Source organism: Lupinus angustifolius, chromosome LG19 (assembly GCF_001865875.1).
Source record: "Lupinus angustifolius cultivar Tanjil chromosome LG19, LupAngTanjil_v1.0, whole genome shotgun sequence".
Classification (NCBI taxonomy): Eukaryota; Viridiplantae; Streptophyta; class Magnoliopsida; order Fabales; family Fabaceae; genus Lupinus; species Lupinus angustifolius.
Window position 1 is genome coordinate 15,198,559 of NC_032027.1, and position 121,786 is coordinate 15,320,344.

At 33.1% G+C, this 121,786-nt stretch overlaps 6 protein-coding genes, 1 long non-coding RNA gene and 1 pseudogene across 8 annotated transcripts; 2 read left to right on the forward strand and 6 right to left on the reverse strand.

The window, feature by feature from the left end:
- Positions 13,356-19,263, reverse strand: LOC109334712 (vacuolar-sorting receptor 6-like). The gene is made up of 12 exons (XM_019570622.1): positions 18,801-19,263; positions 17,153-17,845; positions 16,981-17,069; positions 16,763-16,832; positions 15,977-16,060; positions 15,784-15,860; positions 15,568-15,649; positions 14,968-15,050; positions 14,782-14,845; positions 14,543-14,671; positions 13,933-14,036; positions 13,356-13,829 (listed from the first exon to the last, which is right to left on the reverse strand). Exons 1-12 carry the CDS (start codon positions 19,117-19,119, stop codon positions 13,716-13,718), a joined length of 1,908 nt encoding a protein of 635 aa, XP_019426167.1. The 5' UTR covers positions 19,120-19,263; the 3' UTR covers positions 13,356-13,715.
- LOC109334018 (uncharacterized mitochondrial protein AtMg00810-like) lies at positions 23,458-24,705 on the reverse strand. The gene is made up of 2 exons (XM_019569591.1): positions 24,531-24,705; positions 23,458-24,086 (listed from the first exon to the last, which is right to left on the reverse strand). Exons 1-2 carry the CDS (start codon positions 24,703-24,705, stop codon positions 23,458-23,460), a joined length of 804 nt encoding a protein of 267 aa, XP_019425136.1.
- LOC109334808 lies at positions 25,365-45,610 on the reverse strand. The gene is made up of 3 exons (XR_002106146.1): positions 45,409-45,610; positions 37,025-37,030; positions 25,365-25,375 (listed from the first exon to the last, which is right to left on the reverse strand). It is a non-coding gene; the product is annotated as an uncharacterized LOC109334808 (long non-coding RNA).
- Positions 43,575-50,683, forward strand: LOC109334807 (DDB1- and CUL4-associated factor 4). 2 transcript variants are annotated; one of them, XM_019570767.1, is made up of 13 exons: positions 43,575-43,820; positions 43,914-44,044; positions 44,943-45,095; positions 45,193-45,323; positions 46,819-47,037; positions 47,503-47,681; positions 48,341-48,441; positions 48,936-49,091; positions 49,257-49,312; positions 49,416-49,473; positions 49,974-50,094; positions 50,166-50,270; positions 50,391-50,683. In XM_019570767.1, the coding sequence occupies exons 1-13, from the start codon at positions 43,805-43,807 to the stop codon at positions 50,486-50,488; spliced, it is 1,524 nt and encodes a 507-aa protein (XP_019426312.1). In that variant the 5' UTR covers positions 43,575-43,804; the 3' UTR covers positions 50,489-50,683. The 2 variants fall into 2 exon arrangements, with proteins under 2 accessions (XP_019426312.1, XP_019426311.1); XM_019570766.1 differs by having other exon boundaries at positions 43,576-43,820; positions 50,166-50,276.
- Positions 59,750-60,139, reverse strand: LOC109334139 (CLAVATA3/ESR (CLE)-related protein TDIF-like). Its single transcript, XM_019569711.1, has one exon. It carries the CDS (start codon positions 60,137-60,139, stop codon positions 59,768-59,770), a length of 372 nt encoding a protein of 123 aa, XP_019425256.1. The 3' UTR covers positions 59,750-59,767.
- On the reverse strand, positions 65,344-68,333 carry LOC109333817 (peroxidase 7-like). Its single transcript, XM_019569394.1, has 3 exons — positions 67,969-68,333; positions 66,583-66,925; positions 65,344-65,865 (listed from the first exon to the last, which is right to left on the reverse strand). Exons 1-3 carry the CDS (start codon positions 68,275-68,277, stop codon positions 65,459-65,461), a joined length of 1,059 nt encoding a protein of 352 aa, XP_019424939.1. The 5' UTR covers positions 68,278-68,333; the 3' UTR covers positions 65,344-65,458.
- Positions 100,247-104,841, forward strand: LOC109333750 (altered inheritance of mitochondria protein 44-like). The gene is made up of 8 exons (XM_019569317.1): positions 100,247-100,501; positions 100,738-101,883; positions 102,144-102,262; positions 102,647-103,279; positions 103,499-104,000; positions 104,093-104,231; positions 104,502-104,595; positions 104,685-104,841. Exons 1-8 carry the CDS (start codon positions 100,484-100,486, stop codon positions 104,800-104,802), a joined length of 2,769 nt encoding a protein of 922 aa, XP_019424862.1. The 5' UTR covers positions 100,247-100,483; the 3' UTR covers positions 104,803-104,841.
- Positions 106,496-107,334, reverse strand: LOC109334020 (annotated as a pseudogene).

Consider the following 121,786-nt stretch of genomic DNA (forward strand, 5'->3'; position numbering starts at 1 on the left):
CTATGAGGCTAAAAATACATCTGCCAACGAGATGGAGAAGTTGTTGAAGAACGGAGCTCAGGTGTTTATGCCTTCGTTGGAAAAGGAAGATAGAGCAGAGATTTAGAGCCTACCTGTAGTCCGAGACTTCTCCGAGGTATTTCCGGAAGACATTCCTGGATTACCTCCAGTAAGGGAGATAGAGTTTGCTATCGATCTAATTCCTGTATCGCTCCTTATAGGATGGCACCGTTGGAACTAACGGAGTTGAAGAAGAAGTTGGAAGATCTGCTATAGAAGCAATTTGTCAGACCTAGCGTTTCGCCGTGGGGTGCACCAGTATTGTTTGTCAAGAAAAAGAATGGTAGCATGAGGTTGTGAACCGATTACCTGCAGCTGAATAAGGTCACCATCAAGAACAAGTACCCATTGCCGAGGATTGATGATTTGATGGATCAACTGAGAGGAGCTACAGTGTTTTCTAAGATCGATCTAAGATCTGGATATCGCCAAATACGCGTGAAGTTGGAGGATATTCCGAAAACTGCTTTTTGGATGCGTTATGGTCATTATGAATACCTCGTAATGCCATTTGGTGTAACCAATGCTCCTGCAGTATTCCTGGATCCCATGAACAAAATTTTTCATCCTTATCTCGACACATTTGTAGTCGTATTTATCGATGATATTCTAATTTACTCAAAGACTGCAGAAGAACATGCCGAGCATCTGCGAGTGGTGCTGCAGATATTGAAAGACAACAAGCTTTATGCCAAACTTTCGAAATGTGAGTTCTGGCTAGAGTCTGTAAATTTTCTCAGTCATGGGATCTCGATGGGAGGAATTGCAGTGGATCCTACAAAGGTGGAGACTGTAATGGACTGGAATTCTCCTAAGTCAGTAACGGAGATCAGGAGTTTCCTTGGTTTAGTGGGCTATTATCGGAAGTTCATTGAAGGATTCTCCAAACTGGCGTTGCCACTGAATATGCTGACAAGGAAAGATAAAGCATTTGTCTGGACGTCCAAGTGTGAAGAGAGTTTTCAGGAATTAAAGAAGAGGTTGACCACAACACCTGTTTTGATTTTGCCAAATCCTAGCGTGAACTACAATGTGTATTGTGACGCGTCGAAGCAAGGGTTAGGTTCTGTGTTGATGCAACAAGGGAAGGTGGTGGCTTACACGTCAAGACAGTTAAAGACTCATGAACGGAACTACCCAACGCACGATCTGGAACTAGCTGCGATCGTATGTACTACGGGTATTTTTTTAAAACTCGTTTATAATACCAGCGGGTACCCGTACCCGTGCCCGTATGGGTTTACCCGCGGATACCCACGGGTACGGGTTTTTTTTGCCATCCGTACCCCTAGCTGATTCTCAACCTTTATTGCTTCTTGGGAAATCTCAATTTGTGTGCTTATTGTCAACCTTTATTGCTTCTTGATCTTGATTAGTTCTGAGAGTCCTGGTTGGCTCACCCTTCGGTCATCGGTGTATCTTTTATGTGTAGAGAGGCTAATATAGTGGCTGACTTCATGGTGAAGCAAGGCTCTTACTCATCAATTGAGTTGAAGTTCTGGGAGTCCCCCAATTAATTGTTAACCTTTTTGGTTTCTTATATTGCAATGTACCCAACAAATAATCTCAAATTCAATATTTGTTACGCACCTTAGATGCTATAAAATTGTATACGGGTTCCTTATGGAGGATAGTAGATGCAAATATGGAAGAACGGTTGTTTAAACGTTTCATTTCCCTTGTTTAAGTGAATCGAGTGGGAAAATATATATTTGCTGCATGTAAGGTAATCAGTGTTATTTCAAGTAATACATGTTTAATTCTTTTTAAGCAAGGTTTTGGGTTCGAATCTTGTAGATGAACAAATACTCGTTGAAAGAGTTAGCTTCACATACCTGTGGATATTCCTGGTTCGGATAGGATTGCTTCCAGTGCGATGATACATATAGGAAACAAAAAAAATCAAACTCCCTAATTTCTAACACTATATCATATTTTATTTCTCATCACTCTTGCTTATTGGTTTATTAAAAATATGTGATTTAGTTTCATTGCATGTTTATATATAAGTTTAATATTAGAAATTTTGAGTTAGACATATTTGTCATAAAAGTTATTGTATGAATATTCTAAATGTCTTATTTATATTTTTATGATGATGAAAATTAGAAATAAAAAAGTATGGATAATCACGACTCTTCACACTATACTAAATTATGAATGAATGAAAATATTTATATTTCAAGCTCAAAATATTTATATTTTTAGATAATTAAAAACATAAGATAAGCAACATATTTTTACATATCTGAACTTCATTATTATTTTTTATGTAAACCAAATATATTTTTCATCAACTAGAGACAATAGGACTCTAGTTAGGTAAGATCATTATGAGTGTGCTAAAATTTTGTCTACTAAATGCAAATGGCATTCCCAAAGTCTTGAACTCAAAACCTAGTTAACCTAAAACAACTTCCTTAAAATACAATATTATTATTCAAAACACTAAAATCAGTTAATAAATGTAAAATATAAAAGCTAATAATCTTGAATTAATGTTTAAAGAAACACATATATCCAATCTTATAGGAGAGCAAATCTCTACAATTATTCTTAGGTTGTAAAATTTTTAGCTTAATTAATTTAACAATTAAGTACATAGAACAGAAGACAAATCCTATAATTACTATGATTCAAGAATAACTTTAGTTTAAACATGAGACTCACAATTAATACAGTGAGAGTCCGTAACCAGTAAATATCACTTATTAGATATTTTAGTTCATTGTAATTCAATGTTAATTATATTTTTAGTTCATTTTTCTATTATGCAAGTAGAGTAAGATTTGCAACATCATCTCTTATTTTCAATTTAATTTTTTTACTATTAACAATGAATTTCATTTTCTTAAGGTAGTTTTGGTTAAGAATACATAAAAAATAAATTTTGCAAAAGAAAAAAAGTATAAGAACACGTTTCAATGTAAATTTTATTAAATAATATAAGAAATAGCAATGATAATTAATAAATCATTAAATTTAAATTTTGATTTTAAAAAAGCAACACGAGTAAAAGATTTTATATTATTAAATAGTTTAAATGTGGAAAAGAAAAAGGATATGCCACTAATCTCAAAATAAAGATAATTTAAATAAATTTATAAATAGAAAAGATAAAATGTAGTAAATAAAAAATGAGTAAAAGAAAAATTTATAAATGGCTGTCACATTTTTCTTCAGAGGAACTTATTTAGTAGTCATGTGAATATTTATTTGACTATAAACTTTGGTTTTTATACACTTTGTTAACTTATTTAGTGGTAATCTATATATAGAAGATTAACTACGTGATCTTTATATTTTTGAAACCTGAACAAAACATTTTATTTAAAATTTTAAATATGTCGTGTCTTGAAAGAATAAAAATCTCTAAAAATTTTAATTTAAATAACTTATAAATGTACAAAAATAAAACAATTGAAATATGATAGTATTTCTCGCTCAAGAATAAATCTTAGAACTTTCATTGTTAGGAATGAGTTCTTACGATTAATATATAGAGGTATTCATATATATCTTGATTATATAGTTCAATTGGAAAGCAATTTAAAATCTTCAATCATATTCAAAATAGTTTTTTTCTTCAAATCATTAAATATATTACTTTGCCTTGTTTTGCCAACCTTATTAGTGATTCATGAACATGAGTAACATCATAGAAGATATATAGTAGATGCTTCTATGACAAGGAAAGTAAACCTTTTCAATTTATTCATTGTAAATTTCCATATTGGAGACATATGTAAAATGCAAAGGGGCTATAAATTAATGGTATGTTGATTCCTTATAGAAAATAGTAGATGCATATAGGAAAAAAAGTTAAAATTTTCCAGTTACAAATCTAGTGGAAACTTCTTTATTTACATCTATGGCATACAGGGACTATAAAATGCACCAAGAGTTCTTCAATCTCATACATCTTAATCAAATAAAACTTGATTATTTCCAAAAGTATCATTTTTCCTTTCCCATTACCCTATTGCTTATTCATTCCTTATTATTTAATATAGTTTCATTATGTGTTTATTCTATCTAAGTTTATGTGATTCATTGTTTTCAGTGAATATTTCACCAGAAGGAAGAAGGAGCTTACTAAATCTTTCTCATCGAATGATTCAAAGTTTCAATCAAGCTTTGGATGAGACAAGTTATCACTCAGAATATAAACACTCTTTTGAGGGAATAAATCTGTATATGAAAAAAACAACTGTACCAGGCCAGCAAAATGCCATTATCTGTGTAGTTGGCTCCATTTGGCTACCTGTTCCATCTGACAGTATTTTTGACTTTCTGAGAGATGAGAATAGAAGGGGAGAGGTTCATCAATTAAGCTAAACAATACTTTTATTTTAATTATCAGTTTTAATCCATACTTTAAATTGCACTCCACAATCCCAATATTGTGGTTTCAAAAATCTTGACAAAGATACTAGGACTATAGTTATAGTCGCATGGACTACTTATTTTGCTATTTTTCCATCAACATGACCTAACTGCAATCATGAGAGTAATTTAAAACATTGATTTATAGATTTTATTTGCATTACAGAATATACTAAATAGTTATTATACACTTTCTTACAGTGGGATATTGTTTTGTCTGGAAATTCAGTGTGGGAAGTCTCTCACATACCAACTGGAACGGAAGTGGGTAATGGTATTTCAATTCTTAAGGTACTACCCCATCTTTTAATTTATGAAAATTGGTTCTTCACATAGATTGTTTTAAATTATACTTTGCAACTACAATTGCCACAATAATATTATGGTTTAGGAAATTGCGACTGCATTTTCCAAAATCTTTCCACAATTACATTAGTAAATATAGTATTGTGACAGCAATTTAAGACATTATTTGGATGTTACTTTTTTCACAGATTTTATTACACCTATATCGTTAAAATTTGGAATTCAAAAATGTATTGTTTTTATATTTTTTGAAAATAGTGTTCAATTAACAACACTTTTTTGTTTTGAATTTTTTTTTGAATGAATGCGTGTAATTTCTACAAGTCGTCAAGAAAAGAGGAAGCAATTTCATATGCTGAAATTAGGGGCTAGCGTGGAAGGTGTTGGGACATGTTAAGCATGTTCCTTACCTATCGCTAAATATTAATTGGATCAATTTTTGAATTCGAACTCGTCCTTAATTAGGTTGAGATGCGTAAGGGACGGATCCAAAATAAGACGGGTCAAAATAGAGATATGTCTAGGTTGGAAAACGACAAAATGACGAACGTAGATTTTTTCTCTCAAATCTTTAAGTGTGCACAATTAAAATTAATACAATCTGTATATAAACTCAACTAAAGCCTGCATCCCACATACATCATCATATAAACTACAAACCATAAATTACATCCTTCAAACTAAAAACTATCACAATCACGTGACTAAAATTTGTACAAGACATTGAAAATTTCATAACAATTTAAATTGTCAAGTGTCAATATAAGCTCAAGTGTTCTTGTAAATGATAAAAAACACATAAAAACTAAAATGACAACAACATGTCAATACTAAAAAATTCACACAAAAGTGAATACAATAACTAGCTATTAAGATTCATGGGCTTGTAGGTATTTGAGTTATGTGGATTGAACATAATAGGTACTAGTAGTTACTTATTAAACTATTCTTGATATATAACTATAAGGGACGAGTTGGGTAACCCAGTCATAGACCTGGACCCGTCCTTTTTTTACGACGGGTCTATCCTTTTTTTTTTATTTAGATGGGCAGACTCATCCCTAAATCATCAAGTTGAAACATGTCTATGGGTCGGGCCGAGTCTTACTCGCCACTAACTAAAATAATGTGAACTGATTTCAACTGAAGGTATTTGTTTGAACTTTAATCATTATTAGTGCTATCAGAGTTTAATTACTTAGATGAATTACTTTATAGTTATTGCATACAGTTTAATACTATTTTTCCATGAATGAAATGTCACTTTTTTATTGATCTGGTACAGGAAAATCGGACAGGAATTGGGGCTGTCCATTAATACACATACTATTCTTTCTATTACATAAGGCACACTTGCGGACATACATATAGTCAATTTTTAAAGTAAAAATTATCTAAAGCCTCATCTTTATAATGCTATAGCATCAAGTAAATTTGTTTAATAAATCGAGTTTACAAGTATATTAGATGAATACGTTAGAGTTATTGCAGCATTATTACTATACACACTTGCGCGCGCACATATATATATATATAATTTTAAATAAAGAAAATCTAATGTCCCAACTTTATATTACTATATATATGCCAACAAGGAATCTTCCTTTGGCATATATAACTCACGTAGCATAAGTAATAACCATTTTTTGAATAGGATTAAGATCATCTTGAATAATTAAGTACTATAACCTATTAGTCCTATTTCTGGTCCAAGAAGGATGCAAACTCCTAGCCATGTGTTATATGCTGATGACATCCTCATTTTCTGCAAAGGCATCAAGAGAGAAATTATGTGCCTTAATAATCTCATCTCTAATTATGTTGATTGTTCTGGCCAACACATCAATGCTTCAAAATGCAAGTTCTACACATCTAACAACTCTCCTAGGAAGGTGGCTTTGTTATCCTCTTATCTGGGCTACTCTCATTGTCTCTTGCCTTTCATCTATCTTGGTATTCCTTTGTTTAAAGGGAAACCGAGGAGAATTCATCTTCAACCTATAGCAGATAGAATGGTGCAAAAGCTTGCTAAGTGGAAAGGTTCTTGTCTTTCTATAATGGGCAGAGTTGAGCTTGTCAAATCTGTGATACATGGTATGTTGGCTTATTCCTTCCACTTTTATGCTTGGCCTGCCCAACTCATCGAGGATTTGGATAGGAAAATCAGGAATTTTATCTAGGCTGGAGATTGTGAAGTCAGGAAAATATGCACTGTAAACTGGTTGAAAATCTACACTTCAACTATTGAGGGAGGTTTGGGTCTAAGATCTGTGAAAATGATGAATAAAGCTAGCCTTCTCAGATTATATTGGTTGATGCTTTCCTCTAATCAAGACTGGGCCTACTTCTACAGGGAGAGATTTGGATCTCATTTTAATCATGCAACAAGATACTTTAAATCTTCAATCTGGCATGGTATTAAATAGAATTGGGCATTGATACAAAACAACTCTTTATGTCTTATAGGGGATGGTAAAAACACTAATTACTGGAAAGACAATTGGTTAGGTACTCCTCTGATTCAATCTCTGCATATCCCTGAAGAGTGGCATTCAAGCCTTTATGCCAAGGTCTCTGACTTCATTAAGGATAACTTTTGGGTAATTCCAAATTCCATTAAAACTTGGCACCCTGAAATAGCAAATCAAATTACAAAAACCTGCATATCCAATTCTTTTGATAGAATAGTCTGACAACATTATTGTGATGGCATTCTCACCTCCAAACAAGCCTACCTGCATTGCAATCCAACTGGCATGAAGCAGAAATGGTTTAAGCTTATTTGGTCTAAGGCCATTCCTCCTAGTAAATCCTTCATTGTTTGGAGATGGATTCACCAAAGACTTCCTACTGATGACAATCTGCAGAGAAGAGGTTGTCATATAGCTTCTTGGTGTAGCATATGCAAGTCAAGCTATGAGTCATCTAATCACCTTTTTCTTTCATGCCCCTGGTTGCTCAAATTTGGACTTGGATTGGCACAACATTCTCTTGCTCAATCAAAAATAACTCTGTTCAAGAACTCCTTGATTCCTACAACAATGGTTGGATCCCTCAGCTTCAGGAAACTTTCTTAAACTCAATCATTCTGGGAATAAGTGGCATCTGGAATGCTAGAAACAAAAGCGGGTTTGAGGATAGAACCATAATTAATAGAGTAGAATCATATCCAACATTAAGGTGGACATTGCCTTGTCTGGCAAGTTAGCCTCGGCTTGCTCCAATTCAACCATCAGGGAGCTTTCAATCATGCATAGTCTGAGCATCCAGTTGAATATCAGACAGAGTCCTAAGATGGTGAAAGTCAATTGGCAGAGTCCTCCTATAGGATGGATCAAAGCAAATACGGATGGTGCAACTTTTGGTTCTCCGGGTCAGGCTGCTGAGGCTGGAATCTTTAGAAATCACAATGGTATTTTCATGGGTGGCTTTGCTGATTACTTAGAGATAAAGGATGTTCTTTATGCCGAATTTAAAGCAGCTTTGTTGGCAGTGGAGTTTGCTAAACAGAAAGGCTGGAATTCGATATGGTTAGAATGTGACTCCTCTCTAGTCGTGGATATGTTTAAAGGGGAGGCAGAAGTGCCTTGGAAGCTCGCTACTCAATGGGGCAAATGCAGAACAACTTTGTCAAACATGAACTTCCATGTCTCCCACATTTTTAGAGAAGACAATGCTTGTGCGGGTAAGCTTGCTAAGTTTGGCGTCATTTCTAGGACTTTCAATTAGTGGAATGTCATTCCCTCTTTCATTCGTTATGAATTCTCTTGAAACTTGTTGGATCTTCCCAACTATAGGTTCAAGAACATGTAATGCATCTTCTTTTCTCTTTTGTATGTGGTGGTTTATTAATATAAGTTGAGTGCTATTGGGCACTTTATAAAATAAAATAAAAAGTACTAGAATATAAGATAAATGAAAATTTAATAATGGAAGGTCCAAGAGAGAATCTAAATTGTTCAGTAGTGACATAGCTACAGAGACTTATTTACTAACAACTACATGTGTGAGGATTATTTTTAATTTCTTGTAAACGTGGGATCAAATTAAAAATATCCAACATATACATTGGATCAAATATTCACTTTAACCTTTTTTAAATAATACCTAAAGTGCAAGGTTTATATTGCTATATATAGCATCAAATATATTTGTTTAGTACATTAATTTGAATCATTTATGTGATGTAGCCTGTGAATGAAAACTGCAACATGCTGATTCTTCAAGAAACCTCTAAAAGTCCCTTGGGATCAAGTATTGTGTATACATCAATAGAGGAACCCAAGATTGAAGAAGTTGCAAGAGGTGGAGATTCTTCACTACTACCCATTTGTCCATCAGGGTTCATAATTGTTGGAAATGGTTCTACTGGACCCTCATTATTGACCTTAGTTTTCCAACTATTCACTCCTCCTGAGGGAGAACTAAGCATGGAAACAGTGGAATCACTTCATATTCTATTCACCAATACAGTTGCAGAAATTAAAGCTGGTTTAAATTGTTTGTAAGGTGCTATTGTTGTGGAGTAAAAAATGGTGTTGTGGTTTGTGTTACTTTGGAGATCCATGCCAAAGAAATAAAATGTGTAATAATGTTTCATATTAGAATAATAAGATATTGAAATATATCTGTCTCTGGATGCAAAAATATCTGTAATGATTATCCTAATAATATGTATAATGACATCTGTCTGGCATCATAATTATAAATTTATTTTTAATCAAATACTTCATATAATATACTTTTATATTATATTATCTATTTTATTATTTTAAAATAAAATTTAGTGATTGAATTATAATGATAAATTTATTATATAAATATTACATGTATATATTAGTTATTACAAAGTTTATAATTATGGAATTAAACTTGAAAACCAGTTAGTTACATATCTAACCCTCCCTGTTGCATCTTTATTTGATTCCATTATATATTTAGGTTGTTTGACCTTTATATTATTTTAGTATAATTGATTTTGTAAAAGAAGCTTGACAGCATCCTGTATGTGTGTGTAAACTTTAAAATAAAGAAAAAATCAGAGAAATTGTAGGGTCCTTAAAATAGAAAGGATGTTGTACAATCTTGTCAATCGATTATACAAATAACATGATTGTTTAAGTTTATGTAACACTGTTTTGTTTTTAGGTCTATTTTTATTCTCTATTGATCACTTATATACTCTTTATAAACCGATAGTACCAATATTTGATAGTGTTATTATTATTAATTATTTAAACATTAAATATACAAGACTTAAATAATACTTCATTTATATCTGTACATGATATTTGGATATTAATTGGCTAATAAAATAATACTAAATTAATAAATTTTATCTACAATAATAAATTAGTAATGAAATACACTCATATATTCACTGCCCTATGCGGCTATGTATTGTTTTATGAGTTTCTAAATAACATTTTTATATTTCCTTTGGGAGAGAATTTTTGCCTTGCTCAAACATTTTTAATCACTTCTCGATGAATCTAGACATGGAATGTTGAAAGTTATTTGACAGTATAATTAAACTAAAAGTAAAATTGTGAAAAGTGATAGCTTGAATAATCGTGTCAAGATGAGCCATAAGGAATTTGATACAATATAATAAGTTTTTTATGAGTAAATTACACTAACATCCCTCAGTTTTAGTAAAATTGTATAAATCATTTCTCAATTTTTTATACCTACACAAATCTCCTAATTTTTATACTTTCATTACATGGACCATTCTTGGATGATAAATAAGTGTAATCTTTTAAACAAAAAATATGATAAATACAATTAAGTTAAACAAAATATGGTATATTGTGGGGACAAGTCCAAATAATATATGAATTAATACCTCTTTATTATTTTTGGTTCTTTACGATATAGTATAAGAGTAATCTAAACAATATCTCTTTAGAATTGTTGATGTATTTTATAACAAAAATAATAAAGATACATTGATTTGTATATTATTTGGATTTTTTCACATAATATACCATGTTTTATTTAACTTAATTGCATTTATCACATTTTTATTTAAAAATTACACTTATTTCTCATACGGGGTGACCAGTGTAATGAAAGTATAAAAACTATGAGAGGTTTGTGTATGCGAGAAAAGTGAGGGGTGATTTGTATAATTTTACTAAAACTCAAGGGTGTCAATATAATTAACTTTTTTTTATTTATCCAAGAAAATGCATTTCTAGTTGGTACGATCATTAATCCTGAGGCTAAAGAGAAGTGAACACTTTTATTAAACTCAGACCGATCAATGACTCAGTCAGGGTACTGAGCCAATGAGTCACTAGTTCAACTAGTGAGTCAATGGTTGGACTGATTAACTCGGTTTGCACTAAAAAATCTAAAAAATTCATAATATTACGTAACAATATTTAATAGAGTAAATTACACTGATACCTCTGAGTTTTAGTGAAATTACACAAACTACTCCTCACTTTTTTACTCCTACACAAACCTCCCCTAAATTTTGAGTATATCATTAAATAGAGTAAATTACACTGACACCCTGAGTTTTAATGAAATTACACAAATCATTCATCATTTTTCTACACCTACACAAACTCCCATAATTTTTATACTTTCATTCAACTGACCACCTCTGCATAAAAAATAAGTGTAATCTTTTAAACAAAAAATGTGATAAACACAATTAAGTTAATCAAAGCATGATATATTGTGGAGACAAGTCCAAATAATAAAGATACATTGATTTGTATATTATTTAGACTTGTCTACACAATATATCATGTTTTGTTTAACTTAATTGCATTTGTCACATTTTTTGTTTAAAAGACTACACTTATTTCTTATGCAGGGGTGATTAGTTTAACGAAAGTATAAAAACTATGGGAGTTTGTGTAGGTGTAGAAAAGTGATGAGTGATTTGTGTAATTTCACTAAAACTCAGGGTATCAGTGTAATTTACTCTATTTAATAATGATATACTCAAAATTTAAAAACATTATCATGTGTAATTAAACAACAAAAAAGAACATTTTACCACTCTAAAATGATACAAGTAAGTTGATAACATCATCAAACAACATGTGAACTATGCTTTAACTACAACAAAAACATTTAATAAGTTTAAAATTTAGTTAAACAACAAATTTTTTGTTATAGTGTAAACTAACAAATGACAAACATAACTACAAATAAATTAAATATACTTTGTTTTCATTGAACAATGACATCAATTTGGTTGTTTTTTGTTTTTTTGAAAAAAAACAATTTTAATTGACTCGACCTGTCCAACTGGTCCGACCACCCGAGTCACTAGTTTTAGGTTTAAACTGACTGAGTCAACGCAATTTGATGCAAAATCGGTTAGATGAGAGGCTCAGACCGGTTAGATATCCGGTTCACGGTTGAACAGGTCGTACCGGTCAGTTCGAGACGAGTTTTATAACACTGGAGATGAGGATATACTTTTAATTTTAAATATAATTTTATTTAAGATTTTATAAAAATAAAATAATATATTATTATGTAATCTACATTCTCATTGCTTAATAATTTTAATTTAGATTGGATGTGGCTAATATGGATAGCTCAAATTTAATAACTATACTTCAAGTAAATCAAACTATTTTTATCTCTCATTTCTTACATAGCTTTTATTCATATATAATTTTCAAAAAGTTAAATCTAAAATACAAATTACACATTATCAAAATAACATTTTTGCTGCATCTATAAGTTACCCCTTATGTCTTAACCTAGTATTAGGATGGAAAGATGGAAACTCTAACATATGCCTAATAAAAAGACAAAAGGATTTATGCACCGATAATATAAGAATATTATATAGTGTTATTATATTATTGCATCATTCACTATTTATATTTAATTATCATCAATTTTTTAAAAAATAATACAAATGAATAAATAGTGAATAATATAATAACAGTATATAAATCTCATATCCATGCTATAGGTAAACACTCACAAAAGAAAAGAACGTGGGGACCATATTCTCAATCTGTTTTTGGATAAGGAATTTAAAACAGTAAGTAAATCCTTATAAGTAGGGACCACAGAGTTGGAGTGAGAAAAAAGTGTTATGATTAGAGGGACGGGGATCGCATGTCCCATTCTTTTTTAAAGTCAATCATATATTAACACATGGATAAAATAAAAAATTTAAAAATAAAAAATAATAAAATGAAATATTCTGATTGGTTTGAAATATGGAATAAAACATCATTTAAAACAGGTGATTATGATTGAATCCAAAATTTCTATCTCATAATGGGTGAAAGAATAGTTGCCTAAATTCCAAAAAATTAACATATTAAATGCAAAGTAAAATATTCAATACGTAATGAAGACACTGAGTAATATACATATATCAGTAAAAAGTTTTATATACACGATAGTGTGTCAAAAGTACGGTAACACATCTTCTATCACACACAATCATATCAAGTGGTACACTTTGCGAAACAGAAGATATGTTCTCTAAAAGTATAAGTATTATTTATATTCAAGAGTCGATGATAATTAAATATGAAGTGGACGATATAACGACACTATAACAAATTTTTACATAATTGAAGCATACATTTATTCTTTTCTATTAGCAACTTTTGGTATCAATGTCATCACAAGTGGCAGTCAGATATCACTTGAACCATTATACTATATATCTAGGGTGTAAATTTACATGAAAGTTCTATACACAAGCTGTAAAAAAGTGAAGTACCTATAAAGAAAAATTCTATATTCATGTAATAGTTTATCAAACTTATCCTACAGTGGAAAGCTAGACCTTCATTGGTATCAAATTGATTCAAATGCTTATTCAACCCATCAAGTGGATCCTTTGACTATTATTATCTTATTATGACTGCAGAATTCGAAGAACTGACTAAATCAGAAGATTGTTTTCCATGAAAATACTCTCAAAGGAAGCAAAAAAAAGTTAAGGTGAAGAGATGAATACATTATACAGCGCCTTGTTGTCGTAAAGGCTGCACTTCGGCTTGAACTTCATTATTTTGCTGGTCGAGCGGCATGTATTGTGACATGATAGCCATGATCTCTGAGTCCATGTAAGACTGCATAAAAAAGATGATGGTAATTAAATATGGTGCTAATTTTGGTTACAATTTAACATGATTGATGTATAGATTGTATGTAGTTGAAATTAATTATGCTTACCCGGAGCCTGTATTTGTAGAATATATAACCAGCTAGAGCAGCACCAGCAACGACTGCTACTACTACAAATGCGAGGATCCGTCCAGATTTTGATCCACTTCTTTCTGCATGATCAAAGAAAAAAATTAATCATGTATACTGATTAGGAAAATTTACTGTCACAATAAGAGACATGATAAATGTTGTCATTTAATGATGAGGCAATAACACAATGTTTCAGATCTTTGAAAAGATGTAAGCAACCATTTGAGGAAAATCAGCTTGTGATAGTGAAAAGAAATGGAAAACTTCACATATTCTTTTTCTCAAATCTTATTACCTGGAAAATCTTTTGGAATATTTTGTTTGCATATTTGTATAATGCACTTTCATGCTCATTATAATTAATCCACATTAATAAACATGTAAAGATCTTAACTTATTGATCATTTTGATTTTGATAAAAAAAATAGTGCATTGGATGCTATTAGGATTGGAATATTAAAAAGCTCTGATGTTTTATGCTGAATGTCAAGTTGAGTAGTAATTGCTTTGCCAATTAAGTTCAATGGAACGTCATTCAGTTATTTTTCGAACCAGAATCTTTTATAGTTAGACTTCGATATCTTACCGATACAAACATCCTGTTCCTTTATATACAGAAGATCTCCCTTGCACTTACAATCATAGCCACCCCAAGTGTCTTTGCAGCTACATCCATCACACTGACAAGCACTTCTTTCCTTACATTCATCAATACCTGAATCATATCAAAATATAACTCTATGAATTCAATTACACTTACACGTAACATATCATATAAAGAAGAAAACTGATTTCTTCAAATTGTCATCATTGAACAAATATTACCTTCACATTTCTTGCCATCTCCCCGAAACCCAACCGGGCACTGACAGCCATTTATCTTAGACTCCTTTATACAAAAAAGGGATTTTGTTAGCCTTATCACATGTCAAGGAAAATTGTCGAATAAATCTTTTACAAGAAAAAAAAGTTTAAAACAAAAAACTAAGAACAGGTTAAGCAGTACTGAACTGAGCAAGCTGAGAACGTTAATCCATTTTTAGTTTCTGACCAGCAACCTCCATTGTTTATTGAACACCTTGCAGGTCCAAAAGCTGCCAAATAAGGCAAAGAGTAAATATATCTCAGCAGCATCATGAAAATACACAAATTGAACTCATTTATTCCTTAATTTTTCGACAGTTTGTCTATGGGAGACATCTTAAGTTCTTCATCTACTTTATAGTCCATTTATTGTTTTAAATTGCAGATCACATCACCCGATGCAACCGCAATATTGTGGTTGCGGTTACTACCACACCCACAATTGCGTTGTGACACCGAATCACAATGATGTGGCCACATTGGTCCATATTTTGGTCACATCAAGCCGCATTGGGCTGCATTTTTTTAGTCACAAACAAATTCACACTACAAAGCCGCAATCCACATTGAATGACCACAATGGCAGTAACCGCAACCACAACTTAAAACGGTGAGCCCAATTATGAGTAAATGTCTTAATCTCTAGTTTCCATAGCTACCATATTTTATAAGAGAGTATATAACTTTCTTGTGTTAAAAACTAGCAGGAATAGGAATGCTGTGTTTCTTAAATTGGGAAAAGCATACCTTCACATGATGTATAACCATCACCCCTGTACTGAACACCATTCAAAACAGGGCACTCACAAACTCTTCCCCGGAAAGTATCCTAAGAAAGAATAAAGATTCAACATGTAGCCTATGATAAGCAAACACACAATACCCTACCGTGACACGTACAGAGAATCTTACATAAGTGATACTAACTGGGAAAAAGTGGTAATAGAAATTCCATATATATACCTTGCAAGCAGTTATGTTAGCATCTTTGTCCTGCCAACATCCTCCATTTCTTTCAAGACACTCATTAGTCTCGACATCTGATAACCATTAAACCGTACGAAAAAGTTCAGAGTAGAACATTCACAGTAGATTTGTAGAACTAGGATATTCATCATTAGTGCAGTTCAGATAATGAAATATAGAGCACACCAACCTCCAGTTAAACAAACTGCAGGTTCGGTAGTCTCCTTAAATCCAGCACATAAAGCCTTCAGGACAGCAGTTCTCTCCAGTTTTCCTTTAGACAAAACAAAATAAATATTAATTGTAAATTTGTAATACACCAAATATTTCCTGAAAAGGGTAGTTGTTGATGTAAAATACGTAGTATATTACGAAGGTGATATATTTCCATATTCAGTTACCTAATCAACTGAAACAAAAAGGATATAGTGAATGCAATATACAGACAAAGGATGAGGTAAATTGAAGATGACGGACCAATGACCATCGAGAAACAAGAGTGAATTTAGCTAGGACTACATGAGTTCTAAACTTCACCCATCTGCCTCAAGTGAGAGAGACAACACAATAAACTGTAATGTTCGAAGAGTCGGTGTAACTATTTTCATAAAATGAGAGAAGTCCTTCTATATGCTGATATACATGCTTGGAGAGTTATCATGGTACCGGGATAGTGCTCTAGGTCGGATACGAGCATCACATAGTCAAGCCAGTGAAACTTGAAGAACTAAAAACAGTAACAATTATAGATTCAGAACACAATTAGTTTGTTCTTAAATTTTCAATGAAGCAAATATGATAATTAGATTTTGATAACCAAATTCAATAATACAGTACATAGGTCTCTCATTAATATAGTTAAAAAAAATAGTAAAAGCATAATGTGTGATATAATTTCGAGAATTTAAGAAGAATGTCTATTCCAGATCTGGGAAAAAAATAAGGAAGTTTACTCAATAGGCGCTAATTAACTAACCTCGATACTGGACATTGTTTACAACCAATGTCGGCAAGATGGTAACATCACCTCGAGATCCTTGCCCAATCTGAATATTACAAATGAAACAAAAGAGTAAGCAAATTATTTTATTTGATATGCAAGCAAAATTCATATCTGCAAATCACTTGGATCTAGTACTTCATAGAGAAAGAAGCTTTTATTGTTTGATGAAAATTGCAAGTGAAATAGATGACCTGGAGTTGTTGCTCAGTTTTTAGGACTTCATTCTCTTCGTCCGCTTCAGGGTCACCCATGCATTTCTTAATTTTCTCAATAGGCAAATCTGTAGAATTAAGATTTAACTTTCAGTAAACATAAAAGAAAAAAAATCGTATGCGCAGCTATATCAAGAAGAGTAGCATTTACCGAGTGATCTCATGACATCATCAGCACACTCTTTGCTGTATCTTTTCTCCTTCATAGAACATCTGACATGGAAATCTGTCACATAGTCCCACCAGACCCACGAACGGTTGGTCTCATTGGCAACTCTATGGACACATAGTTGCCTTAAATTTTCATAAACTACGTCCTTCCCTTGATAACCCTCTCCAAAATCCTTCTCTGGATCTGGTGCACAATACCTCCCATTGTTTATGCATTGAGACTTGCATTGACTCGTAAGTACAAAAGGTTTTGGACAGAACCAAGTTATATAATGTGGAGTGAATAAGGTATAACCACCTCTCTCAAGAATTTGAGCATGACCCTTAAAATTCTTCACAAAATCCATTTGCTCATCGCATCGAACTCCACATTCATCATTGCTGTTGGTCCAGAACTCATACTCAACTCTATTATCAGGGTGAGGTACTGACTCTCTCCAGTCTATTCTTAGCAAAACTTCGTCTTTGTTATTTAAAGCTTCCTTCAACGTGTCACCGAAGGATTTCTCTATCAGTGCTGATGGAATTCCAATCTTCTCTATGTAGCCATCTGCATCTTTGCTCTCCTCGGGAGTATCCATAGTTAGCAGAGGCTCGTCCAAGGTGTCAGTCACTAAAACTGCTGCAGCTCCAGCTAGTTGGGCATGCCAAACCTTTAAGGCAAAGTAACACTCTACAAGTGCAGTGCAGATAACATAGCCAGTAAGCATTATGATACTCGGAGTCAAAGAAATTTGATAGTAATAGATGCTTGAAGCTTTTATTAAGCAACATAGATGTCTAAATTCTATAAAACCGGACCATACCAGCCCGTTCGATCGTGAATTGTTTGTCTCTTTTTCATATAATTTTCTGGTTTAACCACAAGTTTAAACATTTGAACCAATTGAACTATAACCTGAAGGTCTTACTGGCTGAATTTCCATTTCAGTTTTTAGAACCTCGTGCAACTTGGAAGCGCCGAAGAGAAACTTAAAGCGTTTAATACGATTGACTAGAGAATCATATAAACAAAGAGGGAAAGTGTATGATTTTAAATGTGGCATGCACAGTGTTTTCCAATGTCCAAAGTAGCTTTTGTTTTTCCTCCTCGTTTTGTGGATTACTAAAGTATAGTAAACTTAATTTCACTTTAAAAAGAAAAGAAATTCAAGGAAAATTGGAAAAGTAGCAGTGTAACTTATAAAAGGGACTAATCAACAAATTAACTACTGCTTCTATCTCTTAGATGGATGTAATTATATATATCTCAGAATATGAACAATTATTTTTAGCGGCCCAGCATGAGGCTCCCACTTAATGAGTTCTGGGAGGTTAGATGGAGTCGTACCCCTAGTTTCCTAGATTTGAACTAGGGACTGTATAATCATTAAGCAACAACTTTGAAGTTGAGCAAAACACCTATCTAATTTGAACAAAAAATAAAATAAAACAAACAGAACAAGGAAAAGTGCAGCGCATGAGAAATTCACATAACAACCAAATATAAACAATTAGAAAGGCAATATTAAATTAGCATGCTGATATATTAAATTTTGAGCGAAATAAATGAATCCAAATGAAAATCGTTATAAAACAAAAGTCATTGATAATAGAGGTTGATGAAATGAACAAAGGAATCAAAATACCTCCACGATCAAGAAGAACAAAAGTGGGACGATAGGACCTAAACTTGAAGGGCTTATCACCCTCAAAGGGTTGACACCCATGATTCCCTTTCTCAGGATAAACCAAAGAACCAACCATGAAACCTCCATAATCTGGTATACCGAAGTTTCCTATGGCACCATCATGGTTTGACCTCAGTTTCTGTGGAGACAAAACCTTGATGCTGCTCTTCTCCACCACAAACCTTCCATCAACATAACTTACAACAAGGAACAAGAACAAACATAAGACAAAGACAGAAACTATGATGTTTTTGTGAAAAGCCATGCAGAGTTTCATTGTTGGGTTTGAAACAAGGAAAAAGATGAAGAAGAGGAGATTAATAATAAGGAGGACGAATGGAGTTTACGAAGACTTAGCAATAGTCTTGGTCTTACAAGTGGAATTTGGAGACTTTTGCTTAGACAGAGGGAGAGAAAACTTTGGTAGCAGGTTTATTATTTGTGGTATACGAGAGAGACAAGTACTATAAAAATAAATAAATAAAGGATATAATATAACACTTACATTGTTTTTGTTTATAATGAAATAATATTTTTATTGTGATAGACAAAAACTATTGATGTAGTAGAGGATGCTTGTTTGTTTGTTATGAAGAGGTTTATGTTTCATAATCAAGCTGTGACGTAAAGAGATGGTAAATGACAGATGAAAGAAATAGTGAGTTGGTGGACAGAGTCATGGGAACTACTTTGGTGACAGAATGAGGGAAACATAAAATTAAGTTATGTTAAGCATATAATATCTACAATTAAGTGTTTTCTTTTAGGGAAAAACTTTTTATTTATTGATGTAATTATTATAGAGATAGATGATACATGTTGAATCCTTTATATTAGGGTTTTTGGATAATTTTCCGAAATGTAAGGAATTTAGTTAATATGATAATTTTTTAATTAACAATTAGATGTATTTATTTGTATTAAGCAATTCTTTAGATTCACTCATTTTCTCTTCTCTTTCCGTTCATGTTAATTAATAAGTGCATCATGATAACAAAATGAATTAATAAGTAGAATTTTGGAAAGGGTGTACCAAAATCAAACCCCAAAAACAGTTACATGATAAGGACTAGGTTTTAATTAAAAAATTATTCTGTTCTAAAAAACTTCAAACATTTTCATGTTTAAGGTTATGTGCACTATCTAAGATATCAATAGATGATTTAGAAATTGAATACAATTTAACTAAAACAATCTATATTACATTTTCATATATTTGGACAATTAATTTCTATCATAAATGTTTTGATCCCAATTCCAATAAAACTAAAAAATTAGAAAAATTTATTAAGAGAACAATTACTATAAGAGAGTAATATTGAAAAGTTGAGGAAGCAATTTCATTTCAATTCCACATGTGTATTGAAAAAATAATGAGGGATTGATACATTGAAAAATGGTGAAAATTGGAAGACATGATTAGAATTATTATTAAATTTTAAATTTGTTGGCAAAAAGTGCTTAAGTAAATAAGAATATATTTTAAAAAATAGTATAATTTATGTGATTTTTATAAATCTGAAGAGATATGGATTAAGAAGTTTTGGAACATATGTAATATTATGAAAATAATATAATAAACAGTCTGTTTTTAAATAATTAAAGCTTCTGTAATTTTGATAATCAAATTCTCACAACTTTAAGTTGTCCTTTAATTTTTTTATGATTTATAGAAATAAAAAGTGAACAAAATAAGGAAGATAAAAAAATATAATTTAATAAAAAAATTCTTAAATTTTATTAAGGAAACAACGTGGCTGAAAGTCACACACCCATAAGAAATTAGTTGTTTATCCAAAAAGAAGTAAAGAGATACGTTCAATAATATAAAAGAAAATACGATTTGAAACATATTTAAGTGACTTGATCTTCCTTGACAAGAGCGTCACAAATGCTCTCAACGAGTTCACTTATGTTGCTTGCTTGACAAAATTCCAATTACACTAACTAAATAGCATGGGAAATGCACTCTCTATCTTTTTAATTTTTATTTAATTTTGTTGGTCAGATTAGTGTCCTCGTGATTTTTTAAGAAGAATAAGAATCAAGTGATAAAGTGTGAAAATTGCAGCTGATGAGAATTGATTTGAAATGTTGGTTTTTCTTTCTTTCTAAAATAACAATTTCCATATGAGATTTGTCTAGTATCAACCAAAGATTTGAGAATGGAGTAGAAGATAACTCTATAGTGGAATGAGCATGATCTCACTTTATCCGCTTACTCGATCTAGTCTAATTATGATTGAACTCAAATATGATTAGGTTTTATCGAATTTTTGACTAGGTTCAGGCAAGGATGGTACCGCGAGTCTTTGAGGATGTGCAAATGCACACCCAAGATTTAAAAAATAATATTATTTATGTTATTTATAATTCTAAAAGTCCTAAATTTATTTTTTTATAAACGACATAACATATTTCGTGAAAAATAAATAATTATTATCATATTAAATTTCTTTATAATATTCTAGATGCAATTTAAGGGTTATGATGATTTTCTACAAGATAAATACTCATTTATTTTTTATATGTTTTATTTGAATTTAGTCAATTTCTTTTTTAATTTTGATATGGTAAAACTAATTAAATTTATGAAGTTTTATTCATATGATTTTTGTTCAACTGATTTTATGATGTTTGACAATCAACTTGAGACTTATATCATTGATATGTATAATAGTGTTAAATTTACTTTTTTGTAATAAATTTACTTCTTTGTAAAAATAGTTTTTTCAACTATGAAAATTGTGAAAAATAGGTTGCATAATCGAATGAGAGATGATTGATGAATGAGTGTCTAGTGACTTATATTTAGCGAGAATTATGTAACAACATCGACAATGAATTGTTCATTCAAAGATTTCAAAATGTGAAATCACATAGAGATTAATTATAAAAATATGTAATTTATTTGATATAGTATATCTAAATTTTGAAATTTTGACATTAATGTTTTCATCTTTTTATAATTGATGATATTTACTATTTTAACTTTTAATCTATATTGCACATCATGCCTTTGAGTCCTAGATCTATCAGTGGGTTCTGGTACAAAAATTAGACCCGAATAATATTTAGAGGCAAATATTTAAAGGACTAGTATGATCTGACCCATCCCATGGTCACTTATTCATCATGTTTGTATGTGTCTATTCAATTGTATACAAAGTAATAACATCTATTTAGTCGGAAAGTATCATTGATTGATTTGATTTTGTGATTTTTTTTTAATTATATATACATGATTAATAATATATATATATATACATATTATTTCATATGTCAAATTACATATCCATAATAATAAGTAGTAATATTGAGAAGACTTTACCTAAAAATGATATGCATTATATTTAATCAGGTCTAGGTCGAGTTTCAGTTCAAACATTGGTTTGGTCGACATTTTGTTTTGGGTTAGTTTCAGACTTAGGATTGAGTCCATATTCTAAAACATAACTCAATCAACATTGGGACAAACCTTACTTAGCTTATACTCTTATAAGTGCGACTATGAAATGAAAAGGATAACTATATAAAAGAAGATATTAATCTTAGAATTAATTTTTATAAATCATCTTTGATATGTTAATCATTATTAATTCTTATAAAATAATACACATTAATGGTATGATAAATAATATACTAATAATATAAAAAACTTGTATACTTTGTAATCAATATTTTTCCATCACGATGGTTGATTTCTTTAATGTCCCATTAGTTTGAGGGAATCCTTTTATCTTAAATGGATTCCTATTCTATATTGGACTCTTCAGTATTAGAAATGTGAGAGAGTTGTTTTTTATAATATTTAATTTAAAAAATAAAAATCTAAACCATTTAAATTTAATTTTTAACACGTGCTATATCTTACTTATACATCGGTTTCTCCCGCAATAGAGACGAGTCAGACTCCCTTCTTTTTGTACTACCAATGATATCCCCTCACCTTTTAGGTAAGGAACTAATCCCTTTCAGGGTTTGTGGTTGCCCCTCTCAATAAGTACCGCTCCCAGGAATCGTCTTGAACTTTGACAGAAGAAGAAAAGCATGAGCAAGAAAAGGAGAAATTCATCTTGGTGTCTTGTGTATATTGAATAATTCTTGGTAGTTCACAAAGACGAATGGAACCCCTTCTTATACTATGTAAGGAAATAAAACTAAGAACCAGTTTCCCAACACAACAAGCCCCAAAACAGAAAAAACTGGAAAAACTAAATAACTACGACCCTAAAAAAGAAACTTCCAATTTCAAACTAACCAACCAATAAATCAACTAATAACTTCAAAAACCTATTTTCTCTAACACCCCCCTCAAGTTGGGTGATATATGTCACAAAGACCCAACTTGAGAATGAAATTCTGAAAGGACTTCTTATGCAAAGGCTTGGTAAAAACATCTACCAATTGAGCAGAAGATGGAACATGCAACAACTTGATGAGACATGCAACATCTTTTCCTTTACTACATGACAATCAATCTCTATATGCTTGGTCCTTTCATGGAAAACTGGATTTTGAGCAAGTAAATGGTTGACTTGTTATCACAATACACAAATGTAGGAGCAGGCCAAGAGAGTTGTAGATCAGAAAATAGATAATGCAGCCACTGAATTTAACAAGCCAAGCTTCCTAAAGCTCTATACTCTGCCTCTGATGATGATCTACTCACTGTATTTTGTTTCTTGGTTTTCCAATAGATGAGATATGAACCGAGGAAGACACAAAATCCAGTGAGAGATTTCATGGTGTCCAAACAACATGCCCAATCTGAGTCAGAGAAGGCACTTAGGGTGAGAGAAGAATTGGCAGAGAAAAACAAGCCTTGTGCAGGGGAATTTTTCAAGTAGTGCACTACCCTCAAGGCTTCCTTGTAGTGAGAATCCATAGGTTTAGACATGTACACACTAAGCTGTTGAATGACATAAGATATATCAGGCCTTGAGATTGTGAGATATAGCAATCTACCCACCAACCTTCTGTAATAAAACACATCAAAAAATGGTTGACCTTGCTCAAGTTGAAGCTTGACAAAAGGTTCAAAAGGAGTTTGAACAACCTTGCCTCCTAGACAACCAGTATCCTCAAGCAAATTCAAGGTGTACTTCCTTTGATTCAAATGAAATCCAGACTTGGATCTTGTTATCTCTAGTCCTAGGAAATACCTTAAGGTGCCAAGGTCCTTGATTTTGAATGAACTATCCAACACATCTTTCACATATTGTATCTCCCTAAGGTCATTACCTGTTAATACCAGATCATCAATATACACCAAAATTGTTGTGAAGGAGTTAAGCTTGGACTTAGTAAATAGAGCTTGATCAGCAACTGAGTGTATAAAGCCAAGAGACACCAGTGTTAAGTGCCAAAATGTTAATGAAATGTATATAATTTTAGGGCACTTTGTTTAGATTTAGGATATAATTGCATACAATTTCCGACAATCTAGTAATCTTGTACTCTTTAGGAATTTAATTATGTGTTGTTGTTTTCAGGGTAAGAAATGATGAATAAAGGAGGAAAAAATGAGAAGAATAAGTTTATGAACAGCACAAGTCTCGCCCAAGCGAGGTAATGGTCACTCAAGCCATAATTCATAGGAAAATCATCAGAAAACACTGGTACCCCTCGCTCAAGCGAGGGAGCCTCGCTTAGGCGCTATTTCAAGACCAAAAAGCTGATACTTACTGTTTCTCCCTCGCCCAAGCGAGGTGTTCAAGTGTGGAAAGGCAACTTCTCTCACCCAGGCGAGGTGTTCAGGCATGGAAAAACATCTTCTCTCGCTCAAGCGAGAATCTCTAACTTGAGTGAGAGAGTAGCAGTTAGTGCCTGATATAGGCAGTTTTGGAAGAAAAAAAGGCATCGTCGAAACACTTCTGAAGCAATTCTTGGCACGAAAAAAAATAGGGAGATTAGAATAGAACTCGTGGAAATGACTCTATTTCACATGATACCTTGTATAGTTTCATGATTTAAGCATTATAATAGCGAGAATGAGTGATTAGTTCTTGCTGAGGGATTCAAAATGTAATCTTCTAACCTTTGTACTCCTGGATTCGATTCCATTGTAATAGTTATTTGATTTTGGGAAGTTCATCCCGTTATTAATGCATGAATTTAATTTGCTACTAAGTTCTTATTCTTAGGTTCAAGTTTAATTGGGAAATTAAACTTGATATCAAACCTGGATCATCTTCCTTCATACATCATTACTCTAGGAATGGAGAATGATGCATGAATTTCTTTTACATGAAACGTAATGCTAGTTAATTGGTTAAATGTTCAAGTTATTGACATTTGAGCAATTATCTAAGGATTTTACACTCAATGGATTGATGTGAATGATTTTAATGACATGTGCATTTGAATCAGTAACCTCATAATTCACTTGGAATTGAATCCATGGATGTCATTGGGAAAGAACGATGCATTTTGATCCCAATTTAATTTATTTATCTTTCGTTCAATTTACAAATTTCATAACTAAAAGCAAATCTTATAAAAATATCATTGTAAATATTGCTTAACTAATTCTTGTAGGAATTAGTGTAAATCCACTCTGCCCCCTAAGGACGATAATCTGGTACTTTACCAGATTTTATTACTTGGACGATACGGTGCACTTGCCGTTCCACAAATATCTAACAAGTTTTTGGCTTAGGTGCATAGTTTACACAATTTTTTTCCCCAGCTCAAAGGGGCTAGCAAAAATGGTTCATGATTTATCCGAGTAGGCTTTCTGGCTGTATTTCAACTATCCTAAACTAAGCCTTAGTCATTTCCATGCTATTCCATGCTTAATGACAATAAAAAATCAGGCAAAGTTCATTGGTGAGATCCAGAAAAGACACTCATCTGTGTTTGGGGTGCACTCACTCACTCGACAATAAGCTTTTGTCCTTTGACTAACTGCTCATTATTCAACCTATTCGATCAGTGTCTGAATCAACATCCACATCCCGAAAACAGTCAAACTCGGAATCTCAATCAATCTCAATCACAAAGTCTTATATCACATTTCAATTCATATGTCTTTAGCACAACTACACAATTGAACTCATCAAACACATTTAAACCAGACACATTTTCATGGACTACGTTTGTTACTTAACTTTAACAGCAAACAACAAAACACAAAGTACATAATGAAATTACACCTACCTCATAAACATGCATCCTACACTTACATCCTACAAATCAATCCTAAACATACATCCTAAACATTGATTCTAAACATACAGCCTAAACTTACATCCTAAACTACACAGCATAAGTAACAAAACAAGTGCAGAGAAACCAGTTTTAGCCCAAAGGCTCATCAGAGTATAAACTCCATATCATCATCTTCATGATTATCACCCTCTGCAGCTATGCCATCTCTAGTAGTGCCATATCCAGTGGTTCCGGAAGGTCCTTCCCCCTCCGGAAAGATAGGTTTGACCCCAGGCCGAGGGAACTGTTGGGTGAAAGTGTCCGAGGAACCCCAGAATTGGTTCCTTGGACTCAAATGCTAGAAAGCAGCATACAACCCTTGCTGCTGATACACTTGCCCTTGTCTCGGGATGTCATTTTGGAGCTCTATATGCTCCATATGCAATGTGAGCTGGTGAAGCTGCTCCTGAGTGGTTCCCTGATAAGGTGCCGATGAAGGCATCTCTGGCTGCTGAGGTGGGAATGACGGCTGCGAAGGTGACTGTGGATGGTGAGAACTATCACCCTGTTGTACCCTAGTCTCCTCTTTGCAGTTCTAACGGATGTACTGCATGGTGATTAGGGGTTTTATCTTCTCAGTTCTGTTAACCTGAACCCCTTATTGAGCACAAAGTTCGATTATCAATGATGGGAACCCCAAAGATCCCTTTTTGCCTCCTTTGACGAATGCTTTGTATATTTCCGTGACGATTATCTTAGCCACATCAATCGTCATACCCTTCATGAACTAGTTTATTGGACAAAGTTGTATGCCATTCTCTGCTAGCTTGTTTGAGACCATACAAGGATTTGTTGAGTTTACAAACCAAGGAAGGATTGGCTAAAGAAAGGCCAGGAGGAGGAGTCATATATACCTCTTCATACAACTCACCATGTAGGAAAGCATTATTCACATCCAACTGTTCTAGAAACCAATTATTGACAGAAGCAAAGGAAAGCACTACCCTAAGAGTTGTTATTTTCACTACAGGGGAAAAAAGTATTAAAGTAGTCCACTCCTTCCAATTGAGTGTACCCCTTTGCTACCAACATTGCCTTATACCTTTCTATGGATTCATCAACCAGATATTTCACCTTGTAAACCCACTTACACCCTATGGTAGTCTTTTCATCAGGAAGAGGCATTGAGGACCATGTTTCATTCTGCTTTAGAGCCTGCAATTCCTTATTCATGGCTTCTACCCATCAAGGTTTAAAAGATGCTTGCTTATAAGTGGCAGGTTCTTGCACAATAGTGATTGCCAAACAAAAACTCTTGTATGGATTAGAGCAATTGGAATAACTCAAAACATTAGACAAAGGATGAGAAATACCTAAGGATGATGAGATTGAGCTAGTAGTGCCTTTAGCAAGATTGCAATGATAATCTTGCAAATGAGTATGTGGTTTTCGAATCCTATCAGACGTTCTAAGAGGATTGTGTATGGAAGACTCAAGAGTAGATGAAATAGGAAGACCATCAGAAGTTGAAGGACCACCTTTAGACTCTGAAGTATTGACACTAATGGGCATATCTTCTAACAAGGGAGAATCAAGGTTGTTTATGTATGTAGGTTTGACTATAGACTCGGAATTAGTAGATATAGGTTGCATCTTGTGTTCAATAGAGTGAAAAGGAAAGGAACTTTCATAGAAGATAACATCTCTAGAAACAAAAACCTCATGAGACTCCAAATCATACAAGATATATCTCTTAGTGCCTTCTCTATACCCAAGAAAAACAGACTTTCTTGCTCTTTCTATGTGCTTGCATAGAAGAAGCAAAACTTAAGCAACCAAACACCTTTAGGTGATCTAGGGAAGGAAGCTCATGGAATAATACTTGATAGGGACTTTTATTTTTTAGCAGGGGCTAGGAAACCTATTGATATGTGGACAGCTTGATATATAGTAAAATTCCACAGTTTGGGAGGTATATTAGATTGAAAGTATAGGGCTCTAGCTATGTTGAGGATGTGTTGGTTCTTTCTCTCTACTACTCCATTTTGTTGAGGCGTTTCAATCCAACTTCTTTGATGAATGATTCCTTTATTAGCTAGGTAATCATGCATCAAAAACTCTACCTCGTTGTCACTTCTATGGCATTTTAATTTTCTGTTGAATTGAGTTTCTATGAAGGAAATAAATCTAACAAGTTGTTGCCTTGTGTCTCCCTTTGTTTTCATCAACATTGTCCAAGTAAATCTAGTATAATCATCAATCAAGGTTAAAAACTACCTATGTCCAAACATAGAAGACATTGAATATGGACCCCATATATCAGCATGAAGAATCTCAAAAGGCTCAAAAGAATGAGTATGACTATTATTGAAAGGCAATCTCTTCTGTTTTGACAAATGGCATACATCACAGGGATTTGAATCTTTATTACAAACATAAATGCAAGGAAAATGTAAAGAAAGAAGCTTCATTACATTTTGAGATACATGACCAAATCTAAGATGCCAAGTAGATGCATCAACTTTCCTATTTCTATCAGTATGGACAAAGTGACTTTGGGATTGGGGAACACTTATCACAAACAATCCTTGCTCAAGCTTAGCTGAACCAATCATCATCCTTGAAGTACTCTGCACAATTAGACAAGATTTCTCAGAAAAAATTAGATCACGATGCAAATCTTGGATTAACTTGTTAACAGAAACTAAGTTAACTTGAAATTGAGGTACATATAACACATCTAGTAGAGTAAGAGTGTTAGTTAGTTTAAGTGTGCCAGAGATAGATGTAGTAACTTGGTGTCCATTTGGTAAGGTGATCATTATAGGTGATATTCTCCTTTGAACACTCATGTTCCTTAGGTCACAAGTAATATGATATGTTGCACCGGTGTCAAGCAACCATTGTGAGTAAGTATTACCTAAGGATGAAGGAGGGATATTGATATTCACAACTGAGTTTGCTGCATGAATTGCCCCTGTCTTGGATTGGTTGAGAAGATCCAACATGTTTTTCACCTGATCTTCAGTAAAAGGTTGTGCATGATCTTCAGTAGGAGGAGCATCATCTTGATAGGCTTGAACAACAACTTCCACTTGTTCTTGATTATCCAAAAGAAAACCAGATGCAAGATTTGCCATCCTGGTTGGCTTGTTGGACTGAGAACCTGGTGGATAACCATGTTTGAGAAAATAGGTTTCCACAATATGATTGGTCCTTTGACAGTATGTATAAAATCTGTTTGTCTGGCCTCTTCCTCCCATACCCCCTACCTGATCTTCCTCTATTAAACTGATTTCCTCTTCCTCTAATGGATTGTGGCACACCATTGTGATTACCTTCCCTAGGTTGATATGAATTAATTGCCATAACTCTTTGATCCAAGTCCCCAATGTTGACTGTAATGCTATCCATGTGTCTCTCTTGTTATACTAACATAGAAAATACCTTGTTGATTATAGGGAGATGATCAATTAGCATGATCTGAGAACATACGTGAGCATATTGCTCATTTAGGCCCTTCAGGAATCTGATCACGAAATCTTATTCCCTATGCATCTTGACAACTTGAATCACATCATGTGTGCATGGATTAGGACATTTACAGAAGGCTATAGGTTTAAAGTTATCAATTTCTTCCCAAATAGCCTTCAATAGTGTAAAAATCTGATACTGTGATATTCCTTGGTTAAGGCGACAGAATTCTTCCTGCAACTCTGCTATTCTGAAGACATCTGCTTGTGAGTACCTGTCTTGAAGATCTTGCCACACGTCTGAGGCATGATCGATCCAAAGAATTGATTTGACTATGGACTCTTCAATAGAACATTGAATCCATGACAAAACCATAGTATTGCATCTTATCCAATGTCCATAGAGGGGATCATCTGGAAGAGGTTGTGAAAGGGATCCATCAATGAAACTGATCTTGTTCTTGGATTGTAGGGCCAACTTCATGGCTCTTGCCCACGAATGGTAGTTCTTACCATTCAGTAATGGTGTGACCAATATGAGAGAGGGATTTTCATTAGAATGAAGAAAGAAAGGATTTGAGGGATTGGAAGCAAAATCAATTATGCTCTGATTCACCATAATTGTTGAGAAAAGAAAGGTAAAAGAAAGAAGGTATTATCATAGAGAATATGGAAGGGAAGGTGAAGGAGGAAGAGAGAAAGTAGAAGACGAATCAGAGCAAGTATGCTCTGATACCATCTTGAACTTTGACAGAAGAAGAAAAGCATGAACAAGAAAAGGAGAAATTCATCTTGGTGTTTTGTGTATATTGAATAATTCTTGGTAGTTCACAAAGAAGAATGGAACCCCTTCTTATACTAAGCAAGGAAAGAAAACTAAGAACCAGTTTCCCAAAACAGCAAGCCCCAAAACAGGAAAAAAACTGAAAAACAGGATAACTACCACCCTAAAAAAGAAACTTCCAATTTCAAACTAACCAACCAATAAACCAACTAACAACTTCAGAAGCATCTTTTCTTTAACAAATCGAACATTTGACATTTTGGTCATCTTGAAGATCTAGCGGGGTCTTAGACCACTAGACTTCCTTTATTTACTTTTCTTTTTTTTACAAATGGTATTTCAATAATCAGTTGAAGACATTTTTTTGGAGATGAAAAAATCATTAAAGTGTGGAGACATTAAAACATCATATTTAGTAGATATTTTTTGTTTACTTAGAAAACATGAAGAAACAACAGAAGGTTTTTTCCTTCTTTAATTTTTTAACAACTTCTATCCTTTTTAAAAAACTATAGTATGCTGATATATCTTGTTAATTCAAATCCTCATAATCAATTTCTTATTTTCTTATAAATACTTTTTTGAAAAAGAGAAGTCAATTTTAAATTAGAATTTCTAATTTTAAGGAGATTATTAAAAAAATATTATTTCCTTTCTACAATAAATATGGTGTGTTCAAATCCAGACTACTCCAAAAATTGACTGAAACTCCAAAAATTAAAAGTGTTTGGATTGTATTTGACTTTTTTATTATAGACCGATCCATCTAGTCCGGTTTTCGGTTCCATCTTTTGGATTCAGAACGGACCGAAATTGTTTAAGTGTATATCGATTATAAATATCTTCCACACTTAACCATTACCATATGTTGAACTCATAAATATTTCCTCATTGCCTAAATTGTTTAAGTCTTATCTTGCTTTAATTTGTTGTTGCTACTTCTATTATTACTCTTGTTGTTTACTTTATAGTTGGTGTCTTCCTATTTTCTTTTTGTTGTTGTTTACATTTAATATTGTTTGACACTTTTTAATATTGTTTTATGTTATTGAACACTATTTTTTTGCTATTATGTGCTTAATATTTAGTAAATTTTATGATTTTTGAGTGTATGTGCAATTTTAATTTTTTGTAAAAAAAACCAAACTAGACCATATTTTAATTATGTGTTCGGATCGGATGAATTTTACACCCATATTACATATGGGATAAGAAGAGAAATTCTTTGAATTCCTCTAGTGCAAAAGTTGAGAGGTATAATAAAGAGTTGATTTTACTCCTATATTTTATTAAGCGATAATCACATCCCTAAATAAAACATTATCTTATAGAAATTTTAATTTCCACGCAATCACAAAGAAAATTGATAGCCTTGGACCGAGTAAAGTTTCCAGAAGAAACATAGAAAATAAACTATCCTATAATTGTGTGTTGCCTTAAGCGAAGTCAATGAATAAACATAGAAAATAAACTATGATATAATTGCTTTCTGGGATTTTTTTAAGGTTACATTGAATAGTATTCTTAAGGATAGTCAATGGATAGTGATGGTGGTAATTTGCAAGGCACGTTGAGTGCTTCATGGGCTGCTCTATCATGCTTCACCAACGACATAGAATCTTTAAAAGTATTCATTATGCACTATGCAAACAAGTTTATATCTATCAATCAGGCTTATTGATTACGGAAGGGTAATAGTTCATTTTTTTCATTTCGTGGTAACAAAAATATTATTTTATTATATATAAAATTGTATAAGAATCACATTCAGCTATTTTTCTTTAATTTTTTTCCAATAATTGTCAGTTCCCATAATTTATATATGCATGTTATAACGACTACTCTGGCGGTTAGTAAACAATTCAATGGCAGTGTCATGCATATTACATGTTATTGAATGAAATGTTATGACAAAAAGTACACTTTTCTAATTTCACATAATTCTTTCTTCTCCATCAATGCTACCAGCAATTAAAAGCGTCCTTCATAATACTCATATTCATTTCTTATTTCTCTCTTAAATTCACTTATAATGCCTAACAAATCTATGATACAATCAATCACCTTAAGATAGAAATTGCCTCTGTTGGGGAGCAAGTTGAGAAAATAAGTGTTGTGTTGTTTGAAGTGATGATATTTTAGTATTTTATTCATTCATTTTAACTTTTAGTTAACAATGTTATATCTAAGGGAGGTAAATGTAAGTGTAAAAAATGAAGGAGTAATATATGTAGTTTCATTAAAATTCAGGAAAGATTCATGTAATTCAATCTATTTTTTATTATCTCATGACTAATAAATAAATTATTGACAATCATGTTATAAACTTAGATCTATACATTTAATACTATGCTATAAACTTTATTTTTTAACTTTTTAATAATTTTTTAATTTTCAAAATATAAAGATCAAAGGATTGAAAAACTGTGAAATGAAAGCACACATCTCATAAAAAGACAAACAATTTTCTTTGCATGTCAAAATACATATTGAAAAATTGTTGGTCAATCTTCCAATACTCCTAATACTTTTTAATTTACATGAAATGTAGTAATTATTTAATGGAAACTTCCCTTACAGCATTGTTAAAAAAATTTAATCTTTCTATTCCCAAGTCCCAACAATGTTATTGGGATTTAAAGCATTTATTTAAATAATTCATAATCATTGATTTAATATAATTGAATTGCAATCATTGACAAACAATATAATTTCTAAAACGTAGCTCCTTTGGAGGGAAAAAGTACCCATAAAGCACCAAATAAAAAAGACCTTATTTTTATAAATAGATAAAGGTAAAATTGAGTGCAGCTTGTATTCTTCGTAATATTTTTTTGGCTTATCCAAATAAAGTAATGGTTGAAAAACATGAATAATCGATAATGAGATAATTGAATATATATAATTTTTATATTCTAATTTTGCAATTTTCTATATTTAGTTTGAAATCATGAAAGCATTGATGATTTCAAAATTGTATGTTGATGAATGAAAGTATTTTTTATTTTAGTTATTTCAAAAGTTATACAATGAATATGATTATCAAATGTTTCAAAGCTATGCCGAAGATCTAAATGTTATTATTTTTATAAACTTGGTTAGAGTCCAATATCTAATCCTATATTTTTGTGGATTAAAGTGTTGAGTTTATTCAAGTGTGAAGTCCTGCATTGGATATGCGGGGAGGAATGAAAGAGTTTATAAGAAGGAAATGCCCATGGAATTAATGTCTTAGGGTTTTGGTTCAAGACGTGGTGTCTCACTTGTGAGACTTCACTCTTCCCATACCCATGTAACAATGGAACTCTTTGGTGGTTGGAGGCTCTCTGGTCACAGTTTAGTCTAGCAAGTGGTATCAGAGCCGATGGTTCGACTGGGACATGGTGGACTCAAGGGGTTAAGTGTGAAGTCCCACATTGGATGAAAAAGGTTTATAAGAAGGAAAGACTATGAAACTAATTCTAATGACAAGCTTTTACCTATTGTTCGCAAACACTATGTAGCGCCACATGGCTGGAGAGGAATTAGATCTACTTGGGTGGATATGAATAAAGGAATCAGGTGGAGAATCAAAGATGAAAATTCAACTCATTTCTAGTCGGATAAATGACTACTCTTGGGGGTTATTCTTCATAATGTTGCATTACAACCCACATCTTGTCTACAAGATGCTAAAACAATGGCAAAATATTATGATCATCATAACTCATTTTGGAGTTATCATGATTTCATTCACTTACTCCCAACTCAGTTCTCAACAAAAATATTGGCTATGCCTTTGCCATTAGGCACTCTAAACTCATACCCTATATCTTGGTCTCTTTCAAGCAATATTTAGGAAACTATGGAAGTGGGATGTCACATTCAAAATTTTTAATTTCTTATGGTGAGCAATGCATAATGGTTTATGAGTGAATTAATGTAGATGAAAATCTAATATTGCGAAAGATCCTAGTTGCCCTCTATGTTTGAGTGAGCCAGAAACGGTGTTGCATATGCTTCGGAATTGGAGTTGTGTTAGACCTTTGTGGGACAACTCCATATCTACAAACGTCCACCCATCATTTTTGTGTGGATGATATGAAGATTGGATAAGTGGAAACCCTTTGGAGGTTAGACTTGTGGAATATGCAAAATATCCAGCCTCAACGCTTAGATATTCTTCTTTAGCTTATCTAGAAAATGAGAAACAATGTCGTGTTCAAGAGTGACAACTTCAACATGCGTGATATTCTTTATCATGCACATAGGTTAACAATGGATATTTCAAATGATACAAACTTGGGGTTTCTTCCAACTAGATTTCGGTTAGCTGGGATTCTCCTCCTCTAGGATAGCATAAATGCAACATGGATGACTGAGTTAGGCAAACACTCAATATGATAGGGTGTAGTTGAATCTGTAGAGATGATACATGTAATTAATATATATAAATAATGAGTAATATAATGATCAAATAAAAACTTAATACTTTTAGTACATAAATATTATACTCAAGTTTAATCCATTAGATGATAGCTCAAGTTTAAATTGTACAATACGATAGTCCCTGCTTCAAACAAAACAGAGTAGAATAGTTAGTTCAAAAAAATTCAAAACAAAATATACAATTCTAACGTTCGTATTTAAACTTTTATTAAGCATTAAAATGATTACGAAAATTGACCGGTTCAAATGATGAATTTGACTGTATATTGGTATAATATAACAATTATATCATTTGTTTAAACTTGTAAAACATTATCTACTATCAATACATACATTTTATTTTAATAAATAATATAAATAAATTTGTTTATCATATTCTTTATAATTTATTAACATTAACATAATTATAATATAGGTACATTTCATAAGTATATAAAAGTAAAATAAACAATTTAAATATTATACGTTATAAAAGCAAAATCATTCTTCCTCCTTGATTATAAATTATAAGGATGATGCCAATAAGTATCCTAAATATATTTTAAAGAAACATAAAAAAGATCAAATAGTGTGTACTAATAATATAAAAATTTATTACAGTATCAAAATATCATTTATGATTTAACTGTCATTAAATTTTTAAGTGAAAATAATACTCAATTAATCATGTGGTGATAATATAAAAAATGATAGTGATAATAATAAATATATATTAGACTCATGAAAATGGTTTAATAAACCAAATTTAGCATATCTCAAGATATATGAAAATATTCAATTTTCAAAACTCTTAATTTTTTTTCTTAAATAATATTCTTAAAACAATTTAGTAAGATTGATCAATTGTGAAATAACATCAAATCCTAAAAATAACTTGTTTATATAGAAAGATAATGTTATGTATATCTATTTTTCTGGATACCAGTATGTGAGAACAAAGAATCTAGACAACTTTTTTTTTTTAATTAATTGCAGTCATTATAAATTTCTAGTGATGGCTTTCCATGGTCTTACGGAAGCATCCAACATTTGAAATGGAATATGAAAGTTGAAAATAAGTATTATACAACTGACCAGAGTATACTCAAAGTATGATGCCATAGAGTATTTGCAGAATTTGAATCCTCTAGCCGGCGAGTCCATTTTCATATTTAGATTGATGACAAAAATTAAAATTTAATGATAATAATTTGAATTTATATTTTAATAAAATAATTTTTAAAGCTCATTTTCCCTTATAATCTAGTATTTTATAATTTAATACTGGAGAAGAGTTGAGCTAGCATTGTTTAAAAAGTCACAACCTTGCTTGTTCATTCGATAACTATTCTCTTGCCTATGCTTGCTGGGAATCTAGCAAGGATACCACTATCTTGTTAGCTATTTATTTACATGGACTTGGTTTTTGATGGGGTAAGAAGAAAATGAAAGACAGGATAATGATTTAACGAATGCAATATTTGTGTATTGAGAGTATAAATATTTATACATAGTCTACTTATTTATGCCCCACGCCTATCAGATAAGTAAAAAAGCCCGCATCCGGAGAAGACAGCTATTTCAGAAGCATCTGGCACTGCAGGATTTGAACCTAGGCCTTCAAAGGCTAGTCAATAGTCTGTATATTATTTATAATTTATTTTATTATTTTTTTGAAGAGTCGATAATAATTAAACATAAATAGTATATGATGAATGACAATATATAAAACTCATATACCATAATTTCATACATTTTTTCTTTTACAAATGTATTTTATGTCACAGAAAGTGAATGAGTAAAAAAGATATTGCAATTTTTCAACCACTACACAACCATTGCTGCTACCAATGCCATAATAATGCTATCCTCCTATAACGTCATAATGGATATTATATAATAGACGTATTATACTGCTATTATTTTGCTGTATAGATTCTATAGAAGAATAATATTTGATGGATTGCGTGTGTAAGTTTTCTATCTTGATATGTTCCTGAAGTTTCTAAAACATCTTTTAATCCATATAGTGCAGTCAAAGTAATAAAAACATACAAAACCAATTTTTAAAGTGTTGTAATGGGTGTTTTAAATTGCAATTGCATTTATCATAATTACTTCAAAATTTCAACAAAATTGTGACCAATGCAATTATAATAATGGTCGTGATAAAACTCTTAAAAACACAATATTATTGTCTTGCAAATACAATTTAAAGTACCAATTATTCGTACAAACATTCAACATATACAACTACCATATGTTGTTCCTCCAAAAGTAAATAAATTAAATCCAATTGAGAACATTTGCCAATTGTGAACTTTCCACTTTGATAAACATTAGAAAAACAAATTTTGACATATCACTGAGAGCTTTGCATTTATTGATCAATTAATAATGTTGAAAACACTTCACTCTCCAATAACTTATTGATTGTATATGTTAGTATTAAGTACCATACACATCATTCGAATTTTTCATTATTGAATTTTGTTTTTATAAGTGTTTAGTGATAAAAGTTGATAGTACTTAAACAATGTTGGTCATGCTGAGGAACTCACTGTATGTATATTCTTGAATCCTAGCTTGTACTTCTTTTGGGACTAACAAAGCTTTAAGTTGGAGAGAGTTGTTAAATGAGAAAATTAATTTATAGATAATAATGATAATTGAACATTTTTTTACCTAAAAATTTACACATATGTCATTCATACTATGCATTGAGTTTAATACTTGCACAAATCATATACATTATTTTCATGTGGTTCAACATATTAACCAAGAAAACGAGCATGATTTGGACAAAGAAAACATGTGCCAAGTGAAAGAAGACAAATCCTCGTAGCGCAGAAACTAGGTTGAGTGAGATATTCGCAAAGGAGAAAGCTCAAGACCAATGAATTAAACCGATTTCATATAATAGAAGATAATCACACTAAAATTAAGATAAATAAGAGACTAATATGATTGTAATCAAAACAAACCTATGATTGATATGTCGAATAACTCTCTACACCTTGCTTAGAGTAAAGAGGAATGTCAACCATACTTAAGACTTTGATTTCCACGGGAATGAGGAGTTAAACCCTTGTGTATGAGATTAGATGTAACTATTTAAATTTGATGTATCCATTATGACTATTTGATTTATTTGCAATACTATTTCAATATTTTTCATGTCTACTCTTGTTTCTAATGTTTGTTTGGATTGATCACCCAAATTATGATTTAAGGTTTAAATGTGTAATGGGAATTATATGTTTGAACTAGACATAAAGTAATCATCTAGTAACATGTTAATTCTAGGAATGGAATTAATTGAACTATTGATTAAAACACATAATTTTATTTTGATTGATTAATTAATAGTTCAAGGGATTGAGAATTAGTTAATTTAATTGTTGATTTGTTAATTGAGAAATTGATAAATAGATAAGAACTAGTATTGTGGAATTCATAAGAATAGTCATATCTTTAATATCATATACTTAAAGTTTAAATAATTATATCTAATCCAAATAAAAGGGTTTTAGCTCCTCATTCTCATGGAAATCAACGCCTTAAGTGTGATTGCCATTCCTCTTTCTTATAAGCCAAGTGTAGATAACTGTTCGATGTTTCAGTCCTAGGTTTCGTGTTGATTACTTCCAATTTGGTCTCATTTTTATCCTAATGTTAGTGTCTTTATCTTCAAAGATTCTTATTAGATTTATTTGAAATTGGTTCAACTTGGCGGGCTTGAGCAGTTGAGCTTTTCACTGAGAGAATTTCTCGCTCAGCATCATTTCTAATTTTCTATCATTGGCAAATTTGTCTTCATTTGCTGGACGTAGACTTTCTTTGTCCAAATCATGCTCCTTCCTCCTAATACCTCCAATGATATAAAAAATATGTAATAGGATTTGAGCAATTATTTAACTCAATGCATAATATGAATGACATTTATGTATACTTTTAAAATCAAAACATGCTCGACTATTCTTATTATCTAAAGTAATTTTTGCACTTAATACTATCCTTCCAAATCACAAATTTGATAACCATTTTGCTTATAGATGATGAGGTGATGTCATTCGTTCCAATAAATAGGGAACATACAGATGTCGTCCTGCCCATATACCCAAGACCCCCTATGGGTTGCCACTCCACCTTGAAGAATTCAGTCTCCATACTTTGAACAACCCTTCAAAAGTAGTAAAAATTGATTGCATATTCTTCAACTTGATGCAAGTCCATCCACGTCTTGTGACATTTTCTTAGTCTTTGTTGGTGTTGTGGAAGACCCGATAGAGTTAAAAGAACTACCTGATTGTGCATAACAATGAGCAAAACTAACATAACAACTCAAATGCCTGAATAAACCCATAGGTGTTGGGGTGCATCTAAGAGGGTGCCACATGCAAATGCGTTAGGACACCCATTTGCCATTCATTGAGGGGAAAGCGAAGTCCTATGTTTTGGAAGTCTATTTCGTACATGAAGAATGACCAACAGTCATCCTCGAAGCTCAAATCTAGTCATACCCAATCTTTCATACACTAAGCCAACACAAAGTAATTGTGCATTTATGCTATTGTCTCCGTCAATACGACCACGTAGATTCCACCTTGGTAAAAGCTGCATATTTTCCCGGACCTGTAGGCCTACCCAATGATAGACGTCAACTTCCTCACCATTTGTGGGGAAGAGTGAACATATCAACTAGAGAATCGTAGTTGTATGTCATCTGGAACCTGCTACAAGAAGAACAAGCATTAGACAAGTCTGAAGATATCATAGATCTCAAGCTCGAGATCCACTCAGAGAGGGTGGCATTTCGATGGGAAAGAGAGTCAAATATCTCACTGATCATCGTGCCTATTCCAAATCGGAACTAACAAGACCTACAAGTAATTCCTTGGAATAACTTCTCACCGATCAAGGCACCCCACTAAAAGAGGAGCCAAGGGCTCCCCATCGGAGTTGGGAGCGGACGGCACACCCCTTGATCGTTAGTGTCGAAGGGACCACGACAGAAAAGCTAAAGGCAATCTACGAAGGACTCCATAGAGCTATCACTATCATAGCTCTCCTCCTAAAGATTTACCCTCACCACCTCAGATAAAAGGAAAAGGAAGGTTAAGGAGAAAATGATGTACCTAAAGGAGTTTTACGGTGATGAAAACAATTGAAGCAAAAAAAAGACAATGAAAAGTTGAAAACAACAAGTTGAATAGTCTGGATGCACAAGTAAAGAAATGAGGACGAAGGGTGAACCTCTATTTATAAGGGCTGAAGAAGAAAGAAGACAAGCCTAAAATGACCTACCAACTCTCCAAAATAGCTCATTAGTGCACCTTAACCACTCAACTGTCATCTATTTTGAATTTAATAACAAACACAAAGACCAAAGCGACAAACATCAATTGACGAAAGAAAAGACACATGCATGCGCAAGCCCCACAAAAAGCATAACACTTCTCGACCAACCACATTTTGAATGTCACAGGAGCAATAATGATGACCACTAACGACATCAAATCCATAAAGATGTGAAGACACCACTCAATTTAATAGAATAAGTCTAGTATTCGAAAATAGTTTTTGTCTAAAACACTAAAACCAAAGAGCGAATCATGGCCACATGGACTTATGATATGTCCTACATGATAAAACCTATTAAGTGACCTCCTACACTTTGATTTCAGGGTCGAATTTCATAATATTATTTAAAATAAAATGTCTCATTCCATTAAATTGGCTAAAGGAATGGGTCATAATTATTATGGAGAACCCGCATGGCCTAAGGATCTTTTATATATTTTGAGGATCTGCTGTCTCATATTCCTATCCCAAACTCTATCCCGTGGAATGATTATTTATCACATCATTTAAAAATTTACATCATTCTTAACCCCTCTAAACAGTGTTAATCTCTCAGGGTTTTATTATCTTTTTTTTTTGGCTTGCCCTGAAACAGAACAAACCTTTATTCTTTATGTATCAACTTTTCTAATGTATTTCATCTCATGAAGACTGCTATATGCGAAAGAGAAAAAATAACATTAGTCTTCTGATTTTGATGATAGGGTTATCATTGGTATAAAGAAGATTGGAGGGCATGTATTGGAGGTAAGGAATTTGTCCACTCATAAACAACTTTTGATTGTAGTCAAGTAAAATCATGTTATATTAGTTATCTATTTTTTGTTATTTATATCGTTTTCTAATGTGAATGAAGTTAATAGCTATATAGTAAAGAGTTGCATATTAGATGTTCGATGAAATGTCCAAAAAAACTTTAATTGCCAGCAACATGTTCATATTAGATGTTTTTATGGTATGGATATATTTAAGTTTTTGTGATCTGGATATAGCTAATGACTATACCAAATTTTCTGTTCTGAAACAACAATTTATCCATTGAATTATGTGTATTTGCTTTTCGTTTGAGTTATTGTTCATTTTTAACACCCTCATAATAGAATTGATGATATATAGTAAAGAGTTGCATATTACATGTTTGATGAAATGTCTAAGAAACTTTAACTACTAAAGTATTTTAACTCCTTGGATTGCTATATGCGTAGGGTAAAAGGTGATGTCCTAGGAACTTATAAATGATTTCAAGTCCTTGAAGGTTTGTTAGAGAAGGTTATTGATTTATTGTTGGTAATGTCTATGGAAATATGGAGCAATAAAGAGAATAGAATTGAAGCTTGAAGGTGTTAGGCCAATAAGAGTTTCAAATGCAAGACTTCCAATCACTTGTACTAGCAATGAATTGTCATCCCAAAGAAGATAATTATTGTAAATATGGTTGAGAATAGTTTCATGCTACAGACTTCAATATTTGGTTCTTCTATAGACTAAATTTGTATTATGGTTAAAGTTCTAATATAAATGATTATATTATGCCCGATAACTACCTACACCTAATTTATTTGTATCTTCTGTTGTAGATTATTACTGATTGATATTTGCTCTTTTATACCTCTTTTACAGCAAATGTCAATCAGTAATAGTTAAAGATTGAATTAGATCATGTTTTTGTTTCAATGTCAAGAATAGCATTGCAAAGAGCAGTGAAATTTTTATGAGGAATTTAAGCTCGTAAACTTTGCAATTAGACAAACATTGAAATTTATATTATCAATATTTGACAAATATTCAAAGAATCTGATGCACTTTCTGTCTATGGAGGTGAGTTCATCAACTTTGTTTTAAGGTAAGTTTAAGTTTATGCATGTGTTTTCATGACTACAGATGCTTTTAGCACATTGTCACTGTCTTGAGTTCTAGTAGCCCACAACTCTATTAATTTTAGGTCTAAAACTCAAAAAACATATAAATTTGTGCTCTGCTTTTTGTGCATTTGTATTATCAACAAGGATGATTGATTTGACCAGAATAGAGTGAACATCTTTACTAGAATTAATTATGGCATGCACGTTTTTAGCATAACTAACTAACTAACAATTATATGTTTTATTAACATATAAAACAAATTGCTTTTATCAATGTTACACTGTCCTATACACAACAAAGAATTTTTAACCCAAATTCAACCATATTACATTACAAGAACACTTTTGCTATGATTAAAATTTACAAAGGAAAAGGAATAAAAATCCTTAAATTACTACTTGCTGCTACTTCATCATGAATTGCTGCTATCATCCCTGAGCATCCATTTTAGCAGATTCCCAAGTTAGAAATCTAACAATCTTTAACTATTACATCCTTCTTCGCTTGGTCTATTTTCTTTGAGGCTGAAACCAAAATTTCAGTGTTCTTTGCAAGGCTGTTCTTGGCATTGAAAACATTTATAAGTTTAATCTCTAGCAAACTTCAAACCATTTATAAATTTCTATGACATCACCTTCTAACCTGGAAATATAGCAATCAAAGGAGTTAAAATACATTGGTAGTTAAGGTTTCTTAAACATTTCATCGAACATGTAATATGCAATTCTTTACGATATAGTCGTCAACTCTATTATGTTTAGGGTGTTAAAAAAAGAACAATGACTAACTTTTTTTATTAAGACCGGAGAAACATCTAACATGCACATGTTGCTGGTATTTAAAGATTTTTTTGGATATTTTATCGAACATCTAATCTAATATGCAATTCTTTACTATATAGCCACTAACTCCATTAACATAAGAGAAGAATTAAAAAAATGGATAACTAATGAGAAGAGATAACATGAGATTGCTTGACCAAAATTAAAAGGTGTTTATAAATATGGACAAACCTTCACCCAAGATATTAGTTACCTCTAATACATGCCCTCCAATATTCACCACAACCATGGTATCCCTATCATCAACAATCAGAAGACCAATCGTTCTTCTATCTCTCTTGTGCATAGCAATCTTCCATGAGATGAAATACAGTAGAGTAGAACTAGTTGATTAATACATAAGACTCTGTTATGTTTACGGACAAGACAAGAAAGAAAGAAAGGATAATAAAACCCTTTGAGAGAAATTAAAAGTGTTAGCCGTGGTTAAGTATGATGTGGATTTTTAAATGATGTGGTAAATAATCATTAGATGAGACATGGTTTGAGATAGGAATCTGGACAGGCAGATCGTCATCCATATAAGACATTACTAGTTCCACATGTCAAAATATTAAATGTATAATTTTGATCTCTAAGAGCTTCATTTGTTATAACAACAACCACACATCCAAAAAAGATTAGTTTTTTAACACGTGATGACTTTGTTATACACCAAAAAACTCATCTCATTCATGTTACTAGTAACCAACAAAATATTAGTCTAACGATATAAGTTCTGGTTAAATCAACAAGAAAATTATCGTCAATGATTCGACTCTTAACAAACAGTCACCCATATCAAAAAAGTTTAACTCAACAACGATTAGAGGAAATTCTTGGTAGTAAACTTTACTCTTACTTTAGTTAATCCTATCGGTAAAAAAAGCCCTTAAAAGTGATAACTTCAAGGGGGTTTAAATGGGCACTTGAAACTGTTGCAGTTATTCCGCCGCATAACATCGGTGACATTTTTTCAACAACGTGTCCGACTCAATTGCTTCTCTTCCTGTTGTTTGCGAGTAACTGCTTCCTCGTCCGACAAGACAAACCGTACGCTATTAGGTCGTTCTCGTTTCTTCCCAACCCAACACCGATATGCCACAACCACGAGGTGAATTAATTTGTTCCTTAACTTCTTTACATTCTCCAAAATATTATTTATTTATTTTAATAATTATTGGTAATGATGTTTTTTTTATGGCAGAGCTTCCGGGGTTTTACTATGACCCAGAGAAGAATAGATACTTCCCTATCAAAGGTCCTATACCTGGTTCTTCTCGTTCTTCTTCAAAGCTCACTACTCAAAAGTCTCCTCAAACAACCTTATTGACTCAGGTATAATAATAGATAAATTAAAATATTTAATTTTGGTGTGTTAGTGAAGTGTTTGAGGATGATAAAATGTTTAAGGTTACTCGCTTTGTGACCTATAACTCAACGATATGATTTAATTGATAGAAATAGTCTTTTTGCTTGTAAGACTGTATATATTTACCATAACCCTAGAGACTGGGAGCCTCGTGTACCAAAAGGGTCTTTGTGTGTGTGACATTGTCTTACCATTGTACATTACCATTTTTGTAACTTTTCAAGCAATTGTTTGTGGCATGATTGTTCTGGCTTAAAACAATGATTTTACCAAAGTGATTTTTGAAGAAGCTGAAAAAAATATAGGTCTCAGCTTTTTATTGCACCTTCGTCTCTAATCAAACACATGTGCAAGTGTCCAAAGTGTTTTTTGATCAAAATAATCTGCTTTTGGCGAAGAAAGGTAAACAAACTGGCTTGGGTGGCAGTACATCAAACGAGTTCATAATATTTGAACTGATGTTAAATGTTCTATGTTTTGGTCATTGGGATTTTTCTTACATGATTCCTTGTATTCAATTTGTTGTATAGATTAGGTGAATTTCTGTGGTACCTTGATTTATTCGGGGTGGGTTGTCAAGTATTATCAAATCTCAATTGCATAATAAATAAAATGGCGGCCCTCTACACGGAGCTCCTACATAGTGGGGCCTAACGAGGATAGATATACGTAGCTTTACCCTTGCAAGCGAATAGGCTGTTTCCAGAATTTGAACCCATGACCTCCGGGTGATAAGGCACGCAACCCTACTGTTGCACCGCGGCTCGCCATCGATTTCATAATAAATGTTTAAATTTAATTAAAAATAAGTCTTATCAGTCTCAAAACTCAAAACAAACATGATTGATTTTAGTTACATTACAGGAAAGGAAGAGTTCTTGTAGGAAGCTCAGAAACAGCATGTCTAAGCTTCTTCAGGCCAGGGAGTTAGATGGACATGTCATTGCTTCCAAGTCTCACAGTTGCAAGTGCAACTTCACTGAGGAATTCAGAAAGATACAAGCATCACAACCTGTTGTATGTTTATGATTCTAAATCTTTAATTGTGAGTGAACTTTACCTTAATCTCAATTATCAACTCTGAAATTGAATTTGGTGTGTTTTTGTATTGCAGGTCTGGAAATACAGGGGGACAGATGGCATAAATTTTAGTGCTTTAGAGCAGATGCACATTGATGTGCAGACAGAAGGGGGTCAATATAAAACTGATGTTTTATTGACTGGGGGCATGAATGGCTCGTTGAGGTAACTTATAATTTTTTTCCATTTGCGTTTGCACTTGCATTCTGTAAGAAACTCGAGGACCTTGGATTTGGATAGAATCTCTAACCGTTGAATGTCTTTTAAGAACTATGCTTGAGTTTTTTACTTTTAACTTTTTAAATTGTATTTTTATTGTTCACAGATATATAAAAAGTTAATTAATTATTGTGAGATACTTTGGCACTGGTGGGATTTTAATATTCTCAAATGGTATTGTGATTTGATATAACTTCTGAAATGGTACTTTAAAGTGTTATGGATATCACACAACGGTTTACATTTTGTTCCCTATCTCATTGGAAGAAAGAAAGCATTTAGCGGATCCAATAAGGTCTTCTATTACTAAATGTCAAACTGTGGATCTGACATGTTCATGTTTTAGGCTTCTTGCAAAAAAACATTTCTCCAAAGAAGCACTTCAAGAAGTATTTCAATATGATGGAAAGCATGGGAAATTACTAACTATATAATTTTCAGATGTATGTGTACTGTGCATAAAAATGTAAAAGTAATAATAAAAAAGCAAATCCATCTTTGTTCAATAAGCTTTTCAATCATGTCTTCAGCAATAACAGCAAAAAGAAAAGGTCTTTTCGTACTAGGTTGGGTTTGCTGCATAGATTAAATGATACCATTGTCTTTCATCATAAACTATGTCTTTAGAAAGGCCATTAGTTCCAAGTGCTTTTTATTTGGTTTTACCTAAAGTTTTTCTTGATCCTACTCTACCTCTAATTATTGGCATATCCTCCATCAACTAATAACTTCATCTGACTTCAGATTTATTGGTCTTCTTCTCACATGGCCAAATCCCTTAGATGAGATTTTTCCTTCTTTTCCTCAATAAGTGCTACACCTACTTTCTCTCTAATCCATCCACTTCTAATCTTATCTTGTTTATAAGCTTATAGAAATTAGCAGAATTTCTCATGCATATTTTCCAGATAAGTGCTTCCAATAAAAAATACTCCTGTCTGAACATATAGCAGAAGTTAAGTTTATAATTGCATATAAGATCAATTAGTACAAAATAAGGCTGAATACAGAATAAAAGATCTTGAACATTGCAGCGGGGAAAAGAAATAGATACCCTCCCCATTTATTGCTTATAGAAGACTAATATAGTAAAGTAGCCGGTAAGTTGATAACCTACCTTAGTAATAATACTGCTAACTGTTAATATGTTTTTTCTTAATCAATTTTTGCACATGTTTTCAGGTTGACTTACTCTTTTTCCATTTTGCTTTAATATTCTTTTTGCGACACGGTCATAGTGCTCTTAGTGATAATATTCCAATTTACCTCAATATGTTAGCAGTACTTTGATGATAATATTCCAATTTACCTCAATATGTTACCAGTACTTTGATGATAATATTTCAATTTACCTTTCAGTGATAATATTCTTTTTGCAGCACTATCATAGTAATTTGATTACTATTTACTAGTTGTTTCTTGTGAAGTTTGGTACTCGCAGTTTTTCAGAAATTGGAAGGATTGGGCAACGTTTTGATGGCGCATTAGAATGGACACCACATTGTGTTAAGAATTATGTTAAAAGGAAGGCTGATGAGCAGAATGAGGTGCCTGGGCCGGTTTACAGTCCAAATTCACTGCTTATGTCCTCCAGTATATCTTGTATAAGAAAGTGCTCTTCTCAGGCTGCAAACGATAGTCCTATTGTTGGACATGCACTGTATCCTTTTTATTTTTGTAATTGCTCCATACTATGTGTATATATAAATACATATATCGGTTCATAAATCTATGGTAAAGATTAAAACAAAGTCATGCAACACTTTTAAGTCGTCATGTGACTTAAGTAAATTCTAATCTTGATTAGCCATCTGAGATTGAATGGTAAACACATTAACTTTACTCACCTTTCATAATTGGATAGTTCTCTCACTCAATATCCTCCCACATATATGTAATGTTCTGACTTTGTGGTTACACACACATGATAAAATGACAAAACTTAGGCGTTGTTTTCTAGGTACTTGTGGTGCTGTTTTCGAATAAGCAAAGAACATTTTCAACAACTTATCGAATATATAACATGTGTATTAGTTACTACACATGTTTTATTCTTATTGGAACCAAGCAACAAAGCCCATGTTAAGTCTGATCTTCAATTGAAAGAACTTAACATTTAAAACAGATTTACTACTTTGGGATCAGAGACATCAGGTGGATCAGTTTATACTATCAGTATCAATGAACCATTAGATCTTGGGCCTGGTATACTGAACACATGGAGCAGTATAGAGGAAGTTGCTTCTTTCAAGTGTACTCTTTGGACAGCAGAACATGATTATAATAGACATCGGGCTGTAATTGGTAACTTATATATTGCTCTCCCCTCTCTCTCAAAGTCACACACATTCGTGCTTAGATGTATGTGCTTATGCCAAATAAAGTTAAATTCAGATACAACAACATGACTTATGTGGAATATACTTAACAGTTGGTGTTAACTCATGTTCTCTTATTAGCATTTCCTTATAAAGGTTCTACCCAGACATGTCTTGATTATTAACAATTGCACAGACTGTAAGAGATATTAATTATTGGCAATGATAGTTTAACATGAATTCTGCATTATTTGGATTCAACATTTGGTTATTTCAATGGTCAAATTCATTTTATTTTGCAATTTTCACCTCATTCTTCAAGGAAATGTTGATCTTAATCCATTTAATCCTTTCACTGTTTGAGTTTCTGTTTACAAAAATTAGCTACACGGAATGATCTATTATGCTTCCATCTCTTGTCTGCTTTTGCTTCTACTTATTATAAGTTTAAGATAATTAAAATGGATCCGTAGGAAGTTTTTAACTGACTAAGTCATGGTAGTTCATGAGATCACAATTGTGGTATATACCCTCTTGCCATAAGAATATCTGAACAAACTCTTAGACATTAAGTGATTTTTCCAGCTAATTTCATATATAATGTTTTGTAAGGTATTCATTTGTGTTTTTATTTGTCTTTCTTAGGTACCAACCGGGGAGCTGCTTCAGTGGATTTGGAAACTGGCACAACATCATGGTTTTTACGCTGTAAAAGTGATGTGTTTGCACAACAAATTGTAAATTCAGTAAGTTACCCCTTTTTATTAAAAAAAACTGTAAGCTATCACCTAAACACTATGCTTCACTCGCTTATTTGCCTCTCACACACACACTCTTCCAAACCATTATTTTCTCTCTAATATTTTTCAACAGTTGGGAGTCGGGACTTTGGAGCATTTTTTATCAGTTTCAATGATATTGGTAGAAAGAAGGACTGAAAAACTGATTTAGTTTCACTAGTGTATTTTGGCAGGATGTTTAATCCTTGCATTTTTCATATATGCTTATTTGTCATTAGAGATGAGATCTTTTCATGGATTCTCTTCGGTGATGTGCAGAGCTCATTGGTTTCGTCCTCTCTTCCATAAAGTTTCTTCTATTCTAAAATAAAATGTGATGATTGCTGGTTTTTGTAATTTTTATGTTTTCATTTGTTTCCCCCAATCATATGATATATCTTTTTCCATATTATGAGTTGGTGATTCTTACAATATTTAAATAATAACTTTTCTTGTTTCAGGGAAATGTCATTTTATGTGGACTCAGAAATGGGGCAATTGTCACTGTCGATTTCCGTGAGAAAAGGGAAAGGCTTTCCAGTAGGCTTATTAAACACCGTATACCTTATTCATCTTCAAACAAGAAATCCGGAAGTTCAAATAAAGAATGGTTCGAGGTATTTTCTTTATTTTATTTAAAACAAGAATTAATGAGGCATACAAGATTTCAAGAAACAATCAAAATATAGCATAATATATGACAGATGATTCGCTTAGTGAAAGTCCTTACTCTATTACCTATTAGCTACTGTTGATATGCTTACATGCCTGTCATTTTGCAGCTCACCGGAGACATATATCCTTCTCATACCATTAGGATGCCTAGATCTATATCCTGGTTTGTCAGCTTTTCGGAACCCAATGTCTATTTGACTTGTATCTTGATTTGATATTTATTAGTTTACTAACTACTTCAAATTATTTTGTGCGTTTGGTACTAGTCTGCTGTCACTTCAGTTTGATGATCAGTACTTTCTTGCAAGCTCCATGGATGGATCGGTTAGTTGATTATTTAGGATAACTATTATTTTGCATTTTATCATTTAAGCCAGTATGCCTGCTCTTTCATGGGCATAGAATGCTAATTTTTTTTGTAGCATATCATGTTTAAGAATTTGTATGAATTCATTCCAATTATTTGAAGAGAAATCATTTGTTTTTAATGTGTACTGAGTAGTTTAGATATCCTAATAGATCATATTTAACCAATTTAACTTTTTTTTGGGAGTTTATCTTTTCTTAATCCCTTTGGTTCTCCATCACCTAGATAATAAAATCATTGATATAATGAGGACTAATAAATGCATAACAAGCAGATTGCAGCCTATTAAGTATCACTATCACTATTTCTGATGGAGTTTCTGTGTCAGTGGATCTGAGAAGAAAATAAATGTAGAAAAATGTTACCGAAATTTCTTGGTAGCAACCATTTCTATGTGCAGGCCAAAATTAATGAGGGAAATTGCTTCTAAATGACCTGTCCTTTTTACTTTCTCCAGATGAAGCTCTACGATCGACGCTTACTCCAGAGAGGTGCTGTTCAATCTTATGAAGGACATGTGAATTCGCATACTCGTATACAGCTTGGGGTTGATCCAGCCGAGAGATTTGTTATGTCAGGTAGATGTTATTGCAGTTATGTTATACAGTTGGCATCCTAGAGTTTGAAAATTCCGACTTACTCATCTCAGGTGGAGAAGATTGCAGCCTACGGGTATGGAGTATTAAGTCTGGTGAACTTCTTTTCGAGGACAAGTTCTCCGATTCAGTTCTCTCCACCGTGTGCTTCCAAACGCGTAAAAGTAGTTCCCACTATGCTTTCGGTCTTTCTCCCTTGTTTTTGTTATAATCGGGCACTTATTTTAGGCGTGGTTTGACTGGTTGCTAATCTCAAAATATATTATTTCATTGTATAGGTTTCAAAGAAGAGAACGAAAACCAAAACAAGCATCAGTCTTCTCTGGGTGCGTGGCTTGGATCACGTGATGGACTATTTTATATGCATTGGCCATGAGTAGAGGACATCCTAGTGCACGAGACTCCGACTTAGTTTATGAGGCTCCGACCTAGTGGGGTGCGTGAGGGGTATTTGCAAATATGGTTCCTGCAGCTGCTACAGGGACATTCTAATATTACTTTACCAAATCTTGTAGATATTCTCATATAAAGGCTTTTATTGGAATAGACATTGCATTTTGATTTTGAAACTAGCACATAGCAGATGTGACCAATTACATTCTAGAATTAGTGCTTTTTTTATATATGAAAAAATGCATTTTGAAATTTAACGGCTATGGCTTTTCAACAAATATGTTCATTGACACTTGGTACCTCATCTCACACTTGATTGACCAACTAGAAAACCTATTTAGTGTAAAATGTAGATATATTTAATCACTAATTTCATTCTTATATAGTTATATTTACATTCTAAAATTCTTAGAGATACATAGTAGAATAGTTAATACTGGATGACAGTTCATTCTTCACAAGACTATTTTATTTAAATTCGATTTTTTCTTTGTTCAATAATCTCTAATATTAGGTTTATGTTAATGTGTTAATTGCGTGTGGTTGATGTTAGTAAAAAACATTTACCACATCACCTATCATGGCAACTTAGCAACTCATTCAGAGGAAGAAAATTGTAAGTCCAGATTCCGTTAAAACTATACACTACACATGTGATGGCGGAACCAATAGTGTTTCCTTCATCCTAGCACTACAATTATCTACAAAGGCAAATATAGTATTCATTCTCCTCCAATATAATGATTATAAAATTATATTGGGTGACCGTTGTTTGATTTGAAGGAAGCTACTCACATGAGAATTTTACATTATTATTATTATGAGAAATGAGAATAGTTAATATGAATAATTGGATTTCATTTGAATAGTTAAAATTGATTAAAAGACGCATGTATATAATTATTATGTGACTAATAACTAACTTTTGATTTTAACAATCTATAAATGATTGTAAGACCCAAATTCATTGTTCTCACATTTTTTATATGAGAATTATTCTCACTTAAGTCACCATGTGATTTGAAATATTGAAAATTTGATTAGTGCCGTTTCTTTTCTCTTTTATATTGGGGTTTCTCTGGTCTTGTTAAATGTGAGTGAAATTAGTATTGTTTAGACCCCCAAGCTGGTTTTGTTCCTCATGGTCAATCTCACCTATCACTCGAGTCACCCTTTATAAACTTTGATGGAGAGTTTAATCACTTAGAATAGTATATACTTCTCGAAGGCCAAACTAGATAATAACTTGTTATGTTTCAATTCATAATTTTAAAAATCAAATTTGTTACCAATCGCAAGGCTATATCGGTAATAGGATATAATTTTATATTCCGAATTTGTTGAGAGACATTACGTTTATCTATTTTTATGCTATTCCAAATTAAAAGTTAATATTAACATGTCAAGAAGCCACAATAGAAGCTCAAGACACCTTTCTACCGTTACAATGAATGACATTTGACAATTGTAACATGGCAAATTAATCAACATTTAGCCCTTGTAACACGGTGACAAGATAATAGTTACGCGAGGAAGTTCATTATGGTTTAATATTATCTAAAACTATAAAACGGAAGTTTATTATAAAACAAATACTCTAAATCTAATATGTCCATCCTCTCACCATATATCTTTTCCAACTTTGCATGTATTTGTTTCATGTGATTGTCATGTTTTTCATGATGATACAATTAAAAAAAAAGTCCCACGCCAAAATTTCCCCTTTTCTTCAAACCAGAACCCAAAATAAAAAAAAAAGGAAATCTTGAATGAGGATAATTTAATTAAAAAATAAATCTCAGCAAATAAAATTTTCATTCTTATTTAAATCTTGTTAAAATAGAAAGATAATTCTAGTAGAGTAGGATAAAAGTGTAAGAGTTAAGTTGGTTAAGACTTTCCTCGTATAGAAAGTAGTTGATAGTTTCAAAATTCTGTTATGCCTTGGTTACTATAAATAGCATTCATTGAATAAATGCATAATTAATTCTCTGCTTTGAATCCAACTTATCTTCTCTCATTCTCTCTTCTCTCTATATACTTTCTTCTTCTTCTCCTTTATGTTAACAAGTCCAACAAATTATGGTATCACGAGCAGAACGAAAGGGACCTACCAACAAGAAAAGATTCACAACAAAAGTGAATAACTCTTGGTTCAGTTTAAAGGAATCAATAAGTGAAAGCAATTCGGTGGAGTCCATAAGATTGAAGGTAAAGGACAGATTCACGAATTGAAGAATTCACGAATTAAAGAACAATTCCTCGGCAAAAATCCAAGATGGTGGGAAATGGCAACAATTTGCCATCAATGGGGCTCACAATACTCACAGATAAAAATTGGGACAGATGGAGAACACAAATGAGAGTGCTCTTCAGTTTTCAAGAAGTAAGTGAAGTAGTAGAAGATGGAATTCCTCCCCTACAGATGGAAGCCACTGAGCAGCAAAGAGCAACTCTCAAAGATGCCAAGAAAAAGGAGAACAAAGCTTTGTTCTTGATTCACCAATGTGTGGATGATGTGCATTTCGAAAAGATTCAGAATGCAACTACTGCCAAGGAAGCTTGGGATACTCTGATTCGAAGTCATGCTGGGGGAGAAAAGATAAAAAAGGTAAAGCTTCAGACATTGAGGAGACAATATGAACTGTTATACATGGAAGAAGGAGACAGGATAGGAGAATACTTCACTAAGGTGTTAACAATCACCAACCAGATGAAGGGATATGGAGAAAAAGTAACAGATCTCATGATAATTGAAAGGTCATGAGATCTTTGCCTCAAAAGTTTGATTTCATAATCGTAGCAATTGAAGAATCAAAAGATGTGAATGCAATGAAGATTGGAGAATTGCAAAGTTCACTTGAAGCACATGAGATGAGGATGCTTGAGAGAAATCCAATCAAGAAATCAGAACAAGCACTCAAGGCTAGCCACTTTACAGAAGATGATAGAAAGAGAGACAAGAAATGGAAGGGAAAACAACACCATCAGAAAAGGTGGCCTCTGAAGTCAGAGAAGAACAAACCTAATCATGATTGGCCTGAATCTTATAGAGGAGGGTCAAGAATGAATGCAAAAGGAAAAATGTTTGATAAGAAGAAAGTGGAGTGCTTCAACTGTCATAAGATGGGACACTATTCCTATGAGTGTCATGCAGAGAAGGCAAGAGGCAATGAAGAAGTGTATGCAGCTCAAGAAGACTCAGATCAAGAACCTTTAAACTTGATGGTCACAACAAGTGGAGGGGACTCACAAACTGAATCTTGGTACTTAGATTCAGGTTGTTCAAATCACATGACTAAGCACAAAGAATGGTTGACCAACTTTGATTCATCAAAGAAAAGCAAAGTGAAATTTGCTGATGATAGTTCATTGGAAGTGGAAGGTATGGGTAATGTAATAATCAAGAGATAGAATGGCTCCAAGGCAATGATCACAGAGGTTCTCTATGTACCTAACATGAAATGCAACCTGCTTAGCATAGACCAACTAGTGGAAAAAGGCTTCAGTGTTTTAATGAAGGATGACAAACTTGAACTGTTTGATACTAACAAAAACTTGACCATTAGAAGCAGACTAACAAGAAACAGAAATTCCAGGTTGACATCAAAGCTGCTGAAGTGCAATGCTTAGCCATGATGGAAGCCTCAAATGAAAGCTGGCTATGGCACTCAAGGTATGGACACTTGAACTTTAGAAGTCTACACCATCTAGGGATCAAACAGATGGTCTCTGGATTGCTAATCACCTCACTATCTGAGAATATATGTGAAGTGTGCTTGGTTGGAAAGCAGACTAGAAATCCTTTCAAAGCAGAAGTGTGCATGAGATCCAGGGGAACTATGGATGTAGTATACTCAGATATCTGTGGCCCATTTGAATCAAACTCCTTAGCAGGCAACGGGTATTACATAATATTTGTTGATGAATTCAGCAGGATGACTTGGATTGATGTACTGAAAACAAAAGGAAAGGAACTTGAAGCATTCCAAAACTTCAAAGCTATTGCTGAAAGGGAAAGTGGCAGACAATTAAAGACACTGAGAACAGATGGAGGAGGAGAATACACTTCAAATGAGTTTGAAACATACTGCATGAAGCAAGGGATCAAACATGAAGTAACCTCACCATACACACCACAACACAATGGTCTTGCAGAGAGAAGAAATAGGACCATAATGAACATGGCAATGAGCTTGATCAAAGAAAAGGATCTCCCTCAAAAATTCTGGGCAGAAGCAGTGTCAACATCAGTCTACATATTGAATAGAAGTCCTACTAAGAAGATTGAAGGAAAAGTACCAATTGAGATATGGTCAGGGAGAAAACCATCTGTTGGCCACTTCAGAGTATTTGGCTCACTAGCCTATAGACATATCCCAGAACAAAAGAGAACAAAGCTGCAAAACAGAAGTGAAGCTATGGTGTTTGTTGGTTATCACCCTACAGGTGCCTACAGGTTGTATGACCCAATCAAAGAAAAAATCACTATTAGCAGATATGTTCTTATCCTAGAGCATGAAAAGTGGGATTGGAATCTCATGCATACCAGTTTAAAGAGAGTAATCCCTAATTGTGTCGAGGAGGGAACAAACTTTGAGACTCAGCAAACAAGCAACTCAGAAGAAATTGAAAATGAACCAACAATAGCAGATCCACAACAAAGAACACAGAGACATAGATCAAGACCTATCAGATTCAGTGACTATGAAGTAAACTCATATAATCAGATCACAGAAGAAGGAGACCTGATTCATCTAGCATTGATGGCTGAAGCAATTCCACTAAATGAAACAGAGGCACTAAAACATGAAGTTTGGAAGCAAGCTATGAAGGAAGAGATCAATGCTATTGAAAGAAATGAGACCTGGAATCTAGTAGAATTACCAGAAGGCAAACATCACATAGGAGTGAAGTGGATTTTCAAACAGAAGATCAATCCAGATGGCTCAATATCAAAATACAAAGCAAGATTAGTTGCCAAAGGATTCCTGCAGAAACACGGGCTAGATTACTCAGAAGTCTTTGCTCATGTGGCTAGAATTGAGACCATCAGAATGGTGATTGCAATTGCTTGTGCTAAAAACTGGACTCTGTTTCAGCTAGATGTAAAATCTGCATTCCTACATGGGCCATTATTGGAAGAGGTATATGTGCAACAACCACCTGGTTTTGTTAAAAGAGGCAAAGAACAGTTGGTCTACAGATTAAACAAAGCCTTGTATGGCTTAAAGCAAGCCCCGAGGGCATGGAATAGAAGGATTGATTCCTTCATGCACAAATTAAACTTCAACAAGTGCATTGTTGAACATGGTGTATATGTCAAAGAAGGGAGGGTTGGAGATCTGCTAATCATATGCTTATATGTAGATTACTTGTTAATCACATGATCAAACTCAGAATCCATCAAAGAGTTCAAAAGAATCATGCAGGCAGAATTTGACATGACAGACTTAGGCAAATTGAGCTACTTCCTTGGGATGGAATTTGCATACACCACTGCAGGGTTACTAATGCACCAAAGGATGTATGCAATAGAAATGCTAGAAAAGTTCAACATGAAGGCCTGCAATGTTGTATCAACTCCAGCAGAAGCAAGCTTAAAATTGCACAGAGATGAAGAAGGAGAACCTGTGAATGAAACACAATTTAAGCAGATGGTTGGGTCACTTAGATTTCTATGTAATAGCAGACCTGACTTGGCATTCAGTGTTGGTGTAGTAAGCAGATTTATGTGCAAGCCCAAAAGATCTCATATGCTAGCTTCCAAGAGGATCTTAAGATACATAAAAGGGACAACTGACTATGGAATTCTATTTCCAAAGGAAAGTGATAACTCTACATTGAATCTAATTGCCTATTCTGATTCAGATTATGGAGCAGATCCGATTGAAAGAAAGAGCACCCCAGGCTACTTGTTCTTGATCAATCATGCACCTATTTCATGGTGCTCAAAGAAGCAAGATGTCATTGCCTTGTCAAGTTGTGAAGCTGAATACATATCTGGTTGTTATGCTGCTTGTCAAGCAGTATGGTTAGAAGAATTGCTTGCTGAAATGAGAATTGATGTGCAGAAAACTCTGCAGCTGAAGATAGACAATGTATCAGCTATAAATCTGTCAAGGAATCCCGTTAGCCATGGCAGGAGTAAACACATAGAGGTGAGGTTTCACTTTCTAAGAGATCTAGTAAACAAAGAGAGGATAGAAGTCACTCATTGCAAACAGAAGAACAACTCGCAGATGGATTTACCAAGGCACTCAAAACAGAAAGATTTGCAGAATTAAGAAGACGAAGTGGAGTAGTCTCAGCACTAGAATTGGATCCTACCCAAGACTTGAATTAGAAGGGAATGTTAAAATAGAAAGATAATTCAAGTAGAGTAGGATAAAAGTGTAAGAGTTAAGTTGATTAAGACTTTCCTCATATAGAAAGTAGTTGATAGTTTCAAAATTCTGTTATGCCTTGGTTACTATAAATAACATTCATTGAATAAATGCAGAATTAATTCTCTGCTTTGAATCCAACTTATCTTCTCTGATTCTCTCTTCTCTCTATATACTTTCTTCTTCTTCTCCTTTCTATTAACAACTCCAACAAATTCCACACATTATTTTATAATAAGAACAATATCTATTCCCCCATAATGACAAACATCGTTCTTATTTGAGTTTCATAACCTATCTCACACTTTTATATTTTAGAATAAATATAGCAAATTATTAAGAATAATTACTTATTTATTTATTAATAAATTAAAAGTCGTTATAATTTATTTATATAACTAAAAATTTAATTTTTTTGTAAATTATAAAAATAAAATAAGTGGACATGGATAAATAAAACAAAATATTGTATTAATTAAAATACATTAAATATAATTTCAAAATATAATAGAAATTACAACCTACTAAATTAAAAGATAAATAAAATGCATAAAATAGATAAAGTACATCACGTAAAGATTATCTCCTCTTCACTAAGTACTGTTCTTATTTACCAAAAATTATTTTTATTTAAAAACAAAACTCAAAAACTAAAAATATTCTTATTCTGATAATAACAGTGAACAACCAGATGCTCTTAATAATCAAATAAAGAAAACAGTCCTGAAAAAAGAAAGCTGTCAATGCACTTTGATTGCTTTTGTCAAAACAGTCAAACAGTTCTTTTGATATATTTTTCGTTTGACAAACAATATTTTGTTTGTATTATTACGTTTGACAAACATTCTCCAGCCATACACATTTAACAATATTTGTATGTATAAATGTGGTTAATTGAACTTTTATTTTCAATGCTTATGGTTAAAAGGAAAGCTTTAAGAGAAGCTCGACGAAACGTCTCCAGAAGAGTAGCCATAAGTCGTGAGGGTTGAGAGAATTAGTTCTCTATCTTATGAGTGTATAAGATATGTCTTGTTCCTCTAACTTGTCTTGGTAATAAACTCATTTTGAAGGGTTTTGGTCTTAGAATATAGACTTGATCAGCTTTTGGGACAACTTTGGATTATACTAAGGGTTGTCCCATATATCTCTATGTCCTATATTCTTTTTAAATGAATATTATTTGATATAAAAACATTTCTTAACTTAAATCACTAACCTTCAGTTTTATTTTGATATTATTTATTTGAAATATATGTTATCAATATGTTTTAGTTTTAGTTTTAGCCTCATTATTTTTCAATTCTGTGATTTGGCTATTGATAATATTTAAATTAATACACTGATGATGTATAAGAATAACCCAATTTTATCTTGGATGTTGTTGAAATGCGATTAGATTGGAGGAGGAAAGTGATTCTATCATCCTATTGAGCTAAATTCGAACTAGACTAGATCATCCTAACTAGTGAGGGAAGACCCCTAGTCCCCTAGTGTATCATAATAATATGGTGGGGGTATGATTAAACCAAAATAAATTTGGCGTCAAATGTTAACTGAATCTGGGGTACGTATCATCTATTAAATTTAATATCTAACTTAGTAAGAGTTAGTGTGGTACACTGTTTGGAATGTGAATGCTTTTTCATTCCATAAAATGCTAGAAGATAATATATGATGATTAACACCATGAAATTTTGGATGCTAGCTATATCCCAAAATTTGAAATCATGATCAGTGGCTACCTGTACTGAGCTTCCAAATATCCAATGTACATGTTCTAGACAAGAAAAGCAACCAAAAAGGACCCAATAATTATACTAAATCATTTTGGCAGCTTCATATGATGTAGATTAAAAAACAAGAGGGCACTAATAATAGGAAAGAGACATTGGACCCAAATCAGTATAACTAGCTTTTCACGCAAAACAATGGTGTATGAGGAATTTGTTTACATAATTTAGAATCCAATTCTCCTTTCATTATCGTGTGCAATGAGCAACTATTTGTAGTTGAGAGAAGGTGGTTGCAAGTTGAATCATTGTGTCCCTTACCCTTAGCATTGTTACCATTGTATTTTTGTGTACTATCAAGGGTATTCTTTAACTTTTTGGGTAAGGAACTAATCCATTCCGAGGTTTATGGTTATCGCTCCTAACAAGTGTCACTCCCAAGAATCAAACTCTCGACGTTAAAGATCCAATGGAACCTTACACTACTAGACAAATGTCTTGTTGGTTATTAACATTGTATTTGTTAAAATGTCTTGAATTTTGTTTTAATGAACCAACCCAAATAATAATTCTGAATTAAAAAATTTGGAACTCAAAACTATAAGCTACAAGCTCCCAACTGCACAAACAAGTTAGTTTTGCAAAACAAAACTACAACTTATGAGAGAGTGAAAAGAAGAGTTGTTTGGTGGATTAGTATATATTTTGTTGTTAGTTGTTACACATTATTCTAAATTTAACTTGCAAGAGTGGAAAATTGTAATGCCCTATCCTTACATAGTTTTATCATAAAAAAATGAATCTTTGTCTATTATTTGCGAATGTAGCAGCTAAAATTGACCAAATCAGTATTTTTCTTTTCTTTCGTCTTTTCTTTATTTTGTTCTCTATGCCATAACATGACTATTACATATCCGGTAGATCATAATGAAAAGACAAAGATCACATGTCTTAAGCAGTAACTAAAACACCAAGTAGAATGTTCCTTTTTATTTTAATATTTTTTTATATGTCAATATATGATTGATACGGGATAGAGAATGTGCATCTTTAGGTGACAAGTGATGCCTTAGATGAATGCCTTCTTGAACAATAAAATAGGAAATGGGGTTTGGACCACTAACACTAATATTGATATTGAACTTACCTGTTTGAAATGGGGTTTGGACCACTAGGGACTTCATGCTCACTAGCATTGAAGATGTTCTTTCGCCATTGCAACTGAGACCTCGGAGCTCGTAATTTCCCTCTCTTTGGACCCTGTTGAGGTTGATCAGGAACATGGATCTCTTTGATGTTTTCATTTGGTGTCATGTCCCTCTTAGATTTTTGAGAACAGTCTTCTCTTGCTGAAGTAGCTACCATGGTGTTACTTTTCTTGGCACCATCTTCGGTAAAAGTTAAAGGAGATAAGCTATGTTCTGAGAAAGCCATAACAATGTGACATGCTAAGAGCAAAGAGAAGAAGAGGGTCATGCAAGTGGTAGAGAAAGAAAATTCTGCATCACCAGCCATGTAAGACAAAAGTGCCTTATAAAAGTCATCCAATAAGCAAGTAGCTTAATTATTAGCTAGTCATAAGTAGTCCAGTACTATGAACGTGTGAGGGGACAATTTTTTAAAATTATTAATTTATAGAAAAATAAAAATATGAATCATTGGATTTTTGTTTTTGCTATGCGTCATAATTATACATATGCACTGCTCTCTCTATTAATGGAGAGGAGCCAGACTCCAATCACTAAGTTAAAAAGGTATAAGTATTTATTTATTGATATTATTCATAAGCTATTATGTTTTTATTCATTAGGCAGTCAAGAGTTAATATATTATGTTTTTATTCATTAGACAATAAAGAGTCAATATATAGAGCACTTATGTGACTCATTATACTATTCATGTAGGAATTTATTTTTTCTGCATTAGTTTTCTTTTTCTTGCTGTATAAATTATATGTCTTGTTGATGAATAAAATCAAGTCTTTTACATGACACATTTCCTTTATGCACTTTTGCTTACTACATAACCAACAAATTGATATCTAGAGCTATATCTTGAGGGATATGTTAGAACAAACACACACACACAACCAAAAAAATTTCTCTATTACATTCTATTGCCTAAAATTGTCAAAATGAATTCAAAAGTAGGGTCTGCTGCATTTTCACCTCTATTCCTTACTGGAAAGAATTATCATATATGAGCTGTTAGAACATAAGCTTTCTTGGATGCTAATGATATGTGAGAAGCCATTGAAAAAGATTATGTTATTCCAACTCTTCCACACAATCTAATTGTTGCACACATTAAAAATGAGAATGAGATGAAGCAAATAAAGTCCAAAGCAAGATCATGTTTATATGCAGCTGATTCACCTACCATTTTTAACATAATAATGACACTGAAAATAATCAGTGAAATCTGGAATTTTTTGAAGCAAAAATATGAGGGAGATGAAATGGTCAAAATGATGCAAATGATGAATTTGATCCGAGAATTTGAAATACAAAAGATGAGAGATTCAGAAACAATCAAGTAGTACTCTAATAAAGTTCTGGCCATTGCCAACAATGTAAGACTTCTTGGTAATGTATTTTATAATTCTAGAATAGTTCAAAAGATTCTAGTTGTACTTCCAGAAAAATATGAAGCTGCAATTTCATCTCGGAAAATGTCTAAGGATATGTCAAGCATCACATTGGTAGAAGTATTGAATGCATTACAGGCACAAGAACAAATGAGACTTATGAGGAAGAATGATCAATGGAAAATGCTTTTCGAACCAAATTACAAAACAACAATGGTTGAAATGACAAAAAACGGAAGCAATATAACAACTACAAAAGTGCAGGTTCTATAAACAACAAATACAATAACCAAAGTAACAACAATGAAGTATTTCCACCTTGTTCCTATTGCAAAAAACTAATCATCCACAAAACAAATGTTGGTGGAGGCATGATGCAAGATGTTATAATTGAGGTCAGTTAGGGCACATGGAAAAAATATGCAAGTTTCAACAAAACAAGGAGAAGTCAAAACTGTTGATGATCAACCAAAAGAAGAGCAAGTGTTTGCAATATCATGCTTTGACGCCAACAACTACATAAATTTGGTTCATTAATAGTGGTTGTACGAGCCACATGACTTATGATCGAGAGCACTTCAGAGAGCTTGACAAAACTGCTATTTCCAAAGTCAGAATTGGAAATGGGGCATACATTGTAGCAAAAGGCAAAGAAACATTGACAATTGAAGGTTACACATGTTTGAAATTAATTCATGATGTATTATATGTTCCTGAAATTAAGCAAAATTTGTTAAGTATTCCTTAGTTAATGGAGAAATGCTAAAAGGTTTTGTTTGGAGACAAAAACTGCATAATTAAAGATTCTGAAGACAGAGTGGTGTTCAAAGTTCAAATGAAATGCAAAAACTTTGTATTTGGACTTGATAAAAAATGAGCAAACTGTAGTACACAAATAACACACAAGTATAATGCTTTGGCAAAGAAAGTTAGGCGACCTTCAACATGCTGCTCTAATCATCAAGAACAAGTACAATCTTATTAACGATTTGTCTCACTTAAAAAAAGTCTCATATACATATTGCCTACCGATATGGGAAGCATACAAGGCTTCTTTTCCTGCAAAAAATGACGCGGACGGCTACACAGATGCTGCAATTGATACACACAAATGTTGGAGGACCTATAAGTACATAATCAAATGTTGAAGGATATGAAGAAGCTGAAACTGACAAGAAATTGATACATGTAATGAAGGAGGAGCTCATGGTGATTGATAAACGAGACATGTGAGTTGATAGAGATACCTAAACACAAAAAGAGTATATGAGTCAAATGAACTTACATAACCAAGTTCAATCTTGACAGTTCTAAGAATATGTATATGACAAAAACTTGAAGTTTACAACTCAAGAGTCAAGAATAAGTGTTGATTAGTATGACTCAGAAACTATTATGTTTCTATTCATTAGACAATAAAAAGTCAATATGTTATGTTTCTATTCATTAGGCAATAAATAGCCAATATGACTATTAGGAATATTTCACCTACTATGTTAAAACACTTATGTGACTCATTATACTATTCATGTATGATTTTTTTGCACCAGTTTTCTTTTTTATGTTGTATAAATTATGTGTCTTGTTGATGAATATAATCAAGTTTTCTACATAACACATTTCCTCTATACACTTTTGCTTGCTACATAACAACAATATTTTTATAGGGTGAAAGTAAGATTGTTGCTTAGTTACTATGAAATCATGAATTCAAATACTAGAAATCATCTTTCCACTTATAGGGGTAAGACTATATGCATCTATGATTCTAAGATGTATTTTTATTTTTAATGTGAAGGGTTTACTATATTATAATGATAAAGAAGTTCAGCTAAGAGATAGAGATAGGCTCCTAGAATATGAAAAGAGAAATGAGGAGATTGGTTAAGCCCTACTTTGAAGGTGTGTGTTGGGTATTAAGTAGCTTTATGGGTATGTTCTGTCGCATTGGGCTCGGTCGTCAAAATAAAATTGACTGGGTTTTTACACCCACAAACAAGAGATTATACCACACTTTTTATGAAAATTCCAATCTATCCCTCAATGTGTATTCCTTTCTCTATTCCATGTTGACTTGTGGTGGCCTACGAAACAATCTTTTTACAAATGTTCACACCATGGATATACATGGATGTATAATTTTTTGTTTTGATATTCGAAGTATATATTTGAATGGACGTTTAGGAAAGAAGAAATTAAAAGTGATTGTTCATCACCAAAATATCTCATAAATTAGGGATATACATCTGATGTCCTATAAATTGTGTCACTACATGTACTATTAGTTGTGGTTGGTCAAAAAAATAATTAATTATTAACTTTTTAACTTCAAAATATTTTTTCAATCAATCATAAGCTTGTGTTACAAGTAGTGACACAATTTGTGGGACATCAAATGTTGTAACATAAATTAGTGTATACGGATGTGTAACAAGACACTATTATCTTTGAATTCTATACAAATTTATGATCATGGTGGATGAAAATGATGATAATTGGCATTATTCTTAAGAATGGAAAAAACCCGTACTCGTGAGTACTTGCGGGTAAAATTCATATGGGCACGGGTACATGTTATAAATGGGTACCCGCGAGTTTTAAAAATGGGTTTTTAAAAATACGCGTAGTACATACGGACGGGTATGAATCTTATGGTACCCGTACTCGCAGGTACCTATTATGTATATGATTACTATATTATTTTTAATTAAATTAAAAAGTATACTATCATAACTTTCATTATACTATGTACATCTTTTCCTTTTACTTTTGTTTACATCTTTTTACCTTGTTTACATTTTTGATTGAATTTGATGGTAAAACACGCTACAAATATTATTACATGTGTAAAAACACACATGTCTTGCAAAGAAAAATATATATTTTTTGTTAAGTAAATGATAATAGCAAATCACAAAAACAGAAAACTTCATTAGATTTAGCATTTTTGCCAAATATTAATTCAAAATACAAAAAAATAATTAAATTTCATCTCATTTAAAACATAATAGAAATAGGAAATTAAAAATTCAACGGAAATATAGGAACCAGCGGATACCTGTTTTACTAGCGGGTACACAGAAATACCCACAAAAAACCTGCACGTAGGTACCCGTACGGATATAGATGGATACAGGTATTACTCTCCTATTTCAAAATGGATAGCGAGTAGCTACTACTGTGTCCGCCTGTGCTCGTTGCCATCCCTAATTATTCTTTATCTTGTGATGAAAACGATGATAATTGGCATTATTGTATATCTCGTGGATGAAAACGATGATAATTGGCATTATTGTCTATCTCGTGATGAAAACAATCGTTTTGTAGAAAAGTCACAGATGTGTGTTTAAGGGAAATTGTCCACCATATTGCAAAACTTCTTAAAATCGGTAAAAAAACGAAGTTAAATTTATCGGTAGAAGACATGGGTTAAAGCTTTTCTAACAACATAATCATAACTTTTTGGAAACCAACCATATAAAAAGGTGGATGTCTCTTTGGTTTATCACTATTTGGATTATTTGATATTTTAAGAATAAGATTATTTTTGACAATTGGTAATTCCATCTTAAAGAAGTGATACATCTTATCTTTTTACATTCTTAGAATATACTAATTGCTCGTTGTAATAATTTCCATGTATTTTATTTAGAACGGACATGTCTTTCTACTTGCTAGTTTTTGTGTTTGTAAATAAGAGTATTACTTCTTCTCCCAGTTTTCATTTTTCATTTTAATAAAATGTTATTGCTGATAAAAAAAATTCTTATCCACATATTACAATTTTATACAATACAAAATATAATTGGTTAAAGAAAGAGTAAATATACAATTTCAAGTATTAATAAACTCATTCAAGATTCCATATTCATTTTTAGTCACCAATCATAATATAATTGAATGTGTCTATAATCATTTGTGGATTCTACTCTTCTAACCCCTAATTATAACTCTTACTTCTTAACCAAAATTTAACTTTTTACATTTAAAAACTTATAAAGTAACAATGAATATGAATCAATATTTAGGAATCCCATTGGCAATACCCATCCAATAGAAACAAGATATATCAGCAGATAATAATAATGGGCAAAAAAATCACAACTTTAAAAGAAAAAAGGCATTGTAACGAGATGAAAAGGAAACATAAGTTAAATTGCAGAGAAATTGACATAACAATCTCTAGTAGTAGTGGTAGTATGCACGAAATACAAATAAAAAATAGTCAGAAGAAAGTAGAGAACCAGTCAATAAGCATTAACAAAATTGCAATTGGTCCTTATTTCTCCTTCATCCTCTTCTGTGAGAACTTCAATGTTGCTAAGTTTTGCCATAGACACTCCAAATTGGTGCTTAAATAGTGATGGTGTAGCATAAAATGCAGAAACAAGGGAAGAAGTCCTTAAATCAGAATATAACAACTGATCTGTGGATAACAAACCCATTTTCTTCTTAAGATTAATGTAGTACACATTGTCAAATGTTTTTGGAGTTGTAGCATCAAGGTCCACATATTCTGAGGCCCATCTACATTTCCTTTGCAAAAAGTTTAGGTACTTGGGATCAATTGATGGGTCTGGTTTTCCAGTGCCTTGGTAATTGTATAGCCTATATTGAATGGAGCCACATGAAGACCTTCCAATAGTATGAGCCCCTAATCACAATCATTATGGTTACAGCACTCATTAGTCCAAATTTTGAAGGAAGGTGGAGCCCACTATAGCAAGCTTAACTTACAAATATGCCTCAATTACTAAAAGGAATAGCCCCATCACTATATAGAAATAGGGGGAGTTATCTCTTAACTTACAAATATGCCTCAATTACTAAAAGGAATAGCCACATCAATATGGGGGAGTTATCCAACACTATAGAATGACAATTTTATAATAAATATTTTAATTTAAAATTTTACTATATATAAAAAATCAAATAAGGTTTGGGTATATCAGATCATTTATCCTTCGCATAACATCTTAGTCATGAGTATGATCGAAAATGAGTCAAACTGAGTCAAATCAGAGTTTAACTTGTTCAACTCGAAACTCAACTTGAGTTCGAAACAAACTATGTTCCCATCTCGAATTTGACTCGATTGGAGTAACAAACTGTTTGATTTGATTTATTAACTAGAATTGGTTTAGTTTGTCAAGAGTTTGTGATCTATGCAGTTGAACTTATTAGCTCTATTAATTCAGTTTGTTAGCTCAAATGATAATTACTAACAAGTCGAACTTTGATTCAAGTTCAACTTGTTTATTTAACGAGCTTAATTTTTAGCTCAAGTTAAATTTATTTGGTTTATTAACCAAATTTATCCAACTAACAAGCCGAGTTTGAGTGCAAATAATTCTATTGTTTAATTTATTACCTGAGAGGACAACTAAATCTAAGACAGTCAAACCCTTAGATTGAAAAAACTCAATCAAGGAAGTAATGTTTTCATGACCCATGGGCACTATTTCAGCTTCCTTGGCAATGGAAACCTTCCCATCATTCCTTCCATAAGGGATATCCCAATATGGTCCTCCTATCTCAACTGTGGCATCCCTTGTAGCAGCAGTCAGAATATCTGCACAAGACACAGTCTTAGGGCATTGTTTCTCTAACTCTGCCTTGATATCATCGATCACTTCGAACCCTCTCAGAGTCTTGCTTGCATATGCTGTCCTCTCACTCCCGTCATGGTTCAATAGAATGGAGGCATCACATCCCTATATGAATAGAATAATCCAAATCATCACCAACCAAATTGTTTTGCAATATCTTCTTCAAATGAAAAATACACGTAAATCTTACCAATATTAAGCATTCAATACCTTTTGAGAATTTAGAATTATTCCTGTTATTACAAAATCAATACCGAAAACCATATTCCCGGAGCAAATATATATTGAGGTAGTGTTTGATATTCTCATGTAATCAAGTTATCAACCTTTATTTGTGGGATTACCAGTATACCTAGTCCGCATTACTGGTAATATTAGGTGGTTGTCTTATATAAGTAGTTCCTCATATTTTATATTAATTTTATTAGACATTTTTTATAATAAACTTAATATGTGATATATACACGGCTGATCCTAATATATGTAAGAAAATATGGCCCTAGTTTTATTAAAAAATTTATAGAGAGTTTTTCATGGAGATTAGGAAAATTGTGGCTAGAAGTTCTTATATTGTAAGGATTTTACCAACAAAATTAATTTTAGAAACCATGTAAAACTTGACACAAAAAGTTGTATAAAATATCCATTTCTAAATTTCAAATTTCTTTGACCCTTAAAGTTTGAACCATCTTGTCTCTATAATCATGATCACTTAATGACCTTAAAGTAAAACTATGAAATATACCAAAGCTATCATAGAATTTATAAAAAAAACATATTAATAAAATAAGATAGAAAAATAAAGAATATTTAATTAAAATTATTAATTTTTAAATGAGCCCTTTATCATCATGGGCTCTGCACAGTCACACCTGTAACACGTGCCCAGGAACTGCACGGGTGGTACGCGGTAGTAAATTGGGTATGGAAAATTGGAGAATTATGTAACTATCATAACAACACTTTCCAGTTTGTAACACAGTCCTGATACTCTACGCTTTAAATCCTAAAGTTGTGGCATACGTAGACGTAAAAATAACATATTATAGTTATGTAGTTGAATTATAATGAGATAGTGAAAACTGTGCAATATTAGTTAATAAATGTATGTATGAAACATATATATTAAGTAGTAAAGAATCATTTACCCTGACAGAGCAATCATGGAAGTGCAATCTCAAGATACTGGCTGCTAAAGTGGAATCCTTTTGAATCCACTCTTTCACTTTCCCATGTATGATAGATTCAAATTTTGGACAGCTTTTACGGTAGTAACCAAAGGATAAGAGATTATCTAAGGTGTTTTCCTCTAATACTGGGACTTGGAGAGTGAAGACACTATCACCTAGAGAGGAAATGAATGAATCATCATCATAGTTTTCGTGAGGATTAATGGCAGAAACTGAAATGGTGTAAAGAAGCACAAGAATAAGCAATGAGAAAAAAGAGTTAGACATGTCAACTCTTTTTGTGTTATTAACTTCAATGAGGCCTCAAATTGTTGTGTTATTTATATGGGAGAGAGGTTGGGTAGTATTTATACACTACAAAAGAAGACTTTGAGGTTGTGATTATATTATTAGGTTGGGACAAAAACGTGGGACGCACCAAATAGAGCACAAATGACATGCAAGCATGTTGTATTCTTTTTCCTTTGATTTTGTTCACTGCAAAATCTATCATGAATTTTTTATTCAATCTTTCTTTATTGATAACATGAAGATTATTTGTTCCATTTTTTGTACCACAGTAGTATCATAATTTGATAAAGATTAATAATTATAAAAATAGAAAATAACTTTTTTATATTACTTGGTAGAATATGATTAACTTGAGACAAGAAAATATGAAATTTTTGGGATATGTGATCTTTTTTATCATGTTAATACTTATCTGAACATATTTTACTTTGAATGTACTAATTTCGGTTTCTAATTTTTTTAAATAATCTACAAAATATCAAATATGAGTCTAATTAGATTTTTTAGCATTTTTGTGACATCCGATAAGACTATTTTGACTTACATTTGTGATTTTTGAATACTAAATAAGTTTTTTTTTTACTTTTTTGCAGATTTAAATGGGACACATGAAAATTTATAACGGCCACATTGGGTATTTAAACATATAGTGAAAACAAACTACCTAACTTGACACTTGAGCAACATAACTAACTATTCTAAAAAAACTGTTGAAAAAAGGACTCATTGAGCAATGTTGAGCTCACGATGAGCAAGAATCTCTCAATCTCTCGCCTTTGTCTCGCTCAACGACTTCTTCTAGCACATTCAGTTTTGCTAAACTTCCTCTTCTAGTCTCACTTAGTGAGAGCTAGTCTTGCTATGCGAATGTCTAATCTCGCTTAGTGGGAGCTAATATCATTCATTGGCTATGTTAGCATCCAATTGGTAGAGATACCAACCATATATGGAAGCTAATGCAAGAAGGACCCTCACAATGATCATCTTATCAATAAGACTAAAGGTTTCTAGATAATCAATTTATGTTGTTTGTGTATATCCTTTAACTACAAATCTTGCTTTGTGTCTTTATAGTATTATCAATTTTATGCTTCACCTTAACGACCCATTTATATCCTACTACTTTCTTATTCATTGCTAGGGATGTGAAAGTACAAGTTTTATTTTTCTCTGAGGCAATTAATTCCTTTTCAACAACAATTCTTTTGCATTCATAATGGCCTCAGCATAAGTTCTAGGCTCAAGTATAGCAGAGATGGCCAAGGCATAATGTCTATGCTGAGATGAGAATTTATCATAGGATATAGAGTGCGACAAAGAATACCTTATACTATTAGATGATTGAGGAGCTGATCCAACGACAAGTAAGCAATGGTAAAATCGTAAAGGAATGTTGGGGATTAATATCTGGTTTTATTAGATCTTCTAATAGATTGTTCTGGAATACTGTTTTAGCCAGATTCCATGTGTTTGGGTTAATTAGTGGTCAATAGCATTTTTTGTTAGAGGAGATGTAAGATCAACTAGAGCACTTGAGGGATTAGAGACATTGGTAGGGTTATTTTGAGGTATAGGGGTGAAGTCAAGGAAATGATCATGTGTGTTGAAAAAGGATGTTGGTAGGACAATGTTATTGTTATTAGAGCTTTGGTTTTCTTGCTCGGCAAAGGGGGAAATGTGCTGATACAAGCTATCATTTCTTGAGAATCAAAGAGGATCATTCATCATCAGCGCTAAGGAGAGAAGGAAAATGATATTAAATATTGTGTATTATTCCATAGATTAGGAATGATAATCACAATAATTGTTAAACAATAAAAGAAAGTAAATATATGACGTGCAATATATGCTAAAATTAAGGATCACGATATCATGACTCTAGTCATGATTTACTACATTGTGATATCATTAATTGTAAGATATTTACTTTCTCTATCCCCCCTCTCAAACTGGAGGTGAAACAATCATTCCAAGTTTGTCTCTCAACATGTTGAATCTTGTGTCGGTGAGAAGTTTGGTCAAGCAATCTGCAATTTGGTCAGCTATAGGAACATAGGCCACAATAACTTCGTTCTATAGGACTTGATCACGTATGTAATGTGCATCTATCTCAATATGTTTGGAACGAGCGTGCATAACTGGATTGGATGCAAGTGACTTAGCACTTAAGTTGTCACACTATATGATTGATTTTCTGAGCATTGGTAACTTCAGTTCTGTTAGTAGTGATTTAACCCAAGCTACTTCTGCTGCAAGATTAGCCAAGGTCCTGTATTCTGATTATGTGCTTGATCGTGACACTAATTTTTGTTTTCTTGAGTACCAAGAAACCATTGTTTCACCAAGAAATACACACTATCATGCCATGGATTTTCTATCATTAGCAATAGTGGCCCAATCTGCATAAAAAAATATCCTATTATGTCAAGATCATTTGAGGGTTTTATGTGTAGGCATGGATCTATTGTGCCTTAGAGATATCTCAATATTATTTTTATCCCTTGCCAATGATCAATGGTAGGAGAACTCATGTATTGGCCGAGTTTGTTGACAATAAAGGCAATATTAGGTCTTGTGTTAGTCAGATATTGCATTGTGCCTATGGCTTGTCTGTACAAAGTAGGATTGGACATTGGTTCCCCCTTAGTAGTGACTTGCCTACTAGATACCATTGGTGTTGAACAAACTAAAACTTTCTCCATTTTGAACTTCCTGAGTACATCTCTTATGAACTTTGTTTGCCTTAGATACATTTCACTATCATTTCTATGAATCTCAATGCCCAGAAAGTAATGTATATGTCCAAGGTCTTTCAGTGAGAAAGCAATATTAAGTTGATTGATGAATGTCTCTAAGAACTTGCAGTTGCTACCTGTTACTCTTATGTCATCAACATAAATAAGGAGAAATGTGATATGATTTGTACCTCTAAGAGTAAAAAAGGATGAGTTACTTTTGGTGTTTTGAAATCTCCATTTTAGTAGTGTGTTCATTTGGCTATCAAACCAAGCTCTTGGTGTATGCCTTAGACCATATATGGCTTTGGACAATCTGCATATGTGATTAGGTTTGATGGAGTCTATGTATTCCTCAGGTTGACACATAAATACTGTTTCCTTTAGAGTTCTTTTTAAGAATGCATTATTTATGTTTAGTTGCCTGACTTCCCAATTAAGACGTAAAACAATGGCAAAGATGATTCTTACTGAGCTGGATTTGATCACATGGCTGAATGTTTCATCAAAGTTTATGCCTATTGTTTGTTGAAATCCTCTTGCAACCAATCTCGTTTTCATCATTTCAATTGAGCCATCTACTTTGTATTTAGTCTTGAAGATCCATTTTGATTCTATGATGTTTTCTTGGCCTTCAAATGGTACCAATGTCCAAGTTTGATTAGTCATTAGGGCTTTAAATTCTATATCCACGACTTCTTTGTCATTTGCATATGCCTCTGTCAATCCTATGTAGGGTTGCTTAGACTTATAAATCCCAGCTTTGCTTGTGGTGCGCATCCAATGAGTGTTGGTGTTGTCTTGATGACTTTGTTAATTGTTCTTAGGTGTAGTTTGACTGCTGCTCTCCACTAGTTCTACTAAGGATGAATCCCCTGCTTCATTTTCTCTTGATGTGTTGTTATCATCATTAGCAAAGGACTCACTTAGAGTTGGTTGGCCTTCACTTGTATGATTGTTTGCTGAGTTGTCAGTTAGATTCTCTTCCTGATGGTTGACCATATTGTTTTTTGGTTCAGTTGTGTTGCTTATAATGGTACCTGCATGACAAGTAGGAAGCACAATAAATGTATTTTCAGCCAGTCTCTTTAATGGATTTCTTGTGTCAATGAAGCCATTATGGAATGGAAAATTATTTTCATTGAAGATCACATGTCTCGAGACAAAAATTCTCCCATGAGAGTTGATGCACTTATATCCCTTGTGTAAATTATTGTAACCTAGGAATACACACCCAATTGTATGGAATTGAAGCTTGTGTTGATAGTATGGTTTTAGACAAGGGTAGCAGACACAACCAAATAGTTTTAAGTCCTCATAGTTGGGTTCTTTTTAAAAAATTAAGAAGTATGGGCTTTTATTTGGATTATTTATGATGACAATCTATTGACTAGGAAGACATCAGTTGAGAAGCTTCCCACCAGTACTGTAAGGGCATTTTTGTCTGTGCTAATAGTGTTAGTCCTAGTTCATAAATATGCCTATGCTTTATTTCAGCCTTGCCATTTTAATGAGAGGTGTAGGGACAAGAGATTCTAAATATAATTCCTAATTATGTGGGAATCTTTTGAACTTGTTTATATTCACCACCTCCATCACATTGAATGATTTTTATTTTCTTGTTAAAGTGGTTTTCAATCATAGATTTGAACTGAGTGAAGACATATATGGTATCCGATTTTTGTTTAAAGGAAAAAATCCACATGAATTTACTAAAGTCATTAATAAAATGAACATAATATTTAAAACCAAATGAGTATAAAATTGGAGCTGGACCTCATATATCAGTATGAATTAAATCTAAAGTTTCCTTAGCATGTGAGGAAGAAGATTTGAAAGAAAACAAGTGTAGTTTGTCAAATTGACAAGCTTCACATAATGTGAATGTGTCACTAGATTATATCTTCACATTGCAGTCCTTCAACATATTTTCTTGAACTTTATTATTGGGATGTCCAAGCTTTCTATCCCATTTTCCTTGAGATACATGTAGACACAAGAGCCTTTAGAAGTGCCTTCCCTACCAGTTTGTCCTTCACAAAACAACTATTTTCATCAAATTCAACAATTATTACGAGTAGTTAGCTTAGATATACTCAAATTTTTTTTGGTGATTTCTGGAACATACAACACATCATGCAGGTTGAGGTTTGTTAAGTGCCAAATTGTTAAGGAAATTCATATGCTTTTTAGGTACTTAGTGCACATTTATGCTATAACTGTGTAAGATTCCTAATAGCTTAGTGATCTTGTTATGTGTAGGAACTTTTATGTGTTTATGTTGTTTCAGGATAAGATTCATGAAAAAAAGGAGAAAAAGTAGAAGATTGATACTTCTGAGCACCACAAGCCTCGCCCAAGCGAGGACAGGGTCACCCAAGCCACAAATAGGAGAAAAATCATCAGAAATCACTGCCACCCCTCGCCCAAGTGAGGTACTGTTGCTCAAGCGACTAGTTGAGCAAAAAATTCCCTAATGTCCTACCTGATCCTCGCTTAAGCGAAGGATCCTCGCCCAAGCGAGGGATGCCTCACTCAAGCGAGGTGCTCAGGTGTGAGAGCCTCTTATTTACTCACCCAAGCGAGAATCTCTAGCTTGGGTGAGGGTGTGGAAGTTAGAACTGATATTGGCGGTTTCGGAAGTCAAAGAGGGACACTATTCATTTTTCAGAAGATATTCAGCACGAAAATAGAGAGAAACACAAGGAGATTAGGATAGTAATCATGGAAATGGTTCTACTTCACATTATTCCTTGTATAATTTCATGATTCGAGTGTTGTAATAGCGAGAAGAAGTGATTAGATCTTGCTGAGGGATTCGAAATATAATCTTCTAACCTTTGTACTCGTGGATTTGATTCCATTGTAATTGTTATTTGATTTTGGGAAGTTAATCCCGTTCTTAATGCATGAATTTAATTTGCTACTAATTTCTTATTCTTGGGTTCAAGTTTAATTGGGAAGTTAAACTTGACACCGAACCTAAATAATCTTTCTTCATACATCATTGCTCTAGGAATGTAGAATGATGCATGAATTTCTTTTACATGGAACATAATGCTAGTTAATTGGTCAAATATCCAAGGAATTGGTATTTGAGAAATTATCTAAGGATTTTACACTCAAGAGATTGATGTGAATGATTTGAATGATATGTGCATCTGAATCAGTAACTTCACAGTTCACTTGGAATTGAATCCATGGATGTCATTGGGAAAGAACGATGCATTTCGATCCCAGTTTATTTTACTTGCTTTTCATTCAATTTATGAGTTTTTACAATTAAACATAAAATTTTATACGAACACCATTGCAACTATATACTCAATTCATTCTTGTAGGAATTAGTGTAAATCCACTATACTCCCTGAGGACGATATCCTGGTACTTTACCGGATTTTATTACTTGGACGATACAGTACACTTGTCGTTCCGTAAATATCTAACAAGTTTTTGGCGCCACTGCCGGGGAGCAATGAGCGATTTACATTAGTTCTTTATAGATATTATTCAGTTTTGTACATAGTTATTCTTTAATTCTTTGAAGTATAGTATTAACCCTCGTGCTAACCTTTGCTGTAGTTTTCTTAGTTGTGCTTTTGCGAGGTAAATCTAAAGACGAGCAACTACAATACAATCCAGAGATTGAAAAGTCTGCTAAAAGTAATCGAAAGAAAGCAAAAGAGAAGAAACAATATGGTTCTCAGGAAGCACAATGTAGCTCTGAATCAGCTACAGTTCCTATAGTTTCAGAATCTCAGTCCAAAAAGATAGAGAATGTCAATAATGCTGCTGATAATAACTCAAGGCCTAATCCTCGAAGGAGGACTTTTGGAGACTATGCTATGTATCAAGGTCCTCGACACTACTCTAGCATTGTGATTCCACATATCGCCAGGGCAGTGGAAATCAAGTCTGCCTATCTGAATCTAGTCAGTGCTCATCAGTCCACGGGGAAAGATTATGAAGATCCATATGCTCATTTGGACAATTTCTATGAGCTGGTGGCCACTATGGGGTATTCTGACATCGAGAAGGAAGCTGCATACATGATGTTCATTCCATTTTCCCTCCTTGGTGAAGCTAGGGAATGGCTAAAATCACATCCAACCCAAAGCTTGACCAATTGGAGTGATTTGGAAACAAAGTTCTTAACAAGATTTTTTCCTCCGGCGAGGTATGTGCATGCAAAGTTTGAAATACCAACATTCAGACAAGGTGCTGAGGAAGCTTTTTATGAGGTATGAGAAAGTTTCCAGATGTTGTTGAGGAAATGTCCCAATCATGGATTTGAAGATGTTGATCAACTAAACATCTTTTGTAATGGATTGAAGATAGAGACTAAGATGATATTGGATGTCGCAGCTGGTGGCACCATGATGGTAGTGGATGCTGAGCAAGCCACCAGAATTGTTACTGCATTATCTGCTACAGATCGACATGCTTAGCATAATAGAAGGACGGTATAAAAGAGAGGAGTGTTAGATTTGAATACTTCTGATGGCATTCTGGCTTAGAATAAAATTCTGACACAGCAGATCGAGGTACTTACAAAGCAAATGTCCAAGTTGCCTCAACAATTGAATGTGGTGCAGAATCCTTTTGTCCATTAACAGGTGCTACACTGTGAGTTTTTTAGGGGTGATCATGTTACTGGTCATTGCTTAATGCCTACCAACACACAAGCAGAAGAGGTTCAATATGTTAACAATCAACCTCATCAAGCTAATTTTCCTAACAACCCTTCATTCAACAATCAATTTTCACATGGTTGCAGGGGAAACCAGAACCATAATCATAATTTTGGGCGGAGGCAGAATGTATGACCATCTAACAGGCAACCACCATATCAACCATCTTATTAGCAAGGTCCACGTCCACCATTACATGAGAGGCAGACAAAGTTGGAAGAAACATTGGAGAAGTTTATGCAAGTCTCCATCTCAAACCAGAAAAACACTGATGCTTCTATCATAAATTTGGAGACTTGGGTGGGTCAGTTGGCTAAGCAAATGGCAGAACAGAACTTAGATCGACAACAATTCTTAGCCAACACTCAAACCAATCCAAAATAACATTGTAAAGAAGTGGTAAGGTCATTGGTAAGGGTATTGGTAAGAACTTGGCTGTTGAGGAAGATGTTCTGAGAAATACTGAAGCTGGAAGATCAGAGAAGATAATTAGAAAGACATAGAAGGATGAAGTGATACAAGATGAGGAAGGGGTTGTCAATGAGGATGATACAAGGGAGAACAATGATAAGAAGAAGGATGACCTACCTCAGTTGAAGGATCTCCCTTATCCAAAGAGACCTTCCAAGAAAGACAAAGAGCGACAATATGCTAGGTTCTTGGATTTATTCAAAAATCTCCAGATCAACATTCCATTCATGGAGGCGATGGAACAAATGCCTGTGTATGCTAAATTCATGAAGGACTTGTTGACAATGAAAATAAAGTTGTCGGAAGAGACATTAACCTTAGAAGTTGCGTGTAGTGCTATCATTCAGAAGTCTTTGCTTGAGAAGACTAAAGATCCTGGCAGTTTCACTATTTTGGTCACTATTGGTGAATTGTCTGTGGGAAAGACACTGCTTGATCTGGGTGCCAGCATTAATTTGATGTCCCTTTCTATGCAGAAAAGAATTAGGGATTTGGAAATCAAGTCGACCCGGATGACTCTGCAACTTGCTGATAGATCTGTCAAGTATCCTGATGGAGTTGTAGATGATGTTTTGGTGAAGGTAGATGGGTTGGTCTTTCCTGTGGATTTTGTCATCATGGATATTGAAGAAGATAAGGAGATTCCTCTTATTTTGGGCAGACCTTTTATGAAGACTTCCCGGGTTATTATTGATGTTGATGATGGAAAGTTGAAGGTAAAAGTTGAAGACCAAGAGGTGAACTTTAATGTTTTTGATGCTATGCAGCTTGCGTAGGACACACAACACTGCTTTCGGGTGGATGTGATTGAGGACTTATTCATGCTCGATGATATTCATTTGAGTAGGAGTAATCCTTTGGAGAAGGTTTTGAGGGGAGACCTAGAGGGAAACACCATAAATGAGGCTAAGATTATGAAGCTATGTTTAGGAGAGTTAGATGCACCCCGCAAGGTTACATCTACCCAGAATCATTTTGAAGAGTTGGGGAAAGAGAAGACAGTTGAAGCTCCAAAGGTGGAGTCGAAAGTACTTCCTTCACATTTGAAGTATGTATTTTTAGAAGAAGGAGCGCAGAAACCGATAATCATCAATAGTGCCCTTACATGTGATGAAGAACAGTTGTTAATTAGGGTCCTGAGGAAGAATGCAGGGGCAATAGGATGGACACTGGCTGATTTGCATGGAATCAGTCCATCTTACTGCATGCATAAGATCCATATGGAAGAAGATTACAAACCGGTGGCGCAACCTCAGAGGCGTCTTAATCCCATTATGAAGGAAGTGGTGAAGAAGGAAGTGATGAAACTATTAGATGCTGAGATGATTTATCCCATATATGATAGTAAGTGGGTTAGTCCTGTTCAGGTGGTCCCAAAGAAGGGAGGTATGAATGTGGTCAGGAATGACAAGGATGAACTCATTCCGACCAGAACAGTCACTAGTTGGCGAATGTGTATTGATTACCGGAAACTGAACCAGGCCACTCGCAAAGATCACTTTCCTCTACCATTCATGGACCAAATGATAGAAAGATTGGCTGGACAAGAATTGTACTATTTCCTGGATGGATATTCTGGTTATAATCAGATCACTGTGGATCCCCAAGACTAGGAATAAACAACTTTCACTTGTCCTTTTGTTGTGTTCACATACAGGAAGATGCCATTTGGACTGTGCAATGCACCGACAACATTTCAGAGGTGCATGTTAGCTATTTTTTCTGATCTTGTGGAACAGTGCATTGAGGTCTTTATGGATGACTTCTCGGTCTTCGGTTCGTCATTTGAGAGCTGCTTGGAAAATCTAAACATCGTTCTGCAATGATGTGTTGAGACAAACCTGGTACTGAACTAGGAAAAGTGTCACTTCATGGTGACTGAGGGAGTGGTCTTGGGACACAAGATCTCTTCCAGGGTCTTCAAAGTTGACAAGGCAAAGATAGAGGTCATCAAGGACCTGCCACAACCACTTAATGTCAAGGGAATTCAGAGTTTCCTTGGGCATGTAGGTTTCTATAGAAGGTTCCTAAATCTATAATCTCGAATTCCATTTTCAATCTGGCCTTGATCTTCTCAATTTCTTCATTATTGCAGCCATTGATGAAGAGGTCATCCACATACAAGAGTATGATAACTGATGCCCTATTGGATGCTTCTCTGATGTAAATTCCATGCTTATTCTTGCACCTGATGAGCCCATGTTGAAGAAAGAACCCATATAATCTTTTATTCCATGCTCTAGGTGCTTGTCTTAGTCCATAAAGAGCCTTATGAAGCTTGTAGACTTTGTCTTCATGTCCAGATACAACAAATCCTTGAGGCTGAGTTACAAATACTTCTTTGTTAAGAGGACCATTCAAGAAAGCTGATTTTACATCTAGCTGACTTAATGACCAATGCATTGAGCTTGCCATTGCAATAACCAATCTAACAGTCTCAATTCTTGCAAATAACTCATCAAAATTCAGGCTAGGTCTTTGTAAGAAACCTCTAGAAACTAGTCTTGCCTTGTATTTAGACACTCCACCATCTGGTTTAACTTTAACTTTGAATACCGATTTGACTGATATTTCCTTCTTTCATTTTGGCAAAGTTGTGAGTTCCCAAGTTTGGTTCCTCTCTATTGATCTGATTTCCTCAGTCATTGCTTTTCTCCAATGGTCTTCTGTGTTGGCTTGTTCAAAGCTAATTGGTTCCATTTCAGCTAATAAGGCCATATGAACCAGATCTCCTTCTGTGGTGATTGAAGTATCAGAGAAAACTTCATAATCCCTCAATCTGTTAGGAAGTTGCCTTTGCCTTTGAGGTCTATTACTTGTATCAATGCCACTGTTACTTTCAGTTGTGATTGTTTGAGGGAATTCATTAATCTCCTCTATGTTCATTTGACCTATTTTTGTGGATGATGCATCTGATTGATTCCAATCCCAAGCCCGTGTCTCATCAAAATTGATGTCTCTACTGTATAAGATGGAATTTGTCTTAGGATCATAGACTTTGTAGGACCCTACTATGTGATATCCTAGAAAGACCAGTTTCTCACCTTTATCATCTAACTTCTTCCTTTTGACATCAAACACATGTTTGAAGCAGATTGAGCCAAAAATTCTAAGATGTCTCACATCAGGTTTGACTCCTGACCAAACTTCCTCAAGAGTTCCATCTTTTAGTCTCTTGGTAGGACATCTGTTTATCACATAAGTTGCTGTAATCAATGCTTCTCCCCAGAATTTCTTTGGTAAGCCTTTTGACTTCAACATGCTTCTCACCACATTTAGGAGTGTTCTATTAACCCTTTCAGTTGTGCCATTATGCTGAGGGGTATATGGTGAAATCACCTCATGTATAACACCTTCTTTGTTACATAATTCTTGAAATTATTTTGAGATATACCCCCCTCCTCCATCACTCCTAATTAGCTTTACCTTCTTGCCACACTGAGTTTCAGCAAGTGCTTTGAATATTCTGAATTTCTCAAACACTTCACTTTTCTTATTGAGCAGATAAATCCACAACTTCCTTGTAAAATCATCCTTGAAAGTTACAAAGTAACTGTTTCCACCAACTGATTTAGTTTCTAGAGGACCACAAACATCTGTATACACCACTTCTAAGGGGTTGCTTGATCTAGTTGGAACTTGTGAGACAAACTTGTTTCTGGCTTGATTGCTTGTTATACATTCTTCACACATGTTGATTCCCTTATCGATTTCTGGTAGACCTGTTACCATTCCAGCCTTACTCAACAATTCCAAACCCCTTTGATTCAAGTGGCAGAATCTCTGATGCCAAACTCTTGTGTCATCTATTGTAGACTTCAAGCACTTCTAATTATCAAGATGAATACCTATCTTGAAGGTTCTATTGTTTGAGAGTGGAGCCTTTAAGATTGGTCTTCCTTTCTTGTTGAAGATCTTAAGGACTCTATCTTCCACGCTTATCTTGTAACCTTTTTCAAGTAACTTTCCAAGACTAATGAGATTAGTTCTCATTCTTGGCACATACAATACATTAGAGATACTTGAGCTTGCACCATCCTTTCTTTTTATCAGAATCTTTCCAATTCTTTCTGCATTGATTGAATTGTCATCGGCAAACTTGACTTTGGTTTTGACTGAATTGTCAAGTGAGGTGAACCACTCCTTGTGCCCAGTCATATGATTAGAGCATCCTGTATCAAGATACCAATTATCTGATGATAGTCGATTATCATCCTTGTTTGTGATCATCATCAGTGCATCTTCATCAGATATCATTTCTTCAACTTGTGATTCTGAATTTTGATCCTTAGAGTCTTCAACTATAACTAAGGCTACTTCTTCTGCCATTAGCAATACCTCTTCTTCAGAATCTTCATCTTTTGCTAACCTGGCCTCAACTTCTTTGCCTTTTCTTTGGAATTTACATTCATATGCAAAATGCCCCCAATTATTGCAGTTGAAGCACTAAATCTTGGTTTTGTCTTTCTTCTTCTTTGCACTATAGTTTCCTCTCCTCTTGGCACTTCTTGAATCAGTGTCATGAGTCAAGATTGATGATTCATTCCTGTGACTTCCATGTTCAATCTAGTTTACCTTAGCAACATCATACATCCTTTCTCCATATCCTTTCCCACTGCTTATGTTCTATTTATCAAAGTGACATGAATTTGCTTTCTTCTTGAATTTGTTAGATAGCCTCTCAAGAAACCTTTGTTTCATGAGCTTCTAGTGAGCCTTGTAACTCATCAATTGTTAGAAATTCCAGGTCCTTTGATTCCTCAATAGATACCACCACATGATCAAATTTAGCAGCTAGAGTTCTAAGTATTTTTTCAACAATACTTTGCTCAATCAGCTGCTCTCCACAACTTCTCATAAGGTTGGTTAAGGCTCGAATTCTTGTGAAATACTCTGAGATGGATTCTTGATACTCCATCTGCAGAAGTTCATATTGCCTATGCATCATTTGCAACCTCACATTCTTTACCTTCAACCCACATGAGTAGCATTTGTCAAGTGTTTCCCAAGCTTCCTTGGCAGAACTTGCAGCAGAAATCTTTTCAAATTTTGCCTTATCCACGCATTGGTCTATGAGGAAGATTGCTTTGCAATCTCTTTTCATAGCTTCCCTATACTCCAATCTTTGTGCCTCTGTGGGATTCTCATTGAGTTGATGAACCCTAACTTGTATCACATACAAACATTCTTGAAACTCGAAGATGGCTTTCATTTGAATACTCCAATGATCAAAGTTCTTGCTGTCAAGAATAGGTAGGTTCATTGAGAAACCACTCGATGTTGTCATCTTCTTCCTTCAGTTTCAGTTCTTCTGTTAATCAACCTCTGTGAACCTCACTAATCGAAGTTTCTTGCACCAGCGTTCTTGATGGCACCTCCACAGGCTTCTTGGATCATATAGCTCTTGATACCACTGTTAGAACTTAATGTTTGAGTTTTAGAGAATAAGTAGAATGTGGAGAGAAGAAGAAGTTGTGTATAAACTAAATTTAGAAAGTGTAGATTGGTTAACAACTACCATTCCAACAACCAACTTCTATTAATAGAATGATCAATGTTTACAATAAACTATCAAGGCCGAATACAAACATATACAACAAGCTATGAATTACATTTTTACTCTCACAACTTCGTCTTCTAATTTACACTTTTAATTTTAATAAAGTTTTATTGCTAATAAAAAAACATAATCATAACTATAAAAAAATTCTTATTCACATATCACAAATTTATACAATACAAAATATGATTGGTTAGAGAAAGAGTAAATACACAATTTCAAGTATTAATAAACTCATTAATCACCAATCATAATATAATCGATTGTGTCTACAATCACTTGTGGATTCTACTCTTCCAACCCCTAATTATACCTCTTACTTCTTAACCAAAATTTAACTTATTACATTTAAAAACTTATAAAGTAACAATGAATATGAATAAATATTTAGGAATCCCATTGGCAATACCCATCCAATAGAAACAATATATATCAGCAAATACTAATAATGGGAAACAAATTCACAACTTTAAAAGAATAAAGCATTGTAAAGAGATTAAAAGGAAACATAAGTTAAATTGTAGAGAAATTGACATAACAATCTCTAGCAGTAGTGGTAGTATGCACAAAATACAAATAAAAAATAGTCAGAAGAAAACAGAGAACCAGTCAATAAGCATTAACAAAATTGAAATTGGTCATTATTTCTCCTTCATCATCTTATGTGAGAACTTTAATGTTGCTAAGTTTTGCCATAGACACTCCAAATTGGTGCTTAAATAGTGATCGTGTGGCATAAAATGCAGAAACAATGTGTTGGTGCAGCGAAAGTGATCGTTACGCAGTGTTGGCCACAAGCAATCAAATAATGTGCATAGAGTAAATAGAAAAGAAGAAACAAGAGAATTTATTAACAGGGTTCGGCCAATTGTGCCTACGTCCCCGGGAGAGTTGAGCGACAACAACTATATATTATTAGAGAATTAGGATTAGTGTTTGACTATTCTTATCCTTGTTACATTAGGTTTACATAACATAAATATATATAGCCCTCTACCTCAATCCCTTTACATCAGCCGAAGCCCATAACTTGTATTGCTGTTATCTAGAGATATGAGTCATTGCACAACAATCTCCACCTTGGCGAATATCATCAATCTCCATCTTCCGCCATTGGGTTGGGGGCGCTCCATAGTCCATCATCAGTGAATGTTCAACAAGCTCAGGCAATGCCTGAACTTGTCCACAGTAACCGGTTTGGTTAACATATCAGCTGCATTTTCTGAAGTGTGAACCTTCTGCAATAGTATCTGCCCACAAGCTACCAACTCTCTGATCTTATGAAATCTCACATCAATATGTTTGGTTCTAGCATGATACACCTGATTCTTTGCCAAGAAGATAGCACTCTGACTGTCACAATGCAGCGAAACTCCACCTTGCTCAATGCCTAACTCATTTACTAGTCCCATAAGCCACAAGGCTTCCTTAGAAGCTTCACCAGCTGCCATGTACTCTGCTTCAGTTGTGGACATAGCAACAACAGACTGAACTGATGATCTCCACATAATTGGTCCACCTGCAAGGGTGAAGACAAACCCCGTTGTGGACCTTCTATCATCCAAGTCTCCTGCATAGTCCGAATCAACATAACCAATAACTGAAGGCTTACTCTGTTGGCTGCCAAACATGATACCGAGACCTGTAGTCCCCTTCAAATATCTGAAAATCCATTTGACTGCTTCCCAATGTTGCTTCCCTGGTTTCGACATGTACTTGCATACTTGACTAACTGTTTGTGCCAAGTCAGGTCTAGTACAAACCATAGCATACATCAAGCAACCCACTACACTGGCATATGGAACCTTTGACATGTATTTCTTCTCTTCATCTGTCTTTGGACATTGATCTAGGGAAAGCTTGAAGTGATTTGTCAATGGAGTGTTCACTACTTTAGCATTGCTCATATCAAATCTCTCTAAGATCTTTTCAACATAGCTTTGCTGGGAGAGCCATAGTTTTCTAGCTCCCCTATCCCTATGAATCTCCATCCCAAGAATCTTCATAACAAGATCGTTGGCCACAAGAAATCAAATAAAGACATAGAATAAATAGAAGAGAAGAAACAAGAGAATTTGTTAACGGGGTTCGGCAATTGTGCCTACGTCCCTAGGAGAAATGAGCGGCTACCAAGATATTATTAGAGAATAAGGATTACAAATCCTATCACACCCATGGGCCCATCTGCCCATAGGGTGTTTTTATTTGATGCTTATATCTGATGCACATTATAACAAGGGACCTGAGTCCAATATATAACATTGCTTACTCTACTCTATTCCAATACTAGACAATGTGGACTAATACAATAACATATTTGAAGCATTCCCAACAATCTCCACCTTGATTGAAATAGAAGAATATATCGCTCCTTAGGAAATCTACACAAGAATCTCCACCTTAGCGAATATATGATTCCACCTTGTTCAGTGTCTAATTCTCTTTAACTGCTCCCCTACAACATAGACCTTATGAGTATCCTTGACGATGTTATTAAGAGCCTAGCTCTCCAAACTTATAGTGCAGTTTCCCGTACCGCCATCAAATGGAACATGTTGCCTAGCCACCTATTGCTAGGAAGTCTTTCGATATATTGGAACATCTACACCTAAAGTTCACCAACAATTGTCCTCTTCAATACTCAGTCAAACTGAACCTGAGAGCTTTGTTGGAAAGTCTCAACCGCTACTACCATTGTCTACTCCGACAATCCTAGTTCAAAAGAACTATCATACTCCACCATAAGGAATATACCCATAGTACACACCTTGCTTTAATGCTAACCAATGCTCATGTCACATCCTTGCATCCAAGTCAATTCCCATGTCACACCCTGCATCTCTACCAATGCCCGTGTTACATCTTGCACCAAAGCCAATGCCCATGTTACATCCTACATCAAAGTCAGCCAGCGCCTTTGTGCTTTTATAGATCTGCTAACAATTAACATCCTTCACTATGACGTCTCAGACACGCCATTAGGATATTTCATTTCTCATCTCAAATGAGAACATTCTCTCAACATCTAGAGAGATATTGTCAGCATCTGCTCTAGGTCAAACTCAACACATGAGTCCATATCTCCACCTTGATCCTAACCCAATACATGAACTTATGGGTTTCTGGATCAACACATATAGTTCCGCCATGTTTCCTTCTCCTTCTCCTCATCTACTGTATCTTTGCCATTACCTTTGACGCACCTTGTCTACCCATCACACCTTCACCCTCTTTAGCCATTATCTAACGTCTGGGTTAAGAGCCAACTACCAATTGGCTCTGATATCAATTGCTGATGCAGCGGAAGCGATCGTTGCACAACATTGACCACAAACAATCAAATAATATGCATAGTATAAATAGAAGAGAAGAAACAAGAGAATTTGTTAATGGGGTTCGCTCAATTGTGCCTACGTCCCCGGGAGCGTTGAGCGGCTACCACTATATATTATTAGAGAATTAGGATTAGTGTTTGACTATTCTTATCCTTGTTACATTAGGTTTACATAACATAAATATATATAGCCCTCTACCCCAACCCCTTTACATCAGCCCAAGCCCATAACTTGTATTGATGTTATCTAGAGATATGAGTCATTGCACAACACAAGGGAGTAAGTCCTTAAATCAGAATCTAATAATTGATCTGTGGATAACAAACCCATTTTCTTCTTAAGATTAATGTAGTACACATTGTCAAATGTTTTGGGAGTTGTAGCATCAAGGTCCACATATTCTGAGGCCCATCTACAATTCCTTTGCCAGAAGTTTAGGTACTTGGGATCAATTGATGGGTGTGTTTTTCATTGCACCCCGATTTTCGGCACCACTACATTTTTTCAGTAAAAATGTAGAAAAATCTTTTGGCCCAATCACATTGTGCCTTGGACTTTGATATCAAGGATCGGGAGTCAATTACACACTAGGAAAAGTATTAGCACTACAGTTGCTCATTTGAACGGTACCCTACTATATTGCATGAATTATTAATTGTGTTATTATTATATATTTACCAAAAAAACCTTATTTTATTACTATGTTTGACAAGAGTGATCTTGGTCATACGTATCTCCTTTGGGAATCAAGACTACATAGTTCTTTGGGTAAGAAAAAGTTTGTTGGTTGGGTTAATTTTATTTCTTAAAAATAGTGAAATTTAAATTATTTAAAAAAAAGATATAAGCGAAGCATAGCCCTTATGTCTGATACTGTATCTCATATTAAAATTTGATTAGCAAATTCCCAATTTTTGTTTTTTATTTAAAAATCATTTTTAAGACGTGGAAATATAATTAATCATATTAATTATAAGGAAGTGAAGTGCAGCTCTTACGTCCGACACCACATCGTATCTTAAAATATTATCTCATTTTTTATTGACTCATACATCTTTGTTTTATATTTTTTTGAATAAGTTTTAAATTGATAAATAGAGAGAAAGTAATGAAAATGATAATTATTATTACTAATGTAATTATGGATAACAAAAATAAAACTACTATACAAGAAAGTAATGAAAATGACATATCTTTCATACTGATTCCAACAACAATTGAGTGTTACAACTCTTAGGAAAAGTGATGCAAAAAAGGTTAACCAATATCGAATAGACATGTAGTAGAGTTAAGGTCTTTGTGTGCAAGCACAAACTCAGAGACATAGCTTTAGCATGTATTTGAAACTTCTCTATAATGTATACTAATGCAATTATAATTTATCCTGAGTTTCTTTGTATTTTTTTCTCATTTTTGTGGTGTTCTTGTGTATGAGAGATCTTGGATTATTGTGGATTTCTTGGATTGTTTTTTGGTTAAAGATGATTGTTTGTGTGTGGAAGATGATGTTTAGGAGGAAAATGATTGATGAAGATATTTTTGATTGAGAGAATTGTTGAGGATTATTGGAAATAGATGATGGATGAAAGACTTTTTTGACTGAATTTTTTATGGATTTGTGGGTGAGTGAAACGTGAATTAGAAATTCATGAGTGATGTAATTGGGGGAGATTTTGATGTTGATATGGTTATGTTATATATGAGAGATTTTTGGGATTGTGGATAGAGGATTTTTGGAAATAGATGATGGGTGAATGATATTTTAGAATAAATGATTATTGATGGAGGATTGTTTTGAGAATGGATGATTTTTTAATGGATTTTGATTTGTTAACAAATAAAAAATGGTCTTTTGTGTTGGGAGACTAATCTTACTCTTTATAGCATTTTGAATTACCATATGTGCCAATCTCCTATTTATTTTATTGGAGAGAAAAATGATGAGATTTGATTCTTGCCTTAAAAAAAGATTTTAGCATTATGACACATAATTCAAATATTTGAAATTTAAACAATAATTAATTAAAAATGAATTTGTATTATTATTTTTATTACAAAATAACCATAAATACTAACTTTATTTTTATTTGTTATTTTTTAAAATGTCTCTTTTGGGCCGGACAAAGTTGGGTGTTCACAACTGTCATTCTTCACTTGCTGCTTATTGTATAACATACAAATTGAGGTTTGAGTGCTACCATGATAAGTGACTAGTAAAAAAATGAACGCTAATTTTGTTGAGGTACAAAAGATTTTTTGTTAGTGAGATAAGGTGTGAGGTACAAATATTTTTGTTGGAGATTGGCCACATGGCTCCATACCGGCACAATTTGAGGTCGTCAAACATGACCTCCTCAAATTTAAATCGTCAGGCACGGAGCATGGAAAAAATGACTTCGATGTCATCAAGCACGGGGTCCTCAAAGACACAATTTGAGGTACAAGCACGGGGTCCTCAAATTTTTAAAAGGTCAGGCACTGAGCCAGGAAAGATTGACTTCGAGGTCGTCAAGCACGGGGTCCTCGAAGGCAAAATTTGAGGTCGTCAAGCACGAGTTCCTCAAATTTTAAAAGGTCAAGCATAGAGCCTGGAAAGATTGACTTCGAGGTCGTCAAGTATGGGGTCCTCGAAGGCACAATTTGAGGTCATCAAGCATGGGGCCCTCAAATTTTTAAAAGGTTAGGCACAAAGCCTAGAAGGATTGACTTCGAGGTCGTCAAACACGGGTCCTTGAAGGCACAATTGGAGGTCGTCAAGCATGGGGCCCTCAAATTTTAAAAGGTCAAGCACGGAGTCTAGAAACATTGACTTCGAGGTCGTCAAGCACGAGGTCCTTGAAGGCACAATTTGAGGTCGTCAAGCACGATACCTCAAATTTTAAAAGGCCATGCACGAAGCCTAGAGAGATTGACTTCAGAGTCGTCAAACACAGTGTCCTCGAAGGCACAATTTGAGGTCGTCAAGCATGAGCCCCTCAAATTTTAAAAGATCGGGCACAAAGCCTGAAAAGATTGACTTCGAGGTCGTCAAGCACGGGGTCCTCGAAGGCACAATTTGAGGTTGTCAAGCACGGGGACCTCAAAGTTTTTAAAAGGTCAGGCACGGGGCCTGGAGAGATTGACTTTGAGGTCGCCAAGCACGGGGTCCTCGAAGGCACAATTTGAGGTCGTCAAGCATGGGCCCCTCAAATTTTAAAAGGTTAGGCACAAAGTCTGGAAAGATTAACTTCGAGGTCGTCAAGCACAGGGTCCTCAAAGACACAATTTGAATCGGTTTGGATGAATGGTATAATAGTAATATTGTTTGGGATATGTGTGTATGAAGTTCATGTTGATGTTTGTACTATAATGATTAATGTATGAATTTGACTATGCATTTGATTGACTTGAGTATGTGTAATGATGCTTATGATGCATGAGAGGTATTTGATGTTTAACATAAGAAAATTATGGGTTTAAGGGTGTCGTTGTTTGAATGTTTGTGTATACATGAACTTAATGTTGTTGTTTTTATGATTAAAGTGAGTATGTATTGACTTGAATATTGATATGATTTAATGTATGTATGTCTTGTATATGCATTATTTGTATGTCATGTATATGCTTTGTTTGATGCTATTATTTTTATGTATACGCATTGTTTGATGATATTATGTCCTATAAATGCATTGTTTGATTAATGTGAATATGCAATGTTTGATGCTATTATGAGAGTATTCGCTTTATGTCATGTATGATATAAATATTATATGCTTTTTGAATGTAATGGAATGAGAGGTAAGACCGATGCACAAACATTCTAATGTATTATTCATGATTTATTTTATCGAATGAAACTCATAAACTTTTGCATACTCGACTGAAGTGATCCTTAATGTGTGTTGTTGATTGGTACCATAACTTTTCACCCATCCAAATTTGCCCCAATTAGCTGAAGATGCCTTTCTCTTAAGGTGGTTCACAAAATTACCTCAGTATAATCTTGATGATAGTGACTAAATTCAGTCATACTGCCCTAGTATAGGTTGGCTGAGGAATTCTTGCCAAAGTGTTGATATTTTTTTAGCTACAAAAACCACCCGAGTATGCCTATTTTGACATCTTGTCTTCATTCAGGTGGTTATTGTTTATAAACCGCCATAATTTAGATGATAGATAATGTGTAGTAGTAATACTTCCCCTTGAGGGTGTTTACTTAATTTTCCCTAATTTTTGCTCAGAATATCTTATGTAGGAATCTGTCGGGAATTCCCTCATTTTATTATGATTCTAAGTCACATTTGGAGGTTCTTGACTTAAAACCGTTCTCCTTTTCCTAGGTTGTCCATATGGATTTTCAACCTAGCACTTTTTTTTTATATTTTTTTTTTGCTTTTTTGTTCTTTTCTTTTTTTGTTTTTCTTTTGTGAACACCCTCGAATGTGGTTATTTGACTTGATGCGTAGCAAAAGACTTGTATGAGTCCTTGTTGAAGTTGCTCTTGAAGATGATAACTTAAGATCTTCGTCTTTTTTTTATCAGCAATGAAAATATTATTAATCAAGAGATAAAGAAATTAGGAGAACAAGTGGTACTCCTATCCACATAATCTCTAAATTAATAAAGTGAGAGACAATTTGATGGGTGTCTCACCCAATCAACAAGTAAATAAGAAAAAAGAGGAAAGCGAGCATTGAGAATGCTCCAAGAGTGTATAAAAATAAGCTTCATCACCTCATCTACTTGGAACATCTTATTATCAAAAATAGTTTTGTTCCTAATGTGCCAAATATTTTAAATTGTGACAAACCAAAGTGTCATCCACCATTTTTGGTTCTTATTCTCCAACCATAGAGCACTTTCATGGATTGCAAAAGAAGACATGACGTCATAATGAATAATGGAGGATAACCCAAAGCAAGAATAGAGTTGTTGCCAAACAAGATAAGATACATAACAAGAGAAGAACAAATGACTATTAGATTCCTCCACCTTACCACAAAGAGAGAAAAGAAGGGTGTCGTGAGCAATTAGTCCACTTCTACGAGAAAGGTTCACTCTAGTTGTTAACCCATCCAACGCAATTTTCCACACTAGGCATTTCATCTTTGCCGGAGCATTACAAGCCCATAGTCTTTTGAAGAAGGCAAGACCACAACTTCCATCCACTTTTTGTAGAGTTTGATAAGCATTCCTAACCGAGTATTTTCCATTCGTATTATGAATCCAATTCCAAGAGTCATCAGAGTGTTGTTTAGGCACAATTCCATGGAGTTGTCTAAGGATTTCTTCAAAATTCTTCATCTCCTAAGAGAATAAGTTCCTTCTCCATCTCAAAATCCACGACCAAACCCCGTTATTCCATGCACCCAAGGAAATAACAGTTGCCTCTTTGTCCAAAGTCACCTGAAATAATATGGGAAAGGAACTTTTGAGAATATCACTCCCCACCCATAAATCAGTCCAAAATTTTATAGAAGAGCCACAACCTAAAGACCTATGGATACCATCATTTATCCAACCACAACTTATTCCTTCTCCGTTTTGACTAAGATTCCCTAATTCTCTCCACCAAGAAGAACCCCTCCTAAAGCACTCTAAGTCACCATCCCCTGTACACCTTAAAAACCCATCCCCATACCTCGACTTTAACACTTTCACCCAAAGAGAGTTTCACTCAAACAACAATCTCCATTTACCTAATAGAGCTAAGTTAAAAATGAATTGATTTTTAATCCCAAGACCTCCTTCATCTTTAGGCCTGCACACTTTCTCCCACCTCACCTAATGAATCCCTTTTCTCTCTTCCCCCTTCCCCCAAAGAATCCGTCTCTGAAATTTTTCAATAAAATTTATCACACCAACTGAGGCTTTATAGAAAGAAAAGAAATAGATAGGTAAGAAACATAATACCGATTTTAGAAGAGTGACCCTACCACCACAAGAGATGAGCTTATGCTTCCAAAGAGAGAGTTTCTTTTGGAAAGACTCAATGATAGGAGACCAAGTAGAGAGCCTTTTAGGATTTGCCCCAACATGAATTCCCAAAAAATTAAAAGGGATGGAGCCAACAGCACAATACAATTTATCCACCGCCTTCATAATAAAGTCACTACTTGAGTTTATACCTATAAAACAACTTTTGTGAAAGTTAATTTTCAGCCCAGAAGCCAATTCAAAACATTTAAGGATACTTTTTAGCACCATAATATTATGCTCGGAATTCTCTCCAATTAGAAGGATGTCATCTGCATATTGAAGGTGAGAAAAAGACACTACATCCCTACCAACCTTATACCCAAAATAAATGTTCTTTGTTACTGCCATTCTGATGATGGCACTAAGACCTTCAGCAACAATGAGGAAAAGAAAAGGAGCTAAAGGATCGCCTTGTCTCAAACTTGAGAGATTCTGGCTTTTTGTGATGGAATCAACTTACAGAGCCGTAAGAAGCCACTTCACCGTTGCCCCAGTTTTGAGTTTATTATAACTTTCTAATAGAAACCAGATCATCCAAAAAATTGCCACAATTTTGGGCTTCTTATAATATTCCATCAGACAATGTGATCAACTCAAAAATTGCCTTAGTATAAGATATTAACGGTCATCTTTCCCTTTGAATTATGCTGGTGGGCTTGGATTGGAAAGCCTTAGACCATGAAACATCTCAAAATCTGCCCCAGTTGAGATGTTTCCACTTTTCTTTTTCATACTCCTTATTTCATGAATAATTCTTTAAAAGGAAATACTAAAACAACGATCATACAAACTTTGCAAGTATTTGGGCTATGAGTGGTGATATGGTAGTGATGATAAAATTTAATATGGGTTTGGCTTCAGTAGATATGGTGGTGATAATGATATAATTTAATTTGTGTTTTAGGCCATAAGTGATGATGAGGTGAATATAATATTGATAAGATGATTTTGAACCCTATGCATTAAAGATGAGATATTTTTATCAAAATTTATGAGTTTTCTAGAGTCAACGATTTTTTTGTCATGATGTGCATCTTAGGCAAATAAGTCCTCGACAAGGTCTTTTAAGCTTGTACCATGGTTAGGCTAAGGATTTTTGGGAAGTTCTTTTAAGCTCGTCTGATATCTTCTTATACCTTATAATCTCATTAAATAACTTTCTGAGCCATCTAACGCCTTGCTCTCCCTATAACCTTCTAGATTTCAATTGTAGGGGTGTTCAAATTCAGTCTGGTTCAAAAATAAAACAAAAAACGGGTCCAAAATAAATCAAAACCGCAAATACTGAATGTGATTGGATTGTGTTGGATTGACTTTTTAAAGCTGATCGGTCCAACTCACATGTTGGATCCAACTCCAGGAACTAGACTGGTCCAAAATTGACTGCACTAATTAGGCTTATTAAGAATATGCAAAAACAAAGTTGTAAGTGTTTAATACTCCAGTTCAATAATATTCTAAAAAAATTAGAATGCAAATTCAATAATTAATTATTCATATGGTAAATTTATTAATGTTCATTTAATATGACTAAAAAAATTTGATTGCTAAGTAACACATTCTCACACATAGGTAAACATTTTACACTTTAGAGATGACATTTCTTTTCATAAATATAATTAAGTTGTTAAATTTGTTTTCTTCTCTTATACAATTCAATCACAATGAAGCAAGAAATCAATATAGCTAGTATATTCAATTGTTTCATTTTTTTTTATTGAGAACATCTTGTTATGAATATAATTTCCTTAGCCATTGTCGTGACTGTAATTATGTTGTGGTCTTTGATATAGTAATTTTTAAATTTACATAATTGTTGTTTGTTTATTTAAATTATTATGACCGTGAGAACAAAGTTGTAGACTTGTGTCATTATGTCTTTCTAGTGTATGTAAATAGTATTGTGAAACGTTTGTGACAATAGTAACATAAATACATTATACATGTAAATTTATCACTTTAAAGTGCATTAGACTTAATATTTTTATTCATGTTTAAGATTTTTGAAGTGTATGTGTACAGTTCCAATCTTTTATAAAAACCAGTTCAAACGATCTAAACCACATAATAGGTATATCATCTTGTTCAATCTCTGCCATTCTTCTTCCTTTTCAAAGTTCTTTTGTCGTTAACTCTCGAATTCTACGATAAAATATCAAGAAGATCTTGCTCCTGACTTTGACACGATTTTGATGAAGACACCAAAATGACCAAAAAGAAGAAAAAGAAAGAAGACATTTAAAAGAAATGATATCAAGACCAAGATATATTAGAATCTTCTAAGATATGTACTTATTTCTTCAGTCTTTTATTATGTTTAACCACATGCTCTAGTTGATAAAATATTTTTGAAACATATTTTAACTTAAAAACTAAAATGAACTTAATTTTGAAGAAGCTAAGTAAGATGTTACTTGACCTGAGTAACATGTTACTGGGCCTAAGTAACACAGTACTAGAACTATGTAACGGGTTATCACAGAGTACTTTACCTTACATTTTTTATCACAGAGTAACTAATTACTCAAGTGAGTATCCGATTACTCATTTAGGCAGAAACTTTGGGTCATTGGTTACCTAGTAGAGTAATCGATTATTGAGATCTGTTACACTAGATTTTCAAATCCAAACTGAATAACTTTCACCCAAAATGAATGGATGTCATTTCAATTGACTTCTATCTTCACTTAGGGGTATGATGGCTGGTTGGTGTGAAAAGATCTTCTTCATGACCTTGACGCGGTTTTGATGAAGACATCAAGATCACCAAAAGGAAGAAGACCTTGAAGACATAGAAAACAAAACTTCAAAGACTCTAGTTTATGTAAGTCTTATAAGTTAGGTACTTCTATCATTAATCTTTTATATATACTTAGTCACAATGCTCAAAGTGAAAACCTTTTTGAAACTAATTGGAAACTTAGAGTCAAAATAAATCAATTTTAAAAATGTTAAGTAATGAGTTACTTGACCTGATTAACACATTAGTGGACTTGAGTAACATATTACTGGACTTGAGTAACAAGTTACTTGGACTATATAATAATAAGTAAAAAGTTATTGGGATTGCGTAATAGGTTACTCAAACTGAGTAACGTGTTACCCAACAAAAACAATACAAAGTAATCAATTACTCAAAGGAGTAACCGATTACTCAATTTGGTTGCAAGTTATGGTAATCGGTTACTACTTGCTGTAATTGGTTATAGAGAGTTGTTACACTATATTTTCAAATCCAAAATGAATAGTTTTCATCCAAAACGAGTGAGTTTCATTCCAAATGTACTGTACCTTTGTCTTGGGGCATAATGGATGGTTGGAAGCCTATTTAAGGCCATGAAACACCTAATTCGAAATAGAATTTTCGCACTAAACTTTCATACAATTTTCTGCAACTTTCATACACTTTCTTTTTGCAACTTTGAGTTTAACTTTCAAATTTTTTTGAAGTTGCAACCAAGTATTTTCTCTGAGTTTTCATACCTTAAACACTAAGAGTATTGTGCACCATTTGTTTAGAAAGATCATAAGGATTGCAAGTTATAGAATTGTTACATTTTGCAAAGCAATCTTTGCCATAGTTATATTCTTCATCCATTTCTTGTAAAGTTTTCACCATAAGGTGTGGTGGAAAGGGAATGAGTGTTATTTAGAAGAAGTATTCTTCTAAGTGTATGAGATATCAGTGAGTGTGTAATGTACTTGTAATCTCGGGGTGAAATTTGTAATTATAACTCAGAATATCAATGAAAATCTCTTGTGTTACAAGAGTACTAGAGGCAGCCTTCGGTGGATAAGGCAAACTAGTATAAAACTATTGGTGTATCTCTACTCTTCTCCCTATTCTTTACATTTTCACATAAGGATTGTCAAAGACCATAAGGATTGTAAGATTAGAAGTGTCAAATTATTTCTGCAATCTAGCCATAGCTACGTTTTTCATTCTTTGTCAAAAGTTGCTATAAACATTTTACCATAGAGTGTGATGGAAAAGGGAAGGGAGATACTTAAGAAAAGGATTTCTTCTAAGGTTGTGATATTGTGGTAAGTGTGTTATGTACTTAGAATCTCGGTGTGAAATTTGTAATTGATCAAATCATCAAATCAATAAAATCTCTTATGTAAGCAACGAGGTTGGATGTAGCCTTCAGGTGTACAAGAATGTAAACCTATATAAAAATTGGGGTATCTCTATTATTCCTTATACTCTTTATTTTCATTTCTATACTTTGATTTTCTACAACTTACATTTTCATTGCACTATACTCTAATTATTTTTAAAGTTTCAAAAATCTTTGATTATGCAGAAAACTAATTCACCCCCTAGGTTGTCATCTTATACTTATAAAAAAAGTGTAATTTTGATCCTCATCTTTCATGTGTAGTCTACAAGAAAGCAAAATAATTATGCCCATCATTGAAAACCTTGTAATAATAGTTCTTTCATCTTTCCTTCATATCTTTGTCATTCGCCAAGACTTTTTCATCTTTGTGTTTAATGTATTTCACTTGGTCCAAGATTTTGAAATAAAAAATCCAATAATATAATAGTGGTTGTTTGAAAAGTAAGATATGAGTTTGATTTATATTAGATTTTTGTTTAGAAAATGAATAAAAAAGAGAAATATGAAAATAAAATCAAAGATAATTCAATAAATAAATAGGATAACTAGTAGATAAATAACATGGCAAGAAATTATTTTCTTGACACAAATTCAAGAACCGTTGGAACCGAGCCGAACCACATATTAAAAAATAGATACTAGAGAATTCTTCAACTAATTTTATGGCTTAAATTATCAATTTCGTGTGAATTGTAGTGTTATATATGTTACTAAATTGTTATTATGTTAATTTTATATATGTTACTACTTACTAAATTGTTATATATATGTGATACTTTCACAGTGTCATGATGATTTATAACATATCTTCTAAGTTTCGTAGTACTGGATTTGAAACTAACATATATCATATATTATTATACATGTATTGATATATATGTTACTAATTATGAATTGTAATGTTATATATGTTATTAATTGATATATATGTTACTAAATTGTCATGTATATTATTAAATTTTTATGTATGTTACTAACTTGTTATATATGTTACTAATAGTATATATGTCACTAATTGTAAATGGTACTGTTGTGTATGTGACCATTCATTCCTTTTCTTCCTAAGTTACATAACTGTTATATATGTTACTAACAAACAATTACGAGTTTTGATTTTTTACTGATAATAATACTAATATTTTTGTGAATGCAAGAAGATTATTTTCATGAAGACAAAACTTAAATCTTAAAGTCTATGGACAAGGACAAATCAACTATAACAACATAAAGACTCAAATTCAAGCTTCAAGAAAGGATGAACAAGCTAGAGTAATCTTTTTATTTTAGTCCTAAGATGCTTTGAATGGTAGAGTCTAAGTTGAGTGAACCTTATGATAAATCTCACATATTAGAGTATGAACATAATGCATATGAGATTTTCATTCATAACATGATTTAGGTACATTTAGCATACATACATGATTTTGCGTATTAGTACTTATATCATTTTCAAAATCATGCATCATGCATTAATCACTCATATTAGAGGTTCATGGAAAATTAATTTAGTCTTTTCAGAAAACCGTTAATCGATTAAGGTTAAAGTTAATCGACTAATTATTTGCAGTGAGAAACACGTTAATCAATTAAGGACTTGGTTAATCGATTCAACCAATTTCTGTTTTGGAATCTTGGACGTTTTAAAGAAACGTTAATCGATTATCCCCAACATAAAATATTTTGAAAATGAATGATATTTCACCATATTTTCCTATGGGTAAAGCAACTAGAATACACATTATTTTACAGAAACTTGATACACACGATTACACGAATTTTCAAGAGCGATTTTATGAAAAGAGTGATAAAAACTTTCATGTGAAAAAAGAAAGTTTTGTGAATCTTTGAAAGAGTTTATTTTCAAACATTAAGTGTTTTCAAAGATTTTCCTTTTGCATCTCATAATCGTATTTATCTATGAGATTGTGAGATTCATCAAAGAGTAGTTTGTTATGAAATTTTAGTGTATAATTAACATATCAGAGGTGCAAGAAACTTTGTACACATTTTATCAGTAGATTTGTAAATTTGTCTCTTTGGGGTGTAGGCATCACCTTGGAGGAAGAGAGAAATTTAGGAGAAATCCTAGGCTGCTGCAGTCAAGGTCCAAGAAGAGATCTCTTTGAGTATACTTGGTTAGAAGTAGTATGAATGTATTAAAAGCTAGGTCCAAGAGAATTCTTGGTGGAAGAAATGTGTATAAATGTTTGATTTCTTCTTAGTAAAGAAAATCTCCCAAGATTTGAAGGGGAGGATTGGATATAGATTGCAGTGGATTGGAAATTGAACCAAAATAAATCAATTGTGTTATCTTCTCTCTTTCCCTACTCTTTTACTTACATGCAGTTATCCTATTTTCACTATATTTGATTACATTCATATAATTATCATTGCATAAGTGAATCTGCATTGTTAATCACTTTCATCAAACTTTACAAGTGCATATTAGATCAGATTAATCATTATTTTCTTGTTGCATCTAGAACAAAAGATTTTCAAGAAAATCAGTAAGGTTTATCGTCTAAGCCTTTTGTTAATTGATTAACTCAAGCCTTCTGCTAATTGATTAAACAACTATTTAATCGAATAAAATCAGTAATTTTTTAGATTATCTTTTGTATTAACTGTTTTTAATTGTTACTTGAACCACCTATTCACCCCTCTAGGTGAAGTTAGAGTCCTTGTTAATAAATACTTTTTTCTTTTATGGACAAACAATATATATTGTAATATATTTTGAACTTTCAATTGATGCAAAAAAAATTAAAAGAACCGTAAAAATCGTAGAACCAAACTGAACTGAACCATTTATGAACGATCCGGTTTAGTTCTAGCAAAAAAATTTGTTGTTGATTGAGGTGAACTGAATCATATCTTTGTGTTCAGTTTAGTCACTGAATTACACAAAAAACCGAACCGAACTTTTATACCCCATCCATACATGTTTTCTTCTATTCACCACGTATATGTTTCTTTCCTTATTTTCTTATTTTCTTTATTTGTTCGTTTTCTTCTTTTTTTAATAATAGTTATCACTACAATCAAGATTAAAAATATAATAATAGTAATATTACTAAGAAGAATAAATTAATACAATACTTCCTTTTTTAGTCAACTAGTCAGAATTACTTCTTCAAACTTAGCCTCTTATTTAATTCTCAGACATTTAGTTAATTGCTTAAAATTATTTTTTAATTATAAAATAATTTAAAATAAAATTTTTATTGATTGTATCAAATTATCATTTCAATTAATTTGAGTTTTAAAAGAAATATCAGAGTTAATGTTATGACTTTATTTCTACTCTGAATTGAGAAGTGATCATAATCATTAATATTATCTCTATCATGATGATGATTAATGGTGACTCCTTTCATTTAATTTACTTTTAATTAATCAAAGTTATTCCTTTGAAAAACATATAAAAATGGATATTACCAAAATTGTTTCTTGTTGAATTAAATTAAGGATTGGAATATGACAATTAATATCATTTATTTCATTTCTATTTAGTTTGAGAAGTAATCATGGTCAACAATGCAACACAAGAGCATATTACAATATACTTTCCTTAATCAAGTGCATGACACAAGGGCCACAACTAGTGAGGCCCCAAGTTCTTTTACATACATACATTCATAGTTCTTATACAAAATTCACTCTCACTGGGCAAGTTTGCCCTTGTTTTTTTTAAAGAAGAATTAGTTGTGTTAAGAGTTATTAGTATCTTACGCATGAATTTATTCAATACTCTATTAGTCATAGTAAGCATTTACTATATTAGCATATATTGATATATAATTAAAATAAGAGTTTGTCATAAGTTGTACAAAATATGATATTGTTTAGATTTATTAAGAAGTTGGTCCAACAAATATTTTGGAATCAAGTCCCTGACAAGTAATAGTATTCGAGCTCGAAATAATTATATATCTTGCATCCTCATAATTTGTATTAGACATTTTATGTTCAAAATTTTTTGTAAAATTATTTTGTAATTAAACTTTTGATAAATAATATTTATTCATTTTTTATTTTACCCTCACAATTTATTTTGCACCCTCAATTTTATTCATAGGTTTGACGAAGTTATTTATTTATTTTCCTAAATTACCTTTTTTAATTTTTTCTTTGCACTATAGAATATGAAAAAAATTATGTATACATTGATAGTATAACAATTTTTTGCGTTATTATTATATATTTTATCATTCATATTATATCTTTTAAATATAAATGATATAAATGAATGATATTAATAATTATATATAAGTGTTTAGACTGACAATATATAATTATTTTACTCTCCCTGAAGTTAAATGTTCAATTAAAGTCAAAAGAGAATAGACTAAATAGATTAAATGGATAAAAATAAAAATAACTCAATAAAGGTGCATAAATTGAAAAACCTAAGGTGCATGTAAACGAAAAGAATTTAGTGAATTCATAAATTATAAGGTTTAATAAGTTGTGAAGTCAACATTAAGTTTCTTTATAAAATTAGTGTATCCTCCATTATTCATGAGGCAATACAAGATGCATAAATTAATCGTTATAGAATAATTTTTATTTATGGATAATGGTTAACAACACGTTAATAAAATATTATAATGTCTAAACTATTTTCTCTAACTAATAATTTATCAATTTAGTTTTCATCAATGATGGTAATATGAAGTGTTATTAATGTCATATCAATTCTCTATAATTGTGCTTATATGCCCTTAGTGAATAACTGAATAACAATAAGAAGAAGATTGCAAACGCTCTCTGAGTTGATGTACTTTGTTTAACTCTATCTTTAGCTTTAAGATTTAGGCCCATGTTACTTAATGACCCCACAATCTCAACGGCTCAAACCCAACGGTATCACTATTTCTTTCACTTATACAATTACATACCCATATATGTCTCATATGTTAGGCCACTTTATATACTATCAGCAAATATTTAACTAATAATTTTTAACTTAAATATATTTTTAATTATTCAAATGTGAATATTCACATAAGATGTGGAATTGGAACATAGGTGCTCCCTATGATTACCATTCATCACCTCCTCTGTTTTCATCCTTTTTGTGTGTTGCATTGCACTCTTCTTCACACCTTTGTTTATCTCTCACTCAAAACAAATTAATAACAACTTCTACCATTCTCCTCCACACCCTTCTCTCAAATTTAACAAAAGAAAAATATCAGAGAGAGAGAAACAAAAAACCAAACAATAGAGAATAAACTGATATTGTTTTATCTCTTTCTCTTTATTTGTTCATATCAGTTACATAGCATAGCTTTAAATATAGGCAATGGAAAACGGCAATGAGGTAAGTGTTATTTGTTTATCATTTATATACCTCAAACCATTCCTTTATTTTTGTGTACGAAATATCTTTTTTCCTTCATTTTATCCTTCTCTGCTTTACTTTGTTCTGTTCATCCTCTGTCTTTTGAGGCTTTCAGAATTTCAATAGAACATAGGTCTATGGTGAAGAGTTTCATGAGATTACAGTGTTTTCAATATATCCAAACATTATCCTGAAATGGGTTTTACTCCTTTCAGTTTTTCACACACACTTCTGATCAAGGTTGTTTCAGAAAATCAAGAATAAGAGGAAAAGGAAGAGCAACAAAAATGGCTTCTTCGCAGGTTAAAATTACTTCCTCTTCACCCTTTGGTTGCGTTCTTAGGGATCATAACCAAGTTGATGGATACAGAGAAAGTACTGTTTTCCAATTGAAGATGAAGAATTTTATCAAAGACCACCTTAACATGTCCACAGACTCAAAAGCAAGTGAGAAGAACAACAATTCTTTCAAAGCATCCCAGAAGAATAATATTGGCAGTCTTCGTTTCATGAAAAGCAATGACAACAGCAACAAGGATAAGCATGAGTCTTGTTTCGCTTCGTTGATTAGCCCAAGACACTCACGGCTTCTCGATCGATGGGTTGCGAGACAAGCCCGAGAGATGGTATCAAGTTTGGAAAATGAAGCAGAGTTGCTAGCAATGTCAAATTCAGACATTAACAACAACAACGAAAACAGTGACATGCTTCCAAGGATATATAGTAATTCTAGCTTTGGTGATGTCTATTCTGAAACCACAACTCTTGGTGCTTCTTCTCTTGTTCAGATATGGGAGAAGAGGCTCAACAAATCCAATAGATCCAAACCAAACACACAAATTTCTACCAATGCATCATTGGAAGAACTAAACAGAGGAGGTTCAGAGGCAGGGGAATCCTCTAATTCTTCAGATGATCGCGAACCACCGGGGAGTGAAGAACCGTTCCCCGAATGGGAATCTTATAAAATTTCACAGAGTAATCAATCTTCACCACAACCAAGTTTTTATTCATTGGAGTCAGCAGAAAGTGACAGGGTCAGTGTTGCAGATATAATCAAAAGGCTAACTTCTACAAAGCAAGGACAGAGTCCATCATATTCAATTGGTGAAGAAAATGGCAATGAAGGGTGGAGTACCTGTGTAACATTTTCTCCTTGTATAGGGCGTGAACGCAGTTCCTCGCCAGAGCTTCCAGAGAACAAAGCTTTTCTCCCTCAGATTACTTGTTTGCCAAGAATTAGAGGTCGCCAAGCTTTTCATGATTTGCTTCAGCATTTGGTGCGTGACCGGTATGGGGAGCTCAACAATCTAGCAGCACGTGGAGCAGTTTCAAAGTTCACACAAAGAGGACGTATTCAGGTAAGATGGTGTGATTCATTTTTATAACTAAACTTCGTGAAGGTTTTTATGTTCTTGTAGTGTTGTTCTCAAAATCAATTTAATCTCAATTACTTTTTTTCAACATTATCCTAGTTTCCTAGATGAGGTTTTAGAAAAGTAATACATTTGTTATTGGAGAACAACATTATAAGCATGTATAGAACTCTTAGTTTTATCCTTCAGAAGTTTTCCTTCAGTGTATTAAAACTCATTTTCTTTGACACTATGCATGAGTGCAGTCAGTGCTTCGGCTTAGGTTGTTGCAACGCGGGGTAGCGGCTAGTAATCAATCACACCAGAAATCAACAGCATCTGAAGTGAATATAAAACCACAAGGATCTGCTATTATGCAACTAAGGTTAGATAATTTTCACATCAAGTGTCAACTTATTCATTTGCCAGTTGATAGAACACTAGAAACAACGAACTCAGTTGTTGCAAAAGGACCTATCAGTGTCATTGCCATACATTGAATTTGAATAAGTTGTATGAATTCATCATTGTATATATATAAATATATATATCATCCATGAACTATCTTTTTGTTTGAAACAATGAAATTACATTCTATGAAGTGAATTTTAGGGAGTAAAATCATGAAGACCTGAGAAGATTATAAATTAATGCACAATGGGATAAAGTATTCACTTTTATATCTGCTTATTGTTTCATGAAAACAGAAAAATTCAGTAAAATTAAGTTCTCATATATGATACTAAATGACAGTTTTTATATAATGCAGGGAAAGATTTAACAGCGGGGTTGATAATAGAAAAACAATGCGGATAGAAGTAGCTGAACCAAGAAGTCCTCCTATACAATTTGATGCCTCTACCACAACTAATGAACTGAGCAAAGACACATGTAGTCTTATTATTAATAACACTACCAATCACTCTCCAGAATCCACACAAATATCAGTGTCTCAAACTAGTGTAGATGATCATAATAACGAAGAAGCTCGAACATGTTCAGACACAACATTACAAGAAACATGTCTTGAGGCTCAGCATATTGACTCAAAAGAAACTGCTGAGGCAATTCCAACTGTGACTGAGTCAAATGTAAATACGATGGAAGATGAGGTAGAGATAAGCAACCAAGAGTATACTATGGCTGAAACCAGTTATGATGAGACATTAGACGAAGACGAAGACGAAGAGGCAAGTAACCAGCACTATGCTGAAAGCAGTTATGGTGAGATAGTAGAAGCTATCGAGGATATTTTTGATACGAACTACGATGAAAATAGTTACGACTGGATCAGCGAAATTTCTCGGCCTAGAAGCTACTGGGAAGAACGCAGACAAGAATGGTATAGAGAGATGCTTGACACCGAGTCTCACAATGAAGATATATGTAAGCTCCTTGAAAGGTATAGATTTATTTGAAAGAAAAACTCGTATCCCATGAATGTCAACTCCAAGAAAAACTTGTATCCTGTAAATGCTTGATGAATAACTGAACAAGAAATGATAAGTATTTAGTACTTAGAGAAACAAGTTCTGAGTTGAAGATAATAATCACACAATGAATTTGACACTAAGGAAAATTGATTGATGTATATTGCACTAATTTGAATATATTTTTGCAGAAGAACAGTGTCAACTTTCCTTTCTAGTGACTTCCGCAATAGAATGGATAGATTGATGGAGTCTCATAGAGGAACACAAATACATTTAGTCAGTAGACAAGATGAGGAGGAAGACAACCAAATGTTTGTCTCATTTTTACAAGAACGCCTGCGTCCAGCAAGCAGTCTACAGGAAGATGAAAGAGAGCGAGTGGAGGAGCAAGAGGAGGAGGAAGAGACGAGAAATGAGGAAGAAGAAGAGCCGGAGGAAGATATAGAGGAAGAGGAAGAGAAGGTAGAGGAGCATGAGGGGGAGAGGTTGATCAGTAATTCATATCATGAAGTTTGTGATTATCTTAATCAATCCTCATCCCCAATTCATTTAACAACATGGAATCACAAAGACAATGAAACTGGTGATGATTTTGATAGATTTGCATCGATATCCTCACCACCTTCTCAATCTCAGTCTTTCTGTGAGGAAAGTCGACGAAACTCTTCATCCACGAATCATCATTCAATTGTGAGTCTTAGTTTATATAGTCTTATCTTGAGATATTTGAGCACACGGTTCTTAAATATGCTAATTCTGACTCAATACCCTTGTGCTTATAGGAAATGGAACTCATACATGATATGAGAGGGCATATGGAGCAACTTTATCGGGAGATTTCCGAGCTAAGGAAATCAATGGAGACCTGCATGGTTATGCAAATGCAATTAAAACAGTGCAAGAACCAAGAGCTTCATATAGGTTTGTGCTCATTTCTTTACATTTTAACCTATGTAAATGTGACTTCATACCAGAAAATTTTCCATGCATCATGAAGATTTTCGGGATCTGCAACAAGCTTAGAAAATGCCAGTTTCAAACTTACTTTATTCACTTTCTGTCCAATTTCTTTGCTTTTTCATTACCTGTGTAGAAGCAAAATATTTATACAAGATTAAACTCTATTATTTATTTTGCATAACCTCTCAATAACATAAGTGATGCAATGGATCATATAAAACATTATTGCAGTTAAAAATGAAGAGAAGAAGTCACATAACATGGCTCCAAAAAAAGGCAACTGCTGTATTTGCTATGACATGAAAGTAGATGCACTTTTGTACAGGTATCTATTTGCTTATGAATGAAAGAAAAATGTTTTATTTCCATTTTCTGAGCATAGTAACACTCATATTGACACCAATTTTCTTGCAGGTGTGGGCACATGTGTACTTGCCTGAAGTGTGCAAATGAGTTACAATGGAATAGTGGAAAATGTCCAATATGTAGAGCTAAAATAGTCGATGTCGTTCGCGTGTATGTTGATTTTTAAGCCTTTCTCAGTGGACATAGTCTCACTCTAGAGGAATATCCTTAGTCCTGAAGCTTGGTGGGATTGCTAAGATCACAATTTTACGCCATTCATCTTACATGATTTTCTCCTTTTCACATATACTTTAAAGTATATGAAGTTCTAGGGAGAAATGTTTGATGACCTTCCCTGTACATTAGATAGCTTTAAATCTAACCTTTTTTCACTCTATGGTGTGTTCAGTATTGCTCTTAGTCTTTCTGCGACAAAGATTTAAATAGAGAATGAATAAGAAAACAGATACACACATGGAATTTTTTGATGGAGGTCAAAACAACATACCAGAAGACTCTGCAAATTCATGAGCCACCATAAATCCAATCAAAATATAAAATTCAATTGTACCTGTCAGTCATCATATTTTGAAATCAGTGTTACCGGTACAGTGCATAGGGATGGCAATGAACCGAACCAACTCAGTATTCGTTCGAAACTCGACTCTTTATTTAGCTCGACAAACTTGGTTCATTAGCCGAACTTGAGCTGGAAATTGAGCTCGTTAAATAAACGAGACGAACTTGAGCTGGATACAATTTGACTCGTTAGGTTCTTAAGCTAGCTCGACATATACATACACACATATATATATACTAGTTTTTTATATTTATTATTATTATAGCAAGACTCATGTATTATTTTTTATGTTTATTGTTAATATATATATATATAAACAATGTTATATTTATATATATAACCTTTTGCAATATTTTTAAAAATAAATTAAATATTTGAGTTGTTCAAATGAATCAATTTCAACTGAGTCGAACAGTTCGTGAACCTTAACCAAACCGAACACAAACTAAAAAAATAGCTCATATCGAACTCGGGTCGAATTTTGAGCTAAGTAAATCTTTATCGAGTTGAACCGAGTTGAGCTCTAATTTGAATCGGTTCGGCTCATCTAAGCCATATCTTTGCGGGTACCCGAGGGTTTCCCGCATTATCAAAGAATTTCTAATTTCCTACTTAACCATATAGGGTTTGTAAATTGGATAGAATAAATGTGGGGTTGGGAAAAAAACAAAGAATGTCTATAAGACTCACATAAGGAACCTTACTTAAAGCACAAGCAAAAGAGAAAGAAATAAAACGAAGAGCATTGTCATATATACAAACCTTGTTGTCAGCTTTTCCTTCCCTTGCTGTATCCGTGTATCATCGGCTCACTTGTTTGGACAGGGAGGGAGACTGGACAATGAGGGATTAGATTAGGAAAGGAGAGAAAGGGAAAGGAGGCTGTATAATGTAAGTGAAGATTAGTGTAGTGTAATATGTATTTTAATAAGAGTATAGTAATTACATAAATAATGTGTACTCAAGAACACGGGTAACATAATACCCATCCGTGACCCATATCTGTGCGGATTTTACCCATGGGTGTGAGTTTTTTTTGCCATGGCTATTCTGAGGGTAGTTCCATTTTGCCTCATTTAACATATAAATCAATTATGATTAAATCTAACATCATCAAATTCTTCATAATTTGTGAAACAACATGAAGATTGCATTTGCAACCTAATAATGCAATTACATGTGTACTGAAAAAAGGTGGAGAAATTAAAACAAATCCTACAAAAAAAACAAAATTAAGAGAGACAAACAAAACAATTTTATATCACTACATACAATCCTATACAAGAAAGTGAAGAAACAACTACAACAAAGGATTTGAAACCATGAACAGTATATTAAGTATTAACAGCAACTTTGGACCAACCATCTTTGTGAAACCCGATGGCGATGAAAGGTGTAAAGGTTGGTCAATGAATATCGGGGAACTTTCCGGCGATGGCGCTTCCTGCTCCGATCCACCAGGCTATGTAGGTGGAACCTTATTCTTTCCAAATATCTCTCTCGGCAAAAGAACCTTAGAAGTTCCGAAAATGGCGACTGGATTCTGATAAAAAAACGGTTTAAATCACTGTGGCCTAGACTATGCCGGTGTTGAACGCTACGGAGTCGTTGATGTGCAAAATTTTGTGCGTGAAGCTAACAACACCCATGGTTCCAGTGGCGAGCGTGGGTTGAACCAGGTTCACAATGGATTACAATGACCCAATAGGGAAATAGGAATGTAGAATGTGAAACTTGAGTACACTTGCTTTCTTATCCACTGGTAGTGACTGAAGGCTCGCCGATGGTGGCAGATCAGCGAAAGCATTGTCTACTGGGACTAATAACGTGATTCTAGCACTGCCTTCGTCGTTTTTGAATTTTCAACAACACCGAAAGCGGAAAGCAGCGACGCTACCACGACGAAATTATGATCGTTAATTAGAGCTTTTGTAACGTTGAGACCTAAACTAGGTCGTGTTTCTGACCCATGAGATTGAAGCCATAAGGGATAAGAAGGGAATTAATAGAAAAGATAGTGATGTTGTAAGGGAGTGTTTAAACGAGGGATAAAATAGTGGCATTTGATGTGGAATAGAGGGAAGGAGCGATGTGGTTGAGGTCTTGAGGAGTGGGGAAGAAGGGGGGTTGAGAACAGAGTTAGGGACGACGATGATAGAGAGGGAGGTGTGGACGGAGAGGAGAGATATGAAGTGTGAGAAGTCTGAGAAGGTGGAGAGAATGGCGGTGATGTTGAGGGAGAAGGTGGCATGTGGAGGGGATAGGAGGAGCAAATAGTGGAATTTTTTAGGGTAATATGGGGAATAATGGGATTGGAACAAGAACCTATTATATATTTTAGAATATAATTCCTCTTCATTACTGGACTCTCAAGGAATGTGAGAGGATGATTTTTTTTAAATTATTTAATTTAAAAATAAATTAAAATTTGAACCATTGAAAATTTATTTTTACCACATGTTATAATATGAAGTATGTATTGGCCTCTCCTCTAGTAGAAAGGCCAATACCTTCTAGGATGTTGACACATGGCAAGAAAAAATATTAATGGTTATGATTTTATACTCAAATTTCAATAAAAAAATAAAAGAAAATCCCTAGAATCCCCCTTCGTTATTTCCTTCCCCATTGTCTTCTTCCCTCCCCTGGCTAAAGAAAGAGTTATTCTTCTACTACTGGACCAAAGGTCATGTTGACAAAAACTCATCTGTTGAAATAAAACATTTTGCATTGTGGTTAAGGTGACAAACCTTCATAGTCAATTTCAAAGTAGCTAGAGAGCTGGGCTTTCCCAACTTCATGTCTCTTCACTGAGTCTATCTACTCTCTCACTTCAATTCGCAAAGCCTAACCCTTACCACACTGATGATGGGAAGAAAATGAGGAAGGTGAAGGTGACTTGCTAAGGATTTTACATGGAATTTACCTTCACCGTACAAGGGAATGAAATGAGGAAGGGGTGTTTATGGATTTTTATTTTTATTTTAATTAAAATTTAAGTGTTAAATCATGACCATTGATATTTTTTCTTACCACAAGTCAGCATCTTAGAAGGTACTGGCCTCTCCATTACAAGAGAGGATCCAGACTCATATTTTATATACTTGTGTTCTAATACTGTAGCTTAGATTATTGTTTATTTTCGTTTCTCTTCTTTCCACTTCTCTACGACAAATAGAAGAGTTAAGTGAAGTAAAGTGTGAGTGAGTGTGAGGCTAGCTCTTAATGATGAGATGAACATTAAGGATGATGTAATGATGATGTTGAATGAGATATATTGCTTTGTGTTGATTTCAAACAATTCTCTACTTTCAAATGAATATATTGTTATGTCTTTGGGTCTTACATCATTTACATTTTTTAATTTATTCATGTTGAACTTTATTTATTTTATTGTGTATCCATGTACTTTTTAGTCTTTCATTTTTCATACGCATAACATAATTTGTAATGAAGGTTAAATATGAATAATGAGACCAATATTTTTCATTTCCAAGTGGTTGAAACTTATATCCATACACTTTTAAAATATTAACTAATTGGTAAATTGAAGAAATATATTGCCCAAAATCCAAATACATTGATGTGCATGTCGTAATGAAATGAGAACATAACGATCTTAATGATTGAAATTCTTTATAATAACACCAACTTTCGATTAATTTGACAATATACACTCTCATAAGTCGGCCACCAGATCTAGAAACAACTTCAACCTTGAAGACCTTGTCTCCCGTGAAAAACTATGATTTAGTTGAGATGTAGTTTGACATTGATTTTTTTCATCACCATTGTCACCTCTCGACAATATACATTTCATGCCTTTATCGTCATAATTGTTTCATTTCCATGGTTAATAAACTATGAATTCAATTTACAATACGTTGCTTTCACAAGTGTAATGATAGGTAAAGCTCTAGATCCTTTCGTAAAACTATTAAGGCATTCTGCAAGATTGGTTGTCATGTGAATGTATTACACTACGTCAGAGTTGCCATTCAACAACGCTTATTTTAGATGTATAACAGCGCTTTCGGACGTTTTCTGTTTGACCGCGGTAGTATATGGTCATCATTAACAATGCTTCACAAACACTATTGTATTCACCACATCGCAACACACAAAAAGCGCTGTCATATAGTGCATCAATAACACCATGCATCATCCACAAAGCGCTGTCATATAGGTCTTACATAAACATGCATTTTATAGGTCTTATTAACAGCGCTTATTGTTGCGTTGTTGAAGTTCATGTAATTAACAACACAATAACAGAAAAACGTTATTGTATTATTCATAAATTTTCTCAAACAACATCTTAATACAACAGCACATCACAAAATAACGTTGTTGTATTAATAATATGCAACAACGCTTTCTATAAAAGCGTTGTTGCAGTTATCCTTTACACCAGCGCATGCTAGGGCTTTCCCTAGAATTCATTGTTGATTTGTATAAATTAATATCTGCTTATACATTTATTAGTAGAACAAACATTCTCAACAACACAGACACATTAATATATGTCATAAGTTTGTTTTATTAAACATCAATACAATACAAAATACAAACAATGAATATCATGCCAATTATGTTTTGACAGAGTACATAATTACAAATAAAAAAATTACACAAATTACAAAGAAACAATATTATACAAATTACAAACAATCAAAATTAAGCTATAACTATACAAAGACTACTTGCATCTACTTTTTCCTTTTCTTTGATTGTTTTTGTCTTGTAGGGTCATCGTTGTTTGGTGGAGCATATTGATTTACCCAATGCACTTCATCATGATCATCTCTTGTATATAAATTATCATCTATAGTTGGTCTGCTCTCATGCGACTGATATGTCCCAAAAAAAGGATCATCTTCATCAATATCTTCATATTCTTGGTCATCAATATTATTGACGATTATTTTGTTAGTTAAAAGAACAATGAACCATTTTATATCAGCTGGGTCACTAACATAGAATACTTGTTGAACTTGTGATGCTAGAATAAACGACTCATCTTTATATCATGGCCTATTAAGATCCACTTGCATGAACCCTAACTCATCAACTCGGAAACCATTGTTGTTATCAACCCACATACAATAAAAAACTGGCATCCGAAACATTATGTAATCCAATTCCCATATGCGCTCAATCACTCCAAAGTATGACATGTTCGCATATATTGGGTTTCTATCTTTTGCACTTCACATGTGTAAAGTTCGAGCAACAAGAGTCACACCACTATTTTACATTTTACTTTGATCATCTTGTTTTTTTCATATAAAATGTGAGCCCATCTTGTTTTTTTACGTTCATCATCGGTCCATAGACTTTTCGATTTTTCTTTTAGTTCACCGTCCACTAAATGTTGTGGATCGAAGGGCCTGTTGACTACGGATTCCCAAATATCTGAGTCAATGGCCTCTATGAAGATTTTCATGCGGACTTTCCAATAGGCATATCCTTCGCCACTGAATACGGGATGGCGGTTAATGGATGCGCCATCACCGCTAAAAGGGGTTGGTGGAACCCATTTATTTTCCCTTAAGGATCACGCGTATGCGGTTGAGCTAGCACGTCGTACTAGCTCTGATACCACTTGTTAGGTATCAGTGACAGAATACACCTAGAAGGGAGGGGGTTGAACAGGTGTCACACTTCACAAATACCGCTATTCGCACCAAAACCCTATTCTGGAAAATCACACAGTTAATCGATTAAAGGACTGCCTTAATTGATTCAGTCGCACAAAACAGACAGTTGCTGAATGGCTCGATTGCACAACCACTCACCAATTATACAGAAATGATAGAACATATATATTTGAACACAATTGATCTTTATATGGCAGAATTACAATATTCAAATTATCAGCCAAAATAGGCAATTAAAACAACTTTAAAAGATAAAGACACAAGGGTAAGAAACAACCTGCAACATGGTTTTTATACTGGTTCGTTTTGTGGTCCACTGCAAAACTACATCCAGTTTCCCCCTTCCGATCTCGGGAGATTTTTTCACTAAAACTGAAACCAATGTATATTACATACACACTTCCAATTACAAGACTTTGGAGGCTACCATCTTGAATTCCTAGAACCCCTACCTTGGTTTGACCACACTTATCGCCTAGGAAAAATTTTCCTACGATCCAACCCCAGCTAAGAGTATGTTCTAAACTCAAAACCTCCAAGTCTTGGTGAAGACTCTTTGTATCTCGTTGGTGGTACGACACCTAGAGACGACTTTCCTTGTTACAAAAACGACACAAGAAACAGAGTAATGTGAAGCACAAAATGGCTCAAATATTACAATTAAGAACAAGCTATATTATAAACCCTATACAAATCTCACAAATTATCAAGAATATGTGTAAGATCATAATCATAAAGAATATGTAATTTCTACCCTAAGAAATCTCTAAAAGAAATGAAAGAATCATGCAAGAAAAGATAGAATGATGAACACATTTAATCACATGCAATGGATGATATTTTAATCCCTAAGAATGATACTATCTCTCACTATTCTCACATGCAATTCTCTCTACCTATATGATATACAATGAGCATGAAAATATGCAACTTAGAAATTCTAAAACTGAATGAATGAATGTATGAAGCATGATGTAAAATCACAGTTTATATAGAAAAGTTGTTTTACACCCAGTTACTCGATTAAGTGTCCTTTTAATCGATTAACGAGCTGTTGAGATTAAATGAATTATGTTTTTCAGTTATCTGTTGAAACTGATTAAAACTGTTTTCACGTTAATCGATTAATGCCTTGCTTAATCGATTAACTGACATATTTTCAGTTAAGAGATTAAATGGTAAACTACCTATATGTTATGCTTATCAACTATACATGTTTTACCATTATGTTATGCCTAAGATGCACAAATAACATGTATGATTAATGCATGAACATATAAGAATCTAGATGGCATGTCTCATGTAAATGATATGATAATTTTTAGAACTTGTGAGATTTGCATCTAGATTTATCTAACCTAGACTCAATAACTAAGACATATATCTAAGACTCTAGTTTAAACATGAAGCTCTTGAATCTTTGGCATGTTGATTTGTTGAGTTATCTTTAAGCTTTCACTAATTCCTTGTCTTCATCAAAACATAGTCAAGCTAAGTGCTATCTTGACACTTTGCACTTTTAATATCTAGCTGTTTACTACTTATTTTCATTAACACATCAATCGCGCTACCGAGATGTAGCGTTGTTGAATAGAATCTAATTGACAATGTTATATTAATTATGCGCTATTGACTAGAATCTAATTGACAACACAATCGTAATTATGCGTTGTTAAACTGAACTCATTTTCCAAATTAACAGTGTGTTCATAGTTATGCGCTATTAATTAACATCTTACATAACTGGAAAATATTTATACAACAAGAATTAACGTTAATTAAGATGAAGTTGCCATGAAATAGATTAGTATATAATTGTGTTTATTAATACGAAACTGGAAAAATATTAAATATTACATTTTGTTAATTTGTTTATGTATTTATTAAGTATTGTTAATTTGTTTATTGTGTTTATTAATAAGGAACAACAAAAGTATTAAAGAAAATAACCATCCAAATAATTAACAAAAAATAGAAATTAACATCCAAAATAATTGTTTTATTATTCATTCATAGAGGCAAAATATATTGTAATGAACTAAATGATTTGGTACATGTGAATATAATGAACTAAATAATTTGGTACATGCGAATATAATAAACTAAATGATTTGGCAAATGAAGAATACAATGAAGGAAATAATTTTTTCCTTTTATTTGCTTTCACAATTTGGGTTCTTTTGCCAAATCAAAAGTTGTTAAAGACCTCATTGACATGATTTCAATGAAGGAAATATTTTTTTCCTCGACTCCTCTACACAAATCTTCATCTTACACAAATCTTGTATAGCATCCACTTTCCTTCTGAAATCTGGGCCCGTTTTGAAAATCAAAAGATTTTACTGAACTGAAAAAATTGAAAGAACTCAATGAACTAAATAATTTACAAATTAAATCTTCATCTAACCCAAATATTGTATAACAGTTACTTTCCTTCTGAAATTTGGGTCCTTTTGCAAAATCAAAAGTTGTTAAAGACCTTCTTGACATGATTCTGAAACAAAAACACAATTTTTCTTCGAATCCTCTATAAAAATCTGAGTCCTTTTTCTCTTTTTCACTCTCTGCAGTATTGCTCTCTTTTTTACTACTTTGTGTTATCTTCCTCTTATTTTCAACCATTAATATTTCAACAACCAAGAAATGCATAACCACTCAACCATTAATATTTCAACAAACGAAAAGACAAATAACTGCCACCATTAATATCTCGGATATTTAAAAAGTCGTAAAACATCACAATGCATAATTAAGCAAGTGTGGTCACTATGTCATCTTCAATAGCGCTTCCTTAATTATGCCTTGTTTCATGTATTAACATCAACATCGCTTTTTATCAAATACGTTGTTAAACATAAATCATTCAAGTCAGCGCTAACGTTAGTGATGTTCAACAGCTTTTTGTCAAGAATGTGTTGTTGAAGTTACACAAATTGACAGTGCTTGTTTTATTATACGTTGTTGATGTTCTTCTGCCTCATTTTCAACAGCATCGTTCAAAATTGTGTTGTTGAATGACCGATGTTTATTACGATATTCGGCATAGTGTTACCTCCCTTCATAATATGCTTGATTTCATTTAGTTTGGGTATACGGTCCAACCATGCTCTAACCCTCATATATTTTTGACACAATGCACTTGGCATTCGCCTAAAATGTGGTTGCATAAACTCATCCTAAAAAACTAAGAAATAAAAAGGACTCACATTAATAAAAAGTACAATATATAGATTTTTTAAAATTTAAAAATATAATTAATACATACTCATTTCTATAACTTATTCTTTTAGATGAGAATCTCAAAAATTTCTTCCAAGATGACGAATACAATAAATTGATTATGCATAAGGGCATTCTATTTGCTCCCTTCAGTGTGCAACCAACATGCATGTGCCCATGTCCAATATTATACATATGCTTCGTTGGAGGTTAACATATGTTCGAAGATTGTAGAAGAACCACTCTAGAGCTTATTTGGTCTCTCCTTGAATAATGACAAAGGCAATTGGAAATACATGTCTATTGACAACCCATGAACTAGCTATTAACATTGTTCCAATATATTTCCCTTAAACAATGTCTCATTTACTTGTAGAGTTGGTTTATAATATGCAAACCCTTCAATTCATGGCTTGAAAGCCTAGAGCATAATAAAAATGAATTTAATAAGTTCTTCAATACCATATACAAAATGACGGATGTTTGATATCTAACAATTACACCGGATGCAAATTTTGGACGATGTTTATCCATCGTGGTAATTGATTGTATGGTCCCTTCAATCATCATATGCCATTTAATACGTCACTATATAGCCAAAACGAGTAACAACTTCCTTCATTAGTGCCTTTATGGGTATACTAGGATTTTCTTAACATATTTGTTCCACTAATTTTCTTAAACTCTCAAATATCACACTTTAAATTAAGAGATGCACAAATTTATCATTCACATCACATACCAAAATGTTTGTACCAACCAACATATCTAATTGGCATAGACTTACAAAACATAGTCAAATGTATTGTTAATGTATAATTCTTGAATGTGGATCCACTTACTCCAAAAGTATGTAAGAAAAATATACTCCACATCTTAACCATTCATTATAGGAAAATCCAATGATTGTAATTAACGAGTAGATTTGAATCATTAGATCTTCATAGAATGAATGACTAAGATGTGGAGTAGGTTTTTTCCGCTTACTCTTGGAGTAAATTGACCCCCTCCCATAATTCTTTAGTTGCATTTATTATTGCTTACTTAGATTCAAATTGCATCTCAACAAACAAAATATTGTCATTATTCATTGAACTCTTTGTTCCATATCTACAATCACGACCAACCTCTAAATTAATGCTACAAAAAGGATTATGGAGTAGCATATGTTATACTAATGGGTTTATTGGTGATAAATTCGACCTCATCATTATCACATAAATTAATGTTCTCCTTATCATTAAAACCATTAACAATTGAAAATAGATAAAAATGTCTATGATTGATCTACCATATATTTTCTTTATGAGAAATGTTTCTCTCATATATATTTGCTTTATATGTTCTATCTGAATGGTTATTATTAAGAAATGAGGGGGAGTGCTTATAATAAGATTTAAACAATTAAGACAAACTGGTGGATGTTAGGCACAATTATACTTTATATTTAAAAGCATTACAAAAATCATGATTAAATATAAAAGCATTACAAAAATCATGATTAAAAGCATTTAAAAAATGGTGATTAAATATAAACAAATAAGAAGTAAACTCAATGCACAATTATACGTAAAATGTGGTTCACATTCACGATTTTAAAGGTGCAAAATAAAAATTATAAGTCGTGCATGATACACATAACTTTTTCCCTTAAAACTAGATCTAATATTAATTACAACAAGAGTATAATTTTCCAATTATTGCTCACAACCTGGTTAATACCCTCGCTAATCAAATAAACTTTCATACCCTTAAAAATTATTCATTTAGAAATTAAATTAGTAAAACATTATATTTTTTATTTTTTATTATTGAGCCTGACAATACTTACTTTGGTCCTACGTACCCCTATTAAGGGGATCAAGGCTTACGTAGTTCTAGTTCAAAAAATGTTTAACTACTTTGATTAGTTATTGTTGGTTTGAAAAATACCGATAGGTTATAGAAGTATTAGTTTATTTAATTTGAAATTGTTTAAAATATGTATTGGTTTTGATTTAATGAGACTAATAGTTTAGGAACGGTGTTGGTCGTAGACCTTCTCCTCATTTCTATGGGAGTTAGAGACGACTCGAACCACAACCTCACTATAAAAATCCCATGAAATTTATTTGGTAAAATAGTTTCTAATTATTCGTACATATAGAATTTGAGTGATAAAATAGTTCTTTAATTATATACATAGAATTAATAGTTTAGAGACGGTATTGGTTGTAGACCTTCTTCTCATTTTCGGAGAAGTTAGAGACAACTCGAACCGTAAGGAGGGACTGTATTATGGTGGTACGTTGGAGATCAAAAATCCAGATTTTGGTAAAAAATTCAAGTTAAAGACAAAAAGGCAATTATTATTTATAATTGTTTTAAAACCTAAAACAAAGATAAATAAGGAAAAAATCATTTTAGCCAACTACTTATTCATATGAAAGGTTTTTTTTATGAGAAAAAGATGTATACACTGACAGTGTAAGAGTTTTTTACACTGACAGTGTATTATCTATCATTCATTTTCCAATTATGTTTGTCTTTTCAAAAAAAAGTAATCCAAATGAAGGGTGAATGATGCCCCGATGGTGTATAATTCTTTACGCTGTCAGTGCATCAATATTATACTCTTTTTTTAACTTTCTTTTAAAATTCAGTCATCATGATTTGTAATTTTTATTAATAATTGATATTGTCATTTTTCTTTTTGAATTCATTTTAATACATACTTTCTTCCAATTTAATCGTTACTTTAGGATATCACAGTATAAAATATGTATTTTAATTAAAAACTTCATATTTCAATATTATTTCATATTTCAAAACCACTGTTTCGGTACACACAATTCGATTCTACTGGAATATCTCTCTAGGCAGCAAAACATCTGAAACAGAGTAAATTGCGACTGGTTTACCATCAAGTATGAGTGTATAGCGTGAAATTTGGTTACCAGGGCTTTCTTGTCCGCAGGTAGGGACTGGATTTTTAGGGATTCTGGTAGTTTGGCGAAAGCAGCATCGCTAGGGACTAAAATAGTGATTCCTGCGTCGCCTTGGGCGTTATTGAAATCTTCAATAACGCCAGAAGCTGATAGGAATGATGCAAACACGTTGAAATTATGGTTGTCCACTAGGACTTTTGTTATGTTTAGGGATAGGGTTGGTTGTAGGGAGAGGAGTTGGAAATAGATGAATGTGGAGATTGGAACAAGAACCCATTATTTACGTAGCTGTAAGTATTAATGGGGTTTAATATTTTGTTTTAGATTTGATTTCATTATTTTTAATCTATTATGACATTTATATGTTCATAGTTTGGCTTTGCTAATTAATGTTGCAATAACTGAGCCGGAAGGTTTGACCCTGGTCCGATTGTTAACTAAACTTAAAAATGGCTCTGATTTGCAATCTTCATTGAATGAGGGGTTAGATCATTTTGAATGGGAGAAATTCTGGTCTAACTATGTTTAACTCGATTAAACTGGAATAACACATGAAATGAACTGAACGATTCACTTAAAATTTAAAAAATAAAATATTACTCCAATGTTTTGTTTTACTCTCGTCCAAAAAAGTCTTTCATACCCTTAAAAATTATTCATTTAGAAATTAAATTAGTAAAACATTATATTTTTTATTTTTTATTATTGAGCCTGACAATACTTACTTTGGTCCTACGTACCCCTATTAAGGGGATCAAGGCTTACGTAGTTCTAGTTCAAAAAATGTTTAACTACTTTGATTAGTTATTGTTGGTTTGAAAAATACCGATAGGTTATAGAAGTATTAGTTTATTTAATTTGAAATTGTTTAAAATATGTATTGGTTTTGATTTAATGAGACTAATAGTTTAGGAACGGTGTTGGTCGTAGACCTTCTCCTCATTTCTATGGGAGTTAGAGACGACTCGAACCACAACCTCACTATAAAAATCCCATGAAATTTATTTGGTAAAATAGTTTCTAATTATTCGTACATATAGAATTTGAGTGATAAAATAGTTCTTTAATTATATACATAGAATTAATAGTTTAGAGACGGTATTGGTTGTAGACCTTCTTCTCATTTTCGGAGAAGTTAGAGACAACTCGAACCGTAAGGAGGGACTGTATTATGGTGGTACGTTGGAGATCAAAAATCCAGATTTTGGTAAAAAATTCAAGTTAAAGACAAAAAGGCAATTATTATTTATAATTGTTTTAAAACCTAAAACAAAGATAAATAAGGAAAAAATCATTTTAGCCAACTACTTATTCATATGAAAGGTTTTTTTTATGAGAAAAAGATGTATACACTGACAGTGTAAGAGTTTTTTACACTGACAGTGTATTATCTATCATTCATTTTCCAATTATGTTTGTCTTTTCAAAAAAAAGTAATCCAAATGAAGGGTGAATGATGCCCCGATGGTGTATAATTCTTTACGCTGTCAGTGCATCAATATTATACTCTTTTTTTAACTTTCTTTTAAAATTCAGTCATCATGATTTGTAATTTTTATTAATAATTGATATTGTCATTTTTCTTTTTGAATTCATTTTAATACATACTTTCTTCCAATTTAATCGTTACTTTAGGATATCACAGTATAAAATATGTATTTTAATTAAAAACTTCATATTTCAATATTATTTCATATTTCAAAACCACTGTTTCGGTACACACAATTCGATTCTACTGGAATATCTCTCTAGGCAGCAAAACATCTGAAACAGAGTAAATTGCGACTGGTTTACCATCAAGTATGAGTGTATAGCGTGAAATTTGGTTACCAGGGCTTTCTTGTCCGCAGGTAGGGACTGGATTTTTAGGGATTCTGGTAGTTTGGCGAAAGCAGCATCGCTAGGGACTAAAATAGTGATTCCTGCGTCGCCTTGGGCGTTATTGAAATCTTCAATAACGCCAGAAGCTGATAGGAATGATGCAAACACGTTGAAATTATGGTTGTCCACTAGGACTTTTGTTATGTTTAGGGATAGGGTTGGTTGTAGGGAGAGGAGTTGGAAATAGATGAATGTGGAGATTGGAACAAGAACCCATTATTTACGTAGCTGTAAGTATTAATGGGGTTTAATATTTTGTTTTAGATTTGATTTCATTATTTTTAATCTATTATGACATTTATATGTTCATAGTTTGGCTTTGCTAATTAATGTTGCAATAACTGAGCCGGAAGGTTTGACCCTGGTCCGATTGTTAACTAAACTTAAAAATGGCTCTGATTTGCAATCTTCATTGAATGAGGGGTTAGATCATTTTGAATGGGAGAAATTCTGGTCTAACTATGTTTAACTCGATTAAACTGGAATAACACATGAAATGAACTGAACGATTCACTTAAAATTTAAAAAATAAAATATTACTCCAATGTTTTGTTTTACTCTCGTCCAAAAAAGTTGAAGAAATATTATTTCAATATAATTATACATAATTATTAATTATATAAAATTCCACATTTACACATAATTATATATTTATAGATAAAAATTATTAATTATACATGAAATTATCTAGTCTGACTGGACGATTTTACGTTTTAAACCAGTTAATCTTAATATGTGGTATGTTCTAGTTGGATGTTTCACGACATTGATATATGCCACATAAGGTAAAGGGATTTGTGATAACAATTGACCAATATAATATCTTCCTTATTCTCTACCATTTTTAATAAACATCCTATACTATTGTTTTTTTCCTTCTTTTCTCTACTGGTTCGTTTTCTTAATTTTTTTAGTAATAACAGTAACTGCTAATAATAATACTATTATTTTTATTAAAATATTTTCATCCAAATAATTAAATCTTTAAAATAAAAATAAATCAAAGTATTTTTCAATCTTTTAGGTCAAGTTGAAAAATGATTGTCATCATTTGTACCGCATGTGCCATCTTCTCAAGACAAGTGCACGTTTCACAGACAACTTCTTTTCTCTTAATGTATTTCTTAAACTTGTTTGAATAATTATTTTTTAGATTAAATTTTTCTTAATTTAAATATTACTCTTTATAATTGACTACTCAACAGTACTTTTTCCTTTCTATTCATGTTGTGAAGGGGCATGATTATTGATACTACTTCTACAATCTATTGGATTAGGTAGGGTGATCTATGATCTATTTCTTTTCTTTCAATTCTTATTAATTAATTAAGATTAAATCAATCAGTCAATAGTTTTCCTTGCAAAAATATGTATTTTTTATTTCCTTATTGCACCTAAGTATATATAAGAATAATATAAAGTCTTATGATACAAAATAATAAAATATGTTTTATTGTTTTAATAATTAAAGGTTTAATTTAACAAGTTGTTGGTATAATTAAGTCAATGCAACTAATGAGGGTCCATGCAATTAAAATATACATCGCTCAAAGATGGTACCTTCCTTAAGAACTTCAAGCAACCCATCTTTGCCCTAGATTAGTTTGAATTTTATGATGGTTGTCATTCATCATGACACTTTATATGTTGTAGTGATAACTAAATCACCCTAAGATAGAGTCCATTATCCAAAGGATGTGCATTTTATATTATCACACACTTCATTCATGCAACATATCATTCAAACAACCATTCAATTGTTCATTCAGCCAAACATTAAAAAAGTATAAAGTACATCATTTAAACACACATTGACTTGTGCATTTATTCATTCATGTATACATGCATGGATTTAAAAGGAAAAACAAATTATCCATACATTCATTTACTTATTCATTCACGCATTCATCAACAAAAAATACATCATTAAAATTTTGTATTTCATGCATTACTATATAATGCATTTTAAGCCACTATCTGATAACATCCTCCTTGTGGGGTTGTGTTGTTTTGTTGATCATCTTGTTTGAAAGGTTGCTTTGTGTTTGTAATTCGTGGAGAACGTGGAAAAGGTTAGAATTGTGGAATAAGGCGCCACAAGCACTTTTGCTTGATAAGCCACAAAGTTCACCACAAGAAAGAATCCTTGATAAAAATGTGTCTTGGTTCAACCAAGAAGCTAGGAGAAAATGCTCTCAACTAACAAATAAATGTCTTATTCAAATTCAAGTTAAGTTGTCTTAGGCCAAGAGTGGCCAAGAAATAGTGTGGTCAGCCAATAAGGCTACCACGTGCCAAAATGAAAAAGAGGCCACTTTGTTTGATCAACATTTGTTGGAACATGGTTTATTGAAAACCATGAGTGAGAACTTTTGGGTGTGAAATATAAAAAACACCCAAGTCCCACATAGAAGAGTTTGAAAAAAACAACTCTCAAAGTTCCACATGGAAGAGTTTTGAAAAAAATAAAAAAAACAAGCTCCTAAGTCCCAAATGGAGAAATGAGGAACATGAGAAAAATCTTATGTTATAAATAGAGGCTTTCTCCCTTCATTTTAACTTGCACAAAGTTGAAGGCGTTTCCTCTCAACTTCTCTTTCTCCCCCCTAATATTCCGCTGACGCACTTCCGGCAAACTTCTTCGCCTTTCTTTCCGTGGCACTTAAGAATTGGCACAAGCAGCCATAGTGGAATTTCGAGAATTGACACTGGTAGTTAGTATTGTGGGTAAAGAATTGGCACAGGTAGCCATATTGTGGGATTGCGAGAACTGACACTGGTAGTCAGTATTGTGGGTAAAGAATTGGCACAGGTAGCCATATTGTGGGATTGCGAGAACTGACACTGGTAGTCAGTATTGTGGGAAGAGAATTGGAACGGGTAGTCATATTGTGGGTTATTTTG

Excerpts from the sequence above, each read along its gene's own strand:
- LOC109333750 (XM_019569317.1), top strand. Across the intron at positions 103,280-103,498 it reads ATATGTAAGCTCCTTGAAAG|AAGAACAGTGTCAACTTTCC; the intron begins GTATAGATTTAT and ends ATATTTTTGCAG. Across the intron at positions 104,001-104,092 it reads CCACGAATCATCATTCAATT|GAAATGGAACTCATACATGA; the intron begins GTGAGTCTTAGT and ends TTGTGCTTATAG.
- LOC109334018 (XM_019569591.1), bottom strand. The coding sequence starts at position 24,705 with ATGCCTTTTTTTCTTCCAAAACTGCCTATATCAGGCACTAACTGCTAC. Across the intron at positions 24,087-24,530 it reads GCTTGGGCGAGGGAGAAACA|GTAATGACCTTAGGGAGATA; the intron begins GTAAGTATCAGC and ends TGGTATTAACAG.
- LOC109334712 (XM_019570622.1), bottom strand. The coding sequence starts at position 19,119 with ATGAAACTCTGCATGGCTTTTCACAAAAACATCATAGTTTCTGTCTTT. Across the intron at positions 17,070-17,152 it reads TGATGTCATGAGATCACTCG|ATTTGCCTATTGAGAAAATT; the intron begins GTAAATGCTACT and ends TTAATTCTACAG. Across the intron at positions 15,861-15,976 it reads TGCAGTTTGTTTAACTGGAG|ATGTCGAGACTAATGAGTGT; the intron begins GTTGGTGTGCTC and ends AATGGTTATCAG.
- LOC109334807 (XM_019570766.1), top strand. Across the intron at positions 44,045-44,942 it reads AAACAACCTTATTGACTCAG|GAAAGGAAGAGTTCTTGTAG; the intron begins GTATAATAATAG and ends GTTACATTACAG. Across the intron at positions 45,324-46,818 it reads GGCATGAATGGCTCGTTGAG|TTTTTCAGAAATTGGAAGGA; the intron begins GTAACTTATAAT and ends TGGTACTCGCAG.
- LOC109334139 (XM_019569711.1), bottom strand. The coding sequence starts at position 60,139 with ATGGCTGGTGATGCAGAATTTTCTTTCTCTACCACTTGCATGACCCTC.
- LOC109333817 (XM_019569394.1), bottom strand. The coding sequence starts at position 68,277 with ATGTCTAACTCTTTTTTCTCATTGCTTATTCTTGTGCTTCTTTACACC. Across the intron at positions 66,926-67,968 it reads TCCATGATTGCTCTGTCAGG|GGATGTGATGCCTCCATTCT; the intron begins GTAAATGATTCT and ends CTATTCATATAG. Across the intron at positions 65,866-66,582 it reads AGATTTAGTTGTCCTCTCAG|GGGCTCATACTATTGGAAGG; the intron begins GTAATAAATTAA and ends GATTGTGATTAG.